Source organism: Ictidomys tridecemlineatus, chromosome 1 (assembly GCF_052094955.1).
Source record: "Ictidomys tridecemlineatus isolate mIctTri1 chromosome 1, mIctTri1.hap1, whole genome shotgun sequence".
NCBI classification, from domain to species: domain Eukaryota; kingdom Metazoa; phylum Chordata; class Mammalia; order Rodentia; family Sciuridae; genus Ictidomys; species Ictidomys tridecemlineatus.
The window spans coordinates 88,662,201-88,774,549 of NC_135477.1; the positions used below are offsets into that span (position 1 = coordinate 88,662,201).

General features: G+C 35.6%; 1 protein-coding gene and 2 pseudogenes across 2 annotated transcripts; 1 reads left to right on the forward strand and 2 right to left on the reverse strand.

The window, feature by feature from the left end:
• The first annotated feature begins 5,712 nt into the window (after positions 1 to 5,712).
• Positions 5,713 to 105,196, forward strand: Scamp1 (secretory carrier membrane protein 1). 2 transcript variants are annotated; one of them, XM_005328988.5, is made up of 9 exons: positions 5,718 to 5,941; positions 24,785 to 24,862; positions 60,631 to 60,729; positions 62,083 to 62,191; positions 64,312 to 64,440; positions 69,161 to 69,320; positions 88,309 to 88,410; positions 89,834 to 89,951; positions 102,396 to 105,196. In XM_005328988.5, the coding sequence occupies exons 1-9, from the start codon at positions 5,885 to 5,887 to the stop codon at positions 102,558 to 102,560; spliced, it is 1,017 nt and encodes a 338-aa protein (XP_005329045.1). In that variant the 5' UTR covers positions 5,718 to 5,884; the 3' UTR covers positions 102,561 to 105,196. The 2 variants fall into 2 exon arrangements, with proteins under 2 accessions (XP_021584554.1, XP_005329045.1); XM_021728879.3 differs by lacking the exon at positions 24,785 to 24,862 and having other exon boundaries at positions 5,713 to 5,941.
• Positions 47,011 to 47,848, reverse strand: LOC101977290 (large ribosomal subunit protein eL6 pseudogene; annotated as a pseudogene).
• Positions 53,650 to 54,418, reverse strand: LOC106144998 (large ribosomal subunit protein uL30 pseudogene; annotated as a pseudogene).
• Positions 105,197 to 112,349: the final 7,153 nt, after the last annotated feature.

Genomic DNA, 112,349 nt, shown 5'->3' on the forward strand with positions numbered 1-112,349 from the left:
CACATTCACTGGCGGGAACAAGATGGGTAGGGGTGATTGGTTAGTACAAGAGAGGGATTCCTTGAACTGATTGGTTTAAGCCACGAGGGATGTACATGCTAAACTACATGGTTTCCCAACATGTTATCAACCGCCATAAACTACTGGGGGGTCATCTGGCATCCCAGGTATTTTCCCTGTCTCAAGCTGATTGGAGGTTGCTAGGGGGTTGCTATGGGTCCCCACCTAGCCTGACTGAGTCAGGGACACCTGGCACAGCAGATCTCTCCTGTTATTTACAGACAAACAACTCAGCAGGGTGGTATGTGCCTAGGAGTGCTCTGTGGGTTTTTCCCAGGATAGGGTCACACCCCTTCCTTAGGACAGGCCTTGAGGTAGAAGCTGCTGTTATTTATTTATTTTCAAAAATGGAGTTACATCAGCTTCTCAGCTTCTCTGTTCTTGTCTCATTTTACCATCTTGGTTAGAAGGTAGGGGAGGGATTGAGTAGTTGCTTGACCCTGTAGTGAATGCCTTCTTAAGATTTATGCTCTGAAAAACCTCCCTGGCCCCATCCTTATTTTGGCCCTGAGACTAAGCCTTTGTATTTCAAATTTTGTTTTAGATCCTCAACCCAGAGATGTTCGATGGCAGTTCACATACCCATAGAAGATAGCAGTGGAAACATGCTCCTCTGTTTGTCCAAGTGCATGTGTGTGATACTGTGGGAGAACTGAGGCTGTCCTTTGGACACAGAGGAAGGCTTCAATACTTGTCTTTGTGCTATTAGTGTAGCTATTAGTCTTTTGTTTTGTTTTAATTAGTTACACATGATAGTACAATGACCTTGACATAGCATACATTTGAATCAGATGGGATATCTCATTTTTCTGAGTCTTTAATTCCAAAATTTTCTTTATTCAGTTTGGTTCATTCAATGAATACTTAGAAGTTGGGCATAACTGAGAGTTTTCTCTCAGAACAAGTCAAATTACATTCATTTTCTCTTTGCATGTTTATCTTGATCTGAATGATCTTCTGCTTAGAAATCTTGGATATCAAGGAGCTGAAAGACATGACCCTTCTGTTCCTTCCATTATTTTTCCACATCCCAGTGTGATGTATTATTTTGTTTTTCTTGAAGCCCTAACAAATTCACATTTAGCAGCTTAAAATTTCTATCCTATAGTTCTGTAGGCTAGAAGTCTAACATTGGTCTCCCCAGGTAAAATCAAGCTGCCAGCAGGGATGGGCTGCTTCCTGGAGTCTGTAGGAAAGAACCTATTTCCTTGCTCATTTAGATCATTGGCAGAATTGGCCCTTTGAGGTTGTGGGACTGATAACTCCATTTCCTTATTGGCTCTCAGCTGAGGGTTCTTCCCAGCTTCTAGAGTTCTTCCACTTGCTTGCCTTGGCTCATGAACCCTTCCTCCATCTTCAAAGTCAGCAATACTTCTGCCTTCCTACTCTAGTTTTAAGGATTCCTATGATTTCATTAGGCCCACGTAGATAATCTGGGATAATCTACCCATCTCAAGGTCCTTAGCATTAATTATATCTGTTAAGTCCTTTTATCATGTGAGGTAACATAGTTATAGGTTGCAGGGGTTAGAGTGTGAACATATTTGCAGGGCTATTATTTGGCCTATCACACATTGCCTTCATCTCCTCTAATCCCTCCTGGGAAACATAGTCAGTGGCAGAATAAGGGGCCAGATATGTTCTTGTTGGGATCTCGTGGTATCAGTAGAAGCAGACGCAGCAGTATTTCTGGAGAACGAGTCCCTTGTAAAATATGATAGATTTTAGTTCTGACCCATCAATGAAACCAGAATCCAGTGAACCTTTTGAGGTTAAAAAAAGTAAATTTCTAACTTGACATTTCCTCAGCATTTGCCAGTATAGAAAATATAGAATTTGGATCATAACCCTTGCCCACTGTATGCACAAATTACATTATCAAGCTGAGGAAAGGCTTCATGATGATGATGTGTAGCATATCCTAAGGGAAAAAGGAAACAGGGATAGGAAGATGTGAACCACTCTCATGGATTAATATATTGTTATAATCATTTGAAGGACATGAGGTATTGTTTAACCACATTTTGGGCCTTTTAGGAGGTTTCTTGGGAGCAAGTCTAACCCTTGTGTCTGTTTTACTGCTTAATCCCCAGCATCTGAAATATTACTTACCACTTAGTTCGTACTCAAGAAAGAAATACTTGTTGATTGATGGACTAGAGTGGAAACTCAGGTCAGAAAGGTGAATTGATACAATCAAGGTCACTCAACTGATATGTGGCACAACTGGACCTAGAAACTAATTTCGATTCTAGATTCTTTTTTACCAAATTGAAGAGTCAGGTCCAACACCAAACGGTCTCTTGTGTGAAGACTTTCTACCTTATATGTAGCAATTCCTCTTCCTATGTAAAATTATTACTAACCAAATCAATTAAATGTCTGAGATGTGAGTCAAAAGACATGAATTCTATTCCCAATTCTCCCATTCACTTCTTCTGCCACCGAAACAAATTACTAAACCCACCCAAACTCAGTTTGTTCACCTGTCATGAGAGAGGCTGACACTTCTTTCAGCTCTCATATCCTGTAATTTTAGTTTCACGAAAGCTAATGAATAAATAAACTCACCTGTGGACTTTATATCTCGATATTTTTCCTCTCAGTTTCTTGAACTGTGGTCAGCACATCACCACTATCAGAATCTTGTGGGATCCTTTATATAGGCTGAGTTTACAGTATTTAAAAATAATGAATTAGATACATTGTTATAATTTGCATTTTATTTATTTTTATTAGAGCTTAATGATTATACATAGTAGTTGGGTTCATACATGCATAGAAATAAATAATTTGAATTTTAAATGCATCCCAGAAGCATATGTTGAAAGTTTGGCTCCCAGCTGGTGGCACTATTGGGAGGCCGGGACATTTAAGAAGTGGAGCCTATTTGGAGGAAGTAGGTCATTGGGGCCATGCCCTTAAAGGGTATATTAAGAGCCAAGCCCTTTCCTCACTTTCTATCTCTATCTGCGCTTTCCAGCTGCCATGAGGTGGGGAGCTTTGTTCTACCATGTTCTCTGTGATGTGGTATTCTGCCTCACCACAGGTCCGAAGTGATAATAGGTCCATCCAACCATGGACTGAAACCTCTGAAATTGTAAGCCAAAGTAAATCTTTTCTGCTTTTAAGGTATTTATCTCCAGTTTTGTTTTGTTTTTTTTTGTTATAGTGATCAAAATCTAACCTATGGATAGTTGTTGATTTGGGGGGATTTCCATTAGGCCATGCTTCCCAACTCTTTTTTGCTTCACATAATGTGATAATACTTATGTGGCAAGCTGGGCACAGTGGTACAAGCCTGAAATTCCAGAGGCTTGGGAGGCTGAGGCAGGAGGATCACAAGTTCAAAGACAGTCTCAGCAATTTAGTGAGACCCTGTCTCAAAATTAAAAATAAAAGGGCTGGGGGTGTTGCTCAGTGGTTAAATGTCCTTGGGTTCAATCCCTGGTAGCCCCCAACAACCCAAAAAGAATTACCAAAAAAAAAAATTTAAGTGGCATACTGGCATAAGAAAACTTTGTCTCTTTGCTAATGCACATATTGCTGAGAAACTCTGCCATAAGTTACCATTTAGTGAGGGGAAACAAGTTGCAGAAAAATATGCATATGATCCTATTTTTTCACAATGTCAAGATGTAGTATGAGAGTACATAATCCTGTACTATGATTATGTGAGTGGTATAGTATGTGATTATGGATATATAATATTGTAAGATTGTTCAAAGATATATACAAGATTTTTAACATAGGGAAAGAGAAGATAAACAAAAATTTTCTTTGAAGAATAAAAAAAAGTACTATATGATGAATCCATCTTATGCATTTATATAACATTAATATAAAGACATTTTAAATATAGAACAAAAATGCAAATTCAGGACCCCTATTTTAGACCCCTTGAAGTAGAATCTTCAGAATAGGAGGTATGAAGAGGTGGGGGTCTGCAACTTTAACAAGTATTCCTAGTGATTTTACAGCAATGAAGTCTTACATCTTTGCATTATGTGCAAACGCTATTAGTTATAAACAGTATAAGACAGGTTCAACTGATACTTATTGTCTTGGAACATACTAGATGCATAGTAAATAGCTACCAATTATTTGAGTCCTTTGGAGGATAGGTGGAAAGAGTGAGGACCATATTGGTGAGAGAAGCAGATCAGCTGAGTGAAGTCAAGTTCAGTAGGGATGAGGCAAAGCACATAGGAACCTTTTTGGACATTTAATAGGCTCTAAATACATTTTTATATCATTTCATTTTATTCTTAAATAACCTTTTGCAGGTTCAGAGAGGTGAAGTGAGTGGCACAAAGTACTATCAGAATTGGAATTTGAACCCAACACATTTAGAAGCACTGTTATAAACCAGGCACCAGGCAGCTGCTGAGTATGATTGTAAGCACAATCCATTGCTTGCTTTTTCATATCTAGACTCTTACAGCTCTGAGGGGATTATTCTCATCTGTTATCACTTACTAGATAGTTGACACTTTCAGTCCCACTGCCTAGGAGAAGCTGCTTTGTTATGCCAGCCTGGATCCAATCTAAGACAGATTACAGCAAGTGTGTTTTCTTTTCCAGCTTGTGTTTTCACATTGAGGAGAAAGTATTATTTCCTAGGTGACTTTGCATAGTGTAAGCCCTCCCACCCCAAAGGCCTAGGAAGATTAAATCTAGATACTGCCAATTCTTAGAAACTTAGAAAGTCAAATTAATTCTGGCTCTCACTAGCTTCATCTGAGTGCTTTTATGTCAGCGCGGAAGGAAGACAATTGTGAGGAAAGCGATATCCTCCCAACAAAGTTCAGGAGTGGCTCAATGTACACAAAAGTATTCCTTACACATGCAAATGCTAATCTCATTCCTGACGTTGGGATGAGAATAAGCAAAAAGTCAAGAGGTGTATATTTTACACCCAAATATCTGAAAGTAAACAAAAACCCGGCTTCTGTCTTTCACTCCTATTAACTTGGAGGCATTGATATCAGGACTCAAGCCCCCTTTTCCTTTCCTTCTCCAGCTCCCACGCCATCATTTGGCGGGTAGGGGTGGATGGGAAGTACTGAGGCCCGGTACTGCATCTCATTTCTTTCCCAAACCTCCTTGGAGCAAGTTCGGATCGTCGAGATGGTTCTCCATGATTTTGAAGCAACCTAGAATGGGGGGGGGGGGCACGAAAATGGGAGGCTAGGATTCCCAGGTTGGGTCAGGCGTGAGCAAAATTCATTATCGAGGGCTGCGACCCGCGGCAGTTCTTTGGGGACAGCTGCCGAGGTTTCTCCAGTTCCCTGACTGCCGCGGTCGGTCACTGGCTCCCCAGGTGTGCGGGCCGCGTCCCAGACCGCCTCCCCAACCTGACAAGTGGGGTCAGGGTGCTTCTTCCCCACAAAACACCACCTCTTCTTTAAAGTCTGGCACGGTGGGTCTTAGGAATCCGATCTCAAATCCATGTTTATATAATCTCTTTCAAACCAGACCTAATCGCTCGTCTCACTCGGTCCTCGGAGTGTGGGACGCGTCACTCTCGCTCCCCCTCCGTTCCCGGCTCCCTCCGCCCGTGCTCCCTCCTCGATCCTAGCCAAAGCCCGGAGCGTGGGATCCAGGCCCGGAGGAACGGGACGGCGAGCGGGAGCTGTGCCGCCGGCCCGGAGCCCGTCGCACCGGGCATGCTCAGTGGCACGGCCGGCTGGGTGGCCCCGCGAGCTGCACCCGGATCTGCTCGGCGGCAGCGGCGGCGACGTGAGCGCGCAGGGGGGCGGCGGCCTCGCCTCGTCTCTCTCTCTGCGCCTGGGTCGGGTGGGTGACGCTGAGCGCGAGAGAGATGTCGGATTTTGACAGTAACCCGTTTGCGGATCCGGATCTCAACAACCCCTTCAAGGTGAGCTTCGGCCCCAGCATCTCTTACCGCCAAGACGCGTCGTTGTTTGTGACAACAAACGAGTTCCTTCGCGTCCCCTGTACCTGTCCCTCGGCCAGAGAGGGGATGGGACGGCCGCACCCCATTTGGGGGTCGTACTTGGCCCCCCACTACGCTCTTTGAGGTTTGGATTGGAACCTCCCCAGCTCTGCGTCGGCTGCCCCGCCCCACGTCACCTGCCGATGAGGGTCTTGCCCTCTCCCGGGATTGGGCCCTCATCCTATTCTTGGGAGCTGGGAGGGTGGCGGCCGAAAGGCAGGTGGAGCCGTCACTTGCTGGGCAAGTGTGTCTGGCAGGCCCAGGCAAGGGCCAGGAGGACGCCGAGGGGGCCCGCCCTGGGGTGGGGTTGTCATGGGGACCCAAGGAAGCGGCAGTGTCGAAGAAGACCAGCGTGGGGTGATGGCAGAAGTCAGGACAAGAGATGAGGGTACCGAGTATGCTGCAATTAAAAAATATATTTATATGTGTTTATTATTTAAACTCTTGTTGAGCCCAGGTACCACTAGCGGCGCTGCCATGCCGCCTCCCCCTATTAGATTGAGGTTAAGGGAACTGATATCAAAGCAGAAGTTAAAAATAAATAAACATATCTGGAAAACAATAGTGCACGTGGTCGACATCTTCCTACCTAGCTGCTCCTAGCAAGGTAAAGGACGGGATATTTTCCAAGCTCCTAGTGCGTCACTAGTGTTCTGGGCTGTTTGAAGATACCATTTCCCGCAAGAGCTGCTTTCCTTCTTGGATTCGACCTAATCATCCCCAGCTTCAAAAGGGCTTGGCACACAAACCAGCAAAGAAAGGCAGCTAAAATATTCATTATCTGGGCTTAAATGCAACTATCTCTAGAAAAGTGCTCTGGATTTCTTAATGAGGGTAAAGCTTAGAAAGTGTAATATGTTTCCAACTGTTGGTTGTTTATTAATTTCTCCTGACCATGTGCTTTAGTAGCTTTAATTTGTAGTCACAAAATAGTAACTTTAATGTGTGGTCACACAAGTGGCACTTCTGGTTTATTTCTCTTTCTTATTCCAGGTTTTACTTCTTATGAAGAACTCAGGAAGAGGGGGGAAAAATGCCTGTTTTGATGGTGGCCTGATAATTTCGTGAAGGATTATTTTAATGAAATGATCCTAGTTATAGTTAACAATTTGACTTACTTTATAGAAATATGAAGTACTCAGTCACTATTCTCTTGCCCCCAATGTCATTTGAGAAAATTTAGTACAACTGGCCTGTAGCTTTTAGCTTTTGTAAAAGATGATTTGGTTGCATTTTTGAGAACTTTTCCCTCCAGAAGTTTTGTTGTAGTTAGACTCCCTTCTATGCTGTGGGGGGAAAAAAGTTATTCTGAAATCACAGAGCTCCTAAAGAGACATTTCATAATTTGCCAAATGGGTGTTATTTTAAAATATTTTGAAGGTATAATAGTAAGAACCTGTTAGCTTTTCCTAATTCAGATATCTCATTGGTGCGGTTTATTTTTTATTTAGTCATAGATTACATGGCTCATTTCATATTAACTTCTCTTGTTAAGCAAGATATTGTCGTCCTAGCTCCGACTGCTCTTTTGTGACATCTAATGTTGCCATGACACTTGCCTCTTCTGACATCCATATTGTTACTGTAGTAATTCTAAACCCCAAAGTAGTTTTAAGTATACATTCAGTGTGATATAAAATTATAAACTTTGCTTTCTTTGAATATGGGAACAATGATTTTTCAAGTACATGAAATGCTTTAAGAAATAGATAATTTAGGTTTAAAGAAGACTTAGTTGTATACATTTTCCGAATGATCTTTTTCTATTTTGTATACAACTGCCCCTGCTCAAAGTTTATATCTGTAGTACGTACTTTTTTTCTTCTGCTTTGATTTTTTTTTTTTTTTTTGGTGCCAGGGATTGAATCCAGGGGTGCTTCACCGCATTCCCAACCTTTTTTATATTTTATCTAGAAACAAGCTGTAGCTGAGTTTCTTAAGGCCTTGCTAAGTTGCAGAGGCTGGCTTTGAACTCGTGATCCTTCTGCCTTAGCCTCCTGAGCCACCTGGGATTACAGGCATGCACCACCGCACAGGCCATAAAAGTGATTTTTGAAATAACATTTTTTATATTCTCTACTTAAAGCTAAATAGTTCCTAGATTCATATGTGTGTTACCTTATGATCATCCTTCTTTTCAAATCTTGTTTGATATTTCACATTTGCTATCTATTCTAACTTTTGATTAAATCAGGTTTGATAATCATTTTGTTACTCCTTAACATTACTTTTGCTTTACCATTATATTAGGAACACTTGTGCAAACATCTTCATTTGAGCCATGTCATAAAATGATTTCTGAGTAGAATCCTTTTAGGTGATATGACTACAGTGGTTTACTTGATTTTATTGGCTGTTACTTCCTAGATTCAATTCATTCTATTTATTTTTTGGATCACCTGCTTTATTCCAGTGGTGCTAGTCATAGTAAATGGCTTTATGAAGTTTGAATGTTTTTATTCATAAAGAAACTTGAAGTAATTGAAAAACTATAGTATTCCGAAATAAATAGATAATTGTATGGAAGTTTGAAAATCCATTCTGGAGTTGTTAAGTGTAGTTGTTAAGCTTGAAAGAAAAAAATGTTTTCTTCATAATAAGTGTGTATTAACAATTGGCATGTTCCTTATTCTTTTGTTCAGTTGTTCGTTCATTCAACAAGTTTTGAAGAAATATCTCTATCCTTAATGGATATTAGTCTAATGTGGAGACAAACAAGCCTGTAAAGGAGAGTTCAATAACCAACAGAGATTAGTTATACTGGTTTCTGCAAGTCAGGATAAAAATGTATGACTAAGGGCCAGAATTAGTGTAGTTTGTTCACCCATGGGTAGGTAGTATAGAATTGGTGTCAACACTCTTGGAGTCCTGATTACCAGTCCATTGTTGGTGGCACAATGTGTCCATTGTATTTCTGACTTCAAAATTCTTGTTTTTTATTTGGGGCCCCCCATTAGAAGAATTTGACATTAAATATGAACACAATGACCATTTTGTTTTGGCCTTAAGAAGTAATTCTGCTTTTTAAATAGAATAGTCCCCCTCATCCTATTTTAGTTACCCATGGTCAACTGTTGAGAGCCACAGCCAAGTTGGGATGGCTCCTAGCCTTTTGCCAGTACTTGAGTTTTCCCGAAGTTCCCGTTGAGTTCTGATTGAGCTCTCGCAGGGATTCCATGGAGAGTTTCGTTGGTTGGTGAAGTTCCGGTGGAGGGAGTTCGGGTTGGTGTGTGGTGTGACCCAGAGAAGGCCACGTGGGTGTGTTCGCGGGAGTTCAGAAATAAAGTTTGTTTCTGCTTTAGTGATTTGTGCCTAGCCAGACTGCGGCAGTCAGCCACTTTTAGAAAATATTAAATGAAAAAATTTCAAAAGCAAATAGTTCATAAATATTAAATAAGCTTTTTTATAGTATATTATGATTGTTCTATTTTTTAGTTATTGTTAATTTTTTACTATGCCTAATTTATAAATTAAATATTTTGTGTGTGTATGTATGTGTATCTATATATATATATATACATATTTATTTATATATATATAAATCTCTATTTCTGGTATCTGTAGTGTCTTAGAACATATCCCATAAGAACGTCTTTTAAAAATGGCCTGAAATTTACCATTCTCATTTATGTTATGTTTTAGCTTATAGTAATTTTAGTGACATCTTAAGAATTTAGTTGAACAATTTTAAACCTTGCCATTAAAAACTGACCCATAATTCAAAGTTGCTAATCATTTGTCTTATCTGTTCAGGCTGCTATAATAAAAATACCTTATACTGGGCAATTTATAAATAGCAAAAACTTATTGCTCTCACTTCTGGAGGCTGCAAGTTTAAGATCCAGTGGCCAGTAGATTCAGTGCTGATATGAACCTGATTTTCATAAATGGTTCCTTCTGTGTGTCCTCACATAGCAGAAGGGGAAGGTAGCTCTCTGGGCCTTCTTTTTAAGAGCATTAATGCCATTCTGGGAAGGCTTAATCACTCACCAAAAGCTCCACTTTCTAACATCATCACCTTGGTGTTTAGCTTTCAACATATGAATTTTGGGGTACCCAAGACTATGCCTCCACTTGTTTTCATTTTATAACATCAAGGATGTCATCCATTTTATTTTACTACATTTATAGTGACATTTACATGAAGCTGATGTTGCTGTTTTTCTACCAATTTAAAATTTTGAGTCAGAAGATTGGGAGCCCTAGAATTAAAATGCTGCCCATTTTAAGATGCACAATTATTTTATTTACCACTATCTCAGTTATCTGTTGGTATTCAACAGTTTCAAATGTGGTTTTAAAGCAATTCATGGGTTAGTGATTTTGTTATTTAAGCTAGACTTAGCTGGAAGGTTTTTTTTTGTGTGTGTGTGTGTGTGTGTTTAATTGTTGTGTTTTAAATGCTAGAGTCAGTCATGTGGCTTCAGTCATCTGACTGCTTCACTGGATAGTTTAAGATGTACTCACTCAAGTGCCTACTCATTATCTGGAGGCATCAGTGGGGGCAGATTGATTTTCTTTCATGTGGCCTCTTTACTGGGAATAGCCTGGGCTTTTTAGATAATAGTAGTAGTGTTCCAAGAAGACAAGAGCTGAAACTACAAGACTTCTTGAGTCATATGTCACTTCTGCTACATTTTGTTAGTGAAAAAAAAAGCACAAGGTCATCTCAGATTTAAAAAGGAAGGGTAAGATTAGACTCCACTTCTGGAAGGGAGTGCTGTGCCCAAGCTGATAGAGATCTGTGAACTGAAAAGACACACCCCCTCTAGCATGGTGATACAGGTACAGGATAACCTCCATAGACACTCCCCTTAAAACAGAGGAGGAGTAGAAGGCATGTAGCAAATGCTGATCCAGAGAAGTTCTGAAATCTAGTCAGGCACATATTGTTAGTGTCCCCTATTTTGGGGAGAGTGAGGTTCCTTGGTTATGACCCAGTTCTGTCACCTGGAAATGGTTCTCTCATCTGTTGCTTTTTTTCTGCTTTTGACTTTGTTATCTGAGAGGTCCTTTATTTTCCCTGTAATAAATGACCCCTCTTTGCAGGCAGGTAGCATTTTCAGCTTGCTTCCTTTGGGTCCTGTTAAGAATTAGTAATGTTGGGCTGAGGATATAGCTTAGTGGTGAAACTTGTACTTAATGTGTCTCTAGCAGAGGTGGGGGGAGGAAGCTCATCAGTTGCTGGAAACTTGGGTTATTCTCATTATGAGAGGGACTGTTATGAATAATGCTGGTATAATATTCATGCATCTGTTTCAGAGGCTCTTGGTCATGTACTTGGCATGTAATTGATGGTTCATATGGTAATTCTCTGGTTAATTATTTGAGGAACAGTTAGACCCTTTTCCAAAGTGACTACACCATTGTATATTCCCATTAGCAGTCTGTGAGGTTGCAAATTTCTCTGCATCCTTGCCAACATCTTGTTGTTGTTTGGTTTTGATTCTAACCATCCTGGTCAGTGTGGAGTGGAATCTTGTTATATTGATTTTCATTCTCTTGATGGCTAATAATATTGAGGATCTTTTCATGTCTTTACTAAAATATTGAGATCTTTTGCATATATTTAGAGTGGGCTGTTTAGCTTTTTAAAAATTGAGTTGTAAGAAATTTTTATTACTCAATAGGTATTCGGGTATTTCCAGAGTATATATTACTTTACCTGGCTTCTGACATTGCCAGCATTTGTGTTGCAACTACTTTTAAATCCTTATATACATTAATACTTAAAAAAAACCAATGTAATAGGTGTTACACTTACTATTAGAATGTAATTATAAATAACTTATCAACATTAACTTGATACTTAACCTTTTCTTTATACACTCTCTTAAAAAGAAACACTTCTGTTTATTTTACAAAATACAGGTGAATTACAGAATATATTTTTATATGTCAGCAAAAACACTGGGACTCAAACTCATCAATCAAAGAACAAGTGGATATTACAAAGTGTTGATATATTTTGAGTATTGGTGAGATTGATTAAGCATCGACTATTGGAGAGATAAAACTAGAAATAAAGGATCTGTGATAGTTTGATACTGATAATTTTAACTTGACTGATAGTAGAAGAAAACACAATTCAGGTATTTGAAAGTAAAAATGACTGAGAATATTCAGCAAGTGGGTTCCTGACCCTCCCTCTCCCCACACCCCCCAGTACTGGGGATTGAACCCAGGGCTTCATGTTCTGATGCTGAGCTGCACCTCCAGTCCACTGTGCCTGGCTATTAAGGTTTTTGTTTGTCAAACAGTGAAAACAATGTATATTGTGGGAACATTATATACATAGGAAGTACTGAAAGTTCCCACTTTTTCCAAGGGAAATAATTAGTGATGGAGTTGTATACTTTTCAATCATTTTACCTGTGAGAATCCTCTAATGATGATTAAAATGTTCACATAGTAATTTGGAATATGAGGAAAGTGGTGACAAATTAAAGTGGTAGTTGTTGAGATAAAAGCATCAGGAATATGACCAAGGGATAATATGCTAGGTATATTTTTACCATTGTTTGACATTTTTTCCTAGAGCTCTTGATACTTGTTTGGTAAATATGTTGATGTTTCTTTTAGACTGATTTGATCAGACCTGTGGTTTTATGTATGCCTAACTTTTGGTATTTGAGTCATACATATTAGTGAATTGCTTATAAGTAAGTAGTGTATTATAAACATGCCACATATTCCCTAAGCATAAAAGAAGTGTGATAGATGCTTTTTGTTTGAGTTTTAATGGTAATATTTAGATTTGAATCCCAAAATAGGCTAACAACCACTTAGAGCTGAATGTATAAGAATATGTTCTGTGAGCTTTACATATTGCAGGCAAATATTTACGTGTTCTTAGCCCAGTGTTATAGGGAATTAGGGGAAGGTGTAAATTAGATTTGCATAGGGAGTAAGTAGGTAAGAAGGTGAGCTCTGGAACCAGGCTGCTTAGGTGACCTTAGGTAAATTACTTCATTTGGTATCTTTGCTGTTTCTAGTATTTGTTATTTGTCTTGATTCCAAAGAACTATAAGAAATGTTGGGGGATTGGGGGGCAAATTCTCTTAAAATAACAGAGAAAGAAAATAAATAATAGTGCAAGATTTTCTGGCTGTAACATATGATTATTTATTTTTTATTTCATCCTTAAATTGCTTGCATTTTCTAAGGCAGACTCTAATTTTTATTAACTTTGAAACTTTTTGGTATTAACAGAAATAGTAACAAAAACAAGCCATACAAATTACTGGTTGCCTTACAAAGCTCAGGGATTTTTAGAAGCTATTATGTATTGCAACTTGAACTGAGGATAACTAATTTATTTTATTTTTTTTGACAAATCATCTTATAATATAGGTTTCACTGAAATGTGGGAGACTTCTGCACATGGTAACATAATGTTAGAGATCTTTGAAAAGATCATTTAGTGTTCCTTTTATATTTGAATTGAATTAATAGTTTTTGAAGCTGTGATTATTATTATTATTTTTTTAAGTCAGAGGGCTAGCAGAAGATAAATCCCTGGGTTTACAATGAATGGTCCGCACTCCCCTCCCCAGCCTGCCACCACTCCCATGGATTCATTGTTGTAGAGAATGCTTGGATTCCGTGGTACTGTGATTCTAAATATTGACCTTGAAAATTGGTCACTGTTTAATATTAGTTTATAAGAAAACATTCTATGAATATTTCCACCTGAACTTACTTTCTGGTGGAAAAACTATATTTAAAAGTAGATTGCCTATAGTACAAGTGAACTATTGAGATCTTTTAAAATTTGTTCATGTCTTTGCTTGACATTTTTAATGATACCTTTAATACCTTATGCTGAATGGAAAAAGCCAGTCTTTCACTACAAATTTTATGATTCCATTGATATAAAACATCCAGACTGATGGTCACTTAGGCCTAGAGGACTTGGTGGTGTGTATGTGTGTGTGTGTGTGTGTGTGTGTGTGTGTGTTTGTGTATAGTATTCCACTACTTAAATGTCTTAAAAGGCAAGATAAATGGAGTTTCTGTATGATAAAACAAGCTTTATTGTACAGAAATCTGTCAATAGTTTGTGTGGGAAAGCTCTGCTGTTCTCCCACCTTTAGGATCTCAATTCAGTGTCTCTTTACCTGTCAAAGCATACTGACCATAAAGGTGATTTTAGTTCATGTGTCAGTTGGACACACACATGACCCAGAATTTTCCTGTTCTACATGACCAGCCTTTTTCTTTGTACGTCTATAGACTTCAATGCATTGTTATTGGGACATCTAACTCTATTAGCTAACCACTTGCTCAAATTTCAGAACATATTTTGGTGATTCTGTGTAACAGAATGCTAGGTGAAAGCCTCTACTGTGTGGTGTCAGTGTAGTCCCTGATTGCTCATCCTCCACTCCCATCTCTCCTTACTTCCTCCCTAGTAAGCATACCTATTTGGTTAATGAAGGCAGGAGTGAGCTGGTATTTAGATTTGGGAGACCTAAGGATTTATTGCCATTTGGCAGCAGTTCTTCCAAGAAATATTACATCTGATTGCCTGAGATATACTCATAAGCTATACAATTAATCCATCTAGAGGATACACTTCAGTGGTTTTAAATATATTTACAGTAGTGCCATCAACACTACCATAAATTTGAGAATACTTTCTTTACCCTGCAAAGAATCCCCATGCCCTTTAGCAGTCATGCCACATTTCCCCCAACCCCTCTATGCCTAGGTGACCACTGGTATGCTTTCTGGACATTTCGTGTCAGTGGAATCATACAATATATACTCTTTTAGGCTGACTTCTTTCACTTAACATAATCTGCTCAGGGTTCATCAATATTGTGGCTTGAGTCAGGACTTCATTTCTTTTTATTGCTAAATAAAATTTCATTGTATGGATATACTACATTTTATTTGTCTACTCACTAATCGATATACACCTGTGTTTTCACTTTTGAGACTATTAATAATGCTGCTGTGAATAATTTTGTACAAGATATTGTGGGGACACATGCCTTTATTCTCTGATATATATCTAGGAGTGGAATTGGTAGGTCATATGGTAACTGCCAATTATTTTTTCCAAAATGATTTCCCCATTTTACATGACCACAGCAGAGTGTGAGAATTCTATTTTTTTTTTTTCATATTCTTGCCAACACTGTCTTTTCTATTAAAGCCATCCTATTCGGTCTAAAGTGGTATTTCATTACAGTTTTGATTTATACTTCCCTGATGGCTAATGATCTTTTCATGTGCTTACTGGCCATTTGTCTATTTTCTTAAAGAAATGTCTATTCAAACCCTTTGCCCATTTTAAAGTTGTGTTGCCTTTTTAGAACTGTTAACAGTTCTTTATTCTAGATGCAAGTCACTTGGACACCAAATTTACAAACATTTTCTCTAGTTCTGTGAATTATATTTTTACTTTTTTGATGGTATGATTTACAGCATGAAAACTTTTAATTTTGATGAAATCCAATGTTCTCCTTTTTCTTTTGTTGCTTGTACCTTTAGTGCCATATCTAAGAAACTATCGCCTAACCCAGTGTAGTAAGATTTACATTTATATTTTCTTCTAAGTGTTTTATGATTGTGACGCATATCTGAGGATTTTGATTCATTTTGAGTTAGTTTCTTTATGTGGTAAGAAGTACTGGTTGTTTATTTAAAGTTAATTTATTTAAAAAATATTCCTTAAGAATTTACTACAGATATAAGACATTTTGAAAATATCTAAATCTCCAGTTCTTTGCCCACTTACTTGTTTCTGTAAGAAGTCATGTGTTTGGGGTTTTGCCACCACTTTATCTTTAGACATGTTTCCTCCTCTTCCTCCGCCCCCTCCTTCCTCTCTCCTCCCCTCCTCCTCCTCCTCCTTCCCTTCCTTCCTCCCTCTTCCCTCCTCTTTTTTGCTTGCTGTGTTGCCCAGGCTGGCCTCTACTCCTGGGATCAAGTGATCCTCCTGCCTCAGCCTGCAGAGTATCTAGGACTACAAGTATATACCACTGTGCCTGGCTTTAAACATGTTATTCTTTCTGTATGTAGTTCATGCAGCTCAGGTATGGTGCCACAACATAGAAAGTGAAATTTGGAATAGCAGGACCCTTTACTTCAGTGGTGTCTTAATATTTGCCAGTAAACCATTAAATTTCTGTTGTTTTGATTATATAATTAATGAGATTTGAATGGACTTAATTGTCATATTCTGGCAATGGCAAGCAAAGCATATTCTCAATTTTTACAAATCATTATACTTAAAATGGAGAGTTTGTCAGTTTATGTCTTCATAATTATTTAAAATTTTGTGTAATGATTATGACTGTACTAGAGAGTAAAAAGGACTGAGCTCAGTTGTCTCCAAGAGTTTGTTACCATTGCAGTGGAACAGAGTAGGATATTTATTTAGCAAATATATGTGGAGCTCCCAAAGTCAAACTCTATGAGAGTCATTATGGATACAAAGATGAGAAGTCCTTTATGTCAATAAGTCCACCCTTTAGTTGGGAAACATAATGCATGATAAATGCCTTTATGGTCAAGAAAAAAGTAGCACGTTTTTCATATTGCAGGAGAAAAACTTCCTGAGAAGGTGCTGCCTAAGCTGTCTTGAAGGACAAAGAAGCATTGCTCACTTTGTAGCCTCTATTCCCCAAAGTGTAGCATCCAAGGCAGAAGGCATTTGTGGATAGGAAATTCAGACACAGGATAATATTTCAGTTTACTCAGGAATGACAGACTTGGACTAGAACTATTACATGGTATCATTTTAATAAGTACTAAATCTTTGAAATAGAAAATCTGGTGTTTTATACTTTCAGCACATCTTAATTGCACTAGTTATGTTTTAAGAGCTACTGACCACCATATTGTTCAGGATAGGTCTAGATGAATAAAATATTTTATGTTAAAGCAAAATTCTTGAGACTGAGGAGGACTGGTCCTAGGACAAGATCCTGAAGCTACCAGTAGCAAAGAACAAGGCTAGATATAATTGGAAGTATATCCACTGGACCCATAAGCCAGGAACATTTTTATAATGAAAATTTGGAGAAGGGAAGCATAAATTATTTATATTGAGCCTGTATTGACAATAGATAAGAGGGAAGGATAATGAGAAGCAGGGAGAGTTTTAGGATAGGAGGATGGTCCGTAAGAAGTATTTGTTGCTGCTGAATTGGTTGGGGTTTGTAAGCAGGATTTGATGATGCTTGGTGGTCCAGCAGCCTGGGGTTTGAATTTACATTGAGTTTAAGTTACATTCAGGAATGTGGAATAGATTTATTTATTTTTTGCTTTGATCTATTACTGTTAACTGATTGACTTTCTGTTCTTTCTCTCCACCCTCCAGCCTTTGTGATTAAATAACTAAATTTAGGACATCTTAAATTTTTTCTTTATCAATTATAATAACAGTAGATGACTTTTGCATACTGTAAAGTATGTGAGATGAAAGAATGTCAATTGAGTGTCCTGCTGCAATCTAAAGTTTGTCTACATTCCTTAGTTGTCATTTATGCAAAGGATGTGACTTTACCCATCTTTGCAGTCTACACCCCATGTTCATTGTCCATTCTCTATTATTTAAAAATTTTTAAAGGCCTAAAATATGTTAATTAAATCCATAGGTATGACATGGATAGACTTATATCTTGAAAAGCTCATTTGAGCTCTTTATGGAGAATAGACTAGGAAAGAGTTCAAGGATGAGAGGGAGACTAGTAAGAAGTCTATTTCAGTTTATAAGTGAGAAATGCTGGCAGCTTGATCCAGGGTGAAGGAGGGGGAAATGGCAAAGTGGATTGAAAGGAAGTGGGAAAGGCAACTGATAGTAGTAGCCTGAGGGTGACTTGGTTAAAACAATGTTTTTTGTTGTTTGTTTTGCTTGTGTATATTTTAAAGTGATGAAGACTTGAAATATAGAGATGTGGTATTCTGATGAAGCAGTTGAACTTATGAGATAAAGGGATATTTGTTAGGATAATCCTAAGAAAAGGTGGCAGGAGATGAAGCTTTGATACAAGGAGGATTTTTTGTTGTTGTTTTGTAGATATGCTTTGTCAGGGTGGCATAAATTTTGAACTGTAGAGAATATCTAGGCAAGTGCTCTACCGTTGAACTGCTTCCCAGTCCTAAGCTGCAGGGAATATCTAACCAACGGAAATAAAAGGACAGAAATTAGAATTATATTTGTATTCTATTATTTTTAAAGTTGGAGGGGGAATAAAAAGAAGGTGAAACTAGAGTTAAATTAAGCAGTAATCTATAGCAGTTGTTAATCATAAGTATGTTGGGGATCAGTATGTATACTAGTGATCAGTAAATGTTTATACTTACTAAAATCTCTCACAGATGTTATTTAAATATAGGATGGCCTCAAACGCTGTACATAGAGTTTTTTAAAAAATATTTTTAGTTGTAGGCAGACACATACCTTATTTATTTATTTATTTATTTATTCTTATGTGGTGTTGGGGATCGGACCCAGAACATCATACATGCTAGACAAGTACTCTACCCTGGCCCTGTATATGGAGTTTTAATGGAATACAAAATGATAAAGAGTATTGGTTCTATCTGTTCTGATTTTAAGGCTTAAAGACATACCTTAAGAGATCCAAGTGTATTATAAAGATTTTTTAAAAAAATTTTGTAGTTGTACCTGGACAGTATGGCGCTCTCCTATTTATTTACTTTTTTATGTGATGCTGAGAATTGAACCCAGTGCTTCCCATGTTCAAGGCAAGCACTCTGCCTCTGAGCCACAACCCCAACCCCTATTATAAAGACTTTTGAGGAGGGAAAAAAGTCCAACCAAGTCCATCTCTGAGTGTAACAAAAGTGACTCTGGGAGTTTACAGGGTGTTTGCTCAGTCCCAACTTTCTTCCTATTGACCTCCTCCATGCCAAGCAGTGGAAGCCATTTTCAAGTGAAATCAGTATTTTTAAAGCATAAAAGTTGAGATGCACTGATTCAAGTGGAGATTGATCTCTGCCACCTTGCTTTTCCTCCTTTGCCCCTTTCACATTTCCTCCTTTCTTCTCCGTGCTGCTGTCTGAAGAACTGCAGTACTTTGTGAAAACTGCTTTCATGCTGCCATTTCTCACCAGTCAGAATGGCAGAACAGTAACTGTGTATATGGGCTCTGTCTTTGCTCTGGTGACTTACTGGCAACTCTACTAATCTCTGTTCCCTTCACATGCTGTACTTGCTGCTCTCTGCTCCTTTTCTAATCACCTTTTTATGACTTAGCTTCTTTTGGTCTCTCTATCATGACTGGTGGTGTCGGCTTCTACTGATAGTAATTAGCTGTTTTTAATGTCTCATATTCCATCTCCTCAAGAAAAAGGATCTAATTGAATTGGTTAGGCATCATCCAATCTAGAGTTACTTCTGTTGGGGCCTGCCGGTCATCCTCATGTCTGGTTCTAAAGATGGTACAGAGGCCAATTCCTCATCCTGTCATCTGTTGCTGTGGTTAGAGGGTCACAAGACACAAAAGTTGGACAAAGAACTGCTTCTGAAAAGTTTTCCTTGGAAGATGAGTGTGGCTATTGTTTTTGGCTGATTCATGTATTGGTTATTCTTTATTGAATTCTCAGTGAATCATAAGCGGCCATGAGAGCAGCCTCAGTTTTTAAGTCTTTTCCACACACAGTAACTTTACATGTAGTGCCTCATCAGCCATTTTATTGATTAAAAAACCTGATGTACAGTGAAGTATGAAGCTTGTTCAAAGTTTACACCTTCTTGGTCTTGGAACTGAGATTTGAATACAGGCAGTTAACTTTCCAAGCATGACATTCAGTCTGTAGCACAAGATATCAGAGCTGCAGCTGACCAGGGTGATTATCAAAATTACCTGTTTTAAAGATAATAAAAATGACATTAGAATTTAGGTGACTTGCTTAGAGTCACTAGTCATTGTTAGAATCAGTGTCTGATTCCTCCACTAGTGTTCTTTCTACTACAGAGAAAGTACCCAAGATATACAAGGTTTTGCATACTAACCTTGAAATTTAAATTATATGCTAAGAGAGATTGTAATGGATACATGATATGTGGCTGTACACAATCATCCATGTAGAAGATCATTTAAAATACATTGAAAATATACTACCCTGATGGGTTTGATAAAGAAATTGAGGTTAAAGATTTTTAAAAAGCTAATTATACTAGATGGAAAAGTTTTACTTTTTCTCTTATTTAAAAAAATACTCATTTTCATAATGCATCTGGTTTTTAATGAACTATGACTGTGATGTTAAGTGGTATAACTAAAGTGTTGGCAGATTATCTTTGGCTTCACTAATGAAATAAAGATCCAGCCTTAATGTGTATGCAGAATGCCTTACTTGTTATTCAAAAGTTAATAAAATACAGGGCCTAGTATGTTCCTGTAAGCCAATAAAATAAGACTATCTCAGAATAGTTCTTTGTTAGAAATGCAAATTCTCAGTTACCATCCCAGACCTTCTGAATTAGAAAAAAGATACCTTCAATGTGAGGCTCACCAACCTGGAGTTTAACAAGGCCTCCAGATGATTCCAGTGCATACTGAAATTTGAGAACCACTGCCCTAGAAGAAACCAAGTTGTCAGTTGAAATAATTTCATTTTGATTGTGTTGAAGAAAAAGAATAACATTTTCTTGACAACGTATTGGAATCATTTACAATCAGTTCAACCATTGTCTTTTTGGTTAAAGTTGTTATTGTCCTGAACTCTGTTTAGTTTATCCAGCAGAAAAAATGTATATAGGCATTAGAAAGTCCTAGTTTTGAATTTTATCTGAGACTTACTAATTGATCTTGAGAAAGTTTCCTGAACTTGTTTTAAGATTACAGCTTCTTTCTCTGAAAATGAAACTGTACAGTCAACTAAAAGGATCACAACAAGGATTGGAAATAATTTTAGTAAATATTGGATACTTAATAGACATTAAAAAGATCACTCATTATTTAAATCTTCAGTTCTATTGACTCCTCCCAGTTTAGAGGCTGTGAATTTTTTAACACCATTCACAATTATTGAAATTAACTTGAAACATTAACTATGTGATAATTCAAAGATATCAGTTCTTTACTTCCTAAATCTATTCTCAGCCTTGGCATATCCTGCACAGACTCTACTGCTTTGTCATCTAATACTGCATTAGGAAAGATTCCAAGTGGATTAGAAGCAAACTCTGTTCACTTGAGACAATGATTTTGTCAAACTGTCAGTTAACTTTCAGCCTGGATTAATATCAGAAGAAGCAAATACAATTTGGTTACAATAGTTGGAAGTGGAACATTTTAAGAATGATTTCATTTTGGGTCTTTTGGGTACTAAGTTATACTTTTTTTTTTTTTTTTTTTTAAATAGGGACTGGAGTTGTGGCTCAGTGTTAGAACACTTGCCTGGTGTATGTGAGGTACTGGGTTCGATTCTCAGCACTGCATATAAATAAATGAGTAAAATAAAGGTCCATCAACATCTAAAAGAAAAAGTGTTTAAAAAAAGAAAGGTAAATTTTAGGATACTTGAGTATCTGGGTACATGCATTTGAAAAATGAAAGTTGGGACCCAGTATATTTCTGTGGCATTGAGAGAACAACATAAATAGTATGAATGTTGGTTAAGCTGTATGTTACTGTTTTAGGTAGCTTTTGCATTGCTGTGACCAAAAGACCTAACAAGAACAATCAGAGGAGGAAAAGTTAATTTTGGTTCAAGGTTACAGAGGTTCAATCCATGGTTAGCTGATTCCATAGCTCTGGACCCAAGATGAGGTGGTACATCATGGTGGAAGGGGATGCAAGAGGAAAGCAGCCCAGCTGTGGCAATCAAGAAGCAGAGAGAGCACCACTAATCTGGGACAAAATATAAACCCCAAGTTACACTCTCAATGACCTACCTCCTCTGGTCACACTCCACCTATCAACATTTGCTGCCCAGTTAATCCATATCAGTGAATCAATCCACTGATTAGGTTAAGGCTCTAAACCCTATCATTTCATCTCTGGAAATTCTTGCATTGTCTCACATGTGAGCTTTTGGGGGACACCTCATATCTAAATAGTATCTTTATGACCCTACTTCTGCCTCTCTCCTTTTTTCCTTTGAATTAATTTTGTTCTATAATAATGAAAAACATTTTTGTAGTTCCAAAGTAAAAGCTACAAAACAGGTATGTTTTGAGAAGTCTAGCTTCCAAGCCTTTCCTCTCTTTACTCTTTCCTTCTTCTCTTCTTCTCTCATAGGCACTCATTGTTAGTTTTGGATGTATTCTTTCTTTTAAAAAGCACAGTAAATACATTCATTCTACCCTCCACCTTTACACACAAGATAACATTGCTCTGCATCTTTATTCATTCATTCTTTAGCAATTTATATATCACCTTATATAATTTTACAACAATGTAACACATTAGCACTATTTTATCATACCATCCTCTATTGATATACATTTAGGTTGCTTTTAGCCTTTTGCTACTATATACAATATTTTTGCCAGCATATCTTTGGATTAGATTACTAGAAGTAAGACTGTGGTTTAAAGGATAAATGCAGAGGTAATTTTGCTACATGTTCCCAACTTTTCCTCTGTAGAGATTCTAACAAACGGTTGATTTTCCTCTTAGCAGTGGTTGAGACCCCTGTTTTCTTATTGCTTTGTCAAGGTTATGTCAGACTTTTGGATTTTTTGCTAATCTGATAGGTAAGAAATGATTGTGTTAGTATAATTAGTATTTCTTGTGAATGAGATTAAACATTTTTTCATTTACATGTTTTGAACTATTTTCATATTTATGTTCAATTTTTCAGAAAGCATTTCTTTTTTATTACTGCTGCTACTATCTTGAAGAATGCTTTATTTCTTTTTAGGAGTGGTAATACTCTTTGAAGATTCGGTATCACCAGGCATGTATGATTAAACAAATAAAAAACCAAAAACCTTATTAATTCAAAGAGATCATAGTCTAACTTGGGGAGGGGGAAGACCTGCATAAAAATTATGGTTCAGTAAAATAAATGCTAATGGAGATAAATATGGAGGAGCGTGGGGCACTAAACCTGGGGTGGAGTAACTAGGAAAGAGGCCTCCTACTGGGAACATCATTGATTATCATATAGGATAATACCTGGAGCTTCTTAGGCTGACCCTGCTGGGAAGAGTTTTCCAGTTGGAGGAAGCATTGCAAAAGAAGGTCATGGTATCTTTCAGACTCATAGGTTATTGCTTTTATTGGGTGGTAGTGAGGGTCAGATTGAGACTGCTGCTGAACCCATCTGGATTTGACCTTCAGCTCTCTGCTTCTTATCTCAGATTCCTTCACTAAATTAGGTTGACTTCAGCAATGCCAACTTGAAAATTTTGATTAAAATATTCATTTTTTGTTTTCTTAATTTTCTTTCTGATGCATGCATCTCTTTTTGATAATCTCCCTTCTCCTTACACTTTTGGGTAAACTTGGGGATGGGGAACCCTGGGGAGTAAGTAGAGTCATTTTAGTCCTTTCTTCCCAATTTATTGTCAAGCAAGCCTTTATTTATTGCTTTTCCTTTTATCCTTGCCACTTACTTTTTTCCAAGTTTGAGGCTCCTGCAGTAGCTTTTTTCATTTGGCTAAAGGAGAAGGATATGCCAAGGTGAGGGTGATTATGAGATAGTTGATGAGTCCAGAAAAATAGGCAAGGGCCAGGCTACATGATCAGAAGCCTTGTATTTCATTTTGAGGGATTCCTATTTTATCTCACAGTTAGTGGAAAGCTACTAAAAATCCAAAATGGATGAAAGTCAAGGGAAAGGGTTTAGAGGAAGAGGAATAATAAGATTAGCTTTACATTTTTGAAAGGTAACTTTGAAGACTATGTTGAAGAAAATGGATTGGAAAAAGTACAGTATTGAAAGAGAGCAGTATCACCTAGGAACCAAGTACAGATGTTCAGACCCCACCCTAGACCTCCTGAATCAGAAACTCAGGTGGGAGGCAGCAGTCTGCACTTTATTTAATCCTTATTCATGCTACAGTTTGAGACTAGAGCTATGAAGGCAAGTTAAGCTGTATCACAGTTTGTAAAATGCTTTTCACATGAATTATGTAGTTGATTCTGTTGATGTTCATTATATTTTTCATATAATCAACAGAGATAAAATAAATGTCTGGGATTTTGTGATTCAGTTATTTTTATGAAAGCCCAATATAAAAAGATTTGAAAAGCTGGTTTAGTAGAGTAATATACTTGGGAGACTGTCTAGGATCAAGTGGAAAAATAAACAGTCAAGTAGAGATATTGGCATAGAATAAAGCAAGTAAGAGGTACTTAATCTTGAATGCTCTAGACGTTGGCTGTATTCGACGTTGATTTGTGATATGGTACTTAAATCTGCAGTTGGGAAAACTGATGGAAGATGTTATAAAACTGGAGAGCATGAACTCTTCATGAGCCCAAAGGAAAGGATGGTGGTTTTACCCAAAATTTGTTCAGCTGCTCTTGTGCAGTCAGCTTGACACAGCTATTAGGAGGCGGTCTACTTTCTGTCTTTATAGAATAACTAGCAGCTGATTTGCATCTAACCCATTTTTGTTTTGCTTTGAAGGGTGTGAGATCTGTGGATTTAGATTTCAACTTTGTTGAAATGGGACTGGATGCATCTGATAATCTTTATTTTCCTCTTTTACTTTGTTGAGTGATCAAAAGTACAGATAAAGCAAATGTTATGTAAATGCAAAAATTATATAATTATATCTCAAAGGATAAGTAATTTTTTTTTCTCCTTCAAATTTTATTCTAGGATCCATCAGTTACACAGGTGACAAGAAATGTTCCACCAGGACTTGACGAATATAATCCATTCTCGGATTCTAGAACAGTAAGATTATTCTTAATTGGACCATTTTTAAATGTTTAAATAAAAACCAAGTAGGAATTATATTTTAATTGTTTTATTTTTTTAGTTGATTTGTAAAACATAAAATAAGAAGTTAATGTTTCACTTAGAATTTAGCAAGTCAGGATTTTTTTTTTAAACAAGTAGGACTATCAATAGTAATTAAAAATTTCCATATTGGTCCTAGTGAAATACTATCTACAGTACTTGACATACAGGGAGATAAGAAAGTGTTTCTTGGTATACACATTGTCTTCATGGTAATATGGAGTGATACTTTGTCACAATGGAAATTATATATGTAACTGTACACAATGTTTGCATGATTATCATTTGAATAGTAGGAGCCTTCTGACAGTGGTAGACAAGAACCTCTGGAACTTTACTTGGTCTAGGAAAGCATATTCTTCCCCATCTTATTTATAAAATGCTGGGCTATTAAAAAAATCATAAAGAGCATTCTTATTTACCTGTTAGGGTCCTAAGCTCTTATAGTTGGAGCAATTTTTTATGTTCTATCTATGGTTTTATTGTGAACCAGATTTGAGAACTATTGAGGTAGATTCTATTGAGAATGTGAACCAGATTTGAGAACTATTGAGGTAGATTCTATTGAGAATTCTTTTCAAAATTTCTCTGGCAAATAATTTTGTCTTCTATTTTTGTGTCTCAGATATCACTCTCAGTTTTAAATGTTTTTGGCTCTTGAAATGCTAGTCATCCTCTGAAAGATATCAAAGTTCTTGTATGCTTGGAGTTACCTGTCAGTATGATGATCCTTAGGTGATGATCACCTCTTCCTGATAAATGTTTTTCACAGTCTAAAAACGAATTCCAAAAGATTATGTATGTTTTTGCTTGGAAATTTCTTCAAGATGCATTGTATTAACTCTATAGTGTAAAGAAGAGTGTAGGGGGAGGGGCTGTATTAAGCTATATTATGAGCTATATTAAGCATCCTCTGTTAGCCTTGCGTCAAGGTGGTGTTGGTGTGGCATTGCAGGATCCATATCTGGGCTGCGATGCCGGATGCTGGTGGCCTCCACCTTGGCTCTGCAAAGAAGCTTGCTTTCTCAAGGTTCTGGATCTGGGCGTTACCTATTGGGGCTAGACCAGCCCACCCTCTGCCATATTTGGTGAAGAACATTATATCAAAAATCCTGGGTTAATTTCCCTATAAATAAAGGGATTCCGCACTACTCCCTCCTGCTCTCTCCCTCTCTTGCCTTCCAGTGTGAAAGCAGGACCCTTAAGGTGGCAGAGCCTTGTCTGTGTGGTCTTTTCTGCTGCTGCCCATACCACACAGAGTGATGATCAGCTTCCACCACCCGGGCAGCTTGTGGGTAGCAGAAGAGCTTTAGGCTAAATGGTGATAAGAAAGAAATGTTTAATCTTTGTCCCTAGTTCCTGGCTTCTCAAAGTCTTATAATCTCCAGAGTGATATGGGTTTTTTATATGCTAATGAGAGGACTGGGGACTTGGGCCCCTAGATAGCTTCTGGGTGGGTACTGGTCCCTAGAAATTCCAAGCATAATTAGAGGGTTGGAACTTTAAACCTCCCTTTCAAGGGAGGAGAGAGGAGAGACTAGAGATGGAGTTAATCTCCAATGGACAATGATTTAGTCAATCTGGCCTCTGCAATAAAAACCTCCAGAAAATATCAATGGAGGATGGTGAGGCAGGAAAGTACACAGCAACTCTGGACCTTCTTCCACTCTTTACTTTACCCTTTCAGCTGTTCCATTTGGCTGATCCTGAACTGTATCTCTTATAACAAACTTGTAGTGATAAGTAAATTATTTTACTGAGTTCTGCAAGTTGTTCTAGGAAAATGTCAAACCTTATCTAGTTAGTGTGAGTACAGGTGGCAACCTGAAACCTATGACTGGCATCTAAAGTGAGGACAGTACAAGTTAAGTACTGAGCCTTTCACTTGTGGGGTCTGTGCTAATCCTGATAGGTAATGTCAGAATTGAACTGAATTGTGGGATACTTGGTTGGTGATCAGACTGTTGAAGAATTGGTTCATGTGTGTATGTGGGGGCGAAGCCCCACACTTGGTGTCAGAAGTGTTGTGGGTGGTGAGCCCAAAAGAAAAAGCATAAAAATGAACTTTTAAATTTCACTTTATTTCAAAGCCCTTGTTTGGCAGTCCTTGCTTATGTGTAGCAATGGTGTCCCAGACTGGAATAACTGAGTGCTCATTGAGCATGGGAGTTACAGGTTGAACCATGTGAAATGACCAATACTTAGACCAGTTTTGACATAAAAATCTTGAGTTGATATGGTTCAACTTTAGTAAATTAGTGCTGTGGATGTATGGAATTATAATTTGGTAGTAAATTGCTGAAAGGGAGAGAAGGAACTAGCATCTTGTATTCTACTACATGAAGTTCTCTGACATGGTTTCTGGGGTGTGGAGATGGAAACAAGACTTTTTTTAAAGTTTGCTAATAAAAAGTGAAAAGAGATTTTCATATACTTTTTGAAAGACTTTAATAGCAAGAAAGAAGTTGAACTTTTTTAATGTAACAGCTTGAGATGATTCTTATCAATAGTAGTAGTATTTTTTTATCAAGTTGTCTTTGTGCCATGTGCTTTATCTACTGTACTAAATTGAATTGTCACAACTTTCAATATGGGCTCTTTAAATTTTCATTTTTAAAGAATCTGAGATACAAGATATCCAGGTAGTAAGTGGCAGATATGATTTATTAACCTATCTTTGTTTTCTGTAAAGCTTTTTTTGCCTTTTGCTAGTGCTATATTTAGCAAAAGATGCCTAGAAGATAAAAATTTTTCATCTAAATGGCATTTTAAAGATTACATATAGACACAAAGAAGATACATCCAGATAAATAAAACAAGAATGTAAATTATGATCCTAAATGCTAAGTCTGCATTCACAGAAAGGCTTTATGAAAGAGAATAGTCTTGAGCAGGGAGCTGGGCAATAATGAGAAGTCAGTTAATAATGAAACACTTTTCTTAGATGTAATGAGCAGTGGTACTGTCTCAGGACCAGGAAAATCATTGGTATAAGAGAATTTTGGTGCATTTTCCATTTCCCTTTTTACATGAGGGAAAATACAGTTGAAATAATAAACAATTTAAACATTCCTTTGTTGCTGAATTAGGTGATATCAGAAATTAGTACTTTTGGGGCTGTACCTATTTTCTGAAACAGATGGAACATGGATAATTAATTTAAATGATATGTTAGACCTTAGTCCAAATTCAGTTTTAGTTGATTGGTGATATTCATATTTGGTTTAGAAAAGTTTTTGTGAAAAATTTTTGCATAAGAATATGGTCAGCTACTTAAAGTCAATAAGGAAGATCCTCCAACAGAATATTGGGGTTGTAAAATCTTGCAGATGGAGAAAGTTCCTGACCTGTTCTTGTCTTCCTTTAAAAACAACAACAACAATTATTGCCTTTATAGTTAATTTCCTGTTTGAAAGAAAACTTTAAGGTATTTAAGGAAGACTATAAAATAAAGAATTTGAGTAATTTTATGATTTATGTATTCATTTTATATTATAAATTTGGAGAAAGAAATTATCACAGGACTTCTTAGAAAATAGACAAAGTCAGCTTGTTGGCAGTGTCATGGAACACTGGTGAGCACTTGAAAGGAGGCTGGTGTGAGTGGGGATATGCTATATTATATAAATGGAGAGTAGTTTCAAGTTATAAAAGAAATTTTTTATTTGAATTTAAAATGCATTTCCCTACTGAGATTATGTTGTATGTGGTGAGTAGGTTCCAGGGACTACCCTGTAAAATCAAATGCATACATTACCAGAGGAATTATCTTGTTGAGAATTGATGTGTATTTCTGAGGATCATTTTCCTGTTTAATTAGGTAGCAGGGTGTTTATTTGCTTTATGATATTGGGGGTCGTAATCCAGGGTCTTGCACATGTAAGGCAAGTGCTCTATTACTGAGCTACAGCCCCAGCCCTAATTTAAAATAACTATTGTAGCTTGATCCTCAGTAGTTTCAGCCACTATTGATGTCATTTTTCTGGTAGGCTTTAGATAGGAAAAAGGACACCTGTATGTGGGGGAAGTGCAGCACTGCTGATATAAATTCTTAGGGCTGGATCTGGTGGTGCATGCCTGTAATCCTGGTGGCTTAGGAAGCTGAGGCAGGAAGATCGCAAATTTTGAGGTTATACTTAGCAATTTAGTGAGGCCCTCAGCAACTTAGTGAGACTCTGTATTAAAATTGAAAAATTAAAAGGGCTGGGAATTAAAAATAGCTCAGTGGTAAAAACTCCTCTGGATTCAATCCCAAGTACTACTACTACTACTACTGCTACTATTAATAATTTTTAAAAAGGACATTTCTTGGTCCTGGTTTACTGTTGGGTTTCCATTCTTTAGGAATAGTCTGCCTGGTTCCTTTTCTGTTTTGCTAGTTACTGCCAGGTATGATTTATCTCACATAGCAGCAAGATCTTAACCTTCTGGCAGAAAGAAGAACCACAAGAAGAAAATTCAGTACTAGTAGTGTGAGGTAACATGTCCAGGTGGTCACCTCTGACCATAGGGGACATAAATAATCAGATTGTATAGGAAAGAATTGCATCTGATATAACTCAGGATATGAAATAAATTGAGCATTAGAACACAAGAATTTTAACCTGGGCTTTATCATTAAAGTAACTTCAGGTAATCCATCTAATCTCTTTGGAAAAAAAAGTTTTTTCATGTGTTACAATGGAGGCAGAGGGGAAATGTAGAGTTCGACAATCTCTTGTCAGTTTCTTTTGAAAATGAAAGATAAAGCGTTCAGCTCTAGTGACTATGTAATTATATGGTGATTTACCTATTTTTTTTTACAAACACATATTTTTAAATATTTTTTTAGTTGTAGATGGACACAAGGTCTTCATTTTATTTATTTATTTTGTATGTGGTACTGAGGAACGAACCCAGTGCCTCATGCATTCCAGGCAAGCACTCAACCACTGAGCTACAACCTCAGCCCAACATATTTTTAATATTGCAGAAGCATGCTCTACCCTTCAACACCTGTTTTTATTTTCACTCCTGTGCATTTCCTTTCCTCTCTGCTACTCACTATTGGTTATTCTTGGAGCTCATTACCTGGCCCTTCTTGAACCAATCTTTGTTTCCAGTCTTCATTTAATGATACTGTTGCCTTGTATCCTCCTGGTGTCATTGGCTGCAAATACCGGAGTCCTCTTTGGTTCAAATAGCCTCTTTTCCTATATCTAATCAGTTGTCACATCCTGTCATTTACACCTCCAAGAGATATTACTTGTCTGTTTTCATTCCCAACTGTCCTAATTCAGGCACTCAAGTTAAACAATACAGTGGCCTTTCTAGTTAACTGTGTCCAGTCTCTTTTTCTGCAACCCCTCCTTTTTTTTTTTTTTTTGGCTGAATGACTAGAATTATTTTCTTAAAGCAGAAGTCAAATTAGGTCATCAGTCTTCCTTAGAAATGATTGTATACTGCCTAATCAGTAGTTTGGCATTTGGGACCATGCATGGTTTGACCGCAGCCTGTCTTTTAATTTTTTTAAACATTATTTTTTAGAATGGTTTTAGGCTTGTAGAAGAATTGAAGGCCTCCCAATTTACTCTCTCTAGATTATCTTTTTATTCTTATCCTCTAATATGCAATTTGCTGTAGTCAAAGTCATCTACTTACAAGTCCACAACCTTATTGAGAACACCGCCCCCTGTCCCCAAGCCTTGTATTGGTTAGTGAGTGGAGTCCAGAGAGACTGTGTGATCCTAATGCCTGGTTTCCCCTGACTATCCTCACCCACTGCAGAGGGTCCAGTGTACCCTACACACTGGATGTATCCATTTTCTATGGCTGTGTAACAAGTCACCAAAAAGTTAACAGCTTAAAAGAACACAAGTTAATTTCAGTTTCTGTGGGTCAATGATCTGGGCAAAACATAACTAGGTTCCTTACTTGGGGTCTCAAAAGACTATAATCAAGGTGTTGTCTCTGTAGCATTCTCATCTGGAGATTTAACTAGGGAGGGATCTAATTCCAAGTTCATTCAGGTTAATGGCAGATGGTTATGCTTGTGGTTATATGACTGACAGCCTCAGCTTTTTGATGACCACCATCTGGAGGCTACCCTCACACTGTAGCTTTATGGGGCAGTTCCTAGAGGCTGCATAGTTTCTTGTCACACATAGGTGTCTCTAAAAGGACTGCTCATGTTGTTAAGTCTTCAGAGTCTCTTGCTTCAGTCTGCCAAGATGGAGTCTTATATAATCTAACCAAGGGTGGGACATTCCATCACTTTTACCATGTTCTGTTGGCTAATGCACTCATAGGGAGGTATTATTACAAAGAGTGAACACCAAGAGGGGAGAAACATTAGGGTTTATTTTAGGGTCTTCATGTCACACAGAGAATAAGATGGCACATTGGAACTAATGTTTCTCTGTATCTTTTCACCCTAGAGTAAAGTGAAACCTATTTTTCTCTACCTCCAACACTCATCTGACCTAAATTTATCAGGATTTATCTTATTATGTTAATCTCAACAAGGAGCTCAGACTATCAGGGTTCTTTCTTCTCATCCCCTGATTTTTAATCCTTTGAGTGTTCTGTGTATTTCTTATTTTGTTCCCTTTTATTTTTCTTAATTCTCAAAATGTTCCAAAATTTTTCAAATCCTGAATGTTCTCATACTCTGAATGTTTTGTGTTTTGCTCTGTGGAAACTGCTCCATCAATGAAAGTACTTAGTAGTTTGGGCTCCTGTAACAAATAAGTTACACTGTCTAATTTATAAACAATAGAAGTTTATCGCTTACAGTTCTAGAAGCTGGGAACTCTTTAAGATCAAGATGCTGGCAGATACGAGGGTACTTTCTTATAAATCCTCATATAGTAGAAGAGGCAAACAGGTTCCCTGTGGGCACAAAAGCAGGGCATATGTCCTTTTTGTTTTTCCTTCCATTTTCAGACATTCTTACTCTTTCCTGTCCCCCCCCCAAAAAAAATCCCAGTATTTGAATCAGTTTTTTGAATCATCATCAGTTTTTAATTAAGTGCCACCTCTCATTTTGACTGTCATCTGTTGATCACTGCATTTACTAGTCCTTGTTTCTTTTTTAAATTTTATTTTATTTATTATTAACATTGTGGCTGTGGGTTCACCATCATTCTTCCTAACCCTGTTCCAATTTTGAATTCTTGGTGATCTTTCCAACATCCTGCTTTCCAACATTGATTCTTTGCTTTCTACATAGTTTCAAATTGCTCCTTCCAGTGGCCACTGACTCCTCCATAAGCTTAATTAATTTCCTGCATGTTTGACCACTGCCTCTTACCTTCATAGTCCTTCCTCTTGTTTCTCCATTTTAACACAGCTTTCAAGTTCTCCAGCCTGTGGGGTGTTGATCCTACTATTTGCTTACTGCCTTTTATCCACCTCTTGTTCTGTCCCCTCAGCTTAAATTCTACATTTCTTCATTATAATCACTGCCTTGCAGGCACCCTCCACTCTCCTGCTGTTGCCCTTTCCCCTTGCTTTGCCATAATCCCTTCAGTGAAGCCCAAGCCCTTCTTAAACACTACTCTGGCCACTCCCTGCTCTCCCTCACAGCTGGCTGAGGCTGGAGGAGCACACACATCCTGCGGAATGGTATCGCTTTCAGTTCCTGACCAGCCAATTCTGAATTATACACTGAATTATACTCTGAACACTTGAGTCCATTTTCATTGTTCATTCCCCTCTTCCTCTCTTCTCTTCAAAAGCTCTTCTCCTATCCTCCCTCCCGTTGATTACCTTGGCTTTTTTTTCATTGAAAAATACCAATCAGTGGAGAATGCCTGAAGACCTCCCCCCACCACATCCACCTGCCTATGGGCATATGTACCGCACATGCTGCTTTGCTGTCTCTTGTATAGGGATGACTGTCTGCTTCTTTGCTTTAGATCCTGTTCACTCTTGTCTCAAGAACTTTGCTAAATTGTCTCTATTCTACATCATAAGGTTTTTCACTTTCTGCTTTATCATATCATCCGTAGTAAAATGTGTTACTTTTCTTTATTGTTGAAAAAAACACAAGTTATTTCAGCAGCATGATTGAAGTAATTAATATATCACATACTCATTTAAAGTGTATATTGCAATATTTTTAGTATTAAACAGATATCATCACATTATATTTATACAATATTTTTGTCCCTCTATACTAAAGGAAACCGCCTACTACCCTTCTTCTGCAGTCCCAGGCAATTCTTAATTTACTTTGTCTCCATAGATTTGCTTATTATGGACATTTCATATAATTAGAATCATATAATATGTAACCTTTTGTGACTCCTCTCACTTAGCATGATGTATTCAGGGCTCAACCATATTATGTATCTGTACTTCATTTCCTTTGGCTTGCCCCCCCCCCCCCCCTGGTGATTGAATCAGGGGGTGCTTTACTGCTGAGCTGCATCTCAGCCCTTTATTATTTTTTATTTTTTTATTTTGAGACAGGGACTCTCAAAGTCGCTTAGGGCCTTGCTAAGTTGCTGAGGCTGTCCTTGAACTTGCAATCCTCTTCCCTCAGTCTCCCAATACACTGGGATTATAGATGGATGCCACTGTTCCTGGCTCTTTTTTTGTTTTTGTTTTTTTTATATTACATTTTATTTATCCATCCATCAGTTGATGAGGATTTGTGTTGTTTCCTATTTTGGGCTGCTAAGAAGTTTTGTGCATTAGTTTTTGCATGATATATTTTCACTTCTCTTGGGTATATATACCTAGGAGTAGAACTGCAGGGTCATATGGTAACTCTATGTTTCAGCATTTAAAGAGCTGCCAAATTGTCTTCCAAAGTGGCCACCGTATTTTATATTCCCATCAAAAGCATCTTAGGATTATAATTATTCCAAATACTTGCCAATACTGGTTATTGTCTGACTTTGATTATGGACATCCTAGTGGATGGTATTTCCTTGGGCTTTTGATTTACGTTTCCCTGATGGCTAAATGATGATGAATATTTTTCACTTGCTTATTGGCCATTTGTATGTATTCTTTGGGAAAATGTTTATTCAGATCCTTTGCCTATTTTAAATTGGTTTAATTGTTGTTTAGTATTGAATTCTGTCATATATTCTGGACACAACTCTCTTATCAGATGTGGGATTTTCAGATATTTTCTTTCATTCTGTAGGAAGTCCCCCCACCACCACCACCCGTTTCCTAGATAGTTTTCTTTGGAGCACTGAATTTTTAAATTTTGATGTTCAACTTGTCTTTTTTTTTTTTTTTTAAGGCATTCACATACACTAGACTAGTGTTCTACCACTGAGTTACACCCCCAGCCCACTAGGTATTTTTGGTATTATATCTAAGAAAACATTGCTGCATCCATGGTCATGAAAATTCATTTACTCTTATGTTTTCTTTGAAAAGTTATGTAATTTTAGTGCTTAGAGTTAAGTCTATGATTCATTTTCAGTTAAATTTTCTGTATATATGGTATGTATGATGGGTTAGATGTTCAACTTAATTCTTTTTTATGTGCATATCCATTTGTTCCAGCACCATTCTGTTGAAAAGATTATTCCTTCCTATTGAATTTTCTTGCCAGTCTTGTTGAAAATCAATTGACCATAAATGTAAGCACTTATTTCTGGACTCTCAATTCTTGTTCCATTGATTTGTATGTCGGTGCCAATACTATACTGTTTTTATTATTATGACTTTGTAACAAAGCTTTTTATTAACCTCATTTTCCTTCCATCCCGTGGTCTCTCTTCTTCCCTGAAAATCTTTCCTATTTACCATGGCTGCCAAACTCTTCAAAGGAGTCCACTTGTATGTTTCCCAGTTCTTTCTCCTAAGAGATACTTCAATAAGAGTTGATTTTCAACACTCCACCAAAACTCTGCTTGTTAATATTTATTGTTGTCTATTTTTTTTGATAATAGCCATTGTAAACGTGTCAAGGGGTATTTTTGGTTTATTTTCATATCTCCTATGATGAATGACATTGAACATCTTTCCATATACCTATTGTTTATTTTTTTCATCTTTGAAGAAATGTTTATTCAGGTCTTTTGCTATTTTAAAATTGGGTCATTCATTGTTTTACTATTGAGTTATATGTCTTCTTTATAAATTTTGGATATTAACCTCTTATAAGATACATGATTTGAAAATATTTTTCTCAGTTTGTAGGCTGCTGTTTCATTTTATTGATTGTTTTCTTGTTGTACAGAAGATTTTCAGTTTATAGTTTCTTTTTGTTTTTGTTTTTTATTTTTGCTTTTGTGGCCTAAGCTTTGGTGTGATATCCAAAAATATCATCATCAAGGCCAACATCTAGGAGCTTTTCCTTTGTTATATTTTAGGTATTTTATAGTTTCTGTTCTTATATTTAGTGTTTTGTCCATTTTTAATTGATTTTTGTATATGGTGTATGGTAAGGATCTGATTTCATTCTTTTGCATGTGGAAATCAATTTTCCCAACACCATTCATTGAAGAGATTTTCTTTTCCCTATTGTCTTCTTGGTGCTCTTATCAAAAATCAGTTGACTGAGGCTGGGGCTGTAGCTCAGTGGCAGAGTGCTTGCTTAGCACATGTGAGGTGCTGTGTTCAATCTTTAGCACCACATAAAAGTAAACAAATATGGGACTGGGGTTGTGGCTCCATGATAAAGCGCTTGCCTAGCATATGCAAGGCCTGGGTTTGAGCCTCAGCACCACATAAAAATAAATAAAGTTATTAAAAAATAAAATAAACAGATATAATGCATTATTCCCATCTACAACTGTGAAAAATTTTTTAAAAATTCATGTTTGGATTTATTTTTTAACGTTTGCTATTTTTTCTGTTCCAATGGTATAAGAGTCTGTTTTTATACCAATACTATACTGTTTTGATTACTATTAGCTTTGTAACATAATCTTAAGTTAGAAAGTGTGATGCTCTGACTTTTTCTTCTTCATAATTGTTTTGACTATTTGGGGGACTTTCATAACTCCATGTGAGTTTTAGGATTTTTTTTTTCTATTTTTGGGAAGACTATCATTAGGGTTTTATATGGATTGCATTGAAACTGTATATGCTTTGGATGTATGAATATTTTAACAATAATAATTTTTATTCATGAGCATGGGATATCTTCCAATTTATTTGTATATTCTTCAATTTATTTTATCAGTGTTTTATAGTTTTCAGTGTATAGATTGTATTAGTTTTTCATCATACCTAAAGCCTGAGATAATCAACTTATACAGAGAAAAGGTTTATTTTGGCTCATGATTGGTTGATTTCATTGCTTTGGACTATGGTGAGACATCATGGTGGGAGCCTGTGGTAGACCAAAACTACTAAAAGAGAGAGACAAAGAGAGAGATAGGAACAAGGGTCCCATAATCTCCTTCAAGAGCACACCCCTGATACTCTAAAGACTTCTAACTGAAAGTCGCCTCTTAAAAGTTTCACCACTTCCCAATAGTACCTCTCTGGGGACTATTCCTTAAATACATACCCCTTTGGGAACACTTAAAATTCAAACCATAGCACAAATCTTTTATCTTTTGCTTAAATTTATTCCTAGGTATTTTATTTTTTATTGTTATCACACATGAAGTTTTTTTTTTTAAATTTAGTTTTTAAGTTGCTTGTGTATAAAAATTAAACTGACTTAATATGTTGATTTTGTGTACTATGACTTTATTCATTTACTAATTCTAATAGGATTTTAATGGGATCTTTGGAGTTATTTTTATGTGTAGGCTAATAACTTCAAATAAAGATAATTGTATATTTCTTCCTTTATAATTTGGATATCTTTTATTTCTTTTTCTTATCTTATTGCTCTTGTCAGTACTTCTAGTAGTATATTAAATAGAACTGGCAAGAGTGGACATCCTTGTCTTGTACTGGATTTTAATGGAAAAACTTTTAGTTTCCCCCCATTGATTATAATATCAGCTGTGGATTTTTTAAACAAGTAGCCTTAATTATGTTGAGGGATTTCCCTCTGTTCCTGAACTATTTAGAGCTTTTGCCAAGAAAGTATATTAGGCTTTGTCAAATGTTTTTTCTATATCAACCAAGATGGTCATATGGTTTTTACCATTTATTCTGTTAATATAATGTATCACATTGTTTTGTGAATATAAAATCAGTCTTGTGGATCAAGGATAAATTTCACCTGCTCATGTTGTATAATCTTTTTATATGAGTTGTTGAATTCAATTTGCTAGTATTTACTGAGGATTTTTGCATCAATTAATCACAGACATTGCCCTGTAGTTTTGTTTTCTTGTGATGTCTTTGTGTTAGGATTCAAAGTGATGTTAGTCTCATAAAATGTGTTTGAAATTATTCCCTCTCATGCTTTTTTTTTTTTTTTTGGAGGTGTTTAAGATATATTGTACAACTTCTTTGAATGCTTGGTAGAATTCAACTATGAAGCCCTCTGGCCCTGGACTTCTTTTTGTTGGGAGGTTTTTGATTACTTCTTCAGTCTCTTTATTATTGTTTCATTCAGGCTTTCTATTTCTTCTTGACTTAATCTTTGTAGGTCATAATTTTCTAGGAATTCATCCATTTCCTTTAAATTTGTTGGAATATTATTGTTCATTATAGTCCCTATGCCCTTTTTTCAAAAAATTTTTGAGGCATTTGTGATTATTTATTTGCTTTCATTTTTTATTTTAATTATTTGAGTATTCTCTCCTTTCCCCAGGCAAGCTAAAGGTTTGTCCACTTTGCTGATTTTCTTAGTTTAATTATTTATGTAGTATTTAAGTTTTGTATTTGTTTTAGTTACATTCTGATATTTATTTCTTTCTGCTAATTGTGGGCTTAATTTGGTCTTTTTCTTGCTCTTCAAGGAATACTGTTAGATTGTGTATTTGGGATATTTCTTCTGTCTTTGTGTAAGCATTTATTCCTGGAAACATACCTTTTAGAATTGTTTTTGCTACATTCATAATCTGTGGTGTATTGTGTCTCTATTGTCATTTTTCTCAAGATATTTCTTTTCTCAAGAAATCAATCCCATTTGATTTCTTCTTTGAACTGTGATTTTTCAGAAACATATATTTCCACATTTGTGAATTTTCCAAGATTTCTACTTAATCTTGGAAACTTGATTTCCAATATCATATCATTATGTTCTGACATGATGCCAGATATGATTTCAGCCTTTAAAAAATTTTAATACTTGTGATCTAACATATGATTTGTCCTGGAGAATGTTCCAAGGACACTGGAAAAAAAATGTATCCTATTGTTATTGGATGGAGAGAAAGTTCTATTTATTTCTGTTAGGTACATTTGATCAAGACAACAATTCAAGTTCAGTATTCCCTTATTAATTTTCTTTCAGATCTATCTATTGTTTTAGGTGAGATATCAAAGTCCCTGTGTCTCTCTGTCTCTCTGGAGGTACTAGGGATCAAACTCAGTGGTGCTCTTTCATCAAACTACATCTTCTGATATTTATTTTCTTCTGTTTTTTTTTCTCTGCCCTTTTCAAAACAATATTTTGAGGCAAGATCTGTCTAAATTGCTATGGCTGGCCTTGAACTTCCAGTTCTCCCATCTCAGCCTCCCAAGTAGATGGGACCACAGACATGTACCTGTCTGTTCCTGTATTGCTATATCACCCTTCATGTTTATTTGTATTTGGTTTATCACCCTTCATGTTTATTTGTATTTGGTTTATATGTTTAGTTGCTCCAATGTTGGTTGTATACATATTTACAATAGATATATTTTCCTGATGAACAAAACACCCGTATCATTAAATAATTTTGTCTCTCTCTCTCATGTGTGTTTGTGGCAGGAGGCTGGAGATTCAACCCAGAGCCTTGCATATGATAGGACACTGATTTACACCTAGCCTCTTTTACATTTTATTTTATTTGAACTTGCAATCCTCCTGCCTTACCCTCTCCACCATGCCCAGCCTTTTATTTTAGTTAGCTTTTGCATTACCATGGCCAAGACACATGAGAACAACTTAGAGGACGAAAAGTTCATTTGGAGCCTACAGTTTCAGGGGCCTACAGTTTCAGAGGTCTCAATCCATAGATGATCCACTGACTCCCTTGCATGGGTCCAAGGTGAGGCAGCACATCATGGGTAAAGGGACCAGTGGAGGAAAACTGCTCAACTCATGGTGGGGTCAGGGAATAGTAAGGGAGGGGCAATATCTCTCCTTCCAGGGAATGTCCCCAGTGACCCACCTCTTCTAACCACACCCCACCTGCCCACAGTTACCACTCAGTCAGGCCATTCAAACTAGGATGGACTTAGGTTATGGCTTTCATAATACAATCATTTAACTCGAATTTCCCTTCATTAACAGGAGCTTTGAGTGATATCTCATATTCAACCATAAAACCTTCTTTGTCTCTTGAGACAGTCTCATAGTTGAAGTCTATTTTAACAGATATAAGTATAGTCACTCTTGATCTTCTGGTTATCATTTGCATGGAATATCTTTTTCAGTTCTTTCACTTTTAGCCTATGGTCCTTAAAGCTTAACCTATTTTGTCTCCTTATCTCAGATGTGGAAATATAGTATATAATTATATAATATGTAACTGTATAATGGTAATAATATAATTATGGTAAAATATGTACAATTAAAATTAACATAGTTTTAATGTACATTAAAATTAATATATTAATATGGTTATATACATAAGCCTTAGATTATGATTTCCAACATATTTTAATGCACCTGTGTCAGTTTCATTTAAATATTTGCAGAGTTGAAAACTTGGTATTTAATGGGTTTAGTGGGTTTCTTATAGATATCTTATAATGGGATTTTTAAAAAAAGATCTGCTTAGCCACTCTGTCCATTTACACCCAGGCTTATTATTGATAGGTAGGGATTTGATATTGTTGTTTTGTTGTTTTATTTCTGGTTGTTTTATAGCTTTATTCCTGTCTTGTTCATATTTTTGTTTTGATGATTTTTTTTTACGGTGCTAAGTTTTGATTCATTTTCCTTTACTGTTTAAATGTCTGCTATATTTTTTTGTTTGGTGGTTACTGTGAGACTTACATGAAACATCTTGTTTTAAACTGATGGCAACTTCTGTCACATACAAAAACTCTAGACTTTTGCTGTTCCCTTTACAATTCATGCTTTTGATGTCATAACTTGCATTTTTATATTGTATACTCTTTAACTTATTGTAACTATAATCATGATTGACCATTTTGAGTTTAACCTTCATTCTAGAGATACATGATTTATAGATTACTATCACAGTTTTAGAGTTTTGTAAATTTGTGTCCTTATTGCTACCAGAGTTTAATATTTTCTTACATATTCATTTTAGTAATTTTTGCCCTTTCATTTCCATTTGAAAAAGTCTCTTAAGCATTTCTTAGGCAGGTCTAGTGGTAATGAACTCCCTCAGCTTTTGTTTATGAAAGAATATTTCTCTTCATTCAGAAGGCCAGCTTTTCTGAGTATTCTTTGTTTTAGCTCTTGTATCATCCAATTTTCTCCTGGCCTGCAAGAAGAAATCTGTTGATATCCTAATGCAAATTTTCCTATATGTGACTTGATGTTTTTCTCTTGCTTTTTTTTTTTTAAAAATTCACTCTTTGGCAGTTTGATTTTAATGTGCCTTTGAGAGAATATCTGTAAATTAGATATATTTGGGCATATTTGAGCTCCATGGATCCAATGTCTGTACCATAATTTTCCCAAGACTGAAAATTTTCAGCAAATATTTTATTAAATAAGCTTTTTTTCTCTCTCTTCTCCTTCAAGGAGCTCCTAGAATGTGAAAATTTGTTTGTGTAATCATGTTACCTATGTTCTGTGGGCTGTCTTCATTTTTCATTGTTTTCTTCCCCCTCTGCATAATTTCAAAAAGTCCTTTCTTCAAGTTTGTCAATTCTTCTGTTTAATCTACTGTCAATGAAGCTTTCAGTTTACTTTTTATTTCATTTAAATCTTTAGCTCTAAGATTTTTGTTTATTATGATAGCTATCTTTGCTGAATTTCTCATTGAGATCTTGAATTGTTTTTATGATTTTGTTGAATAGTCTCTTTGTACTCTTTTTTTCTGAGTTTGCTTAGTATCCTTTATATCATTATTTTGAATTGCTTTTCATTCAGTTCATCCATTTCTGTTTCTTTGGGGCCAATTATTGAAGAATTCTTGTGTTCCTTTGGTAATGTCATGGTTTGTTGCTTGTTCGTGTTTCTTGGGGCCCTTCATTGATGTCTTTACATTGGTGGGGCAACCATCTCTTCCAGACTGTACAGAGTTGCTTTTGTGGGGGAGGATTTTTTTTCCTGCAGATGGGGCCTGAAGGGCTGGCTGGCCAGAATGCAGTAACTGTGGTTCCATATAGGTGCAGTGCTGTAGTCTCTCTGCAGTTTCTTCAGTTATGATCAGTGTAATTACTATGGGTCACTTAGTGGTCCAGGGTCCAGAAGTTTGTGACAGTGATGGTGGCTGCATGGTGGGGAGTTCTAGCTAAGGGGATATCTTTTGGTGTTGGATCTGACATGGTTCATAGACAGCTACAGAGGCACTGGGATCCAGAGCAAAGGTCCTCAGAGCAGCTATGGAGTTGGGTTTCTGACCTTAGGGTCTTACAAAACTATTTTATCACCAGTGACTTGAGATGTATGTTCATTCTCTGAGACAAAAGTGGATGCATTTCTCCCACTAAGTCAGAATCGGTTGCTCTGAAGGATGTCCCAGCAACTTGGGCCTAGGCTACTGGGACATAGCCTTGATTCTGCCCCCCACGAGGGGCAGGGCGTAGCACTGCCATGGTTCTGGGGAAGAAGGGGTGCTCTAGATTTTCAGGCCTGGGGAACAGGGAACAGTTTCAGTTTGGGACTTAGATCTAATAGTTCACAGTGGCATCTTGGGCTATAGGGGATGAGGTACCACATAATGGTGATTCTGGGCCCTGGGGTGGTAGGACATGCATGGCCCACCATGGTGGGACAGTAACTCAGGTTTGTAAGGCTAAGTTTAGCAGCAGCAAGGACTCAGAATGGCAAGATGCTGCTGTGGCTTGGACCTTGGAGAACAGGGAGCAGCACAGTGATCACTGCAGTCTCGGAAAGCTGGAGTGCCTCAGCAGCTTTGACTTTGGAGGACTAGTAAAATTCTAGGTAGGTAGGTTGCTGTGATTGTTTGGCCTGGTGGGCAGCATGGCATAACTTAACCAAGGCTCTGATTTCCTTACATGCAAAGTACTGTTTCTTTCGGGCTCCAGAAATTGCAGCTGCAGCAATTAGCAGAGCCTCAGGAATCCTGAGAATGGAGCACCATATCAATTGTTGTTGTGCAGGGAGATATGACTACTTCGGTGTGAAAGGCATAGTCTTGGTTGGGGGGACAAGGTACCACTTCAGCTTGGCTGTAAAAGTGGGTGCACCAGTGACTTCAATGAGAGAAAGGGAGTGACTGTATAGTTACTTGGCCCAGGAGGTAGATTGTAATAGCAGTGCTGCATTGGGGTGGCACCTTACCAGGCTGGGGTGGTGCAGTGGCAGCTGAGCTTCATGAATATGGATAGTTACAGTGGCTGCTCACCCCCGAAGTGAGATGCGCTCTAGCAGTGGCTCTTTTTCTGAGATGATGCAGAACAACAGCAGCATGGCCATGGTGTGATTACTGGGGTGGTGGGAATAGCATTGGCCCTTTTTGTGGGAGTAGGTTAGCCTGGGGACTCCAGGGAGCACCCTCAACTGGGTTCAAAGCCTGAGGACTGCAGGAATCTCCTCCAACAGCAAGAGACTATGAGGCTGTACTGGTGATTGGGCTATTGGAGTCCTCTCACCCTTTCCTCACAGGAAGAAGTCCATCCTGCTTTCATGCTGATCCTGATGGTGTGAATGGGATAGTGGAGACGAGGTGTTTTCTTTTCTTCTCTGTGTGGTCGTCCTGGGTTTCTACACTCTACAGGATTTCTGTTGCTTCTTTGATGTTCTTTATTCATTCTTTATTTTCATTACTGTGGTTGAAATGTAGTTGTTTATTTATTGCTTCTTTTCTTCCCGTAGGATAGAAGAGTCCTAGGAGCTTCTAGTTTGCCATCTTGCTGATGTTGTTTTGTTTGGTTTTGTAAGAAACTGCCAAAGTACCTTCCAAGGTGGATATCATTTTCCATTTCAGTCAGAAATGAATGAGAGTTCCTTTTGTTCTACTTTCTCTCCAACATTTAGTGGTGTCATTGTTTTGGATTTTGGCCATTTTAATAAGTCTATAGTAGCATGATACTGCTTTAATTTGTATTTTTCTGGCATATAGTGAGAAACAACTTTTTATTTGCTTATTTGCCTTCTATATGTCTCCTTTTGATGAGGTATCTGTTTGGATCTTTTGCCCATTTACTAATTGGATTGTTTGCTTTCATATCGTTGATTTTTAAGAGTTCTTTATGAATTTTGGATAATAGTTCTTTGTTAGAGGATCTTTTGCAAAAGTTTTTTTTCCAGTCTGTAACTTATGTTCTCATTTACTGGACATTGTCTTTTGCAGAACAAAGGGTGTTTTTTTTTTAAATTTTAGTGAAGTCCAAGCTTATTTCTTTTGTGAATCATACCACTGCTATTATACCTAAAAAGTAGGTGTCATACCCAGGTCACTTAAGTTTTCACCTATGTTATCATCTAGGAGTTGTATAGTTTTGCAGTTTACATTTAGGTATATGGCCTATTTTAAGTTAATTTTAACGAAGGGTTGAAGGTTTATGTCGTGTGTGTGTGTGTGTGTATGTGTGTGTGTGTGTGTGTGTATGTGTGTGTTCGCACTATTTGTTGAAAAGACCGTGTTTGCTCCATCATAGTGCCTTTGTCCCTTTGTCGAAAATCAGTTGTCTATATGTGGTTCTGTTTCTAAAATCTGTTATTTTCCATTGATATTTTCTATTTATTCTTTTGTCAATGCCGTATTATCTGAATTACTGTAACTTCATAATAAACCTCGAACTCACATATCATCAGCCCTCCAAATTTGTTCTTCTGTTTCAATATTGTGTCTTTGGGCTCTCCATAAAAACTTCAGCATCAGTTCATTTATATATACAAAATAATTTGGTGGGATTTGAATTGGACTTGTATTGAATCTATAGATCAAGTTAGGAAGAACTGACATTTAGGCAGCATTGAATCTTCCTGTTTATGAACATGAAACATCTCTCATCTAGTAGTTCTTTGATTTTTTTTGTCAGAGTTCTATAGTTTTTCTCATACAGTACTTAAGATATTTTGTTGAATTTGTACCCAAATATTTTATTTTTGGAGGATACTGATATAAATGGCATTATGTATTTAATTTCAAATTCTACTAGTTCACTATTGGTATATAGGAAAGTGATTAACTTTGTTATCCTACAACCTTGGTTTAATCACTTACTAGTTTCAGGATTTTTTTGTTTATAACTTTTGGATTTTCTACATAGATGGTCTTGTTAATCTGTGAAGAAAGGACATTGTTCTTTCTTTCTTCCTAATCTTTATAACTTTTGATGTATTTTTCTTTCTATTTATGATTAATTGGGTAGGCATTCCAGTACAGTGTTGGAAAGCCATGGTGTTAGGAAACATCCTTGCCTTATTCCTGAGTTTAATAGAAAAGCTTCTAATTTCTTACTATTAAGTATGAAGTTGGCAGTGTTTTTGAGATGTTCTGTATCATGTTGAAGAATTTCTCTAAGTTTACTGAGAGTTTTTATTATGAATGAGTCTTAGATTTTGTGAAATGCTTTTTCTGCATCTATTGTTATGATTGTATGATTTTTTTCATTTTTAGCCTCTTAATCAAATGAATCATATTGATTGGTTTTGAATGTTGTACTAATGTTGCATCCCTGGCATAAATCTCACTTGATATATGTATTATTATTTTAATACATTGGTGGCTTCAAGCTGCTGATTTTTTTTCTTGGGGACTTTTCCATTTATGTTAGAGATGTGATTCAGTAGTTTTCTTGTTGTTTCTCTCTGGTTTGATGTTTGTATAGTGCTGGCCTCAAAATGAGTTAGGATATAATTCTTCTGCTCCTATCTTTTGTTATATTTCTGTCACTGTGACAAACTACCTAAGATGGACAACTTAAAGGAGAAAAGGTTTGTTTGGGTTACATTTTCAGAAGTTACTTGACCCTGTTCCTTTAGGCCTATGGGGAGTGCACTGTGGAGAAGTCTGTTGATCTTATGTGGTCAGGGAACATAGAGTAGAGGAGAGTCCAGGGTCCCAATGGCTACTTCAAGGGTATGTTCCCAACTTTATTACACTAGGACCCACCCCTAAAGGTTCCATCACCTTTAAAACAAAGGCCTTTGGGAGACCACAAACTGGCAACCAAGCCTCTGGGGGACACTCCAGTTACAAACTATAGCACATCATGTGAAAACCATTTTAGAGAATTAATAAAATTTGTTCTTTAAATGAATTTGCTAGTGAACCTGTCTGGGACTGGTGCTTTCTGTTTTGGAAGCTGATTATTTATTTAGTCTCTTAGGTATAAGCCTATTCAGATTGTCTAATTCTTTTTATGTAAATTCCATCAGATTGTGTCCTTCAAGGAACTGGTCCATTTCTTCTAGGGTATCAAATTTGTGGGCATGGATTGTTCATAACATTCCCTGATTATCTGACTATCCTTTGATTGTCCACAGGACCTCAATGATATCCTTTTTTTGATTTTTAATTCCATTGATTTTGTCCTCTTTTATTCTTAGTTAGCCTACCTAGAGGCTTACTAATTTTATTGATCTTTTTAAAGAATCAAGTTTTGATTTTCTATTGGTTTCCTATTTTCAATTTCATGAATTTCTGCTCTTTTTTCTTTTGTTAATTTTAGATTTAATTTGTTCTTCTTTTGAAGTCTCCTGAGATGGAAACTTATTGATTTTATAACTTCCTTTTTTTCTGGTATAGGAATTCAGCACTGTACATTTCCCTCTAACTACTGTATCACTGTGTCTGACACATTTTGATAAGTGGTGTTTTTACTTCCATTTAGTTCAAAATATTTAAAAATTTTTCTTCAGGTTCCTTCTTTGACTGGTGTGTTGCGTTAAACTTTGTTATTTAATCTCCATGTATTGTGGGCTTTTCAAGTTATCTTTCTGTTATTGATTTCTAGTTTAATTCACTTATGATCTGAGAATAGTCATTGCATGATTTCTTTTACATTTGTAAAGGTGTGTGTTATGTCACAAAATGTGGCTTATCTTGGTCAGTGTTCCATGTGAAATTGAGGAGAATGTATTCTGTTGTTTAGTGAAGTACTTGATAGATATCTGTTATATCCAGTTGATTGATGGTGTTGAGTCAACTATGTTCCTAATGACTTTTTTGCTTGATGGATCACTCCATTTTTGATTAGAGAGATATTGAAGTCTCTAATCACATTAGTGGATTTATTTAATTCTTCTTGCAGTTCTATTAGTATTGCTTCATGTAGCTTGATGCTTTGTATTTAGGTACATGTATATTAAAGATTGTTATGTCTCCTTGGAGAATTGACCCATTTATCATTATGTAATACACTATTTTTTTTATTTCTGATAACTTTCCTGGCTTTGAAATTTGTTCTTTGTGAAACTAATGTTACTACTCTTGCATTCTTTTATTTTAAAATTTCTTTTACATGTTGATGGACCTTTATTTTATTCATTTATTTATATGTGGTGCTGAGAATTGAACCCAGTACCTTACATATGCTGAGCCAAAACCCCAGCTGTCTTGTATTCTTTTGATTAGAGAAAAATATACCATGCTAACCTATCTACATAAACTTTTTTTTTTTTTTTTTTTTTTGTGGAGGTACCAGTGATGGAATCTAGGATCTCATGCATATTAGAAAAAGCATTCTACCATTGAACTGCATCCCCACCCCTTTTTAATTTGAGACAGTGCCTCCCTGACTTGCTCAGGCTGGCTTTGAACCTGTGATCCTCCTGCCTAAGCTTCCTGAGTCACTCGGTTTACAGGCATGAGCCACCATACACATCTTCATCTACTTTTAATTTATATATTTGTATTTAAAGTAAGTTTGTTATATAAAACATTATGGTTGGGTCTTGTTTTGTTTTTGTTTTAAGTGTGCCAATCATTTAATTCAGTTTTTGGTAAGAAATAAATTTAAAACTCCAATTTGTGAGTATATATTTCATTTGTTAGAGTAAAAACAGATTACATATTGCCTTGGAGACAAAGAGTGGCTTTGATTTTTGGTAGAATTTGTGAGTCCACAGCTATCTGATTAACCTTGCACTGCTATAAAACTCATGTTTCTCTTTTTCCATATTGAAGGTCTCACTTTCCTGGCATCTCAGCTTCTATAAATGCTGCTTCTTGAAATAAGCATCAGTGAAGTGTTTTGGTATTTATGCACTACTGATGTCAGCTTTTGTGGAGGTAGCAATGACAAATTTCTGGTGTATTCTCTGAAGAGGAATTCAATTGAGAGATAGAGGTCCAGTCACAAGTAGCAACTCGGAGCTCAACTGCTTCAGGAAAACCACTATCCTGCCTCTGTGGCCCCAGCAAGGATGAACAGGAAGGATCCAGAAGGGATACTGGCTTCCAGTTTTCTCCTGCGTTGGCTGAAGGAGTGTTTGCTTTGGTCCAACAGCTCTGCAGGCACATCTTCAGTAGACTTAATATGTAGGCACTTTGCAAAGCTTTATCACCTAGGTATCACCATCCTTGTCACCACCAAATGGTTTTGTGACAGGAATGAGAAATTTCTCCTTTGTCTGGATTTAAGCAGTTAAGTGCTGCCTCTTGTAGATGTCCTTTCTGGAATACATACCACATTGGTAATATCTGCCAGTTCCTCTAAGGATGAGGTTTCAGCTGCAGTGGAGTTTCCCCTTCTTGTCATTTTAGCCTGGAGGTTATTCTTTTTAACCTTACTACTGGCATCAACCTTCTTGGCTTGGGGTTTCTCCTCTTTGCTATCCAGATTTTCATTCATCGTTTTATAAGATGAAAAAAAACAGGTGTTGTTTTTTATCTATTCTGAAAAGTTCTGTGTTTTAATTGGTGCACATAGATTTTTATTGATGCTCAAAGTGATTATTTATGCAGTTGGATTAATATTACCATATTGGTTACTTTGTTGTCCTTATTTTTTGTTCCTATTTTTGTCTTCTAGATGTTTTAGATTGAGCATACTATATGATTCTGTTTTCTCTCCTTTCTTAACATATCAGATATAGAACTTGTTTTTGTCTTCTTTTTAACTTTTCTTATCCTAGAGGGTGTTTTTTTTTTCCCTTTTTTGTTTTAAACTTTGCTTGTCCTAGAGTTCCCACTATACATTTACAACAAATCCAAACCCACATACAAATAACTGCATACTACTTCATGAGTAGCTAATAAAACAAAATAACCCATTTCCCCCTATCATTTCAATTTTAGATATGCATATATAAGAATATCTAATCAAATACATTGTTGCTATTATTTTGAACCAACTTTTTTTATTAGATCAATTAAGTATAAAAGTTATGTTATCTTCATCTCTTTCTTCTTAGATGCCCTACTGCTATTACATATACCTAAGTTTCTGACCTATATCATTTTTCTTTTCTCCAAAGAACTTCTTTAACAGTTTTTGAAAGGCAGATCTACTAGTAGTTAATTCCCTCAATTTTTGTACCTGTGAAAATTTTTATATCCTTCAGTTTTGAAGCTGAATTTTACAGAGTACAGAATTCTAGGCTGGTGAGGGGTTTCCCCCCTCTTAATTCTTTAAGCATTTGTTCCAATCTCCTCTTCCTTACTTGGTTTCTTAGAGGTCAAGTACAATTCTTATCTCTATTACTCTATAGGTAAGGTGTTTTTCCCTCTGGGTTTTGGAATTTTTCTTCAACTTTGTTTATCTGTAGTTTCTGCTTCAGTGTGGTTTTTCTTGGCATTTATTCTGCTTAGTGTTCTTGAGCTTCCTGGATTTGTAGTTGATATCTGACATTAACTTTGAAGACATTCTGTCATTTTTTTTCAGACATTTCTTCCCCATCCTTTGTAATTTCTTCTCCTTCTGATATTTTCATTGAATATTATACTTTTTGTGTTTGTTTCACAGTCTTTAGATCATCTCTTTTGTCTTTTGCTTTCTAGTTTGGGAAGTTTCTATTGTTATATCCTTAACCTCAGAGATTCTCTTCTCATCTGTATCCTGTCTACTAATAAGTCCATCAAAGATATCCTTTATTTCTGCTACAGTGGCTTTGATCCTGGCATTTCTCTTTAGTTCTTGCTCGGGATTTCCATGTCTTTGCTTACATAGTCCATCTATTCTCATATGGTATCTACTTTATTCCTTATAGGCCTTAGCGCACTAGTCATATTTACTTTGATTCCTGTTCTGATAATTCAACATCTCTGCTTTGTCTGAAGTTTCTTCAACTTCTGTCCATGTTCCTTCAAATTGTCTTTTTATATGTCTTATAATTTTTTTCCCTGATATCCAGACATGAGGTACCAGATGAAATAATTGCTGTAAATAGCTCTTTAGTTATGTGGTGGTAAGGTGTTGGGAAGTGTTCAGTAGTCCTGTTGATTCGGTCTGTCGTTTATTGAGTCTGTTCTATGAACTCCACAAGTGTTTTACTTCTCCTTTAGGTAGGACAGGATGGTTCAAGTAGGGGGAGTCTGACTCCTGTAGGTCAGTTAAGCACCAATAAAACCCCAGCAAGTTGGCATTGGTTAAATTGTTTCTCCCAAGGTTAGTGCTTGTTAAGAACACTAGAGTGTTCTAGTATTTTTCAGAATGGTCACTTCCCTCTTTCTCCTGTGACAAGTACAAGGGGATTTTTCTGATATTTACTGTGAGAACAAAAGTATGTGTAGAGGGTCCTCCTATGATAGGGTCAACCGCAGAGCTGTCCACACTGAGCCTCCAGCAATTCATGAATTACACTTCAGACTTTCCTACCCCAGTTCTGATTCCTCCTGCAGTTTCTTAGAGGTCTTTTGCTCTGGCAAATCATCCTGCCCTATTCACTTGTCTGTTTTTCCAATCTTGGAGCAGCAGTTTGCCCCATGTCCTCACCTCCCTTAAGGTGTCCAAGAAGAGTTGCTGATTTTTCAATTTGTTTATCTTTTTACTTGTTGGATTGGGATGGCAAATTCCAAACTTCTTATGTAGAACTGGAAATTGACAGTCTCCTTTACTAACTTTTATTTTTTTTTCTTAGAGTAAATCATGACTCTGCAAAATAGTCTCTACACTGGTCCCTGATTGCTGTAGTCCGGCTGGGTTAAATAAAGTGCCAGGTGCCATCTTGACTTGATTTCAGCCCTCAACACTTGATATCTCTTTGCTCTTTATCTCCTTATACCCTCTCCCTTTGTCTTTCTGTCTAGCATACTGGTCTTTCTTGTATGTGCCTGGCTTTCTCCTAACTTTGTATTGATCGTTCTTTCTGATACATGGTCTTTCCCAATATCTGCAAGACTTTCTTCCGCATCTTCCTAAAGCCCCTGCTCAAATATTCCCCAACCACCTTTGTAAGATATCCCCAATCAACTTGCACTCATGACCCATTTACCCTATTATGTTTTGTGATTTCTAAGATGCTGTACAATGTGTTTGTTTATTACATGAATGTTTATTTCTGCTACCTGTAAGCTCCATGAGAGTAGGGGTGTTCGCCTGTGTCATTCATTAATCTATCCCAAATTCCCATATCTGTTTGTAGTCCATTGTATTTGATCATGAATCATGAATATTTGATGAACATATAAATGAATGTGTGTGCTCATGCTTGTGTTCCTTTTCTTTTTTATTTTTAGTTATAGATGGATACAAGACCTTAATTTATGTTTGTGTGGTGCTGAGAATTGAACCCAGTGCCTTACATGTGCCAGGCAAGCACTCTGCCACTGAGCTTTTTTCTCTGTGTGTCTTTTTCTACTAGGAATCTCCCATCCATTGTTTCCCTTCTTTTCTTCTGTTATGCACATCCTCCTCCAAATAATTATTCTAGTTTTTGTAAAGCCTTGATTTAGAATGGTTACCTATTCTAATAAAATCATTTTTATTTGTCCTGATTCTGAGATTAGTATGTATAATTGTCATCACCCTAAAACCAAGGGAACCTGTGTTAAGCATAGCCACAGTTCAGAGGCTGTGAAAGAGTGAAATCCGCAAAAGGTTTCAGAATTCTTTTGATAGTTTCTTTAGGTAAAATAATTCAAATGTCGTTTATAGTAGCTATTTTAGGGGGAATTTCTCAACACTTTGTTGCCTAAAAATCACCCTGGGAAGCTTGTTAAACATGTTGTCTACAAAAAATGGGAAGTTATACTCCATGTATGTATGATATGTCAAAATACATTCTACTGTCGTGCATAACTAAAAAGAACAAATATAAATTTAAAAATAATTTTTAAAAAGTTGGTTAGTTAAAAATGCAAATTTCTTTTTTTTCAACCCTTAAAGTTCACTGCAGGGGGACTCAGAGTCTGCATTTTTGGTAAATTCATAGGGTTTCTGATGCAGGAGATCCATGAATATATTAGCATTCCTGTAGACTTAGGATTAAAAACAGGTATAAGAAAGAAGTTTTCTTGTGTTTAGAATGGGGTAGAAAACCAGGAAGGAGTTTGCTCATGTATGACAAAGATCAGTTATGGACTTCCCATGCCTTGAAGGGATCTTGAATTTTTAGCCTTTTCTTTTTCTTTTTTTAATAAAACACCTTGGAATTTCCAGTGCAGAGTTTGCTACCTTATAGAACAGTCCATCCACTATGTATAACTGTGACTATTATGCAGGTCTTAATTTTATTGAAGCAAGATATATTTGTGTCATTTTTATCTATTGGTCCTGGTTGAGTTCTGTACAGCCAACACAGGACCTGTAAATGTAAATGTAATTCATATTAAAATATGAAAGAATTATAACCCTTTAACTTTCCCAGAGATGTTTTAAAATACAATCTCATTCTAATTTGTGAAGTCTGATTTGCATGGGAGAGGGATATGCAGCTTTGCTCTTTCAGACTTGGTTTTTCATTCTGCCTCCAGAATCAGCACCCCTATCCTTTTCCTGTTCTGTCCCAGTTTTGTCCTTTGTTTCTGTCCCTGCACCGTCTGCTTTTCTCAGTACAGGTTTGTCCAGGTATTGACAGAATAGTGGCAGACATGGTCCAGGTTGGTCAAGAGGAGAAGGGCTTCTCTTATTCTGGTACATCCAGTCGTGATGGAGTGTCGTGTCGTCTTTCCTCTGCAGATAGGTTTGTTTCGCTATCTGAAGTTTGAATGAAATGTCAAATCTCGATGCTATTTAGTGTCCAGTGAGACGGAGAGGTCTTCCTTCTTGTGTCTAAATTGTTGCTTATAGTAAAATTTCCTCCCTATTCTTAAAGTAGAAGTTACTTCATTGAGGGTTTACTGATGATAATTCTTTAGTATTTATTGTCACCTTGGTTCTGTGTATGTGTGTGAGAAGTATGATTTAATTTCTTTTGCATAGTAATGGTCACGACTGACAACCCAGAAAAAAATATAGCTTAAAAGAGAAAAGCTTTACAGATTTATTTAATCAAAGTTTTATGTGACATGGGATCCTTCAGAAATGAAGACCCAAAGACCTAGGGAAACTGTTTTTATGCTTAAGTTTGTTGGAAAATGGACATTTTGTAAAAATGTGATTGATGATAGGCCTGGTTGAGTTTCCGGGGTCTATCTATTTAGGTTCTTCTTGGCCTCTCTGTGTAGCTTTCCTTTCTCCTGGATATGGATCATGACCTTCCTGGTGTGAGGGTGGAAAAGGGACAGAGTGACCTTTCTAGATTTTGTGGCTTGATTTGGAGAAGGAGAATGAGAGAAGGCCAGAGAGACCTTGCTCCTGAGGCCAATTTCCTCTAATTCAAAACATTGAGTGTGTCATGGTGTCATATGTTGAGGTAACATATTTGTGAGCCCCAATTTTCTCAAAAGTTTATCTGACTGAATTTACAGTTCTACATTGGTAGTTGTTTTCTCTAGATTAACACACTCTACTTGGGCTTCCATTGTCGTATTGAGCAGCCAGCTCTTGGTCTTAGTGACATTCCTCTATGTGAAATGTTCTTTTTTCTCTTGCCATTTTAAGATCACTTGTTTTTAGGGTTTGTTATTTCACTATGATGTGTTTTGGTATTAAATTTTTAAAAAATATGTCAAGTTTTCAGTCTGAGAATTAGTGTCCTCACATCCTGTTTGCACACTGATTCTTCATTCTCTGTTCCTTTCCTTTTGGATTCTGAATTATATGTTAGATACTGTTATATGATCTTATCTCATAACTTCTAATATTTTCCAGTTTTTAATTTCTTCATGCTGCATTCTGTATAGTTTTCTTTAGCTATTTTCCCATTATTATATCTTCATCTTTATGTAGTATGCAGTTTAACATATTTATTAAATTTATGCTTTCAATTGCAGTTTTTGTTTTTAGAAGTTCCTTTTGTATCATTTGAAACTAGATCATTTTGAGAGTCTCATTGTTTAGTCAAACTTTTATTAACATCTTTTATTTATTAAACATACCTATTTTATATTTGATCACTTCAGTATATTCCAGTCTTATTTTGTATTTGTTAACATCTGTTGGCCCTTTCTCAAAGTGGTTTGTTTCTTGTATGTTTAAATCACAAGTCAAAGTGACTTAGACTTGATAAAAATTCTTTGTAATCTGTTCTTATTTTTATTTTAATGTTTTTAAATTTGAGGGCAGTTACTGCTGGCTGATGGCCAGATTACAAAAATACCATGCAAGATACTTTAGTTCATCCTTTTAATAGGTCTGTTGGCCTCATCTCTTCTGTTGCTGGCATCTCTGCCTTCTACAAAATGGATGGTCTTTTTCTTCATCCCACCTCATTTAGAAGATAATTTGAAGGCTCACAGGAAGTTGTTTGCTTCTTTGAAGCATTTTCCAACAGTACAAATCTCATGAATCAGATTCTTCATGCATATGATTCCATGCTTACCAGAAGATCAAACAATGAAAGCATGAATAACCCTTGAAGTATAGTCAAGGCAATCACTTCTTATTGATTTTTGCCATAGCCACACTTGTAGATAATCTCATTTACTGATTTCAGGTTATGGTATTCCCATGCAATATATGGTTACACAATCTTTAGCATGCTAATTGAAGCCCTGTTGCTCTTAACAAAGGTGCCATTGAAGATCAGGTAAAGGTGAAGAAGCTGGAACACCATGAACATTTGGGCTCATGCTATTGATATGCTGCTGATCCTGATGATAAATGCCAGTTTGGGTTCTTCAGGTACATAGAAATTGCCATCTTTTCTTAACATCCTAGCAATTCAAATTTCAGTTTTATACATCTGCCTGTATTCCTTGTGGTAGTGCTTAGCTTTTTCTAGATATTCTTGCTTCCTCCTCAGCTTTCAAAGCATGTTTGGGGCAAACTTCATTCTCAGATGTTTGGCCAAACTTCATTCTCAGCTGTGTGAAAATTTCTTTGCAATTTCAATAGGGTTTTTAGCACAGCACATACCTTATTTTTCTTCTTTTCTGTACCATATATGGTTCTATCCTGAAAAGAGGTAAATCCTGGTTTTAAAACATGTTCCTGTACCTTTACAAGGTATCTAAGGTTCTTACAAACTGGGATTCTTTGTAATGATAGTTTAAGCTTAGAATAATTTTCATCTATGTGGATAGTAGGAATTCTGGTCCCAGATATGCAAGTTAGTAGGTTTGTGATTAGGAATTAAAGAAGATTTCCTCCTTCTTCAATATTCAAAGTCAAAGACAAGGTATACAAATATCCCCACCATTTCTCACCATTTGCTTTTTTCTTGCTCGTTCATGAGAATGGAGCTTCTGACTTTATGTGGGAATCTCAGTTCTTTTAGTGTTACCAATCAGTATTTTTTTTCCTCAGTTCTGGAAAAAAATCACCAAAGGCAAAGCATAGCTCTTTTTTATATTAGTTGCTCATTTTGGCGTTACCAGCTCTAAGCTCTTAATGTTACTGGCTCATTCAAGAGTTCTTTTTTAAAAAAATTAATTTGTTCTTTTTTTAGTTATACATGATAGTAAAATCTATTTTGACATATTTATACAAACATTGAATATATCTTATTCTAATTAGGCTCCCACTCCTGTGGATGTACATGATGTTGAGATTCACTGTGGTGTATTCATATATGTTCATAGGAAATTTATGTCTAACTCATTCTACTGTCATTTCAGAGTTTTTTTTTTTTTTTGCTCAATTTAAGATAGAAATCACAAAGATGCAAGCAGTATCATCTGAACAAGGCTTTATTGGGACTTGGGACTTATGCTCTAGCACAAGGGGGACAGTACACAGGGTATGGTCCTGGGATTACTTGCTGAGGACAAGAGGAACAAAGATTATATAGACAAAAAGAGTGGGCTCATTCAGGCTCACAGTTTGGTGTTGCAAGGATCTCAGGATTTCTGTTCACAATTTGTCAGGACTTTGTTCTCTGTAGTACCTGGGTTTGCATCCCAGTGGTATTGGGTTCACAAAAGATATAGGTACTCATTACTGCTGTTCTGCTAAGATCATATATCAGTCAAGTTCCTAACCCTGGTCATTGGTAGAATTTTTTTTTTTTTTAAGCAGCTTGCTGGTTCAGTGGGAAACCTTCACCTGCTTACTTTTGTCTCTGCTTTCCGTCAGCTCCCATGCTTCATCTGCAGCTTATTAAACCCTAGTAATTTGTTTATTGGCATGCTTTCAAGGCCTCTCTTTCTTGAATTTATAGTTTCTCCTACTTTCTGGTCTCCCAGGGTTTCTTGTTAGTTTACTCATGTATTTACAATATTTTTAAAATAAATTTTGATCCAATATTTTTATTTTTTTTTAATATTTATTTTTTAGTTGTAGTTGGACACAACACCTTTATTTCACTTGTTTATTTTCCTATGTGATGCTGAGGATCGAACCCAGGGTCTTGCACGTGGAGGCGAGCGCTCTACTGCTGAGCCACAACCCCAGCTCCAGTATTTTTAGATATTATATATCATGGGTTTCTATAAATGTGTGGTCTGCTGCTTTGTCAAAAATGGCAATCTTGAGTGGATTGTTCTATTCATTCATTCACTCATGTGCAAAAGTGAAAACTTGGAAAAGAATTAGGAATGATCATCATCTTTAATAATTATGGCAGGAGTCTTCCTCTAGAGTTGTACTTGGTTTGAGGTGGCTAATCAAGTGTGTTGTAGCTGTGAAGAAAATACTGGGTCTCAACTGGACAGAGATTTAGCTAACATCTACAAGTGTAAAGAAATTGTGGAGATAAAAGCTGTTAGATTAATATCAGTGCTATTATAGATTTGTTCTTTAGCATTGCTGTCTTGCAAGCAGTTATAATCTCAAATGTATCAAATTACTAACTCTAACCCACCTTCATCCTTATCCATTGATTTATTTCACTTAATACCTCATTTGTTATTTAATAATAAAGTACTAACAGTAAGGTTTCTGCAGGGTGAGTTCCTGGGTAATTTCTTTTCCCTGAGGTATGCTACCAAATTGACTTCACCAGGTACTTTATTTAGTCAATGTTTCATTGTCACTGCTTATTAAACCAAGTGGGCAGGACTTTATGATCACACTTTATCTAACTGGAGAACAGTTAAAACTGATTACCTTCAGGATTTTTTGGCTATTAATATGAGATACTGGGATGAGGAAAACAGGCAGGTGAAACAGAATTTATGATTCTTTTGGTAGCAATATTATAAAGGTGATTAAAATACAATAAAAGCAATTAATCCCACTATCCAGAAATAATAACTATGAATATTTTGATCTATTTTCATATTTTAAATGTTAGAATTATACTGTATATTCAGCTTTGTTTTATTTTATTTATTTTTATGTGGTGCTGAGGATCGAACCTAGTGCCTCACATGTGCAAGACAGGTGCTCTGCCACTAAGCTACAGCCCCAGCCCATCAGCTTTGTTTTATAACTTACTTTTATCACTTATTATTTGTCCAAGATTCCCCATTATATTAAATACTCTTTCAGAAATTTCTCTCTCTTTCTCTTTTTATGGGGCTGGGCGTGGAACCCAGGGTTTTGTGCTTGCTAGGCAAGCACGCTACCACTGCACTGCACACCCAGTTAGCCTTTAGAGCTTTTAAATAGCTGTACAATGTACTCCCCTATGACTGAATCATAATTTATCTGACAATTTCCCTATTTTTGGGCTTTTGGATTGTTTCTAACTCCCCTTTAATAAATAAAGCTATAATCAGCATTCATGGCTTACTCATATTTGTGAATATCTTTAATTATCTCCTTGGGATATTTTTTAAAACCAGCTATTCATGGGACATCGGTATAAATGTTTCTGTGGCTCTTGATATACAGTGCCAAATTGTGCTTCAGGATTTTTATATGTGCTTGTTTATACTCCATGTAGAAGGATATTTGTTTTATTACATCTTTTCTGTAGTAATAATTTTAGAATTAATCAGGTTAAATTTGCACTCCTTTGATTACTAATGAGGTTGCATTTTATGTTTACTTTCCTTTTTGTATTTAATAATCTGCATGTTAAACGGTGTTTCTAAAAATGCATTTTCCCCCAGTAACATGTTTATCTATTCCTTACTAATTTTTTATCTGTTGTATGTATTGCTTATTATTTAGATTTTGCCTTTAAATCTTGGTTGTGAAATAATTTATGTCATCAAAGTAGTATACTTTCATGTAGTCAATTACCTTTTCATGGGGTAGAGTGCTTGCCTAGCAAGTGTGAGGCACTGGGTTTGATCCTCAGCACTGCATAAAAATAAATAAGTAAAATAAAGGTATTGAGTCCATCAACAGCTAATACATTAAAAATAAAAAACTAAAAATCTTTTCATTGTGATTTCTCTCCCTTCATCTCTTGGAAATGTTTGGAATGGTTATTCTCTAACCCAAGATCAAATAGTCATCTATACTCTATGTAACTTGCCTAGTCCTACTGTCTTTCTTCTTTTACATTGGATTTTTAATCCATTTTGAATTTATTCTGCTGAGATACAGGGATTTGATTCCCCACTCCCAAATTTAAAGAACTGTCTCAATACCATTGGTTGATAGTCTTTTCTATTTCTACTGACTTGATAGGTTATCTTAGTTAATGCTTTAATTTTCATCTATTACCACCATTTTGAATGTACTGTATATTCCAGATTTTGGTATTGTTAGAGTTTACAATTTTCTGTCTCCTGATTTTGAAATAATATGTCATTGGTTTTGCTTTTTTTTTTTTTTTTTTTTTTTTTTTTTTAGTGTGGTTCTGGGGATTGAACCCAGGGTCTTGCACATGTTAGGCAAGAGCTCTGCCACCTAGCCCTTTGCACTTTTTGATTAGTAGGGAGGTTGGACATCTTTTCATATGCTTATTGGCTACTCCTGTTCAGATCTTTTGTCCATCTTTCTGTTAGCTTGCATTTGTATGGATTTGTTATAATAACTACAATCTGAAATTGCTACCAAGAACATATAAAAATTATATCTATTTTTTCCTAGTTTGTGATTTGACTGTTCAATTTCAAAATAGTTGAATTTGTCAGTCTGTTGTAGTTTGTGTGTTTTCTAGGTTTTTTTTTTTTTTGGACTGGGGATGGGTCACAGGGTGATTTAGCATATATGCCCAGGTCTTTTTTATTTTATATTTTGAGACAGGGTCTTGCTAAGTTGCTTCGGCTGGCCTTGAACTTGCAATCCTACTTCAACTTCTTAAGTCACTGTAATGACAAGTGTCCATCACTGTACCTGGATAGTCTTATTAATGATGAGTAATTATTCTAGGCACTGTTTGAGGCATTTGAGATACACCATAAACAAAACATAAGATTTCTAGAGCTCACGTTCAAGAAGCTTTTGCTCTAAGTTGGTAAAAATATTCACCTTCTTTTTCTCCTAAAAGTATGTAAGTTTTACTGTTTTACTTTTAGGTCATTGATCTACATTGGATGTATTTTTGTATGTAGTATGAAGTAAAAAATCTAGTTTTATTTTTCTATGTGATCATCTATTTATCCCAGCACTATTTTATTGATTAATAACATTTTCCACTATTTAGTAGTGTTACCTCTGTTGTGTATCAAGTTTCTACATTTGAATGGGTTTGTTTCTGTACCTGTTTTGTATGTTGGTATATTTTTCTGTTCTTGTATCTATATCATATCCTTAGTTAATGCAGCCTGGTAGTAAGCCTTGATATCATAGGTCCCCCTATTTTATTTTTCCATTATAATTGTTTGATCTGTTTTTAGTCTTTATTTTCCATTCACATTTTAGAATCAGCCATACATTTAATTGTTATGTTTGATTATGACTGGCTTCCTTTTCAGGGTTACTCTTTGCTGAGTCGGGTAAAATCCTGTTACATTAGTGGTATTTTCCATTTTGAATGGTGCTGACCTTTCAACTTCTCTAGGTCCTGCTTGTCTGTTGTCCTCTCTCCCTCCATTCCTTTCCCTTTTTGTGTCCTGCCTTCTCAAATTTCTGTCATCCTTTCTTTCTTTTCTTATGGTCATTCTAAATAATTATTTAAGAATGTGTTTTTTTTTAACTTTAAAAAGTAGTATATGATGTACATGTTGGGAGAGGAAAACAATATAGAAATATAATAAAACAAGAAGTGAACATCTCTGAAAACTGTTTCCTGGGTCTTCCAGATATTTTCTGAGTATGTATAAATCTGTGTTTATTTTAAAAAAGATAATATGCATACTTCTCTATAGTTTCCTTTGTTTCATTAAGTATTTAAAAAGTCATTCTTCCATAGCTTTTATTCATCTTAATGTCTGCACTACATTAAGATGTATGTATGGTAGGTAATTCAATTCCCAATTTATTTTGTATATACATATACTAATATATTTATTCATGGGGCTAGGGTTGTGGCTCAGTAGTAGAGCACTTGCCTAGCATGTGTAAGACACTGGGTTAAATTCTCAGCACCGCATATAAATAAATAAATTAAATAAAGGTCTATCAACAACTAAAAAAAGATTTTAAATATATATTCATTCCTCAGTGTCTATACTTCAGGTATATACCATAATTTAATAATTCCCCATGGGCTCATAGATACCTGTGTACTTTTTGGTCTTGAAGCTGCTTTCAAATGCAGTTCATCTTTGTTGGCAAAGTGGAGGTCATGTAGTTTATTTTTCGATTCTCCATGCCTTCCCCCTTACTCTTCTCAAGGGGTCTTAGGGAGGTTCTACCAAGAGGTCTCCTATAGACTTTCCAAGACACAGGCATTGAGCTTTCTGAAAATGGAAGAATTGGCTGCAAACCTGAGTGTAGTTTTTTTAAGAGATGGGATTTCACTGTGTTACCAAGTAGAACCCAAACTCCTGGGCTAAAGTAATCTTGCCTTAGCCTCCTGAGTAGCTGGATCATACCCTGATACTCACTATCATTCTTTAGTTTGAGGCTGTCTGCTATACTGTAAAGAAATCCTTAAAAGATTTTTTTTAACATGTGGTGTCCTGGAGGAGAGTGTGTGTGGTACAGTGTTAAAGGTAGTAGGAAAATTGTAGAATTGAGAAGTGAATGAGTTTGAGAAATGGAGATGGAGAACTTAAGCACTTCTTTGCCATACACTCAAGGCTGAGAGGGCAGGGGACAAAGAGAGGCAGATCTTGGGATTTTGCTTTTTTATTAGTATTATAACTTTTGAAGGAAGTTTAAGTTGGATCTCTGTCTTATATAATTTGTCCTTTTCTTAATCTTCTTAGCCTCCACCAGGCAGTGTGAAAATGCCCAATGTACCCAATACACAGCCAGCAATAATGAAACCAACAGAGGAACATCCAGCTTATACACAGATTGCAAAGGTTAGTTTATGATAACTGTGAATTTATAGTAGAAATTATAGTATCAATAACATTTATAGTATCAATAATATATTGATACTATAACATATTGAAATCATAGTATTAATAACATTTCAGAGCAAAGTAATTTTTTGTACTGTTGCCGTCCTTATTTTTTAAAAAGAAATTTAATTTACTTTTGAGTCTGGATTAGCCATCTTGTCACAGCATGTACTCCCCTTTTCTCAGCCTGTAGCATTTGCTTTATTCCACTATTAGGAATTATTAGTATATCATCTTGGTGTACAATTTGTATAATGAAATTTTTCTTGCCTTTCGTCTCAATTTTTTAATACATTAAAATTCTTGCCAGGCTTGGGTTGTGTCTTAGTAGTAGAGTCCTTGCCTAGCATATGTGAGGCACTGGGTCCGATCCCCTGCATCACATAAAAATAAATAAGTAAAGGTATTGTGTGAATCTATAACTAAAAATATAAAAAACTTTTGCCATTATGGTAACAATGAGACTATAATATATACTGGAAACAGAGTTACAGTATATATTAAACAGAGGCTAGCAGGAGGAGGTAGAAGATGGCAAAAGTCCTAGAAAAATGGAGGTAAATAAGTTGCGTGGCTTAATACACAAGCAGATGGAGTTTTTAGACTTGTTAAGCCTATTGTTTTTCACCTTGGTGTCTTATTATGTTTAAGGTATTATAAAATATTCCTACATTAGTAGGAGCCTTATATGTCATTTAACCTAGTTTATCAGAGACAATTCAATTGCCCCCTCCCCATTTTTTTCTATTTGTCACTTTTCTTTAGTTGTTCCCTTTACCTCTGTTCTCACTTTCATTTAAGCACAAAGGTCACCTTAATTTCATTTTCCAGAATATCTGAAGACTGACTGGTCAGTTACTGAGGGGTTTTTCCTGTCCTGTGAGCTCAACATTCCCATGGAGAGTTTTCATAACTGAAAGACCAGAATGGGCTACAGATCTCTATAATATTCTCTGAAATTGTAATCTTCCAACAAATTTCTGTATTTTGGAAGCACATTTGAATTAGTTTTTAAAAAACCTTTTATAGTAAAGGGGCTTGACTTTAGGGTCACTATGCTGCTACTGAGCTATTTTTCCAGCCTTTTTATTTTTGGGGGATAGCATCTCCTTAAGTTGCCAAGGTTGGCCTCAAGTTTGCAATCCTCCTGCCTCAGTCTCCTGAGGAGCTGGGATTATAGGCATGTACCACTGTACCTGGTTGAATTAGATTTTTAGATTTCTAAGATGGTAGTGAGAGAGAAGGAGATAGCTTATAAATGATAGAATATTTTATAATCTGACTATTCACATATTGATAATTTTTGTTTAGGAACATGCCTTGGCTCAAGCTGAACTTCTTAAGCGCCAAGAAGAACTAGAAAGAAAAGCTGCAGAATTAGATCGTCGAGAACGAGAAATGCAAAACCTCAGTCAACATGGTAGTACGCAGAGAAGTTTGAAATAAAAATATCTATCCCAGCTCTAGGTCATTTGGTTTGTGGATAAGATCCTGCCCTATTTTCCTGTTCTAGCAAGGAGATCAGACACAACAGATTGCCTACTTGATACTCTAGCTCTCTGATCCTAGCGAATTTGCATAGTCTTTTGATAGATTAGAACAAAGTTGGCCTCATCACAGAGAGAATGAATGCAATTTTGATACCTTTGGTTCATTCTCAGCCCAGGAGCCTTTGATTCTGCTCTTGGGCTCTCTGGGTCTATTGAACCTTGTAAGTACGTTTGAGTGTGCCCCACATTTGATTCTTACTGGATAAATTCAGTCCAGTTTCAAATTATTGGCTGCAATTCTCACAAGTACATTATCTTTGTCAAAATATATTGGAAAAATATGTTTATAGCGACCCCAGGAAGCCCAGGGTATTTATATAATGCCAAAGAAAGAAATTTGCCATGACATTTTTTCAGGCTGTTACTACTAAGGATCACTTGAAGGGAGTATTTTAGGGGAAGCCAGCAATCTCTGGATAAGAAGGATTAAGGGAGCTTGGAAAGTCATTATTAGAATGCCTGGGGATGGAATAACACATTTAGGACAACAGTAATGAACAGAATTATTTCTTCCTTATTTCACAATGTGTAGATCTAGGGCCTCATGAAGACACATTTATTCTGGGTCATCTTCTAGCTTGCAGCATCAGAGATGGCATCTACAGGAGAAATGAAAGGTTTAATATGGGGACCAATGTTTCTAAAATATCTTTAACTAAAATTTGTCCTATTTTCTTAGCATCACTATAAAATGATTTCCAAGAGAGGTTTTAGGAAGGGAAGTAATTAACAAAGAGTAAGAAATAAACAGATTGGTATCTATTAGTACATTTTTCATCTATTAGTTCATATTTAATCCTTAGTACTATCCTGTGAAGGGTGGCACAGTTGTTCTCATTTTACATAGATGAAGAAATTAAGCCTTCAAGAGGTGAAGGTGCCTACACTGGCTTAGCCAGTAAGTGGCGAGGCACTTGTGGTTCTAGAGCCTTGATCTTCACTCTGATTTTCTGCCACTTCTCAGATCGTATGAGACTGTTATGAGAAATGTCTAAACTGTACAAAATTTGAATATTATAACAACTGTAATTGAGGGAGAATGCTGGGGAGAATCAGAAGTAGGTCATACTTTTTTCCATTATGAAAATTTTCCTGGTCTACAGATGTCTTTAGAACTTAATTTTTTTAAAAAAGTTGTGGGATGTGATATTTAAAATTGGAAAGTGATCTTTTGTTGATTATTTTTACCTTTTACTTTTATGTTTGACTTCCTGCTTTATTTTTAATTTTTCCCTTGCCATTTCTTAAGTCTTATTTTTAATCTAATTTCTTTATATAGATACATTTTCTCTCCTCATAGTTCAGATTTTTTAATGTAGATTTTTGAGGATGCTATAATTTTCCCACTTCTTTCTTGTGATTTTTTTTTCATATTTTCTCCCTGTTTTGTGGTTTTCTCACATATGTATTTTGGGCGGTGGTCTTTTAGCCAGACTTTGAGATTTCCAAATTTGATTCTTTGATGTTAGTTTCATGGAGTTAACAGTAGAAAACTTGAGGTTCAGAAGATGGTGTCTATAGGAGAAATGAAAAGCTTAATGGGGATCAGTGTTTCTAAACTACCTTTAACTAAAGGTCTTTCTTCTCCACAGGGTTAGGAATTTTAGCAGAATTATAATGAATGATATAAGATGCTGAGAAGGAAATTGAAGTGGAAAAACTGGCTGGCCTTTTCATGATAGCTAAATTTTAGGGCAGAGTCACGGTGTATATACCTGTACTTTCTTTTTTGTGTCTGGTTTCTCCTGAGCATAAATGGTGCATGCTAAACATGATATAATGTGACACTGGAAAGCTATTTACCATCTATTATTTTCTAAAGTGATATTCTGAAAAAATTTTAGAAATGTAAAACTTGGCCTTCAAGTTTATAGAAATGCAAAGATAGTGTTACATTTTAAAATGTAACATCTTTTAATAGGTTTCTTTACTATGAAACCAGTAAGAATAAAACATTTGATATAAGTAACTTTTTGTTTTCAATTTACAGGCAGAAAAAATAATTGGCCACCTCTTCCTGACAATTTTCCTGTGGGACCTTGTTTCTATCAGGATTTTTCTGTAGATATTCCTGTAGAATTCCAAAAGACAGTAAAGCTTATGTACTACTTGTGGATGTGTGAGTATAAAACAAATTTTTTATTTGTTTAAAGTTTACATTTTTTGTTATTAAAAATCTATCGTATCAGAACTGATATATTGAGGATAGGATAGTAAACTGGTCTTTTTCTGTAGATCTTAATAATCATAATTTTCAGAATGAAATATCATATTTATATACTTAAAAATTGCACTGTATGTGGCAATATAAGCCCTTGGCTGAGGATAACCTGTAATTGAGAACTGGCTTTTGAGGAAAGGTTACCTTCTCTGTCACATGGGTGGGATTTTGTAATGATTCCTTTTCCTTCATGGAAAGAATCATAGACATGATTTGCTTTGAAAAAATCATGCATACTATTTTTATGCAGAAGAAGACGATTTAAATTCTTTTAAAAGTAGGCATGATGGCTACTTTTTCAAAGGGACATAAAATATTATAATATTATAAACCATAATTTAAATAATAGCTCTGGGCAGTTTACTTTTCATTTTCAAGTGGTGTGAGTGCTTTTATTCTTGAAAGTACTTAAGCAATGCAGTTCATCTTATTGAATAGAACAGTAGCACAGACGTTTTAGGCTGTGATGCTCGCATTGCTTTGAGTGTAATTACAACTCATAGAATACTAAAATAAAATGTCAAGCTGTGAACAGTTTTGCTGTGTGTATACAGACTTCCCACTTACTCGGTTTTATTTTTATTCTAGACAGTAGTCTCAACCTCACTTGATATCATCATGTCAGTCGGGAAGCCAGCAGTTATGGCTTCTCACCTATGTGACAGTGGGGGAGGCATGATTTTTAGGGTACACACTTAAAGAATGAAATTTGTGTTTTTACTTCATGATTAGTGAGACTTTTTTGCCATCCTAAATAGATTCTTCTTAGGAGCACTCTTCATGTAGGTGAAGTCATTTTGGAATATGAGAAGCAATTCCTTCTGGATAATCCTTTTTTAAATTTTAACTCTTAGAGGTTTCTTGTTGAGATTTTCTTTTTGGCCTTTATCTCTTGCTGGATCACCAGTATTGCTATTATTTTTTTTTAATATTTAAGGTGTGATTTCACACACACACATGCTAACCAATTCATTTAATCAAATATATCTATATTATAGCTGCATATATATTTTATGTATGTATTTTTTTCTAATGGACAGAAATTGGCCTAGCATTTTGTAAGTTCTTTAACTTAATAAAAAGATTTTTTTTTCCTTTTTGATGAAGGGAGATAGAATTCTGTATGAAGAAAATTATACAAGGTATTTAATAAATAGAGATTGAGTGGGGAAGATGGTTAATTTCAACTAATAGTTGACTACCAATACTGATGGTTTCAATGCTGATATCTGTTTTGTCATCAAAATCTATAATGTTCTGAATCTCTGAGAAATAATGTAATTCTGTTCAGTTGGTAGATCTGTTAACTGGTATTCGAGAGGACTAAAAAATTCCGGTTGGGATTCTGTCTTGAAGAAGCATTTTTGGAACAAAATAATGTTTACTGCCAGCTTAGTAATATGCCTAAATTTTATAGAATTTAGGCTGTTTTAGGAAGTTATTTTCAAGAATTATCTACTATTGATGATTTGGGGTTGACTAATACTTCTACTGTAATAATAATAATGATATTGAGAGCCAACATTTGTGGATTTATTTGTTCCAATCATTATACTAATCTCTTATATATATTATCTTCTTAAGTCCTAACCACATTGTGAGTCAGGCACTATGTTATTTAATTTTGTAAGAAGGGAAATTAAGCTTAGAGGATTTGAATCACTTGTCCAAATCACACAAGTAATGCTGAAGTTGGATAGTCTGGCTACCCAGACTGGAGCCCTGGGTCTAGGTTTCCATGTTATACCATTTACAAGTACCAAAATAAAGAAATAATGTACATTTAAAAATGAATATGATGAAGATAAGTCTTCAAAGGTATCTGACCTAGGGAAAATAATTTACCCTGTACATGAACTGAATCAATTAGAAATATCACTGAGCTGAGTATGGTGGTGACTCATTCCTATCATCCCAGCTATTGGTAAGGCTGGTGAGGAGAATAGCAATGTCAAGTCCAGCCTGGCAATTTGGTGAGACCCTGTCTCAAAATAAATGAAAGGAATGGTGATGTCGTTCATCAGAGTGCTTGCCTGGCATGTGTGAAGCCTTGGTTTTGATTCAGTAGTACACCTCCACACCAAAAAATTACATATGTATTATTATATACATAATATATATGATATATATATATGCATATACATGGAAATATCACTGTGAAATTAATCTTAACCCTTTTAAGTGTTTTTTCTAATTAAACAAAGAAAAGGGAAAAACAAGCCAGCTGTATTCAAGACCATTTAGCAAAGAAGGTAATATGCCATGTTGGGTGTCTGCACTGTAATTCAGGACTTATTGATAAGAATATTGTGATAATTGCAAGTTTAGGTTCATTAATACTACATTTGAGTGCCTAATACAGCAAGTTGAAATTTTATGTAAAAGAGAATTATCCAACTTACAAATCATATAAACAAAATAGCCTAAAGATTTCTTTAGCATTCTACTTACACTTGGGAGTCAATCAGCATATATTTATTGCTCCCTTAAATTGGATTGAAATTAGCAACATAGATCATGTGCATGTTTTACATTACATTGCCTTTCTTATACATTTTCTGATCTCTGTAAAAGTGGACAGATTGTTCAGTAAGTAGACATTTTAATCTTCACTGTGATACAAGTAAATGACTTATTGATCATGATTGTTGGTTACCAGGAAAATACTTAGGAAAAAATTTTTAGTAGATTACACAAAATTAAATTGATTTTTATCTATACCTGGAAGAATTTTTGTCGACTTTAAAACATGCATATATACATATTTTTTAAAATGGATTAGGAGATGAACCTTTAAAAATTATTCCTCTGAAGATTGAAAGTTAGCATGTTCTTAACATTTGAAACTTTTTTAGGTGACTAGATAATATATTAATGTTACAGAATAGTAATATAATATTTCACAGAATTTTGAATTCTATTTTTAAGCCCTAACAACTACCTTTATTTTGAGGAAAAGAATTTTTAGTGAATTTATTGGTAAGCTAATTTTCATGAGAATTAAAAATCTAATGGGAATAGAGTACTTGGTGAGTGTTTCTTTTGCGAATTAGCAGGGAATGAAATTTTCAAAGTAGAAGAGCTCCTGCTATTTCTTTAACTGAGAAACTAAAGCTCACAAAGGTGAAATGGTTGTCTTAATATTAAATGGGCATAATCTGGGTGTTCATGGCTCTGTTGGAGCTCTTTTACTTGAGAGTTCTATTGATCTAGTGATTAGATAAGAGCAAGTCTGGAGCATCCTAGGATATGTGGTTTTATCCTGTTCCATTAATTATTGATTTTATTTCATAAAGAGATCTTAAAACTTTTTTTAATATATGTTGAGTTTCTTAGATTGAATAAGTCTTTTCATTTGTTAATTTTAACTCAAGTCATAATTTGGCATATTTTTATTGATAATTTACATTTTATAGTATTTTAGTTTTCATGAGAATTTATTTCTATAATTTAACCTGTGAATAAGTTTTTAAAGAATCCTTTATTTATTTTTTGGTTCTGGGGATTGAACCCACAGGTGCCTTACCACTAGACTACATTCCCAGCCCTTTAAAAAAAAATTATTTTGAAACAGGATCTCACTAAGTTACTAAGGGTCTTCCTAAATTGCTAAAGCTGTCCTTGAAATTTCAATCCTGCTATCTCAGCCTCCTGAGGCCCCGGGATTATAGGTATGCACCACCATTCCAGGCATATTTTTTATTTTGAGACAAGTTCTTGCTAAGTTACTGACACGGGCCTGGAACTTGTGATCTGTCTGCATCAGTCTCTGGAGTCACTGGACTAATGGGCAAGCATCCCCATGCCTGGCTGATGAATGCTTTTAAAAATTATGATGGACAAATATGGTTTTTAGGATCATAACGTAGTGAGATGTTATTCAGACATTTTGTTTTTAATCTGTTGGGGAAAGTCTTTATTAACCACATAGGGAGAGCTTGCCAAGGTCTCTGGGTATTAACCCCCAGGAAAGGCCTGCCTTAGTAGCCAACATGCATCATGTTGTGTGTGCATATGGGAATCCTGGGGTGGGGTGGTATTAATAATAACTTTAATCCTCTAAATACCTAAAAAGGTATTTTTTTAGGACTTAAAAAAAATGAACAACTCTCTGAAGATGAATTAATAATCCTTATAGATTGATTATAAACTCCCTGGCAATTGCTACTGTGCTTTTATTTTTAGAACACTTTTTAGTCTGTAGCTCCATTATCTAAAAATACAGTTGTGAGTATAGCACCTCTCTCCTCCTAAGTCCTGGCTCTTTCTGAGTAGGCACAATGTTTCTTCTTGGGACTTGGATCCAGAGGCAACCACATGATTGCTTCAGAGGAAACCCTTACAGGGGTGCTTTTTTGGTTAGGTGTGTAATTCCCTATTAGGAGGAGAGGACCAATAGAATTTTTTTAAAAGTGCATGTATTAGGACTCACTTTCCTGTGTGTACTCTGTTTTTAAATCAAGTGTGTATGAAACAGTGTTTTAAAAAATAGTAAATGGAAACATGGGATAGAATACATTTATTCTTAGGAAGTTTTTTTTTCATTTACAATTTTTGTTGATGAATTAATAAATTGAATGTAAACATTTCTTTTCTATTTTGTTTTCTGATTCCACAGTCCACGCTGTAACACTGTTTCTAAATATCTTCGGATGCTTGGCTTGGTTTTTTGTTGATTCTGCAAGAGGGGTTGATTTTGGATTGAGTATCCTGTGGTTCTTGCTTTTTACTCCTTGTTCATTTGTCTGTTGGTACAGACCACTTTACGGAGCTTTCAGGTAAAATGTTGTGTACTTTGAAATATGCTCTTTAAAACCTGTGAAGTAAATAATTTGTAATATACCTAAAGGTAGAACTGACATATTTTCAATAAGATTTTTAATCATTTTATTACCTCTGAAAGGTCTAACATGGCATGCCTGTATATTCATTGGATCATAAAGTTAATAAAATTCTATTCTTTTCTCCCCCTTGGGGGGAAAAAAGACCAACTATGAAAATTAACAAAGGAAAAATAAACAGCGTCAGATCTTAACATTTATAAAATAGTCTATTCCATACTACATACTTGACTTGAAGAAAAATTTTGCTTTTCACCCTCCTTCCCCCATGTTTCTGCAATGACAAAATTACAATTGGAGATTACAGTTCTAATTTTTAAATGAATATATATAAGGTAAATACACATGTGGTGTTTTCACCCAGCAACTTGGTAATTATTTTCTGTGTAAATTCATTTTTGGGTTTTCCAAAGGCAGTGACATTTTATAAACTTTAGACTATAAGATGAAGTATAATATTTTTATAGCATATTTTAGCAATGGTTAGGATTAACATTTCCTAAGTGTATGTTCTGGGGGATATTAATAGGTTGGGGAGAAAGGAGTTTATTAGCTTAATAAGTTTGAGAATAGCTGGTTAATAAAGTTAAACAAGTTTCTTCATTTCAGAATTTCTGGTCTAATTAAGTGACTGGTGTGCTTTGTGAGTTGATCATAAAACCATTCTTTTTTTGTGGAATAGCATTCTTGGCTTTAAGAAGTGAACATTGGACTTGGGAGACTGAAGCAGAAGAATTCCAGGTTCAAGGCCAGCCAGAGCAACTTGGCGAGAACGTGTGTCAAAATAAAAAAAATAAAATAAAAGGGCTAGAATGAAATTCAGTGGTAGAATGCTTGCCTAGCATGCACAAAGCCCTGGGTTTAATCCCTAGTACTGGGGGAAAAAATGGAGCTAGGAGCAGTGGCTCACTCCTGTAGTTTCAATTACTTAGGAGGCTGAAATGGACAGATTGCTTGAGCCCAGGAGTTCAAGGCCAGCCAAGATCCTATATTCAAGAGAGAGAGGGGAAAAGAGAGAAACCTAACCTAGATGTGACCTAGGTGTCTAAAGTGATGGGGGCCGGGGCTCAGAGATAGTAAAGAAAGGAGATTGTAAAAAAAGATAGTAAAGAAAGAAAGGAGAACAACAGGGAATTTGGAGAAACGAATGTACCAAACAACAGTAAAGTGAATTATTGGTTAGAAATGAAATGAAGGGAAGAATAATGAAGGGAAGGGAAAGGAGGAAGGAATCTTTGAATACATCCTTTGGATATATTGGAATATGGGAGATTGGTTGTCAATAAATGGGGAGAAGTTCCCCCATAGATGTGGGTTAGATATTAATAAGAACCTATTTACTTTTTGTACCATCTGGGAAGAATGTTATTTCTGCCTCTTCCTTTGTTATCTAAGGCTGCATTACAAGGCTTTTTTTAAAATTTTTATTTTTTCCTTCTTCTTCTTTTAACATCTAAGGTTGCTTACTTCCATTATGTTACCAGTATGTTATCTATAATGATGCTGGTGGGTGGAAGGAGGAATATCTTCATGAGAATTTTCTTTAATAATCTGAGATGAGACTTTGGATGATAAACCTTCTATAATTATGTAGCCAAAATAAACTCAAAAAGCCATCTGTCTGCCTTTATTACTTGAAGACATGTATTATCTTTTTTTTTCCTTAATTAAAATGTTTCATGGAACATTTTTAATTATGGCATTATCAATCCCTAGGCCAGATGATTAGCTGAAGCTCAGCCTTTTAGAGTTTATCATGAATATATTATCTGGGTTTCACTGTGCAGAGTAGAACTGAAAAATTTTTTTATGGATGAAGTTGAATTAAAGTACTTCATATCATTAGTGTACCTTATCAGCGTATTACTTTGGCCTTTCCTTTCACTGATATACTCAAGGACTTTGTCCTCCATAAGGTAATCCCATTGCATAAATCGGAATGAGAATTATATAGAGAAGTGTATGTTTTTAAAAGCCAAGTTTACTAGTTATGAATTAATTGTGTAACTTGTGCATTTTTAAAAAATTTTAGTTTTGTTTCACAAGTCCCTAAGCATTATGTAAATACTTCAACATAGTTGGTGATTATTAATGAGAGGGTATTATTGTTGAAAAAGCATAACTACTGGAAACAGACTGAGAAAGATTTTAGAATCCTGGCTTCCCCACTTCAAAATCTGCATTCTGTGTTATTATGGTCAAATGTGTGACACCTTTCAGAACCTCAATTTATTAGTGGAAATGGTATAATATCTGCAGAGTTGCTAAGAAGATTAGGGATAATGTATGCAAAATGTTTTTCATTCAAGAAGATCAATAAATGGTAGCTGGAATTTTTCACGTTTTATCATTTACTTTTGACAAGTGGATTGTGGTTGCTGTGCATTATGTTTTGCTTCTTTTAGTCCACTGTCCTCTTGTGCTCCAGTTTGAGCAAAGAGGAAGTATAATTTATAATGAGGTGTTCATTGTAAAGCTAAATAAAAATGAACTTTAATAATTCTAGTCTTATAATCTAGTCTTTTAATTGAATTTTTACTATATTTAATGTAATTACAAATATACACATGGATTTAAATCTACTTACTATTTATGTCATGTCTACTCCTTACTACATAAATCTTTTATATTCATTTTCTTTTCTTCTTTCAGATTAATAAAGTTGTATTCTATTTTTATATATTTTTCATTTGTTTCTCTTATTTATTTTGGTGCAGATCTGCTGGCATTGAATTCCATCAATTTTGATTTGGTTGAAAACATTGTCATTTTCTGCTTATTTTTTAAGTTTAATGGTATAAATTCTTTGTGGCAGTGAATTCCTTATAGCACTTGAAGCATTCTACTCATTGTTTTTCACCTTTCATTGTTTCAATTGAGAAGTCAGTTGTAAGCCTTACTTATGCTCTTTAAAGGAAATGTCTTTCACTTTAGGCTATTTTAAATATTTTCTGCCTGTGGTTTTCAGTGATTTTTCTTTGTATTTTCATACTTTTTGGAGTTTGTGGAGATTCTTTAATTTATGAATAATGTTTTTAAACAGTTTGGAAAATGATTGACATTATTTCTTTAAATATTGCTTTTGTGTCTCTCGTAGGCAAAAAATGTCTTTGTATACACACTTGACTATTGAGATTTCTGTGGGTCTGTCTGTACTGCCTATTTTTTTGTCTCTATTTTCAATCAAATGTTGCTGTCTCTTAGCATACTTGAAAAGTCTTTATTAAATCTGGAAACTGTGAGTAAAAAATCCTAGAGGCATTCTGATGATGATAATTTGTTTTAGAAAGTTCATCTGTTGCCTTGCTCATTTTCTAGCAGAGAAAAACTGAGTTGCAACTCAAGATTTGTGTTGCAATTTTTAATCTCTGGTTCTATACTATATTATATTCTCACCAGAAATGTCTTAAGCTTTCAATTTCTCTACATCCTCACTAACACTTTTTGTCTTTTTGATTATGGTCATTTAGTGGAGGTGTGGTAGTATCACATTGTAGTTCTAATTTACATATCCCTAGTTACTTATGATATTGAGTATATTTGTTTATGCTTATTGTCCACACTTGCATCATCTTTGTGAAATATCTGTGTTTTGTTTTTTAATTAGATTATTGGCTTTTTACTTTTAAGTTTTATATTTGGTTAGTATTTTGTAATTAAGAGTTATATATTTTGGATACAAGTTCTTTTTATGATTTACACATATTTCTCCTAGTCTTTGGCTTCTTTTTAAATTTTTTTTTGTTATTTTCTAGTTGTAGATGGACACAATATCTTTATTTTATTTATTTATTTTTATGTGGTGCTGAGGATTGAACCCAGGGCCTCACGCATGTGAGGCAACCGCTCTACCACTGAGCTACAACCCCAGCCCCTAGTCTATGGCTTCTTAATTGTGCCCTAGAAAACTTGAAAATGTTCAATTTTAATGTAGTATAACTTACTTTTTTAAACAAAATGTCTTGTTTTGTTAGTGTCATGACCAAGGATAGTTTGCATAGATTCTTTTTTTCCTTTAGCTTTGGGTCTTGCTATGTTGTTCAGGCTGGCCTCCAACTATTGGACTCAAGTAGTTCTCCTGCCTCAGCCTTGTGAGTAACTGAGGACTACAAGTGTGTACCACCATGTCTGCTATGATTTACCTCTGGATGTTTATAATTATCTCTTATATTTAGTCTGTTATACATCTTGAATTCATTTTATTTATTGCTTGGGAGGGTTAATTTGTGTTTACATTGTGTCTAAATTCATCTCTCTGTTGTGAATATCCACATATCCTAATGCTGTGTGTTAAAGAGATAATCTTAAATTATTTTTGTACATTATTGAAAAATCACTTGCCCCCATATATGGATGTGTCTGCTTATGGATTTTCCTCATTGACTCATTTGTATACTTTTGTTGAAAATCTATTAATCATAAATATAAGGATATATTTTTGGGTACTATTTTCATCAATTGAACAATATGCTGCCTTGATTAACGTTGCTTCATGGTAAGTCTGTCTTTTATCTTTCTTTGTTTTCATAATAGTTTTGGCTGTTCAAGTCCCTTTGCATGTTGTTTAAATTTTAGAATCAACCTGTTCATTTCTTTAAAAAAAAATCCTGCTGTGATTTTGATAGTGATTAAGGCAGATTTGTAGGTCAATTTGGGGAGAATATATACTTAACAATAACTTTATTATCCGTGAATATGGATGTCTTCATTTATTTAGATATTTATGATGTTTCTCAACAGTGTTCTTCAGTTGTACAAATTTTATGTTCTATTTGTTTATTCCTTAGTACTTTATTTTTATGTTATTTTGGGTGTATTTATTTTCTTAATTCCTTTTTGTATTGTTTGTTGTTAGTAGTAAGAAATACAATTTGTCTTTGGTATATTTATCTTGTGTCCTTCCATTTTGCTAAACTCAATTAATTTTAGTAGTTTTTGTGTGTACATATATGTGCTCAGATTCCTTGGGATTCTTGATGTATAGGTAATGTCATCTGTAAATTAAAAACTTTGTTTTTTTCTTTCCAAACTGATGATCTTTAATTAATCTACTTTCCTTCTTCCTTTTGCTTTATAAAACGGATTTTTAGAATAGTAAGAAAAGAAGTGAAAAGTGAAGTGAAGATATCTATATCTTCTTCCTGATATTAATGGGAAAATTCACTATTAATTATGATGTTAGCTGTAGATTTTTTTTTTGGTAGATACCCCTTCTATTTCCAGTTTGTTGAAAATGTTTATTATGAATGATGTTGGATATTTCCAGATGCTTTCTGAGTCTGTCCATATGATCAGGCAATTTTGTAAGAAACTGGATCAGTCTCTGGACTTAGGTCCTTAAGCTCTGGGAAAATTGTTTCATTTTTTTGATTATTACTGTCTGGTTTCTTTCCATTCATTTTTATTAAATTACCATTAGTAAGATATTGGGACTCTTGGGAAATCTAATGTTCTTATTTTTCTTGTATTTTCCTTTCTTTTGTTTTTTTTTCCTATTTAATTGGAAATTAATTTTTTTCCTATTTAATTGGAAATTTCCAAGCATCAGAATGATATCAGTCTTTTTAATAGCAACACTAAGGTGAAACACAATGGAGTAGTGCTTTCATTCCAAAGGAAATATAAATTCTAACCTAGAATTTGATACTCAAACTATCAAATTAAGTGTAATGGCAAGAATATTATAGATTTTGAAAAGTTTATCTTTCCTGTATTATGTCTTAGGAAACTACTGGAGTAGCTCAAAATGAGGAAATAAACCAAGAGAAAGGAAAACACAGGATTCAGAAATAGGAATTCTAACCTAATAGAGAGGTCTCCTTCATTCTCAGGATAATAGATGGCAAATGGGAAGCCAGTCTAAGACTCCAGCAGTTCAGATGTGAGCATGTCAGAAGGCTTGAAGAGAAACAACTTCAGGAAGATGAAATTGGTAGAATTCCAAATTAATTTGAATGTGTTAAGAAGAGATTGATACAAATTAAGGAGTGAATAGTGGACAGTTAATGATAGGTATATATAAAAAATCAACAAAAGACAGTTGCCAACTGTGGAGAACTTTAAATGGTTATGCAGGATAGGAAAGCTGGTTATATAGGATCCTTCCTATCTCAGCTGTGAATAATATGACATAGTCATAATAAGAAAGCAGTTATGTTAATCTAACCAAAACTGTGTTGATCAGACTTTTGGGAAGATGAGGAAAACAGCAAGTATCCATGTACATAATAGAGATTGAAGTGGGGAAGAATATAAATAAAAGCCAAATTTTTCTTTTCTATAATAGTAAGTTACTAGTTAATGTTCAAATGGAAAATCAAGAAGTAGCAGGATAAGTATGCTACTCAGAGATGTGGAGGTCAATATCAAAATCATCAATTAAAATTTAAATCAATTAAATTTTAAATCAAAATTTAAAATGATCAAAAAAATTTAAAAATTTTATATCTGGGGAATGTCAGTTGGGGTGGAAGAGCTATAAGGGGGACTGGAAGACTTCGGTTTTTCAAACTACTGTGTAGAATTGACTCAAATATTGCACACATGATTTTTTAAAAAAAATCTATTATTGAAATATGACCTGAGATTCCCTAGCAGCCCTGGGTTCAATCCCCAGCACTACCAAAAAAAAAAAAAACAAAACAAAAAAAACCAAAAACACAAAATCAACCACACTGAGAAACAAATAAGAGTTTTTTTGCAAATGGGTAGGACCTTCAACTGACCTTCAATAAGTGGATTAACATTGCAGGATCCCTTCATCAGTGTGTTCCTGTGTAACTAGGTCTTATGTGTTGCAGTGGTTTATTTTTCTGAGAAGCAAATGTTTCTGATTGATGTTTCTACTCCCCCACATGGAATTAATTTAGCTGCCGGTTTTCTTGGAGGTTAGCATCAAGGCAGAAGACTGGGAATCATCTAAATATTCATAGTATGAATGTTCACTTAATTTCTCTGTTTTTCAGTGTGCTTGTGCATGGCTTGTTCTGATGCCCTGTTTTTAAGAATCCCTTTGGTTGTGTACTTTCTGAATAAACTGAACCAAAGAGGGCAGAGGGAAGGATCTGGGGGTCAGACTGCTTCTTATTGTCTTTCAGCTCATCTTCTTATTTTTACCTATGCCTGTCTTTGCCTTACAAAATAGTTGGTGTGTCTATCTAGCTTTTTGAGCTGTTCTAAGGTTTAAGGAGTTTCTAAGGTTAGGGAATTTTAAGTTTAGTTCTTCATTTTCTCCATTGCTGACTTGGGTTTTAGTTTTTGTTGTTGAATCAGTTATAAATTCAGCTCCTTTGCAGTTTACAAAATTCTGTTGCTGTCCTCTTCCCTTTTGTCCTTATGGTTGTTTGGTTTCTTGTTTGTTTAAAAAACAACTTTTTTTTTTTTTTTGTAGCCCTGGGTGGAAGCCAGTGCCTCATGTATGCTAGGGGCTGCTGTAGTTTTTTTTAAACCCCTCTCCCCGCTAAAAAGAAAGAAAGAGAAACCAAATTACTTAGTGTTTTCTTTATGGTAGAAAAAGTAGAAGTAAACTTGTTAAATATATTATTTTAATCTATTTTAAAATTGGATTGTTTTGTTAATGGACATTGGAAACTAAATATAAATGAACAATAATGCCTCTTTTCCTTGAAAAGCAGTTCAAACCAAAAAATAAATTTAATTTTTCCATAAAAGTACTTACTGGGCTGGGATTGTGGCTCAGCGGTAGAGTACTTGCCTAGCATGCGTGAGGCCCTGGGTTCAATCCTCAGCACCACAAAATAAATAAATAAACAAACAAACAAACAAATAAATAAATGTATTGTGTCAGACTACAACTAAAAAAAAAAATTTAAACGTAATTTTTGAATATAAACATAAAACATATTCAAAGTTCTAGAATAAAGTTTCATTCTTCAGTCTAAATTAGACAGTCTTTGGACTTAGTAAATTACAAAACACCATTTCATTAAATATTTTTTACCCTCTGTTTGTATGACCAGAAAAAAAGATAATTTTTCTTTTGGATTGCAAAATGAAATCTTAAACTCTTTCTAAGGAAAAATAATGTTCTTTCTCTCCCTGCAAAAAGAATCTAGTGCTTATATTCTCTTGTTTGTATATGAATATATAGTGTTTTAGAGTCTGTAAGTCACTATAAATCATGTTCAATACTTTATATCGTTTAATCTTTATAACTTTTTTTTTTTTAGTGTGCTTAACACACTGAGCCACATCCCCAGCCCTTTTTATTTTATTTTATTTTATTTTTATTTTGAGACAGAGTCTCTGTAAGTTGCTTAGGGCCTCAGTTGCTTTGGGCCTCACTAAATTGCTGAGCTGGCTTTGAACTTGAGATTCTCTGCCTCAGCCTCCAGAGTTCCTGGGATTATAGGCATGTGCCACCATACCAATGTCTTTACAGTCTTTTGAGGAGATCATCAGGAGCTGAGTTTTAACCCATCCCTTCAAATTAGAAATTGAGAGCTCTGTGTTCCTTCCAACTTTATTACATTTACATTTTTTTTTCCAGTGGATTCAGGTGTTTCTTCCAAAGTTTAGCTTTAGACAATTTACTAGTGATGTTTACTTCTCAAACAGGTATTTAACCAAGTTAGTGTTTACTACAAAGTTTTGTGCTAGCACAATGTTGGCAATGCAGAGAAGAAAAGTGATCTGTTAACTTTGTATGCAGGTTATTTCGTAATACTTTTTCTAAGAGTGATCTAAGGACCCTTGGGGTCTTTCTTTCAGGGAGATTACCCCTCCCCTTTTCTAATTATTTTTATTTGGGAAGATGCTTTCTTTATTTTCAACCAGAATAATAATATAACAGATTGAGTGCAGAAGCAGATATAAGAAGCCATGTAGACAGCAGGGCTAGGAATTTTAAAACTCTGAAACTAAATCTTCTGCGTACACATGAAAGAATGGGTATTCCGCTGTTGGTTATGCAATGTACCTCTTTATTCTTGGTGATAATGCTTTTTTCTGGAATCTATTTTATCTGATATTGCTACAGCAACTCCAGCTTTCTTTTGATTCATCTTTGCATACTTTAACTTTGTTTCTGTCCTTTTGCTTTTAACTCATCTAGGTTAGATATCTATTAGAAAGTAACTCCTTTGGGTTGGCATATTTGGGTCTTTTGCCTCCAAGTTGGCAATCTGATTTGATCACTGACAGCCCTGGTATGCATTTAGGAGAAAGTGTATTTTGAATTTTGATCTTTTCTGAAGTAGTGAAATGTGATGCAATATTATTTTGTGATACTGGGCAGCTCAAAGGGCCACAGCTCCTAGCCAGCCATGTGTATGATCATGAGTGTAAATAACCAATACAATGTATTGTGTTGCTAAGCCATACAGTTTTGTAGGTTAGGATATTAAGTGCATTTTGAATTATCTGCAGTGTGTTTATGCCATTTAATTTAGTATAGTTAACAATCAGATTGGATTAAAATCTGCAGTTTTATATTTGAAAGAAACAACTACTCTATCATCCTTTTGCTTTCGGTTGGATTAATAAGTTGTTAATGATTCTGTGTTCTTTTGTATTTCTTCATTATATATTCCCGTTCAAATCTCCTTTTTTTTAGTGATCCCTCATGTTTATAATATACATCTTTAATCATGGTCTATATTCATATAGTATTCTCTTTCATGTAGATTGTCAGCTACCTCCCAACAAGATAATTTGGCTTATTCCCTAAAGCCTTGGTGCAGTTTTGTTCTATATTTTTGTATATTCCAGAATACACAGTACATTGCTACTGCCTTTACTTTAGTCAGTCAGTTGTTTCTAGAATTAAAAACAAAGAAAAATGAATTTTACATTGGCCTTTATTAGTGCCATTTCAACAACTTTTATGTGTGAGTCTTTTTTTCTTGATTGTTTTGTCGCTCAAAGATATTTTTTCCCTTGTTTCTTTTTATGCCTGGTGATTTCTTATTGAAAAGCTGGACATCTATTGAAAACAATAGAATGAGATAAATAAGAGTCCTCCTTGGAAATGGCTGTGCCTTTTCCCTTGGGCTAGGCTTGTAGTAATGTGTGTAGGTGGCTGAATAGGTTTCAAGAAGTACAGCCAGGAATTGATCTGAGTTTGGGTGTTTGGTTGACATGGTTGCCCCCAGTACACCACAGACTTCAGAGTCCTTTGGTGTTATTCACCTGTAAGGTGAGGCTTGGTTTTCCAGAGCCTTTTTTTTTTTTTCCCTTTAAATGTCTGCTCCACTAACTCGGTCTCTCCTTTGTGCCTATAGGTTTTATTTTACGTTTTCTCTCTCCTTCTAGGAGTACCTGCTGCTGCTTGTTACTTTCTAACTTGTTACCTTGGTGAAGGTGGAGGGGGTTGAGGAGAGAAGGAAGTTCTCATTCTGGTTCTGCTTCAGCTTTAGAGACATGTCTCTGGAATGTGGTGTTTCACTCTTATCAGTGACCCTGCCCCTGTTTTTTTTTGAACTTAAAGAAGTTTTAAAAGCATTTTGGTTTTTCTTTTTACCATCTTTAATTTTCTTATCTCTTTTTTTCCCTCACATTTTTTATTGGTGCATTAGAGTAGTACACAATCATGTGAGTTGTTATATATTCACACACACACACACACACACACACACACACACACACACACACAGTAGAACAATATAATTTGGCCAGTGTCACTCCCCAGCACTTCCCTTCTCCCTCTCTGTCTCCCACCTTTATCTATAGTTAAAAAATAAAATCTTCTTCTGTGCACTATTCTTTTTAAATGCAAACCTGTTTGTGAAGACATTTTACTGCCCTGTCTGGCATCATTTATTCTTTAGAGTAAATCAGCACTGTCATATATTTCCCTCTTAAAGACTAGCTGAGAGGCAGAAGGAGATGTTAGTAGTACTGTTACAATATTTGAGATGTTCAGTAACTATTTAAAAAAATAATGTTGGGCACATAAGATTAGTTTAAAAACTTTTTTTGATGAGTCAATTCTAGATTTTAAGTTCAAGTTTTAGTTTATTCAATGAAAGTTACTTGCTTTGGGCAATATTTCATGAGGCATATTGTTTTTCTCTAGGACATTTTACTTTAAGAGGTAATACATATTTACTAACTTGACACACAGTAAGTTTAAGATAGTTTATTTAGAATTTGAGGATATGTTCACACTTACAGGAAGAGTTTAGGGATATTGCAACACAGATGATTGAATAGGGAACTTGTAGTGTAAGTATGATAGGATGATAAAGTAAGAGGATTGATAGTAAACTGTCTTTTGTGACATAAGAAAAAAAAAAGACATGTTGAATAGCTTCCAGATTTAATATTCTAGATGGTTCAAAACCCAAACTCTGTTTAGTGTTCTTTGTTGAAATAGATGGCATATTTGTAGAAAAATGTTTTGAGTTTTCTGTTTTATAAGAGCATAGCCTATGTAATATCCTGAAAATAGTTTCATTTTAACACAGGAGCTCACAATTTTGACTTCCGTTTTTCTTTATTAGTTTTGTTGTTCAATTAAAATGGTTGGGTACTGGCTTATTATAGCTATTTATACTTTCTACATTGACTGGTAATGAAATCATGAGATTTTAGTTGTATCAAGAAAATCTTTGCCTATATCAAAGTAGTAGTTTAGTGATATTTCAGTCTTTATTTTAGTTTTTATGTATTTATTTAGTGATAATGGGAATTGAAACCCAGTGTGCAGGGGCTGGGGATGGGAGGAGTGTGCTCTGACACCAAGCTACATCCTCAGAGCTTTATGTTTTTTTAATAAAAAATTTTTTAAAAATATTTTTCTCAGTTATCAATGGACCTTTAATTTAATTTATTTATTTATATGCAGGGCTGAGGATCAAACCCAGTTCCTCACACATGCCAGGCAAGTGCTCTAACACTGAGCCACAACCCCAGCCCCAGCCCTTTTTATTTTTTTAAAACAGGGTTTCACTAAGTTACTGAGGCTGTCCTCCAACATGTGATTCTCCTGCCTCAGCCTTCTGAATTTCTAAAACTACAGGTATGTGCCATCATGGCCAGTTAGTCTTTTTTTTTTCCCCCAATTAGCTGCAAATATTGTTTTGTCTATTTTGTCTTCCATGACTCTAAAAGAGAATTTTCAACAATATAAATCATTGCATATGAAAAGAAATTTTGTCATGTCCCTTTTTATATGAAACACTACATTAAGCAAATGGGGTTAATTTTTTTAGACAATGATGTTCTATTGATTGATAATTAGATTTCTTGTAGAAGATGGAATGAATTAAAATAGTGTCTTAGAGGTAATTTTATCAGATGGTTAAGGACATTAGCTATAGACAGGCAGACAAGTCATCTATTCTGTTTTTGTAAGCAGCTGTGTTTTTGGATTATGTAATCTCTCTAAAAGGAGTCAAATGGAATTGGTACGAGTTCCTACCTTGGGTGTTGTAAGGACTGAAGGGACAATGCTTGTGTTTATTGAGGTCTCTGGCACATAATGCTCAAAACAGGTTAGCTATTTTTGTAAAATAGTCAAGTATAGAGGATCTGGAGCTTGAGCCCAGCTGTGGGTTGAAAATTGTATCATGTCTCCCTGCTTTTGGCAGAACACAGATGGGAAGAAGATAGAGTTCAGGATCCTTTCCATCCTGTTTTTATCTGGGCTCAGGTAGTGAGTGGTGCTTAATAGTTTTAAAGCCATGGACTCTATTATAAAATCTTAAATCTTTGAACCTTCTTACTTAAAAACACACACATTTTGCAGATTTTTTTTTTTTGCATGATTTGTGGGGCTCATGGTACTACCTTTTCAAGTCTGTTTCTGGAATCCCTGTTCTAGAGAATGAACTGATTTCAGCAGTTATTAGAGGGAAAGTAGGGCTGATTTAAACAATCATGGATTCCAAGATTCCACGTGACTAAGACAAGTAAAGCAGCCGTGCTTCCTAGGTTTCTTTTTATTCTAATGCCTTTGCCTCATCAAAGACTTCATATGTTGCTTGGTACTAGTAGTAGTCATTAAGTTGTCCATGTTCCAGAAAGTTTCAAGATTTTTTCAGCAGCTTAATCTCACATCTGGGAGCAAAACAGTTTATTTTGGTGCAGGATTATAGTAGTACAATTAGTGGTACTAACAAGGAACAATTATTAGTTGTTTCCTATGTGATATGTATGCATCTTTACATGTATCATTTTATTGGAACAAAATTAGGTTCTACTGTCATCCCATTTTGTAAATGGAAACACCTTGGACATTTTGCCTGAAGTTAGAGTTAAATGCGCTGGATTCAAACCCTATGTCACTCACTGAAACTGGATTCTCTTAACCACTATGTTGAGTTGCCCAAAGCACAGGCAATAGTATTTTAGTTAACTATTAAGTTATTGTATAAAGTATGTTATTTCTTTTAAAATCATGAAATACTTTGTCTCTCCCTGCTCCCCCAAACTGTAGTTATAATTACTATCTCTGATATTGTTTTGGTTTGTGAAATAAACTTTACAAGAACATATAAATCTATTTTCTGAGATTTATTATGATAATTTAAGGAAGAAACTTTCTGTTAGCCTATGCTACAACGTGGCAGAACACATTAAACCAAAAACCACTGGTTTATTTAAAATTCAGTTTTCTAATAGGCTTTGACCTGAAAAAGCCAGGATGTAAGTAATGGGAGGTTTTATTCATTCATTAATTCATTCAGACCAGGAAATATATTATTTAGGTGTATTTATTAAGAATGAATATTCATGGTTACCACAAATACTTCATTGTAAACTGAGGCAGATTACAATTTAAAGCCCTTAGCTTTAATCAATTTATATTGTTGTTCTGTGTCTTTACTTTCTTCCCTTTGTGATTTAAAATGGATAAAGGAGCCTGAGGGTATAGCTCAGTGGTAGATCACTTCCCTATCACGTGCAAGGCCCTGGGTTGGATCCCTATGGTGCAACAACAACAACAACAACAACAACAAAATACTAAGTACAAGCTATTTATTTAAACAGTTGGCTTCCTAGTCTCTTCCTGTATGTAAGACCCATTGCTTTTGGTGATGAAGGCCAGTAGAGAAGTCCTTCTAATGATTTTTCTTCTGGTCCCTTTCTAATCCTGGTTCAGATAAACACCTCCTGGGGGATCTACAGACTCTTTCAGAGTTCCTCACCTTGATCTACCTTTCCCTAATGCATTTTGAATGAAAATTATGCTCCTGTGATGATTGCATTGCTTTAGCTTGTTAATCTACACTTTACAGAGTTTCCTACATTGTACAGAGTTCAGTATATTGGGAATTGTAGTTAATATGCTTTTTAGCAGTGTGACTAAGTCAGGTTTTTGCATGTCATTCCTTAATAAATTTTAGATTTGTTGGGGAATTGCAATCCCACATTGCAGATTTTTTTTTCACAAAAGTCAGATTCACTTTTTAGGTATCATTTTGATTTATAAAGAGTTATATTTTCAATGATTGCTTGTCTAGCTAGAAAATGAGGCAACTTTTTCAAAGTTTGACTGATTTTGCATTTTCAATAATTTGTACATATCAGAGGAAGATTTTGTTCTTCTTGAAAATGAGTCCATATATTTAAATAAGTGCTGGAACACAGTTTTCTATTTTAGAGAACTTTGAAGTATTTTTTTGTGGTGCTGGGGATAGTATTTATATTAGCATGGTCACTGTACAATGGAATGAATTTTACTGTTTCCTTTTTTAGGAATGATGTTTGTTAGACAAATAACATAAACACAGTCTGTTGAAAAAATTATTTATGGGTGGGGGTATAGTTTAGTGGACGCCTTGGGTTTGATCTCCAGTATCACAGAACTAAAAAGAAGAAACTCATATAGGCTTCTTCTTTCTTTTCATTTTTTGGCTATTCTGAGCCTTTTAATCTTCCATATTAACTTAAGGACAGTTTTTTTTTCTAATTCTGTGAAGAACATTCTTGGTAATTTAACAGGGATTGCATTGAATCTTTGGATTGCTTTTGGTAATATGGCCATTTTAACTGTATTAATTCTGCTAACTCATGCATGTGGGATGTCTTTTCACCTCTGTTGTCTTCTTCTATTTCTTTTTTGAGTGTTCTACAATTTTATTTATTTATTCTTTTTGTTGTTGTTCTTTTTAAATTTGTTGTAATTAGTTATACATGACAGCAGAATGCATTTTGATTCATTATACACAAATAGAACACAACTTTTCATTTCTCTGGTGTGCACAATGTAGAGTCACACCACATGTACAATAATACATGTACCTAAGGTAATGATGTCCATCTTTCCTGCCCCTTTTTCTTTCCCCTCCCTTCCCCTACGTTCCCTTTGCCCATAGTTCCTCCGTTCTTCCTGTGTCCCCGCTCCCGCCCTCTCCTCCGCCATTATGGATCAGCATCGACTTATCAGAGAGAACATTTGCCTTTTGTTTTTGGGGATTGGCTTACTTCGCTTATCATGATATTCTCCAACTCCATCCATTTACCTGCAAATGCCATGATTTTGTTCTCTTTTATTGCTAAGTAATATTCCATTGTATATGTATACCACAGTTTCTTTATCCATTCACCTATTGAAGGGCATCTAGGTTGGTTCCACACTTAGCTGTTGTGAAGTAAGCTGCTTATGTAGCCTTCTTGAACAATAGAAGTAGACAAAATGGGGTTAAAAGATTTTTGAGGGTTCCAATTTATCAGTTTCACATACTAACTATACATTTGTGTGTACTCACTATATATACCAAAGAGGAAGGGAAGCCATCTGTATTTGGAAGTGATATTTTAGAAATATTCTTTTAGTAGGACTTCTTAATTTTTAAAAAACATACCTGATATCCTTCAAAAGATTTTTTGGGCTGCTGTTGTAGCTCAGTGGTAGAGCACTTGCCTACCATGTATGAGGCACTGGGTTCAATTCTCAGCACTTCATATAAATAAATAAAATAAATATCCATTGACAACTAAAAAAAAATTAAAGATTTCTTAACTAAAGTTATAGTGAAGCAGTTTCAACTTCTAGAATATATCTGTAGATTTGGAAGGAAAAGATGGCTTTTGGGTAACTGAAATAATTGTGAAGCCTTTAGAAATTAATCAAGAGCCTTTTCAGCATATGTATTATGTAATTTTGCTATTCTGGTTTCTTGATACACAAATAATAAAAGTAAAATATTTAATAAGAATTAAGAAAATATTAAGTTATATTTTTATACTCTGATAAAGATTAGGGAAATAGGAATGTTTCAGAAGTGACTTCCTCAAAACAGTAATAAATAAATAAACAAATAAATAAATAAAGTTGATTATTAAGTTAGTGATATTTTGTTTCCCAGAGAGATGAGGTACATATGGAGTTTCTATTTGGTATTAATAAAAATAGCGTTTTATATTGTGGGTTTTGCTGTATATTGTTTTCATTGGCAATTTTCTTGAACAACATGTCATTAATTAATACTAACTTTGCTTAACATATTACTGATAGAATTATCAATTACCATTTGATTTAAAAGACTAATATAAAAAACATTATTATCAAACCATTAAAATTGCTCTTTTGTTCTTTCAAATAATGGCTCATTGTGGAGCAGGAACAGGGAAAATGCAAGATGAGTACAGATTATCAAATACTAAACAGATTTTGAAAGGCTTAAAGCTGGAACAATTTGAACAACAAAATAAATGATAGTTTTTTATTTTAATCTAAAGAATAAAATATATATCTATGAATTCATGCTATGGAAATAAATGATTAATAAATAGGTTGGGAGAAGGAACAGAAGAATTTCAAATGCTCATAATCCACTCATGTTTTTGTGTGACTGTTCTTGCATTGTCTCACCCATGAGCTTTTGGGGGACATCACATATCCAAACCATAACAGACATTTATTATTACCACTTTTATTCAATATTGTGTTGCAAGTTCTTGCCAGTATAATTGGGCAAGAAAACGAAATAAAAGGTATTCAGATTAGAAAGAAAGAACTATCTTTTTCATAGATCCAGGATCATCTATGTAGAAAATATAAACAGATTCCAGCAGGCTCTTTTCAGGAAGTAAGACATGGTGATTCTAGAAGGTAAATGTAAAACATGTAAAAGCCTTAAATAGATAGAACAACTCTGAAAAGGAATCATGAAGCCAATAAACTAACACTACCTAATTTGAAGACTTTGAAGCTTAGATTGTTTCAGTAACCAAAATAGTGTAATGTTGACATAAAGACAGACAAAGAAAAACGGTACAGAATAGAGCATCCAGAAATGAATATAAATCCACCATAGACCAATGATTTTTGAGAAAGATTAAAAAAACAATGCATTACAGAAAAGTTATCATTAAGAAATGATGCTGGCTGGGTGCAGTGGTACCTGCCTGTATCCCAGAGGCTCTGGAGGCTGAGGCAGGAGGAGCAAAGTTCAAAACCAGCCACAGCTACTTAGCAAGGTCCTAACCAACTTATTGAGACCCTGTCTTATAATAAATTTTATAAAAAGGGCTGAGGATGTGGCTTAGTGGTTAAGCAACCCTGGATTCAATTTCTGGTACCAAGTTAAACAAAGAGTTTCAATTAATACCTTGTGCAAAAAAAAAAAGTGATTCATAAAAGTATAGACTATAATGTAAAGCTGAAAAAGTTAAACTTCTAGAAGAGAACAAAATTATTTCCTTGGCTTTTGCACAGATTTTTTAGATACAATAAGAAAATCAAGATCCATAAAATAATGAATAAGTAGAGTGGAATTCAGAAAAGGCAAAACTTATCAAAAGCTGCTCTTTAAGATACTCTTCCCTTTAAAAACACAGATAATTGTCATACATACATACATCAAATTGAAAAGCCATGGCTGGGAGAAAATATTTGCCAATCATATATATAATAAAGAACTTGTGTATATAGAATCTATATTATAAAAACTCTCAAAATGCAAGAATAAGGGGGAAAATAATTTAGTTAAAACATCAGAAAAAGATTTTTAATAAATAGTTCACCAAAGAAGATCCACAGATGACAGGCAAAGATGCTTAACAGAATTACTTGCTAGAAAAATCAAAACCAAATAAGATACTACTATACATACATTAGAATGTCTAGCATTAAAAAGACTGACATTACCCAGTATTAGTAAGATGTGGAGCTGGAATACTCATACCCTGCCAGCGGAAATGTAAAATGGAACAACCCCTTGATAAAACAGATTGCAATTTCTTCTTAGAAATTTAACAAACACTTCTGTGTCTCTACCTTTCCACTTGTAGGTAATTACCCAGGAGAAAAAGAAATGTATGTTCATATGAATTCTTATATAGAAATGTTCATAATAACTTTATTTGCAGTAGTAAAAATCTGCAAACAACCTAAATGTCCATCGATAGTGAATGAATAAACTGTGGCATATTTATACATTATTAAGCAACTAAAGGGAATGACTTTCTGATACATGCCACAGCATAGATGAATCTGGAGTGTTATACTCTATGATCTCATGTTTATAGAGTTCTGAAATAGGCAAAATATGATGACAGAAAGCTTCTGGTAAAGTAAGGGGGAGAAAAAGGGAGGGATTATCCAGAAAACTTGGGATATGCTCGCAGTATTGATAGGGGAAAGTTCAGGCATGTACATGTTTTAATATGCATATATTAAATAAGTTTCAATATTATTAAATTGAATATTTTAAATATTTATACTTTATTGTGTATTATAATTCTTATGAAGTTTGTTTTAAAAACGAAAGCTGAGTTGTCAAGATGGATTTTGGTGCAGTTAGGAACTGAAAGAACAAAGTAAGATTGGAATGATATTGAATGTTTACATGAAATGTTCAAATAAATTATTATAATATTACTATTTTAATTTTAAGCCTAAGATTATTGCCACTTTTTAAAGGTTTGAATGACAATCTGCATGTGAATACAAAATTAATGAGAAAAATGACATTTCTTCTTTCTTCTCTCCTTCCCCCTCTTTTGTTTTTCAAAGGAGTGACAGTTCTTTCAGATTCTTTGTATTCTTCTTCGTCTATATTTGTCAGTTTGCTGTACATGTGCTCCAGGCTGCAGGATTTCATAATTGGGGCAATTGGTAAGTTTATTTACTTTATTAGTTTTAAGTTGTAAATCTAATATTTGTGTATAATTTTTGTATCCTAATATAGTTTACACAGAAAAGTCAGATCAGCCAAAGCAAACAAATAAGATAAAAAAAATAGCAAGGAACACAGTTTTAACATGTCCCAAGAGATGTAGCATTTGGACAAACCATTCCCTTTGAAGATTATGTTCCCATTTTATAAAACAGCACATTCTATCTTCTTTAAACAAATTGTGCATGAATACTTTTTGATAGCCACATGCATAGCTCTTCTGCTCCCACTGCTTCCTTAACCCCAAGCAACCACTAATCTGTTTGTCATTCTGATCATTCTATCATTTTATGAGGGTTACTTAATTGGAATTATACAGCATGCAACTGCTGGCTTTTTTACTCTGAATAATCCTGTGGAGAGTTATCCAAGTTGTTCTGTGTATCAGTAGGTTCTTTCTTTTTATTCTTGAGTAGTATTCCGTGGTATGGATGTACCACAATTTGTTTAACTATTCCCCAACTGAAGAACATCTGGATTGTTTCCAGTTTGAAGCTATTATGAATAAAGCCACTGTGAGCATTCATGAGCAGGTTTTTGTGTGAATATAAGTTTTCATTTCTCTGGGATGACACAATAAACAGTTGGGCCATAGAGAAGTTGCATGTGTTTTTTTTCGTTTGTTTTTGTTTTTAAAGAAACTGATAAACTGTCTTCCAGAATGGCTGTACCATTTTATAATCTCACCAACAATTATGTGTGATTCAGCCTCCACCTCATTCAGTGTTGCCACTATCTGTTACATCAGCCATTCTGATGAATGTGTAGTGATATCTCATTGTGGTTTGAATTTGCATTACCCTAATGACTAAAGAAATTGAACAACTTTTCATATGTTTATTTGCCATCTTTCTGTCCTCTTAGTAAATTGTCTCACCATGTGTTTTGCCTATTTTCTAGATTTTTTTTGTATTGTTGAACCATAAAAGTTATTTTTATATTCTAGAAACTAATCCTGTGTTAAATGTGAGGTTTGCAAATATTTCCTTCCATAATTCGGCAAAATTTAAAATGAGCATTTAAAAATATGGCTATGAACTCACAAGCTTAAACAGTGCAATAATGTGGTGGTAAACACTTGGGGCTCAGGGGTTTCATCTGCTTTTGAATTCAGATTATGCTTTATTAGCTGTGAGAACTTGGGCACTGAGTACCTCTGTGACCCAGTTTCTCATCTGTAAAATAGTAAAAATAGCACCTCTCTTATGAGATTATGATCTCCTTAGAATTAATGAGCTAATACATATAAAGAAGTTGAACACTGCCTGCCTCATAAGTGCTGAATGTCGGTTAGGTATTATTTTTAAGAAGTCTGCATTAACTTATCTGCTTAACTACACTTTGCTTTTGATTATTTTGTAGTGGTTGGATTTCATCCCTTACTGGTCTCAACCAAAACATTCCTGTTGGAATCATGATGATAATCATAGCGGCTCTTTTCACAGCATCAGCAGTCATCTCACTAGTCATGTTTAAAAAAGTAAGTGTAGCTTCGTGTCTGTGATTTTTCTCGTGAGCCTGATGCAAAGATCTTGTTCTCCCATTTTGTGTAACCTCAAGTTGTTTTGTTGTTCTTGTGCAAGTTTGCTCTTCGAGTATTATTTTTTACAATGAATAATTAGGCACAGAGCTGGACTCAGTGGCACGTGCCTGTAATCCCAGTGGCTTAGGAGGCTGAGGCAGGAGGATCTTGAGTTCAAAGCCAGCCTCAGCAACAGTGAGATGCTAAGCAACTCAGTGAGTCCCTGTCTCTAAATAAAATACAAAATAAGGCTGGGGATGTGGCTTAGTGGCCGAGTGTCCCTGAATTCAATTCCTGGTACTAAAAATTTAAAAAAAATAGTTATGCACAGAACACACTTTAGAAAAATCATGTTTGCAACTTCCAGGAAAAAAAAAAAAAAGGAATACAGATTGAACATCCCTAATCCAGAATCCAAAATTTGAAACTTTTGACCATTGACATTATGCCCCAAGTGGAAAATTCCACATCTTACCTCACATGACAGACACATTATAAAATTATATAAAATAACCCTCAGGCTATGTGTATAAGATATGTATAAAGAATAAATAAATTTCATGTATAAATTTGGCTTCATCCCCAGGATATTTCATTATGTATTTGCAGGTATTCTGAAATCTGAAGCACTCTTGGTCCCAACCATTTAGAATAAGGATATTCGACCTCCATTTTTAAGACCTTTTAGCTGAAGGCTGCTTTTATGAATTGGAGAGCCAACCAAATTTTAAAATTTTTGATCTTTTATGTTTTCCAATTTCTGTTTTGAATGAAGCCTGTATATCTTCTTTTTTTCTTTATCCACATTTTTATTGTTGCATTATAGTTATACATAATGATGGGATTTGTTGTTACATATTCACACATGCACACAATATAACAATATCCCACCATTATGCATTTGCTTCTTCAAAACAGAAATATTGAATACTTACCAAAGCACTTTTTGTGATTTGTTTTAGTGCTGTACTGCTTTTGTCAATGCTTCTATTACCTTTTTTAAAAAAATATATATATTTTTTTATTTGTAGATGGACACAATGCCTTTATTTTACTTATTTATCTTTATGTGGTACTGAGGATCAAACCCAGGTCCTCGTGTGTGCCAGGAAAGCACTCTACCACTGAGCTACAGCCCAGCACATTTTTATTTTTTTCCCCCTTTTTTTGGGTCACTTCCTGGGATACCTTCAGAACATTTTTTATAGGTCACTCTCATACCCTGCCCCCTTCTTTCAGTCCATTTCATATGTAGTTTCTATATTAACTAACATTGTGTAGATTTTTGATGTGAATCTGGGGCTGGGAATGAGATTGTGGTGGTGGTGAGAAAAAGGACTAGTGGTGACGTTTCACAACTCCTGGAACCATATTTTCATCTCTAGTCAAACTGTACTGTTGACTTTCCTCAGATACGTCCCCAGCCATCCATTCCTTCACCCCCCTTGTCATTGGCTGTGCGTCTTAACCCAATACTTCATTTTCTCTTATTCCAAGACCAGCTCAGATCCTGCTGCCTACTCTACAGAATCTGTCTCTTGACTCCCTGTCTTTGGGATTATGCAAGTCTCTCTTTTCTTGGGTAACTTTCTGTCTGTTTTGGTCACTCTGGGACCTGAACATAAGCCAGTTTATATGCCTTGTAGAGCATGTATTCTGGGTACCCAGCTTGATAAACCCCTCCAGGGAGGACCTGTCTTTTAGCATTGGAATTAAACGAGGAGAGCAAGAGCTTTGCTTTAAAACCATGCAGCTCAGGTTGAAATTCTGATGCTTCACTTAACAGCTGTGTGACCTGAGACAGGAGCTTATAGCCGCTCAGGTTCAGTGCCCTCACTTGCACTCCAAGCTGCCCGAAAGCAGGGCCTTGGTCACCTCTATGCTTTCAGCTTGGATTCCTCACATCTGGAGCAGTGATAGGCAGTGATTAGCATGTGATAGGCATTCAGATATTTACTGAATGAAAGAAGAAATGGGAATAGCTACTTTTATGGGGTTGGTGTGAGGATGAAATGAAACAATAAATGCAAGTTATGAGGCACAATTACAATTAGTTTTCCTTTTTGATCTTCTTGACTCACGTTTTACCCTTTGATATTCAGGTTCTGGTTTAGGATTTTCTTGTGTTTTACAAGTAATTAGCTTCCTTAATTTTGAGGGCTGGTTAAGTGAGTCTGGGAAGAGAAACGAATGAATGGGCACCACCATCCCGTGACTTAATGGCTGTCACATAGGAAAGGGAACAGAGGAGCACCTAGCCAAGTTTTGGAGGTCTTCCTAAGTAATTAAGTCCATTTTTTTTTTTTTGCTGTTTTTTAAAATGAAATCTCATAGCACTGCCCAGGCTGGCCTTGAACTCCTGGGCCCAAGCCATCCTCCCACCTCAGCCTCCTGATTACAGGGCATGTGCCACTGTACCAAGCTATGCAGTCTGTTGAAGTATTATCCTGTTGAAGTATTATCTCAGCTGAGTTAAAATGATATCTCTCCATTATTGTAATTATCTAAATAAAGGAATAAGGATAAGAGAGTAAGTAGGTACCAGACAGTGAGCATATCAGTTCATATTTAGTTACAGGATGTAACATGACAAATTTAGGGACTTACAAATAGCTCAGAATGGATGGAAAAGGAAGTTGATGTATAGATTGGGGCAAAGAAAAATGTGGGGTGTTGGTGGTTGAGGGTGGGGAGTTGAGAGTGAACATGTAAGTGCAGTTCTGTCCTGAGAGTCTTATTGACTAGGAAACCTTGTTAAGAAGTTTGAATTGTCTCCATAAAGAGGTGGTGAGCCATAGAAGAGTCTTGAGGAGGAGAGTAACTGAGTTGATCTGATTTGAGTTTTAGAAGGATTATTCTGAAATAGATTTGGGATTTGGGGAGCAGGGTTCTAGTACTTGGAAAAACCAAGGCTGGGAGATGGGCTAGGCAGCTAGTTAGTAATGATGTTGACCTGAACTAAATATAGTCAGTAGGAAAGTGAGCAGGTAATGATTATTAATTCAGCTAGGGCTTGTAAGTAGTGGAAAACGGATGCCCTCCAAGTGTTTAGATAATGGGACTTTCAGGAAGGGAGGGTATAAGAAAAGCAGGTTTGGAGATCAAGTAGTTTCAACCTTTTATATGGGGAGTGTAAAATACTAGTGGGACATTAAAGTCTAAGTATTTGGTAAGCTTTTGGATATACAAGTAAGGAGCACATGGGCTGGATTTCTAGACTGGGAAGTATCAACTTCCTAAAGTAAGTGAAGCCTGGAAAGTGCATGGAGTGAGAAGAGGGCCAAGGGTGGAAGATGCCCACCATGAGTCTGCTCTGGGAAGCGTGGAGAGAATTTTAACTAGCAGTAGTGTGTGTGTGTGGAGGGGGAATAGGTACAACAGCTGATCTGGAGAGTCAGCATGGTGGAAGCGTTCATCCTTGGCTGCTGTGTAATGGACTAAGTGCAGTGCTCCAAACTCCATCCTGGAATTCCCTTCGCCCCCATTTTCCAGGTACTTCATTTTTCAGGACCCAACCCATGAAAGAAATAGTTGTAGAGCTGTGCCCATATCCATATGCCAGGCATTCAAAAATATTACTGTTTCTCAAATAAAAGAATTGATCTTGGAATTATGTTACACACTCTGATATTTTGGTTGATTTTTTTTTAACCTCATAGTTAAAGAAGTTATCAGCTACCTCATTTTATATGTGTACTGTCTGTTGGTGCTGTCCAAATCTTTAAGCTAACCTGGGGGAGTAGGGGGGACCAGGGGACACCAGGGATTGAACTCAGGGGCACTTGACCACTGAGCCATATCCCCAGCCCTATTTTGTATTTTAATTAGAGACAGAGTCTCACTGAGTTGCTTAGTGCCTCACCATTGCTGAAGCTGGCTTTGAACTCATGATCCTCCTGCTCAGTCATGGGATTTCAGGCGTGCATCACCACGTCCAGCTAGGATCTCATATTCTTTACCTGTGAAACAAGGAGTATAGATGAAGTGATTTTCTGTATCATTTATGAAGAAGAAGAAATGGGAATAATATAAGTTATAGTATAATCTGAGGTGGCTTTAGTATTTGAATGTCAGACATTTCTCTTACAATGATAGAAATTGAGATCCAAGAAAAACAACTGATTTCTTCTTTTTTTTCTTCCATAATTGCTCAAAATTGGCTATTTAATAACACACACAAAAAATCTTTTGGGGGTATGTAGCATAGTTTATAACCACTAGGGGTCATATTCTTCATAAACAGTTAATGCCCTTGAAAAGTTACCTGTGCACAGTATTTTGGTTCTAGAATTCTTGGGTTTTATAAGGCTGTTTCTCTTTCCAGCTCCAGCCAATTGTGGCTCTGTGGTATATGTTTTAATGGAAAGAAAAGCAATACTGAGAATTTTCTTGTTACTAAGTTTTGCATAATTGGAATGAGTTATCATTATTATATAGAGTACCCCAAATGTCTGTATTTCTTCCATAGTGTCATTTTATAATCCAAGTTTTAAGTACGAAACAATATATGCCTCTTGAACATCTTCATAGATAAGGAAACAATTCAACCCTCATTTTACACAAATAGATTTCTTCTGTTTTCTCTCAGATTATTTCTTAATTATCTTTTTTTTTAAAGGACTGATTTCTGTAGTAAACTATTAGAAAGAATTGGATAATGGTTCGGGGCCAAAGGAGAAGATACCATAAATGGGTCCACCAACAATAAATAAATGCTTCACAGGAAATTATTAGGGGAATCCTAAAATTTTTCTCTTCTTATAACTGGTAAAAGAGTTAGAATGATTTAATATAGGAGTGATTAATACATACTAAATAATTTGCATTCTTTTGGAACATGACTTTGATTTTCTTTTCCATGAAATTTGAAAACTTATTTATGAATTTTCATGTTCACATTAATAAAAGTTATTAATAATTTTTTGCATCTTCAAAGAATTTTAGGTAAATATTATTTTCTTCTCTAATAATGAAATTTGTTTAGATGCTTTAAATTTGTTCTTTTTCATTTACTTAGATTATTCAGCAGATATTCTTTTAATATGTGTAGGAATATGGAGTTAGGCATATGATCCAGAATAATGACAATAAAGACTCATTAAAATTGATGTTTTACATAAGAAAATGCTCTGTGACCATATTCTATTATATATAAAATGATAATATTCTTAGATTAAAAGTGACTATTATGCTGGGTACCGTGGCGTATGCTTCTAATCCCAATAGCTTGGGAGGCTGAGGCAGGAGGATCGCAAGTTCAAAGCCAGCCTTGGCAAAAGCAAGGTGCTAAGCAACTTAGTGAGACCCTGTCTCTAAATAAAATGTAAAATAAGGCTGGGGATGTGGCTCAGTGGTTGAGTGGCCCTGAGTTCAATCCCCAATCAGCGCCCCCCCCACCCAAAAAAAGTGACTTACTTTCTTTGAAAGTATTGTGCTCAGTGCTCATTCTCCCCCAGCTCTTTTACTTTATTCTGGACCTAGGATAGAAAACTAATAATTTTACTCTTTTTCTAGAGTCACATATAGGCATGCTACTCTTTTCCTCTCTGTGCCTTTCTCAGAATGATGCTGCATTATAGCCTTTCCTGATAAGGAATCAATTCCAGATGACTCACATTGCCCATTGAAATGCTGATTCAGATACTTAACATTTTCATGCAGAGGACACATGTATGTGGAATAATACTTTTTGAATTCATAGGGAAAAAAATGGCCCTCCTGGGGCTGGGGATGTGGCTCAAACTGTAGGGTAGTACCTGTGGCCTGGGTTTGATCCTCAGCACCACATACAAACAAAGATGTTGTGTCCGCCGAAAACTAAAAAATAAATATTTAAAAAAATTCTCTCTCTCTCTCTCTCTCTCTTAAAAAAAAAAATGGCCCTCCTGAGCAGTTTGTTTCTATACTAGCCTCAGTTGGTGTCCTTATATGTTTACCCTAAACTCTCCACCTTTTAATTTTGCCATGCTGGTGATTAGAACCCAGAACCTCACATATGCTAGGCAAGTGCTCTACCACTGAGCTCCACCCAGCACATAATATTTATATTCTTTTTCAGTTAAGTACTAGTTACTTAGTTGATACTGACTAAGTTAATATGTTATTGTGAATCATCTTTACTTAGACATCTTCAAATTTGACATATTGCTGAGTATTTATAATGCTGTTACATGATACTTCTACCTAAATCATCCTATATACACATTTGAAACAACTATTGAAATATAATTCACATATTATGCAGTTCACATACTAAAGTGTACAATTCAGTGGTTTTGATATATTACATTTTAAAAATCATGACAAAATATATATAACATAAAATTGCCATTTGATGTTCAACATCTTTAGCAATTAGAGAAATGCAAATTAAAACTACACTGATGTCTCACTCCAGTAAGAATGACAATTATCAAGAATACAAGTAACAAGCAAATGTTGGCAAGGATGTGGGGAAAAATGTTCACTCATACATTGCTAGTGGGAACTGCATATTGGCACAACCACTTTGGAAAGCAGTATGGAGATTCCTTAGAAAACTTGGAAAGGAGCCACCATTTGACCCAGTTATCCCACTCCTTGGTTTATACTGAAAGGAGTAAAAATCAGCAAACTACAGTGATACAGCTGCATCATTGTTTTATAGCAGCTCAATTCACAGTAGCCAAGCTATGGAACCAATGTAGGTACCTTCAACAGATAGGACTTTAAAAATGTTTTTTTAAAAATTTAAAAAACAGATGGATTTAAAAATGAGGTGTGTGTATATGTGTGTTTGTGTGTGTGTGTGTGTGTACGTACACATAGGCACACATATACACAATGAAATATTAATCAGCCATAAAGAAGAATGAAATTATGGTATTTCCAATAAATGGATGAAACTGGAGGCTAACATACTAAGTGAAAAAACCAAAGGCCAAATGTTCTCCCTGATATGTGGATGCTAACCCACGACAAGAGAGGTATAGAGAGGAAGAACAGAAGTTCATTGGATTAGACAAAGGGGGAATGAGGGAAGAGATGGGAGATGGAAATAGGAAAGACAGTAAGTACAATGAGTTGGACAAAACTTTCCTACACTCATGAGTACATGGCCAGTGTAACTCCATATCATGTACAACCACAAGAGTGGGATCCTAATTAGAATAAGTTATACTCCATGAATGTATAATATGTCAAAGTATACTCTAATGTATATCTAAAACAAAATTTAAAAATTGCCATTTGAATCATTTTAAGGTACAAATCAATGGCAATTCAAGGGTTTTACAACCATTACCACTGTCTGTTTGCAAATATTTTTCATTACCCTAAACAGAAACTGAAATCATTAAGCAATTACTTTATCCTCCCTACTTCAGCCCATCACAATCTCTAACATATTTCCTGCCTCTGTGAATTACCTGTTCTAGATATTTCATATAAATGAATCATACAATATTTTCTTTTTGTACTTGGCTTATTTCATAGTATAATTTTTTCAAGGTTAATCCATGTTGTAGCATTGAATAGTTGTATACTGAACATTATTCCACTATATGTATATACACTATATTATTTATTCATGTGTGGAACACTTTTGTGTGAGTGTGTATGTGGGGGGGGGGTGCTGGGGATCAAACCCAGGGCCTTTCCAATGCTATTCAAGTGCTCTATCACTGAGCCACATCCCAGCCCAGACACTTGTTTTTCCCCACTTTTTGGCTTCTGTGAATAATACTGCTTGTGAAGATTGGTCTAGAAGGAACTGTTTGAGTCCTTGCTTTCACTTCTTTTGTGTATATACCTAGAAGTGGAATTGTTACATGGTCATAATGGTAATTTTCTGTTTAGCTGTTTGAAGAACTTCCAAACTCTTTTCTGCAGTGCCTATATCATTTTACATTCCAATCATCAGTTCTACATCCCTGCCAGCACTTGTTATTTTCTACTTTTCCTAGTAGGTATGAAATAGTATGTTTGCTTCTAGAACACTTAGCCTCTGAGGTAACTGTAAACTAACCATTTTACCTTGTAACACAGGTAGTCTGTTAGAGCCATATTGCACTTACTTATTTGGTAACTTTTATTTTTAATAATGAGGTCAATATTGGACCATTTAATTCCAGATAGGCAAATTATTATTCAGTGACTTCTACTGCAAGTTACTATGCTATGTCTTATAAGGGGGTGTAACAACAAGTAAAAAACAGCCCTTTGCCCTCAGATAACTAAAAGCATATGTGGGTATAAGACAAGTAGATGAACCCTGCAGAAGAACAGTGTACATGCACTAAGCTGTACAAAGTGCTAGAGGTGCTTGCAGAAGGGAGAGCACAGCTAGTGCAGGCACAGCAGAGGACAGAGCAGCAGTCCTGAGATGTCAAAGGAGGAGTGGGTTTCAACTGCATGAAACTGGGTTATGAAAAGAATATCTTACCCTGTTTATGGGCAGGAGAGTTCATACTGGGTTTCTAGGAAATGTTTAATTAGAAAAATGTATACTTAGAGATTCATATGTTTTTTAAAAACTCAAAACAAGAATGTGAAAAAATAATTTTAAAACTCATTTTTATTTTACTAACTTTTATAAAAGTTAAAATAACTTTGATATGACAGGGGTCTTATATTAATAGAAATGTGATTTTCTTTCTCTCTCTCTCTTTTTTTTATTTTTTTAGTACTAAGGATTGAACTGGGGGTACTCAATCATGAGCCATATCCGCCAGCCCCTTTTTTGTATTTTATTAGGAGACAGGGTCTTAGGGTTGAGTTGAGTTGCTTAGGGGCATCGGTAAGTTGCCTGAGGCTGGCTTTGAACTTGCGATCCTCCTGAGCTGCTGGGATTACAGGTGTGTGCCACGGCACTTGGCAAAATGTCATTTCTTGAAAAGGTATTCTACCTGCCATATTGGAGACATGTGTTTGGATTATTTCATATAAAGTGCCATGGTTCTTCACTTTCTGTGGTTTACAGGTTTTTGTTGCCATACACAGCCACAGTGAGCGCGCAGGCACATGAACAGAAACAGGTGCATCTCCACCTGGCTGTGGTGACGCTTCTGCAGACACTTTAAAATTAATTTATATTATTTAACTTATTGGTATATATTCTGATTTGATCCATAGGTAAACTCTGAGGAGCAGATAGGACAACACATATTCTTGTTCTATGGGATGTAAAGGTGAAGTTTCAAATGTTGATCAGTCAGCTGGAAATTAGAATTAGTAGATACCAAATATATTTCCCTTCCTGTGATACTTACAGAACTAAATATTAAGGTCAATGCATTTCTCATAAATAGGAAAGATTGCAAGTATTTAAGTTGTTTATTTTATTTTTTGGTATTGGGCTTGAACCCAGAGGCACTTTACCACTGAGCTACATCCTCATTCTTTTTATTTTTTGAGACAGAGTCTATGTTACCAAGACTGGACTCAAACTTGTGATCTTTCTGCTCAGCCTCCTAAATTGCTGGGATTGTAGGTGTGTACCACTGTGCCCAGCTACTTTTTTAAAAATCATAGTTCTTTAGCTAGGCATGGTGAGGCACACCTGTAATCCCAGCGACTCAGGAGACTGAGAAGAGGGATACAAGTTCAAGGCCTGCCTGGGCAACTTAGAAAGACCCTGCCTCAAAATAAAAACTAAAAAGGGCTGGGGCATAGCTTAGAGATAGAGAATCCCTGGATTCAATCCCCAGTACCAAAAAATGAAATGAAATGAAATGAAATAAATATTATAGTCCTATGTGTTAAGGTTTTGTCCCTGATTTCCTAAGAAATGTGAATCATTGCTATATATACAGCTGAAACAGCAGGACAATAAGCCTTTTGAAATGTTGATCATCATGATTGGTCTATTATCTTTCATGGGGCTCTGGAATAAAGAAGTTACCCTTTAATGGATTTATAGCCATTTGAGCATTATACACAGAATATGTATGTGACCTTTTCCCTCTAGGTGGCTCTCTGGGTCTATATGGATATAGACTGTTGGAAGCATGTGCTTGCTCCTTACCTCTCTGCTCTGCCAGACTCTGGGTTACATTTTAAGTAATTAAACTCTGATGCCATGAACACATACACCAGCTGATCAATTTAATACAAGTTTGAGAAAGAAAATAATAGTAAAACAAGTTTGAAGTCACATTTATTTGTTACATGCCCACAGACTTGTGGGAAGAGGGGATAAGACTGGCGAGTGGACTTGTACTTGCATTACACTGTGACTGGGTTTAGTGTGAAAAGAAGGTTTATTAAATTTCTTTAATACACTTATTTTCCAGGATCCAATCATTTGTACTCACTGTGACCTACTTTTCTCCCACATAGAGGTAGTAATTTGTTTGTATCTTTAATTTTCCATGGAAAACTTGGTTTGAAAAGGGAATAAAAATAATGACTTCTAAACTTACGGTAGTGCTAAAGTACTAGGGAAAAAGAATTGGAGGGTTTACCAATGTGTGTATTTGTTGGTGCTCTTTCTCTCCCTGACCATTTTATACTTCAGTCATAGTAATATGGCATTCACTTTCACCAATATATCAGAAGTACTTGGAGCTGTCTGTGTCTTTGTTTTTGCTTTGTGTTTTTGTACTGGGGATCCAGAGCCATTTTATCATTGAGTCACAACCCTAGCCCTTAATATTTTTTGAGCCTTGGTCTTGCTAAGTTGCTTAGGGCCTCACTAAGTCACTGAGTCTGGCTTTGAACTTGTGATCCTCCTGCCTGAGCCTCTTGAGTCTCTGGGATTACAGGCATGCACCACCACCTAGCTGTCTTTGTATTTTTATCTTTTACCCAGGATTTCATTCTTGAACACAGTTTCTTCCCTTGGCATTAGTAAGAAGAACCTGGCTGTTATTGCCATTTCTCTTCTAATCATTCCTCCTTGCTTTAGATGCCTTTCAAATACTAGTACCTTAATAGGTTTCTGTATCTGATTTTTCTTTCTACTTTATGTTCTTTAAACACAGTTTCATCCAGGCCAAGATTTCAGCTACCATTTATATGGTACCTTAATTTCTTTGTGCTACTCTAACAAAAATATCATAGATTGGGTGACTTAAAGAACATTAAAAATTTTTTTTTCCTCACAATTCTGGAGGCTGGGAAATATAACATCAAGGCACATTAGAGAAGATTCAGTATCAGGTTGAGGCCTGTTTCCTGATTTATAAATTGCCATCTTCTGTGTCCTGATGTGGTAAGAGAGACAGGAGAGCTCTCTCTTATAGAGCACTAATCCCATTCGTGAGGGCTTCACGCAAGTGCCTACCTTCCACCACCATCATATTGGGGACTGGGGTTTCAGCATAAGAATTCAGAGAGAGAGAACACAAATCTTTAGTTGATAATATATATCAGTGGTTTCCAAGTTCATGTCTTCAGCCTGTTCCTCTCCTGAGCTCCAAACCAAATCTTCACCTGCCTGCTGTAGTAGGCCAAAAGTAGACATTCAGTAGACACTTGTAGAATAAGTGTCTTGACATGAGCTGTGACCTATTCTACTTTTTCTTACTCCACATCCACTTGGGTGTACTTAGCCCTTCCCTAAAACATGCATTGACTGCATTTGGGGGAGCCTTCTAATTTAGTTCTAATCAGAGTGCAATTTAATTGCTGGTTCACTTATTGCCCACCCCCAAAGTTTTTAGTCATGTAATGAATGCTTGTTTTAATTTATATTATTAGTTTCTTTTTAAAATTTGTGTTAAGTGGCTCATGATATGTACTGATGGGCTTCATAATTTGATTATGCAGCTTAAAATGTATTATGATAGAAAAGTTTTGAACCTTGCTCAGGAAAATAAACTTCAAGATTTTAGTAGCGGATCAGTATGGAGAGTCAATTCCCCACAGCATTTCTTCATAAATCTTTTAGGACTTATTGTACCCAAAATATTAAATGATATAGTGGACAGCAACAGTATGTTTATAGTGCTTTCTTTGCTAAATGATCAAATGGTATCACTAGATTATAATCGTGCTGTGTATGTGACCAAATTAGAAATAGATATGGTATTGTTCTCTTCAAATTGTCTGGGGCCATAAATTAAAGTCAGATTGTCTCTTTTGTTATGTTTAAACCATTCTGTTCTAATGTCGTTCATATCTTAATGAATTAAGTACAAAAGAAAACATAGCTTTTGTAGTTGGTCCAGAAATTGTTCTTTAAATTATTTTTGGTTTTTGTTACCATAATTATGTCTTCTGCTTGGGGAAGAAAATAAAAAACCTGCATTTGGAAAATATTTCAATATGTGTGCCGGCATGGTGGCTATTGTTCCTGACCATAGGAATCCTGACTGGAATCTAGTCCTTGTATCTCTGAATAACATTGAGATTAATTTCAAGCTGCTGGAAGTGAATGTGTAGATTGCTGCTCATCTTCTCCACTTTCTTGTGCCTCCGTAGGTACATGGACTGTATCGCACAACAGGTGCTAGTTTTGAGAAGGCCCAGCAAGAGTTTGCAACAGGCGTGATGTCCAACAAAACTGTCCAGACCGCAGCTGCAAATGCAGCTTCCACTGCAGCAACGAGTGCAGCGCAGAATGCCTTCAAGGGTAACCAAATCTAGAGAACCTTCCCACAATACACTGTTACCTTTTGACTGTACTTTTCTCTCCAGTTACTGTATTTACAAATATTTTTATGTTGGAAACACACAATACACACAGCATGGATATTTCCCATTCACACGTGCATGGGCTAAAATCAGAACAATGTCCTTGTCTTATTACTTGACCTAATAGTTTCTTAATATTTCAATGCCCCTTGCAGAAAAAAAATATTACACGCTAAATAAATATTCTCCATATTTTTTGGGGGATGACGTTCAGCAAATTATTTCAGTGGTGACACACTGAAATTAATATGTTACTTACGATGAAAAAAGCACTTAGCACTAATTGTAGTTCTTTCAAGAATCTTTAGAGATAAGGATTACACATCGGAATAGTAAAGCAGTGTTTTGTTCTTTTTCCCCAATTTATATTGAAAGAAGTAGGCCAGCAGAGACTTATGGATTTTTAAATTGGCTCGCTTGTTACTAGTTTCAGTCACCAGTGAAGAGCCTGTGTGCTTTGGTAGATAATGTATATTTTATCTTCGTTTTATTTTATTTTTTGAGAGTAGTTGATATTTTGATAACAGTCTCTTATCTTGCATGGGTACTATGTTTCTTAAATTAAAAGACTTAGTATTTTGGGTTCTGTACTGCTTATAGTTGTAGAAGCAAAGGTTGTTTATGGAATCATAGAAATGATTTTCTGTAATAGTTTCTTTTAAATAAAAATTTATTGGGGTACAATATGAGACTTTAATATAATATGCAGTGCATTATCCAAAAAGAAGGTAGTTAATGCAATGGAATATAGTGACAATAATTCCTTTTATTTTATCTTTTAATTTTCAGTATTCATACAGTAAAATTTTACTGTATGGAGACTTCAATACATTCTTGTGGCTACTCTTTTTAATTGGACTGAGATTGTGTTTGGCAGCTTATTTTGGGGTGTGTGTTTGTGTGTGTGTGTGATTTTTGACAGAGGTATTAAAAGCTAGCCTAACTCTTGTCTATAAAGAACATACAGTATTTAAGGGACTTTTCTTTTATTCTCTCATTTCTAGTGGCATTAAAAATAAAAGACCCTAGCATTTCTAATATACTTGAATCCCTAAGTCACCTAAGTCTTCAGTTTTTGAGACAGACTGAATACATTTAAAATTCAGCAATAGGAAAAACAAAACATTGCACCAAGCAAATAAATACAAATACAGTTAAATGCATTAATTGTGAACATAATCACATTTAAATTGTTACTATGCAGCATAGAACTTCATTCTTATGGTATACATGGGTTCAAACTTTAAGTTGTTTTTAGTACAGATTAAATGAATTAAAAGCATTTGTAAGTGATGCTACTGTGTTATGAAAGTCTTCAGCTAATTTTAGATTCTAGAAATACAGGTAGTGATTTATTCAACTTGATTTTAAGTAAGGATGGTCTATGGGACTCTATTATTTGAGACAGCAAATCCCCCTTTTTTAAAACATAAATGGTTAAGTCACTTTTATTCTCTTCCTAAATCTGGAATTAAAATAATTTCCTGCCAGGGGTGGGATGCCAAGTTCTTCCTATTTATGAAGAAGCTCTGTGTGATACTAGGTAATGCAGATACATCCAGATGGTGTTTACATTTGATTTATTTGATACTTTATTGAGTAATAATATACTTGGAACATATTTCTTCTATTCTGAAGAAAATGTGATTCAGAATATGAATTTAAAGCTGTTTTTATAAGTATTTCTGATCAATGATAATCTTCATCTACATTTTCAACCAACTCAGCACTTCTATTTTTTTAGAGCCTAAAATCTTAATGAAAATCTGTTTCATCAGTGTGCTTTATTGAGGGTGGATTTTACAGACGTTCAAAATACTAACCACAGAGTACAAGAGCACTTAGAGCCACCATTGACTTATATCCCAAGTCCATTTTTGTTTTTCTCTGAACTACAAATAAAAGATGTCAGATGATTTTGGAAAATACTATTATGTTTCCCTTCAGAATTGGATTGTTTCTCTTATGTAGAAATCCCCAAAGAATAATTCCAACCCACAATATCTTTTCATGAATAAATGGAGGAAATCCCATTTTAAAACCATTTTGGGGGTTAATACAAGTTTGAGAGAGAAATCATGGTTTGAAAAATACTGCATTGAGATGATGACAGTGCCTACAGTTTGATCAGATATGAAACAGCTTTAAATTCTTATATTCACTATTCTCTTAATAACCAGTAAATAATTACATTTTCACTCAGCAAAAAAATGGACACTTATTAGTGTTTTATATTTAAAGCTAAAAATGGCCCAGTATCCCAGTCCTAAAATGGTCTTCGCATAGTAGGCACCAGGCCATTTTTCAGTTTGCAATATTAAATCATGGCTGTTTTATTTAAAACTACAGTTTGAACACTGGAAAATCATTGCTCAATGACTTGTAATTTGGAACTTGGACTCTTTGTCTAGGGTGTGTGTATATTTTGTCGGGTAGTAATACTGCGCTGCCATCATGGTGACTGTCCTGGTTCTGTATAAATGCCTTTCATCTGTCCCTCTGATGTTGCATGTTTTCAGTGGTTTGGAAGTTTTGTATATTTATTGTATTAACGCAGAGTGTCATAAAATAAAATACTGTTTACTGGATGTTTGTTTGCATAATTTAAACACTATATTAGCAGTGCAAAGACAGAAATGATAGATTTAATGTATGTAGAAACTTCCCTTTTGATTTTTAAAAATCTGTATATAATTTTTCATGTGCTAAATACATAATATAAAAGATTTAGTTAAAAATCATTAGTAGCATAAAATGGCATTTTTTTCCTGCTGCATTAGGCCTTTTTTTTTTTTAGTTGTTAATGGACCTTCATTTATTAAATGTGGTGCTGAGAATCAAACTCAGTGCCTCACAAATGCTAGGCAAGTGCTCTACCATCAAGCCACAAACCAAGCCCTATATTAGACCTTTACAGGTAATAGAACCTGAGCTTTACTTTAATACTAAATATTTTGACTACTATAAGGTCAAAATATACAGACTATCTAGAGGTTAGATGGAACAGTATTTTGTGGCCCACATATTTCTTTTTGGGTTAAATGGGTGCCTCTGTACCATTATTATATTGCTTTAATTGTGTTCTGTTTTCTAAACTGCTTACCTATTGCTATTTTATGTACTGATCAAAGTACCTATGTGTGTATTGGGTTTTTCACTTGGTTAGTTAAAGAAGATGTAAAAGTATAATCTAAACTCATCATGTTCATGGTGTATCTGATTTTGAGAAATACATGCTGAATTAAAATAGGAGCAGTATTTTTTATTTTCTGAGTGTTATCTAAAAATGAATTTCAATTTTCACAATTTACTAGAAAAACATCTTACTCTGTAATTCATGTTGAGATAATATAGTGTTTGCATTTTAAGGAGATTTATATTGTTAGGCTAGTTGTTTTTATAAATCATCTGTAATAACATAATAATGCTTTTATATTCATTGCTGTATCTTTTTCTGAAAACGTTGACATCAACATCTAATTCTTTTATCTTTTTTGTTCAAAGCTATATATAATATGAGTTTATCTAAAGAATTGATTATATTTTGGACATTTTACCCTTAGTATTACCATGGGTATCATAGCCATTTCACTATATCTCCTTCCATTTTTTTCCTTATGAAAAATGGGTATGGTAGTGTATGGCTATAATCCCAAAGACTCAGGAGGCTGAGGCAGGGGGACCCCAAGCTCAAGGCCAGCTTCAGCAACTTAGCAAGACCGTAAGAAACTTGGTGAGACTCTGACTCAAATTAAAAAAAAAAAAAAGGGCTGGTGAGGATGTGGCTCAGTGGTTAAGCACCTCTGGGTTCAGTCCCCAGTACCAAAACAAAACAAAACAAAAAAAACCAAAACAAAACAAAACCAAACAACAATAACAACAACAACAACAACAACAACAACAACAACAACAAACAGTTCAGAGGAATTTGAGTCAATGTGATTAAGCTTTTCAGAGGTGAAAATAAGAATGATTAATTGAGGATGGTCAAAATAGCAAAGACCCCACTTTGATAGACGTTTTCAAGTGCCATAGTATAAATATATTCATTTAGAGCATAGTAGCATAAATATATAAAACCTTAAATATTTGTTTAAAATATTTTGTTATTAAATTCCAAAGCTATATTCCAGTGGTCGAGTATTATGAACAATGAAGTAGTTCCATTAAAATTTTAGGGCATATTTTACTTGTTTTATTGGTAGGTGTTTTTAAACCTTATTTTAAGGCTTTGTCACAGTATATAGAGAGCTAGAAAGAAGTCTACAGCCAGGCATTGCTCCTGTCTACCCTGTATGTATAGATAGCTCTAATTTATCTAATTCAAAGATTCTGAGAAAATAGGAAAAGACTGTTCTCTAGTTTCCCCACATTTTCTATGGATTTTCATTTATAATTTAACTTTGTGGTTTAGGTAAGACAGTAAAAATGTCATTAGGACTGTTCAGTGACAAGAGAACACAGGGAGCCATCGTGTGGCAATGCAGTCAGTGTTAAATTTTGTTTTTCTTCAAATTCTAATTTATTTTTTAGCTCAGAGCTTTTTGCACTCAACAAGACTGATGGTATGGTTAAAACACTCCTACCACTAAACCTATTTAATCTGTTCTCTAGTAGGGACAGGAAATAGTTGATTTCCTTCTACCTAGTGATTTTTCATATGATGCTACTATTGTATCATTTCTATAAGATTACTCTGAATATTATCTTCTCTACATTCAAACAGTTATTTGTGGAATCACAGCATGCAAGTTTTATTTTTGAACTTGTCATTTATTTTCAGTACTTATTTGGATGTAGTCCTGGAAAAACTCCTCAACTCTTTAGTTTTGTGGGCCAATGACTCTCAAGATAAATGATGAGCCAAGTGTGATGATGCACACCTGTAATCCCAGCTTGTATTCAAAGCCAGCCTTAGCAAGTTGGTGAGGTTGTAAGCAACCTAGCGAAACCCTGACTCAAAATTAAAAAGGGCTGAGGATGTGGCTTAGTGGTCAACATCCTTGGATTCAATTCCTGGGGTGTGTGTGTGTGTGTGTGTGTGTGTGTGTGTGTGTGTGTGTGTGTGTGTGTGTGTGTGTGTGTCTGTGTGTGTGTGAGAGAGAGAGAGAGAGAGAGAGGAGAGAGAGAGAGAGAGAGAGAGAGAGGTGTGTGTGTGGCTGTAGCAGTGGATTAGTGTTGTCGATTTGTAGCAATCTGCAGGTGTTGAGCTGGGGGTAAAACACCAAAACCCACTGTGGTTTATCTGTTATATAGGAACAGTGGTGTCTATATTATTCTAGTTTTTTATTACAAAAACTTGGCTCACTGGGCATACACATGTTTCATATGTTTTTCTAGCATGAAGGCAATGCATACCTGTTATAGAACAATTGAAAAATGCAGAAGGTAAAAAGTGAGAAAATCGAGCCCTTCTATTACATAAGGACACCACTGCTAATATTCTATTGTATATTCTCCCATTATTTTTCTGAGTATATGGTGTTTTTTTAAAATTTTATTTTTCCCTTTGCTTAATATTATATAATCATTATGACCTGACAGTCATAAAAACTAACTTTTAAAATTTAATCAATTACTATTTATTTCAATATAAATTATAGAAAACCAAAAGAAGATAAAATTGCTTAAGTTTTACCCTGATGAATAAAACTTCTATTGAAGTCTGGTTTATACTTTTCTATTAATTTTTCTAGGAAGACAACTTTCTTTCTAAAACTAAGAAATGTGCTTGCCCTGTACCCCCAGTACCAGATCCTGCAGGGATGTTTCCCTCGCCCTCACCAGCCAGCCCCCTTTCTTTGGGCCCCTGAAGACTGCATTGGTACTGGATGTCATCAAGCTGTGGAGCACTCATGCCTCCCTCATCAAACTTTTATTCTGAATGCAGATGTGTCTGGTCTGTACTGTTTCAGAACTGGACCATATGGGGAGCCATATTCTTCCATTAAGAAGGATCCACCAAGAGCGCTGATCTGCCGTGAGAGTGAGTGAGGCAGATAGAGAGGGGCATGGGAGAGGTCTTAATAGCTTTCCATTTCTGATATGAAGCCCTATTGCTTATCTTCCTCTCATCCCATTATCTTCCTAATGTTGTTGACCTCCTTCCTTCCTGATCTCTTGAGTTGTTTTCCTGTTGTTTCCAGCTAGAGGATCTTAATCAAAAACACATGGTTTGTTACCTTTTTTCAGCTACTATATAAATATATAATGAAAGTCTTTTCATATTTCTGAGTAATTTCCATAACATTTAGTAGCTATATAGCCATCATAAAACCTTATTATTCTCTTATATCCTAAGTTTTTTTAAAATTATAAGTGATTTATAAAGGAATATATTGTTGCTAAGTTTTAGGGACACAGGCTTTTGTTCTTAGCAAAGATCACAGTGTCAACTATGTGTTTTCTGAACACCTGTGATGGGCATTGTCAAATTGCTCTCTAGAAAAATTGTATCCAGCTCTGCCTCCATCAGCTCTGCACAAAAGGGCCTCTTTCTCTACAACCTAGCCGATATTGGATGTTACTCTTCCAAAAAGTCTCTTATACCACTAAGTTTTTTAAAATTTTTTTTAATTGTAGATGAACACAATGCCTTTATTTTATTTATTTATTTTTTAATGTGGTGCTGTGCATTGAATCTGGTGCCTTACACGTGCCAGGCAAGCCCTCTACCTCTGAGCTACAACCCCAGCCAGGCCAGTAAGTTTTGACCAATAATCAGGAAGTCTGTTTTCTGAGCATTCTGATTTCCCATGCTGTGGTTTCAGCCAATGCTACCTATTTGTTTGGGTTCTGTGTATCCTGCATTCACAAAGATGTCTACTTGGTGAAAGCTCGAAGGTAAAGATAATTAATTGAGTGCTTTACTATAACAGAACGGAAAACTGCATTGCTTGCCCTGTACCCCCAGTAGCAGATCCTGCAGGATTCTGGAAAAAGAAATGGTGGCCTCAGGTAGCCAATCCACTGAGGCTCTCTAGGTAAATTTAGATTGATTTTGGCAACAAGTTATGTTACCCTTCACAAAATGTAATTTCTTAAAGCAACTCTAAATGATATTAGTCTGGGCAGATAAAAGGTTCTTTGAGTTTTCTTCTAATAATTATGACTTACAATATATTAGAGACTACACGAAATGCTTTGCATATATTACAGTCTCACCAAATCTATGATGTGACTTCCATTATTGGCTGTTTTCTCAGAGAACTAGGAGATTACTTCAAGGTCACTCAATGAGTGACTATGGTGAAGGGCCAGGTTAACAGCAGCTGAAACACCTAGGCCCCCTGACTCCTTCCAAATGGGGGCTGCTTCTGCTCCTCAGCACCACTTTTCTCCAGTTCTTTGTGTTCCCTCCTATCTTTCCACATTTCTAGTAATCCATGCCCATTCTTTTTCTTTTTTTTTTTTTTGGGTGGGGGGGGGGGAGAGTACTAGGGATTGAACTCAGGGGCTCTTAACCACTGAGCCACATCCCCAGCCCTATTATATTTTATTTAGAGACAGGGTCTTGCTGAGTTGCTTAGTGCCTCGCTTTTTGCTGAAGCTAGCTTTGAACTCACTATCCTCCTGCCTCAGCCTCCTGAGCTGCTGGGATTATAGGTGTGCATTACCATACCTGGCTCTGTGCCTATTCTTTAGGGAAAAAATTATAGCATGTTGTTGAAAGTTTCCAGACCAAAGGCTAGCCCTCCAGCCTGCAGGCGATTCCCTGGTTCCTGCTCTTCTAGTATTTGTGTACTAAATGGCCTCTGATGTTTTTTGTGTTTGGAGAAACTTTGATAAAAAAAATCCTTAATTATTAGGTTAAATGTGTTCTTATGTGATCATATAGGTACTAGTCCTGGATGAGAGATTATTTATACTAAAAAAAATAATAATATAAACTGTGAAAGCCTATCACTTAAAAGTTTGCCAGTCATGTAGTTGATTACTTTTAGTGTCTGTTGTCAGGATTGAGCTGAATCATCACTGATGAATTGAAACCTATGGTGTTATCTTCAAAAGTATGAGAACTTACAAGGTGATGCTCTGAGGGTAAGGACAGTTAGTCTGTTTGCCACACTGAGGTATTGGTTTTCCCACAGAGTGTGTATTGGCAGTTTGTCTTGCTCATTCTGGGTAGAAGAAATGTAACTTGGCAGCCTGATATTAAACCTGTATTTGAGCTTTGGCTTTGCTACTTACTAGTTTTCTGATTTGAGGAAAGTGACTTAACTAATGTCAGTTATGTAACAGTTACTTATCTGTGAAATAAGGATTTTTCTACCTTTTAGGGTTTATGAATAAATGAATTATTACCAAGTGATTACCATAACATTTGCAGACAGAAAGTGCATAATAACCAAAACACACTATCATTTCTCCATGGGGATGGTGAATCCCAAATCCCTGTCCCTGAGTGGGTCTTCTCTTCAGTCTGTCCCGCACTCACACACCAGGGGCAGCCTGCAGGGAACCTCCCACTGCTCCACTCTCCAGGCTCCTTCTGGATCCTTCATCCCAGCAACTGTGCCACTTTCCACCTAAAGCTTACTCGAAACACCTGACGGTCATCCTGGACTTCCCTCCTCCCTCCCCATTGCTTCTGATCAGTCCCTAGGCTGTCCATTCTTAAGCTCTAACATCTCTAGTTCATGCTTTGCTCGTCACTGCCCTAATGGGCTTGCTTCCCCTGTAAATACATTATAGGTGTTTTCCCAAACATGGGCACTTCAGGGACTACTCACCTGTAGGTGTTAGGTTTTCCAGGATGTTGGCTATAAAAAGCCAAGGAGTTGCTAATAGCTACATGTTATTTGATTGACTTCTCTTTCCCATATGGTTTTGGTTTTTCTACTTCCTCTATTTGTGTCTCTATCTGTATCCTGTGAACCTAAGCAAAATTAGCAGCTCACATCTTGAAGACTTATTTTGCAGAACTCCTCAGGGTAAGGAAAGGAAGCTGCAAGGAAGGAGATAGCAGGGGCATTGGTGGGAGGGCCTCAGCAATGACTAAGCGGCTGCGATGGGCCTCAGAAATTAGGACAATTATTGGGTTTTACTGCTTTGAAGAGTAGTCTGCCCTTATCCTTTAGTGTTTGAGTTGAAATGGCATTGATTTATTTGAAATTGCTTAAGTAAGGTCTGCATAAAAGAACTGTCTAGGGTAATACTGTTCTGTTAGGCAGATACTGGTTTTTGTTAGGCAAAGAAGTTAAGGGGATGATCTAAGAATAAGTAGAATGTGTGTTCCAAGATTAGTCATAGAAATTTGTTTGAGTAGCAAAACTGCTGGGTAAAAACTAAGGATGGAAAGAAAGCACATGGGAGGATTCCTCAGCCTCTGCTGAAATATAAGTCAGGGTCTTTTCTCTTTGAGGATTAACTTTTGAGAAAGCATCAAAAAAAAAACTCCCAGTTTTGCTTGGGTTATTCAGATCATGATTTGCTTGGAAAACTAAGGAGTATGACTTTGCCAGCTTCTAATTATGATTTCTATTAGAAACCTGGCACCTGACATGTATGTTTAGAAACCAAAGCATAAATGTACTTTCAGCTGTCACAAGCCCTAGGCCAGGGAAAGAAATAGCCATTTTTGTTTATCTAACAAATAGTAAGTGCTTCGTGGTATATGGAGAATTGAATATGTTTATGAAAAAAGTACTTAGTATCATTAAATTTATAAATTAGAAATCAAACTATTCTGGGTGAGGCCTCTTACGGGCAGGATTATGTTCAGGAAGTGTGGATTTGGGA

Bases quoted from the DNA above. Each gene is read 5' to 3' on its own strand.
- Scamp1 (XM_005328988.5), top strand. From the start codon at position 5,885: ATGTCGGATTTTGACAGTAACCCGTTTGCGGATCCGGATCTCAACAAC. The intron at 69,321-88,308 runs GTAAAATGTTGT...TGTTTTTCAAAG, and splicing joins CCACTTTACGGAGCTTTCAG to GAGTGACAGTTCTTTCAGAT. The intron at 89,952-102,395 runs GTAAGTGTAGCT...GTGCCTCCGTAG, and splicing joins CACTAGTCATGTTTAAAAAA to GTACATGGACTGTATCGCAC.